Below are 130,822 nucleotides of genomic sequence, written 5' to 3'. Positions count from 1 at the left end.
AATAACTCCGAAGGCAGCTTCTGCCCCCCATGGAGGATGTAGTGCCCTACTCACTAAACTTGACTGCAGATGGGCAGTTTCCTCCTTCCATTCTTGCAAGGATGTTGTAGGATGCTCTTCTGGTCTCCTGAGCCTCTGAAACAGGTACTTTAGATAGTTCTGGCCTATAGGACGAGCTGACTCTTGGAGCTCCTTAATCAGCCACCATCTTGCCCCTTGTTCCTCCATATGCATTTTAATATCAGCATGCCAATTTCTACCAAAGCAAACCTATGGGATTTTTAAAAAAAGATTTATTTATTTACTTATTTGTCTCCCCTTCCCCCACCCTCGTTGTCTGTTCTCTGTGTCTATTTGCTGCATGTTCTTCTTTGTCCGCTTCTGTTGTTGTCAGCAGCATGGGAATCTGTTTCTTTTTGTTGCATCATCTTATTGTGTCAGCTCTCCGTGTGGACGGGCCATTCTTAGGCAGGCTGCACTTTCTTTCATTCTGGGCAGCTCTCCTTATGGGGTGCACTCCTTGCACATGGGGCTCCCCTACCGGGGGACACCCCTGCGTGGCAGGGCACTCCTTGTGCGCATCAGCACTGCACATGGGCCAGCTCCACACTGGTCAAAGAGGCCCAGGGTTTGAACCGCAGACCTCCCATGTGGTAGATGGACGTCCTAACTACTGGGCCAAGTCCACTTCCCCCTATGGGATTTTGATTGGGGTTACATTAAGTCTGTAGATTGATTAGGGGAGAATTGACATTTACAATACTGAGTCTTCCAGTCCTTGAACATAGTCCATGTCTGTGTCTGCCTCTGTCTCTTTCTCAATATGAATAAATAAGTAAATAAATAAATGTATGTACCTATAATTCCTCTTAGCATTGTTTTGTAGTTTTCAATGTAGATTTTTTTTTGTTATGAATATTTTGTGGGGTTTTTGTGTGTGTGTGTTATTTTATGAATACCATTGTAAATGAAATTAATTTTTAAAATTTCATTTTCCAATTGTTTGCTGCTTTAATGTAAAAATGCAGTTGAATTTTAGATTTTGACCTTGTAATTAGAGATTGCTCAGTTTATTTTTTGTGGTGGTTTTTCTAATAGACTTACTTAAATATCCTATATGAACAGTCTTGTCATCTTTAAATAAAGACACTTTTACTTCTTTTGCCCTTAATCTTTGTATCTTTATTTCTTTTTCTTGTCTTATTGCATTATCAAGGACCTCCAGTGTAAAGGTAAATAGAACCGGTGGCGGTGGACTTGGCCCAGTGGTTAGGATGTCCAGCTACCAAATGGGAGGTCTGTGGTTCAAACCCCAGGCCTCCTTGACCCATTTGGAGCTGGCCCACGCGCAGTGCTGATGTGCGCAAGGAGTGCCCTGCCACGCAGGGGTGTCCCCCGGTAGGGGAGCCCCATGTGCAAGGAGTGCGCCCCGTAAGGAGAGCTGCCCATAGCAAAAGAAAGTGCAGCCTGCCTAAGAAAGGCACCACCCACACGGAGAGCTGACACAACAAGATGATGCAACAAAAAGAAACAGATTCCCGTGCCACTGACAACAACAACAGAAGCGGACAAAGAAGACGCAGCAAAGAGACACAGAGAACAGACAACCGTGGTGGAGGGGAAAGGAGAGAGTAATAAATAAATAAATAAATCTTTAAAAAAAAAACGGTATCAGTGTACAACCTTGCCTTACTCCCAGTTTTAAGCAGAAAGTGTTCACTATTTCATCATTAAGCATTATATATTTTTTAGCTGTTTTTTAGGTACCTTTTATTGGATTGGGCAAGTTTCCTTTCATTGCTCTATAGGCTGAGAATTTTTATAATGAATGCGTTTTATATATTGTCAAGTAATTTTAAATATCTATCAAGATGATTATGTGTTTTTTCTTTTATTTTCTTAATGTGATGAATTAAGTTGATTTTTAAATATTAAATCAAACTTGCATTCCTGTGATAAATCCTACTTGATTGTGATTTATTATTACTATTATTATTTTAACATATTGTTATGTTTGATTTGCCAATATTTTGTTAAGAATTCTTACATCCAGGAAAGATATTGTACTGTGACTTTCTTTTCTTGTAATATTCTTGTCCTATTTTGATATTTGCTGGCCTCATAAATGATTGGGAAGGGGTTTTTCCCCTTTTTCTGAAGGGGTTTATGTAATACTGGAGTTATTTCTTTTCTAAATGTTTGATAGAAGTCACCAGTGAAGCTGTCTGGGCTTGGATATTCCTTGTTGGAAGATTTTAAGGAATGATTTCAATTTTTTAAACACATGTAGATTTTTCAGATTTTTAAAACTTCTTCTTGTGTTTATAAGGAATTTGCCCAGTTATTTAAGTTTTCTTTTTTTTGCCACTAAATTATTCATAATATATATTACCCTTTTATTGTCTCCAGAATCTGTAATGGTATTCCTTCTTTCATTCTTAATATTGGTCATTTATGTTTTTCTTTGTTGATCAGTTTTTCTAGGTATTTATCCATTTTAGTAATATTTTCAAGGAACCCAGTTTTATTTTTGTTGATTTTTCTTTTTCTGTTTTCCCTTTGATTTTCAGACTTACCTTTATTATTTCCTTTCTCTTACTTGTGTTGGAAGTACTTACATCATTGATTTTAAACATTTTCCCCCTAATATAAGCTGCAAATTTCTTCTAAACTTTGCTTCTGATACAACCAAAATTTTTGATAATTTTGTATTTTCATTTAATTCTAAATATTTCCTAATTTTCTATGTTTTCTTTTTTGATCCATACATTATTTAGAATTATATTTTTTATTTCCACATATTTGGGGATTTTCTAAATAGTATATTGTTTCCGATTTTTCATTTAATTCTGGGTGGTCAAAGGGCATGCTCTAATTTAAATATTTTGAAATTTATTGAGGCTTCTTTATGGCCCAGTAATTAGATTGTCTTGGTGAACATTAGAGCCCTTTCGAGAATGGTATTCTATAATGAATGCCAATTAGGTTAAGTTGGTTGATAGTATTGTTCAAATCTTTATTTTTTATGGTTTTAAAAATTAAACTTTTAATTTGAGATAATTTGAAATTCATATGCCATTGTAAGAAATAATAATAGTGAGATTCTATATGTTTTCCCAATGTTAACATCTTGTTATCAGTGTTCTATCATTTTCCCTAATGTTTACATCTTGCAAAACTATAGTACAATATTACAACATAATTTCAATATAGTCAAGGTACAGAGCATTGCCATTACCACAAGGTTCCTTCATGTTGCCCTTTTATAACCACACCCATTTGTCTCCTGTCTATGTCCTCCTTAATCCCTGACCATCACAAAACCTCTTCATTTCTATAATTTTGCCATGTCAAGAATGTTATATAAATGGAATTGTACAGTATGTATGATATGGAATCCTACAGTATGTAACCTTTGGAGCTGTCTTTTTTCCAGTTAGCATAATTCTCTGGAGATTTATCCAACTTGTTGTGTATGTCAGTAATTTCTTTTTATTGCTGAGTAGTATTCCATGATGTGAATGTACCCACAATTTGTCCAACTGTTATTCATCTATTGAAAGACATTTGAGTTGTTTGCAGTTTTGGGCTATTATATATGAAGCTTATGTGAACATTCATGTATAGGTTTTGTGTGAACATAAGTAAATGTTGATTTCTCAGGCCTAAGTGCCTGGGATTGCAGTTGCTGGATTGTATGGTAGTTGCTTTGTTTAGTTGTTTTATTTTTTTAACTGCCAAACTGCTCTCCAGAGTGGTTGTACCAGTTTATATTACCAACTTCTATGTGTGGGTGTGATGGTTAGGCTAATGTATCAACTCCGTCAGGTAATTGTGCCCAGTTGTTTGGTCAAGCAAGCACTGGGCTAATTGTAATACAAGGACATTTATGGGCTTTAGCCATCAGTGAATTTATTGCATAGATAGCTGATTACATCTATATCAACCAGGGAGATTGCCCTCAGTAATGAATGACGCTTTATCCAATCAGTTGAATGCCTTAACAGGGGAAGTGATTTCTGCATTCAGAGAGAATTTCCCAGCTTGTCTTTGGACAGCCAGTGTCTCCTGGAAACTCATCAAGGACCTTCACTGGATTTTCATCAGAGTCCCTGGTTTGCAGCCTGCTTGTGGAACCTGGACTTGTGCATCCCCACAGGCACATGACAGAATCTTATAAAATCTCATACTATTTACAGATATCTCCTGTTGATTCTGTTCCCTAAAGAACCATGATGAATGCAGTGAGTGATCTAGTTACTCTACATCCATATCAACTTTTGTTGTTATTACTACTTATTATTTTATCCATTCTGATAGTATGTAGTTATTTCTCATTGTAGTTTTAATTCGCATTTCCCTAGCGGCTAATGATATTGAACATTTTTTATGTGCTTATTTGCCAAACCATCTGTGGTAAATGTTTCTTCATGCCTTTTGGCCATGTGCTAATTGGGTTATTTGCTTTTTCCCATTATTTTAGATACTAATATTTTGTCTAATGTGTAGTTTGCAAATTTTTTCTCCCACCATGTAGTTTGTCTTTTCATTCTCTTAACAGTGTATTTCGTAGAACTAAAGTTTTTAATTTTAATGAAATCCAATTTATCAAGTTTTCCTTTTATGGATTGTGTTTTTGGTATCAAGTCTAAGAATTCATTGCCTAGTCTTAGATTTTGAAGAATTTCTCCAATGTTTTTTTCTAAAACTTTTATCTTTTACATTTAATCTGTATTCTATTTTGTGTTAATTTTTGTATAAGGTATGATACTTAGGTTTAGGTTTACTCTTTTATGTTTGGATTTCTAATTACTCCAGCATGTCATTTATTGGAAATGCTCTCTCAACATTGAATTGCTTTTGTACCTTTCTCAGGAACCAATTGGGAATATTTGTGTAGGTCTATTTCTGGGTTGCCTATTTTGTTCCATTGTTCCATGGATAGCCCTTTGCCAATACAACCCAATCTTTATTATTGTAGCTATATAATAAGTCTTGAAATCAGGTAGTCTGGTTCCTGCAACTTTATTTTTATTTTTTAGAATTGTTTTAGCTATTGTAATTCCTTTATCTTTCCATATAAATTTTTACAAAGTTTTGTCAAGAGCAAAGCCTCTTTCTGGGATTTTTATAGGGATTGTAAACCTGTGCATCAATTTTGGAAGAGCTGACTTCTTTACAATGTTAAATTTCTAATCCATGAACATGGCATGTTTTTCCTTTTATTTAGAAATATTTTATTTCTTTCATCAGCATTGTGTGGTTTACAGCATACAAGTCACATACATGTTTTGTTAGATTGATACCTAAGTATTGCATTTTTGAGCAAATGGGCATGATAATGTTTTTTAAATTTTGCCTTCCATGTGTTGATTGATATTATTTAGAAATACCGTTGACCTTTGTATATTTATCTTGTATCCTATGATCTTGCTAAATTTACTTACTAGTTCTAGATGTTCCTGGGTATTTTCTTTGTAAACAATCATGTTATCTGCAAGTAAGGACAGTATTATTTCTTCCTTTCTGATCCGTATGACTTTTTCCCCCTTATTGAAAAAGAATAAGGAATCATTATTTCTTTTCCAGAACTTCCAATACTGTGTTTAATAAGAGTGGTATAAGCAGAAATCCTTGCCTCATTACTGCAGAGAGAACCCATTCAGTCCTTCATCATTAAGTATAGTGTTAACTCTCGGTTTCTTGTAGATTTGCTATATAAAGTTGAGGAAGTTACTCTCTATTCCTATTTTTTAGAGTGTTTTTAAAAATTATGAAAGGGTATTGGCTTTTATCAACTGCTTTTTCTGCATCGATTGATAAGACCATGTGATTTCCTTCTTTAGCATGTAGATTTCTATGTTCTGGACATTTCATATGAATGGAATCATATAATATGTGGTCTTTTTTGATTGGCTTCTTTTGCTTGGCAAAATATTTTCAGGGTTCATCCATGTTGTGTCATGCCTCAGTACTTCATTTCTTTTTGAGGCTGAATGATATTCTGCTTGTATGAATATACCACATATTGTTTATTCATTCAGCAGATGATGGAAATTGGGTTGTTTCTGCCTTTTGGCTATGTTGAACAGTGATACTATAAACATTCATGTGCAGGTTTTTGTGAGGACATATTTTTCATTTATCTTGCTTATATACCTAGGAGTGGAATTGTTGGGTCATATGGTAACTCTTTATATAATCACTTGAGAAACTACCAAACTGTTTTGCGAAGTTGCCATACCAGTCCCATTAGCAGTGTACGAGGGTTCTTATTTCATGCTTGTCAACATTTATTATCTGACTTTTGATTCTAACCATGTTAGTAGGTGTGAAGTGGTATCTTATTGTGGTTTTGATTTGCATTTCTCTGAAGACTAAATATCTTGAGCATCTTTTCATGTACTTGTTGGTGATTTGTGTATCTTCCTTGGAGAAAGGTCTACTCAGATCCTTTGTCCATTTTTTAATTGGGTAGTTTTCTTTTTATTTTGAGTTACAAGAATTCTTTATATATTCTGGATATAATTCTCTTGTCATATGTATGATTTACAAACATTTTCTCCCATTCTGTGGGCTGTCTTTTCACTTTCTTGATGGTGCTCTCTGAAGCACAAAAGCTTTTTTATTTTGATGAAGCTTGTTTCCTTGTGGTTTTAGAGTCATATATAAGAATCCTTTGCCAAATTCAAGAGCATGAAGATTTACTCCCATATTTTCTTCTGATTTTCATAGTTTTAGCTTTTCCATTTAGGTCTTTGAGTTAATTTTTGCATATTGGGTGAGGTAAGGATCCAGTTTAATCCTTTTGCATGTGGATATCTAAATTTGTTGAAAAGACTTTTTCCCCCCTTTTGGATGGTCTGGGAACCCTTGTCAAAAATCATTTGGCCTTATATGTATGGGTTTATTTCTTAATTTTATTTCATTGATCTAGATTTCAGTCCTTCTGCCAGTATCACACAGTCTTGGTTACTATTGTTTTGTGGTATGTTTTGAAATTGGAGTGTATGAGTCCTTTTATTTGTTTTTCTTTTGCTATGATTGTTTTGGCTATTCTGGGTCTATTGCTATTCCAAAAGAATTTTAGAATCAATTTGTCAATTTATACAAAGAAGTCAGCTGAGGTTCTGACAGAGATCACATAGAATCTATAGATCAGTTTGTGAAGTATTGCCATCTTTACATTGTTAGGTATTCTGATCCATGAACATGGAATACTTTTCCAATTATTTATATCTTTAATTTCTTTCAACAATGCTTTGCAATTTTTAAAGTTTTTAAATTTTTTTTGTTAAATTTATTGCTAAGCATGTTATTTCTGATATTATAAATGGAATTTTCTTAATTTCATTTTTAGATTTTTCATTGCAAGTGTTTAGAATTAAAATTGGTTTTTATATATTGATATTCTGTACTACAAACTAGCTAAGCTTGTTTTTAGTTCTTATGGTTTTTAGTGGATTCCTAAGGATTTTCTATATAAAAGGTCATAATAATCTGTGACTAGAAATAATTTGATTTCCTTTTTTCCGATCTGAATGCCTTTTATTTCTTTTTTTTTTCCTTCCTGATTAATTGCCCTGGCTAGAATCTCCAGTACAATGTTGAATAGAAAGCAAGAGGAGTCATCCTTGTCATGTTCCTGATCTTAGGGAGAATGCTTTTAGTGTTTTTATTATTAAGAATGATTCTAGCTGTGGGTTTTTTGTAGATAACTTTTATTAGATTGAGGAAGTTCCCTTTTATTCCTAGATTGCTGAGTGTTTTATCATGAAAGGATATTGGAGTTTGTCAAATGCTTTTTCCCCTACATTAATTGAGATGATCATGTAATTTGTTTCATATTCTATTGGTATGATATATTACATTAATTGATGTTTGGGCATTAAATCACTCTTGCTTTTGTGGAAAAAAGCCCCACTTAATCATTGTGTTTATTTGTCAATTGGCTATGCTGTAGTATCCAGTTATATTCATAAGAGATATTGGCAGAAGAACAAAGTTCCTGCCTCTTGACTGCACTCTCCCAGGACTTAGCCTTAGCAACAAGTAGCTAGGAACAGGATGAGAAACATGGAAATCCTTCTCCTCTTGGAAAGAAAGTTCTCCAACAAGTAGTGGGAAAGGGGGTAGAGATCCTCATGTACTTGGTAGCAGTTTTGAGTGCAGATCTCTCCCCTCACTGAGCTGGGAGTGGGGAGAGGGAGTCAACTTGGTTTGAATACGAAGACTCTCAAATACAAAATTCTCACCTTTCTTACCAAATTTTCATGTATTTTCTTGAAGAGATGTTTCTTCATTTGCTCTTTTTTCATAGGGCTATTTCCAGAGGCTTTTAATATTTTTTAAAACAAAACTCCCTTTAGTGATTTTCACCAGTTTCACTGGGGAGTAGGTCAGTGGAATTCCTTGCACTTTCATGTCAGAAATTGAGCCATAATGTTGGATGTATCTTTTTGAATTTCTTTTTCCATGGTTGTGCTAGGTATTAATTTTTATATACATAATTTATCAGTCTACTGATGTCATCATTTTACCAGTTTGATGAAATATAGAAACCTTTCCTCCCTTTAAGTCTCTTTATTATCCCCATTTATAATATAATTATCTTAAATGTTTCCACTGCATACATTTAGAACCACACCAGTGTTAGAATTTTTGCTTAAATCGTCAAACATAATTCAGAAAACTCAAGAAAGAAAGCCCATTGAATCTACTCTTACTTATGCTTATCACATTTTTTCTTCCTTTTTGATGTTCCAAGGTTCCTTCTTTTATTTTTTCCTTTCTGTTGAAAGAACTTCCTCTAGCCATTCTTTTAGAGTAGATCTGTTAGTGATAAATTTTCTTAGTTTTCTTTCATCTGAGAATGCCTTGATTGCCCTTTCATTCCTGAAGTATATTTTTGTTTTTCTCCTTTGGTAAGATGTCATTTTTCTTTGACTGCTTTCAAGATTTTTTTTCTTTACCTTTAGTTTTCAAGAATTTAATTATGGTATGTCTTAGTGTGGATATTTTGAATTCATTTTATTTGGATGAACTCCTCAAATCTGCAGATTTATGTCTCTTGCCAAATTTAGGAAGTTATCAGCTATTATTTCTTTGAGTACTTTTTCAACGCCCCACCTTACTCTGCTTCTTCTTGGACTCTGATAACACGTACAGTGTCAGATCTTTAGTTATAGAGCCACAGAGCTTTGAAGTTCTGTTTCTTTTTCTTATTTTTTCAGTCTCCTCTTTCTTTATTGTTCAGATTGGGAAATTTTTATTGTTATGGCTTCCAGTTCACTGATTCTTTCCTCTTTCCCTGTAACTTTGCCATTGAGCATATGTACGAGCTTTTCATTGTGATTATTATGTTTTTCAATTTAGAAATTCCATATGAGCCTTCTTGGTATCTTCTGATGTTTTTTTGCTGACACTTTCTATTTTCTCACTTGTTGCAAGCTTGCTCAAAACTGCTCTTTGAAATTTTTTAATCATGGCTGATTAAAAATATTTGTCAGATGATTCTAACATCTCTATAATATTGGTTTTGGCTTTTTAAATTTTTTAAAATTTTCCATTCAGTTTGAGATCTTTTTGGTATGATGAATGATTTTCAATTGAAACCAACTTTTTGTAGTATGTTATGAGACTCTGGATCTCATTTAAACCTTTCAGCTGGCTTTCTCTGGCACTGTCTGGCAGGGAAAGGAGAGGGTACTACCTTATCTCTGACAGGTGGGAGTAGAAGTCCATATTCTTCACTTGGTATCTGTTGACACCTGAGCAGGGATGTGAGGAGGGTTCCTATTACTCCTGGACAGGGGTGGGAGTTCTAGCTTTCCACATAGGTTTCATTGACACAGTGGTGAAAGGCGCCTCCTTATCACTGGGCAATGGTGAAAGCCCTCATGCTCCACTAGTACTTCCATCCAAATAGGAAAGGTGCCATCCCAATAGGAAAGGTGAGAGGTGCCCTGTTATTGCCAGGTAGAGTGAAAGGCAAGGATCCCCATGTCAGCTCCACTGACAGTCCATGTGGGGGCCCATTACCAACCGGGAAAGATTAAAGTCCTGTCTTCCTAAATGACTTTCCCTGATATCACCCTAGTATGGGGTGTTGGGACACCTCATTACAGACTCATGAAGGTGAAAATATAGGCTTCCCTCTTGGCCTCTGTTGGGAGGTAAATCTACACATTTCCATGTGGTATTTGTCTGGAGTAGAGCAGTTATTGTCTAAAAGTTTTCTGTTTTGCTAGGTTGCCCATTTCTTGATTGGTTAAAGACAAAAGTATGTATATGTGTGCATCCACTTGTGTTTCTGTATTGCCTGCTTCTTCAGCTCCAAGTCCGGGAAGTATAGGGCCAAAAGAAAACCCACAGAACTTACCACTGTGACACTCCTTGGGTCCTGAGTTCCCTAGCAGGTCTGTCTTATTCTTTTCTCCATTTAGAGTCTTCATATGTTTGTTTCATGTATAATTGCCAAGTATTTTAATTGTGTTTAGTGATAGGAATAGGGAAAAGTATGTTTACTCCATCTTCCCAGAAGTGGAAGTCTCTTCACTGATTTTTTTGTAGTTCTACCAGTTACTGAGAAAGGGCTTTAAAATATTCTCTTCTCTAGAGTTTAGTTTTCTTTAATACTTTTAAAATACATAGCACTTTGCATGGCACAGATTAAGCTCTCATTAAACTTATACATTCATTCAATAAATATCTTAAGCACCTACTACATGCCAGGCAATGTTCAACTTATCAGGGATTCCACAAAATATAGTCCCTGACCTTCTGAAACTTATATTTGTGTGTGTGTGTTTTGTGTGTTTTTTTGTTTGTTTTTTGTTTTTTGTCTTTATTGAAACATGTATTAGCAGAGCGAGACATAGTTTAAACAAATAAAAGTCAGATGGTGATAAGAGCCATAGACAGATATAAAACAAGCCAAGGGAATAAGAAGTATAATTGGCAAGGCAGGAGAAAGGGTTGCCTAGTGATACTGGGTGTCTAAAGAAAGACTCTCTGATAAAGTGTAATTTGACCTGTGGATGTGAAGGAGCAAGCCATAAGGATATCTTTTTTTTTTTAGGTACTGGGGCTGGAGATTGAACCTGGAACCTTGTACTCAACCACTGAGCCATATTGGCTCCCTTGAGTTGGTTTTTTCATTTGTTTGCTTGTTGTTTGTTTTTGTTTTTAGGAAGCCCTGGGAATCAAACCTGGGACATCCCATGTGAGAAGCTGGTCCTCAACCACTTGAGCCACATCCACTCCCCAATAAGTGTATCTTGGAGAAGAGCAGAGATCTGCTCTGGTGAAATTGCAGTTTCCTAACCTTATTTCTAAAGGAAGAATGTTATTACAGTTTTTCACTGGTCAGTTTATGTTGGAAATCCAGGAAGGTGCATTACTTCTAGGATGAAGAAAAGATCTTGGTCTAGGACTAGCTGTCATTCATAAATTATACAGCTTTTGACACACCGTTTATCCTCTTTGTACCTCAGGTTCCAAAAGGATTTTGTCTATCCTACATGGCTGGTAAGCATCAAATGACTGATAAATTGCATGTGAAAGCACTTTAGAAATAAAGGATCCTGTGAAATTAGAAGATATTATAATTGTATCATTATTGCTGACAGAGTTGTCCAACTTGGCACCAAAGACATATTTAGTTTGGATTTCAGATACATAGCTCAAACTCCTCATTTTATGTATGAAGAAACTGAAGTCCAGAGAGGTTGAGGCTGAATTTAAAGGTGTAAATGTGGGGCTATAGAATATGTGTGTAATTTCTTTGTGAAAGACTTGGTGCTAACATGGAGCTGTGACTTTCAGAGAGTGGTTCCTGGACTAGACACGTCAGCAACACGTGGGTACTTGTTAGAAATGCAAATTCTTGGGTCCTTACCTAGACCTGTTGAATCAGAAACTGGAGGTAGACCTAACAGAGTTTTAACAGTCAGTCCCTCTGGATGAGTCACAAATTTTGAGCATTGATGTGGAAGTTCACATAATTTCTTGACTCAAGAATGATGCTAGAAGTCTTAATACCCAGAGTCACTTCTCAGCAAATTGTAAGTAAATGACCTTTGTAGGGGCAATTTCTTATCTTCCCCCTTTTACTGCCTCAGGGCTGCCTTCCTTTTAGGTATATCTCAAGGTACTTCTTTCTTTAGTTGCTTTATTAGTTGGCTAACAAATAATTCTAGCAAGGGTGTTAGTAGAAATTATTATATTTTCAATTTAATAAGAGATTTAAAAAAGGACCATCCTCCTGTATCCTAAGTACAATGTTCCATCTCATAATAATAAGAGATTTAGATTGAAAATAGAAGTGAAGGTAATGTTTTTGAGTGGAGGAATTATGAGATTTGTTTTTGATATCTGTTTATTTGAATACTGAATAGAGCTAAGAGACAAAATCTTAAGGATATTTCCAAGTAGCAGTATATCAAAGGTCCTCAAATTCACACTTTTCAGTAGCCATGATCTTTATGTAGAGAAGAAAAGACGATGACCTTATTACACATTCTTTTTTTTTTTTAATTTTTTTATTTTTTATTGACTTTGTAATAATATTACATTAAAAATATATATGTGAGGTCCCATTCAACCCCACCCCCCCACCCCCCCTCTCCCCCCCCCCAACAACACTCGTTCCCATCATCATGACACATCCATTGGATTTGGTAAGTACATCTTTGGGCACCTCTGCACCTCATATACATTGGTTCACATCATGGCCCATACTCTCCTCTATTCCATCATGTAGGCCCTGTGAGGATTTACAATGTCCGGTGATTACCTCTGAAGCACCATCCAGGGCAGCTCCATGTCCCGAAGACGCCTCTACCTCTCATCTCTTCCTGCCTTTCCCCATACCCTTTGTCCATTATGTCCACTTTTCCCAATCCAATGCCACCTCTTCTATGTGGACACTGGATTGGTTGTGTCCATTGCACCTTTATGTCAAGAGGAGGCTCAGATTCCACCTGGATGCTGGATGCAATCCTCCCATTTTCAGTTGTAATCACTCTAGGCTCCATGGTGTGGTGGTTGTCCTTCTTCACCTCCATCTTAGCTGAGTGTGGTAAGTCCAATAAATCAGATTGTAGGTGCTGGAGTCTGTTGAGGCTCAGGATCTGGCTATCACATTGTCAGTCCAGAGATTCAAATCCCCTAAATATATCTTAAACCCCAACATTAACTGCACCTCCAGCACATTAGCATGAAAGTCTTATGAAGGGAGATCCCATCTGAGTCCAGATTCATCACACATAAACACCATTTCCAAAGAGGGGCCATCTGCCCTGGTAGTTAACCCCATCGGCCATGACCATAACTCCCATGGGTCTCTTTAGCCCTCAAAGGAACCAATATCTGGGGGTTGTATCTGCTTTATCTGTCTCTCTGACTCTGCTCAGTTGTGCATGAGGGCAAACCTTCTGCCAGCCTCCAGACTCTTTTTTAGAAACTCGTAGCCATATAAACTCATTTCTCCTTTCCATTTCCCCCTTACTTTAGGTCAAACAGCATTTTAAAGTCATGGTATTTTATGTAGACATGGATATTCTGCTGATCCGCATTGAACCTTCCGTATAAGGTCATTTTCCAGTTGCATCATCAGTTGGTAGTTGATAGTGGTCCCTCGTTGCCAGGGAGGCTCATCCCCGGGTGTCAGGTCCCACGCTGGGGGGAAGGCATTGCATTTACATGCTGAGTTTGGCTTCGAGACTGGCCACATTTGAGTAACATGAAGGCTGACAGAAGGAAATTCCCAGGCACAAAGTTGCTCTAGGCCTTGTTATTATTTTGGGTTTATCAGCTCACAAGCATAGTCATTAGTATCAGGGGCTCACTGTTGAACCCTCACTCCCTCCCGGTCCCCACCACTGTACCTGGGAGACTGTCGCTGCTCCCCTAGGGACCACGACAGAGCACCACTGGCCAGGAACCCAGTACCCCCCCTACTGTGGTTTTTAATTGTTGCCACTATGAGTATATCCAAACATTACCATGCACCCTGGACATATGTTCTGTACAGCTCCCTGTCAGTCATATATCACCTGTCATTGGTATCCCATACCAGTATCCCTCCATTGCCATTGTTTATTACACATTCTTAGGAGATTTTATTAGTGTCATGATGCTTGGCTGGATACTCAGAACGCTAGGGCATGGTCCTTTGTGCCTAGTTCCCTATGTGTTCATTATAAATAGGTTTCTCCATAATAGAGGAAAAGGCCCTGACCCTTTGTAACATTTCATAATTTTCTTCCAGTCTCAATTTCTTTCAATCATGGTAAGTCTTAATGCTATGATCAAGGAGGAGTGAGACTTAAACTACTTCCATTGCTCCCAATTCAGAGTTGTTTTGGAAGACTACCTCTTGCCTTCTCTTTGCTTGCATCCTGTTCGGCTTCTTGTAATAAGCTTCAATAAGGTAGAAACAGTTCCTAAATCTCAATGATCTTCATTAAAATAAAGGTGAAGAATATTGTAAGTAGGTCTAGATTGTTACGTGTGACTTTCTGGGAATAGATAAGAAAATAAGTTCTATAAATCACCTAATTTGTGAGGAAGATGAGGAATAAATATTAACCAGATTAGCTTTAACTCTAAATCCTTGCTGCTTTAATCAGGGAACCTAGAATAACTGACCCATGTATAATGAAATCAACTCTAAACACTCTACTTAACCAGTTATTTAAATAGGCAGAATAAGAAAGCAATTGCCCACAGCTTTTGAGGTCAATAGTTAATGCTACAGAGTTTAATTAAAATTTGATAATAAATGCCTACTCTAGGCAGGAATATTTCATTAGTTTTCATCATGGCCTAGGTGAAATATTTCTCATTATTATTTTCTACTTTTTAAATAAAAATTATGTTCTCATGAAGCAATATTCTCTTTACTAATTAGGATTCTCACATGGAGAAGAGATTCCCTGAAGCATCCTCCTCCTTAGAAAGGGATATCTGCCGCTGTAAAAGAATAAATTGTATTCCCCTGTCATTTTTTTTTTTTAAAGTCCATACAGGAAGCCAAATTGTAAGCTTTAAGAAAGTATCGAATTAAAAATTCCTTTGGCAGTCACCCTGATGGAATTTCAATCATACTCTTTTTGATATTAAGAAACCAATTCTCATGCTTTATTAAAAGGTATCAATAAAATTGATTAGTTAAAAAAACACAAAAAAAACAACAACAAAAGAAACCAATCTTGTTCCTCCTTAAAATATGTTAAGTATTGAGAAAAATCAGCTTCATTGGTAAACAATTGTATGTCGAAATTGGAAAGTCACAGGAAGATTTGTCTAAAAACTTCCGACCTTTTTCTTGGAGAGGGAGAAGTTTCCAAAGAAAAGATTTTTCCCCAAAAGGAAATAAAATCTATAATCACAGAGCAACTGGGAGGTATGAATGCTGTGAAACTCTAACACCTTCAGTGATATCCCAGACCTTTCTTTATACCAGTATTAGTACTCTGTTTTCAGTCTGCCATCTTGTTCATTTCCGTCACCATCATCTCTAATTTGGACCATTTCAATAGCCTTTTAAACATTTACCAGATTCTGGTCTTTCTCATTCTAGTCCATCTTTCATACTGCTGCCAGAATTGTGTCATCTCTCCTCCTCACCAAATTTACCCAGTTTCATGCATGTCTCAACTCCTCAGCATTATGTGTGAGGCCATACCCTTCACAGTTGGGTCTTAACTTCCTTCTCAGGATAAACCTTAAACTACTCTGAAATCTCATGTTTGTTTTTGCTCTTAAAATGCCCATCCCCTTTTTTCTTTCTCTTGATAACTGTCTACCTACCTTTTAGGAGCTAGCTCAGTCTCCTTGGAGAACCCCTCTGGATTCTCCAAGTAGCTGCTCACTATACGTTATTGCCGTAGTTTGTTTTCATTCTTCTATCAAAGTACATGTGTTATACCACCATCTGTTAGAATTGCTGTCTCCCTTACTGGATTGAGCTCCTCAAAGGCAGGGATGATTGTCCCATCTTTGCTGCTGTTTCTGTACCAGTCACATCCTTGGTTCTCAGTAAAATTGGTGGACTGGATTGAGGGTTCATTAATCACCTTTGCATCCCCTCAATGCACCTTAGTTCATTTGCTTTCTATTTATTAGTCATCTCTCATTGCACTCAGTAGAGCTCAATAAATGTAGAATAAATGAATTAGGCCTACTATCACCATAGAGCTTATAATCAAGAGACAAATATACCTTTAGATTGCAAAATTCTTTGCGTATTTTATTTCCTTGATATTAACAGAACAGTGACCTAGAACTTCACATTTTGTGCATTTCTTTAGTCACCTTGCAGCATTTGAATGAATTACTCTTCACTTATGACTTTTGTGTGAACCTCTCGGCTCTTCACCCGTAGTTTGTTGACCTGGGACTCAGCGATGTCAGCCCGTTCCTCAGCTTCCTCCAGCTCATGCTGGATCTTGCGAAACTTGGCAAGGTTGACATTGGATTGTTCCTCCTGAGAACACAAACGCATTTCAAGAATATTTGACATTTTCTGATTCTCATCTTCTTTGTTACTAAAAGCAGCTAAGGGATTTGCTTCCAGAAAGAGAAGGGAAAAGGTTCTATTATTTGGTGACATAGTTATTTGGGAGCAGGGTATCCCACAAAATCACCTCTATGAATGAGTGGGCTTACACTTATCTACAGTGACAACAGGGAGATCCAAGTAGCAAAGATTTAATCTTATTTCTAAAAAACAAACTTAAGAGGTAAGTGCAGTAGTGGTGGTAAGTACAGAGAATGATAAGGAAGGTTTCAGAAACCCTTCAACTTGAGCCAAGTGAAGGGAAAATGGAGTCTTTCCTGGATTTTTCATGAAGTTAAATGAGCCTGAGACTTCAGTGCCTTCCTTTGTACAGGCCCTTATAAATGCTGACAATTGCTGGGAGCTGTGGAGCTTTCTAGACGGGGAGAGAAGCATGTTGCACCCAAGAAGCATCTCTATATTAACATGTCTGGTAACTTTAGAACAGGTTTCTGAAGAAAGGAATCAAATCTCTAAGGCTCTAGTAATTTGTGGTAATTTTTTTCTCATTTAAAATACATATTCTTTTTCATACCTTATCTTGTATTCAGAATATTATGGTCTTGGCCTTAAAGAAAGCCCCTTACATTCTATAAACTTTGGGTCCCACAAAACCTGCATCTCTTCTTGAACCTTTCTCTTTTCACTGTGAAGATACTCACGGCCTCCTCAGCTTGTCTCTTGTAAGCTTTAACTTTGGTTTGTAGTTTGTCCACTAAGTCTTGCAGCCTGAGAACATTCTTGCGGTCCTCCTCAGTCTGAAAAAGGTAGCAAATAGTATCATTATTTGAAAATGACTCATTATTTTCATTTTCTTGAAAACATTTGGCCTGCAAAATATGAAAAGGGTGGTCACCTGGTAAGTGAGTTCTTTCACTCTTCTCTCATGTTTGCGAAGACCCTTGACCGCCTCAACATTGCGCTTCTGTTCACTTTCAACCTCATTTTCAAGCTCTCGTACCTGGAAAAGTACAAAGGTGTTTAACAATTTGACTGCAACTAGCCATGTGAGCAGGCTGGAAATTGAATGAAGGGGTGGACACCCACCCTGGCCTCCAGTTTCTGGATCTGCTTCTTCCCGCCCTTCAGGGCCAGCTGCTCAGCCTCATCCAGACGGTGCTGCAGGTCCTTCACTGTCTGCTCCAGGTTCTTCTTCATCCTCTCTAGGTGGGCGCTAGTGTCCTGCTCCTTCTTCAGCTCCTCAGCCATCATGGCCGCCTAGTCAGAAATAAACCAAAGAAATCACGGAAGGCATAAATGTCAGGAAATGTCTTTGGTAAATCAGTGGAGAAATGTGCCTGCTGCTTACATCTGTGATGGCCTTCTTGGCCTTGTCTTCTGCATTGCGGGCTTCCTGGACAATGTCTTCCATTTCTCCCTGCATTTGGGAAATGTCTGTCTCCAGCTTCTTCTTGGTGTTGATCAGGCTGGTGTTCTGTTTCAAATTAATGAAAAAGAATAAAAGTATGTTTAATTTTTGCCATATACATTGCTATTTTAGTACATCTACATAGGCATAAATTGTCAATCATAATAAATGCTGCTCAGAATAAAAACCAAGTCAGGAGTTAATTCTAAATTTATGCCTTTTCTCCTTTTACCCACATCTCTGTTAAAAAAAATTGTCCTAAATGCTTCCAGGTAATTTAATTTTTGGTGCTAAGCATATTTGACTATTACCACTGGCACAACCCAAAATATTTGAAGTACTATACCATGTAGTACCACAATAGCTCAAGAAAAATAGATTTTTAATTTTAAGTTGGTCATTCACATTGGTTGGCTCCATATTTTAAGTGCATAAATAGCTTCATTATTGTTAAAAAAGTGAACCAAGAATCCTTTTGTTTTTTGGAAAGTTGACAGTGTTTGAAATAATCAATTTAGGGATACTAATAATAAATGCATAAGAAAAATGTTACATTTTAATTTGATTTTAAAATTATTTGTATGTGATTTTAATATTTCTGTGATGGCTATTTCCATATATTGCCTCTTAAAAATTATACAATAATGTATGTTTATTGTGAAAATAGTAGAAAATAGAGATTAGAAAAAATAGAAAAATAAAAATTTTTTATCGTTTATCCTTCTAGATGTTTCCTGTTTATTTTTAAATCATGCTTTATTTTTATTTTTAATTTGCTCTTTTCACTTACTGAATTGTGAACATCTTTCCATGGAATGAAATACATATCTATGATGGCTGCATATTAACCACCATGATGCTATACCACCATTTATTTAAAACAAATCCACTTCAATCAACAAATGCTATGTAGCAAGTAATGTTGGCCTCCATGAATTTGGACTTCAGAGTTTCTTTATATATCCCATGAAGATAGCTTTATATGCCTAGATGATACTTAAGTATTATTTGGTATACTGTTCTCTCTCCTCTATTTTATTTGCTTATATATTTGCAGCTTAGAATTGTAAAAGAGAAGATGGCTACCAGTGTTGTGTATATGGCTATTAGTAGGTGGTCTTTTTATAAAAGTTTCTGGGACTCCAGATTATTTCTAATCAACATGATTATACCAGTCCATAAATACATTCATGAGCCAGCTAGACTCAGTACTTACTTACCTTACTCTACATTTTCCAGAACTCCAGGAAGGGACTAGTGCCAAGATTACTCTTTACTTTATAAACAAGTTTATTCTCTCAAATTTTCTTTAGCTTCAGGGAGTATATTTGCTAAACCATTGTCTTGAGTCTCACCTGGGTGTGCAAGAGTTGCACACGCTCACTGGCATCCAGAAGTTCTTGCTCGGCCACCTTCCTGCTCCTCTCAGTCTGTTCCAGGGATGATCTTAGCTCCTCAATCTCAGCCTGCAACAGGTTAGCTCTGCGCTCAACCATTGCCAGCTGTTCTTTAAGGTCATCTTGGCTTCTGATGGCATCATCCAAATGTAGTTGAGTATCCTATACGGAAAGAGAAAAGACTTTTACTCTTGATCCATTTAAAGTGAGTACAAACTTAGGGTCATGTATACACTGAGATCTTTATAAATTAGAGTATGATTAGATAGGAGCAATTTGCAAGTTCCTTTTAATGACAAATTCTTTGTAGCCTAGGGCAATGGCTCTACTCATAAGAACACGATGTGATATTATTTTAGTTCACAAACCATAGAAAAATACCATGGCTAAATTGACAGAATTTTGGATCAGGAATGTATCCTTAGAGTTTAGCTACTCCAATCCTGTTGTTTTATATATTAAAGTCCAGCTAAATAAAGTAATTTGAGCAATGTCAGATAAATAAACTGTCTCATCACTTTCTCTGTCTTCTCACCCCTCACTACTTTGTCTTATGATGACTCTCTTATCTTGGGATTTCCAGAATTAAACTCTTTTTCAGATGTGTATGTACACATTTCAACTTATTATGATATCACTTAGATGATTTATAGCATATACTCCTCCTAAAATTCTAAATCTTGAGTTATAGGATGGCTTTTGAACTGTACGCAGCCATGTGTGTTTACCCCAACATACCTTCAGTATTCCTTGCGTGTTTCTGAGATTCTTTATTGCCTCTGCAGCCTGGCGATTGGCGTGGTTCAGCTGGATTTCCATTTCATTGAGGTCTCCCTCCATCTTCTTCTTGATCCTAATGGCATCATTCCTGCTCCTGATCTCAGCATCCAGCGTGCTCTGCATCGACTCCACAACTCTGAGATGATTCCTCTTGAGCTGATCAATTTCCTCATCTTTTTCAGCAATTTTCCTGTCAATCTCAGATTTCACCTGATTCAACTCAAGTTGGATGCGAAGAATTTTGCCTTCTTCATGCTCAAGAGATGCCTTAATGAAAGCAAATATGTTGGTTACCTCAAGAACATTTCTTGTCACATTGTGATCATTTCTTTGAGAAGGTTGAAAACAAAAATCCCAAAATTCTCTCCATCATAATTTAGCCTGTTAGTTCAACATCCCCAAGAACCATTCAGTATTTCTCATTGAATTACATGTGTTATCCCTTAAAGGTTTGCAACACAATAGATCTCAGTTGCTATTATTTTTTCAATTTGTTTATAATACATAAGTGAATAAATGAAGCACATACCTCTGCTTCCTCTAAGGCAGCCTGTAGTTCACTCTTCTCTTGTTCAATTTGTTTCTTTATTTTCTCTAATTCATGGATATGCTTTCCTCCCTGTGCAATTTGTTCAGTCAGGTCAGAAATCTCCTCTGTAGTTTAATAAGCAAATACCAGAATTCAGTTGAGGAGAACGAAAAATTAAAAAGATACCTCTTTACTGTTTTTGAAATAGAATGATTACAGACACTCACGCTGTAAATTCTTATTCTCGCGCTTCAGGGTTTCAAGATGGTCCAGGGATTCCTCGTAGGCATTCTTCACCTTGAACAGCTCAGTGCTGAGAGAACGGGATTCCTTCTGGGAGGCTTCAAGTTCAGCCTGAGTTTCCTCATATTTCTGTTTCCATTCTGCCAGTACCTGAAAGTACATCAATATTAAGTCTTGCAGTCAAGAATCATGCTGATTTCCCCCTAGGGAGACGTCATTGTGGGTTACCTTGTCAAAGTTCCTTTGCTTCTTATCAAGAGCTGCGCAGGCAGCATTAGATCTTTCCACATCAATCATGAGGTCCTCCACCTCATTCTGGAGCCGCTGCTTTGTCTTTTCAAGAGAAGCACATTTGGAATTCACAGCTTCTACATGTTCCTCAGCATCCTGCAGACGCTGGGCCAGCTTCTTCCTGAAGAGTTGGTCGTTGAGAGTGAGCAAGAAGAAGAGTCGAAGTTACCAAAATGAATGAGCTTTATAAGGCTGCTTACTAGGAAAGCATAATTTTCCCCAAGATTTTTTTTCTCCTGTGTCCCCAAGTTGTTAAGGTTTTCTAAATTAGATTTTTGATAACTGTATTTATCTTTTTTAGAATTCTGTTTCCCCTAAAAAGTTCTTTATTTCAAGGTTGTCAAAAATATTCACGAGACCAGTGTGTGTGTGTGGTATAGTATGTGTTAGAGACAGAATGAATAAGCACTTGAGCTGAGGAGTGAGCACTGTGCGGGTGAGGGAGAAATGGCAACCATGAAGAGAGGCAAATCATTAACGAACATTAGCTTTGAATAGGATCTTTAAACCTTGTCTGGTATGGTCCTCTTTACTTCATAAATGAGGCAGCTTCACCCAGAGTGGCATGTTCAAGGTCATCCAGTTAATTAGTAACTTTTTGGGTTTTTTTTTTACTACAAACAATATTATTCTATTATTATGTTTCTCAAATATCCTCTGAAGATTTACTCACTGCAGCCCTCACCAATCCACTAATCTAGCACCTCCTCCAGCCCACATGCTCCCTCTGGAAATGCTATCTGAACACTCTTGTATTTTATTCTAACAACTTCTGAGTTAAATTTAGGAAGCCTTCACTGGGAATATTATGGTTATTTTCCTTTCATCTGTAACTCCCATGAGCTTCATCCCACAAAACAGTGTATGTAATTAGACTTTGAATAAGTCTACTGATACTGGTTGTTAATTAAATGATGACAGGTATGATGGTCCTGTTCGCAACTTTCAGTATGCCAGTAGGGAAAAATGGTTATTATGATATTCATAGTAATGTACCAAAAGATCTCAGTGTCTCCATTTTTCCTTATATTAAAGGAAATTAATTCTACTTAATTAACAATGGGTATGCTGATAATTATTAATTCATCTGGGTGGGAAGAGATTTAAGATGCTGTGTAATAGTCCAGAATTGGGTTTGGGCTCTGATCTGATCCCAATCTCCACTGACATACACTTTAAGGAAAAGGATATGCCCAGATTATTCTCTTTTCTCTCTTATTTTCCCTTTGCCATTTTAAAACTTTATCTCTGGCCTGTCACTGAAAGCCCATACTTGGCCTCCTCCAGCTCCTCTGTGCGCTGGATGGCGTCCGTCTCGTATTTGGTCCTCCACTGGGCCACCTCGCTGTTGGCCTTGGACATTGCCCTCTGCAGCTCGGCCTTGCCTTCCTGCTCCTCCTCGTACTGTTCCCGCAGCAGGTCGCAGTCGTGGCGGGCAGATTGCAGGGCATGGGCCAGAGCACTCTTGGCCTAGAGGAACCAAGAAGTGTATAATATAAATTTTTATTCTGATCATTGGTATTGCCCATGTGAAATTAAGTGGTATGTTATGTTATATAGTTCAATGGTTTGGAAGGGTCAACTGGAGAATTCTCACCTTAGTTTCCTCTTCTAGCTGCCTCTTTAGTTCCTCAATTTGCTGTGTGAATGCTTGTTTGCCTCGGGATAGCTGAGACACCAGAGCGTCTTTCTCATCTAGCTGTCGTGAAAATTCACCTGTTTTGTGAAGACAAAGCATGAGCAATTCAATTCTGTTGTCCCGGTAAAGAATACTTTTTTTTAAAATGAAAGAATATTAGAATCCTTTTCCTTTGAAAGGTGAAAAGAATTATTCAAGAGCTTTGGTGGTGTTGAGAAGGTCATTTCTTTTTCAAAAATTTATGACCTTTATATTTGACATTTTAGAATTGGTTTTTTTTTTTTCTCTAAGTAACACTGAGGTAACAAAAATATCCCTGGGCCTGGGAGCATAATTTTTTTCCAATTATAGTTTATAATCTTAACTTTTTACCATCACACTAAAAAGAGGAAGGAATAACCAAGATGACAAAGGGTAGTACATGATCTGAGAAATGATTTATATTTGATATATCTACACAGATAGAGGCTCTTCTTTTATTCCTTATCACTCCAGAGTCTGATCATATTCATTTACTGACCTGATTCTGTATGTAAACGTGCTTTCTGTGCTGACAAGTCATTTATTAAGCGTTGATGCTCCTCCTCCTTTGTTTTCACTTCACTAAGCTGGTCCTCGAGGGTACGGCACATTTTTTCAAAGTTTCCCTGTTGTGGGAGGTAGAAAAAGGAAAAGATGATTTGCAGATCTGTGACTGTTTGTGGAGAGGGTCTGGGCTTTATTTATTTTTCTATCTAATTCAAAGCTCTGCGTAGTTCCTTGGAAGTAGTAGGGGCACCTGAGTTTTGGGTAAATGCATGAACAAATGATTGCCAAAATTATATTATTTTTCTTAGGAAAACACGAACATCATTTAAATGCTGCGTCATGTAGAGTATGACTTTTAGATAAGGCTATTTTTTTTTAAATAGCATTATTTCATGATGATAGTGACAAAGTTTACAATGATTTCTACAAGTAAGAGAAAGTCTGAAATGACTGAGTTCAGTACGGGGTTCCTTATTAGGAATAATTTTAAAATTTGAGATAGCACTTAAAGTTTGCACTTAGAGTAGATATAGTCATATATTAACTCAATTATTTTGAAACATTGCAAATAAAGACAAAAAGGAGACAAGTTAATAAAGACCTTGGCTTTGGACACTGTCTCCATGTTACTAGCAAGGTCATCGATCTCCATCTTCAGTTCACTCTTCTCCTTCTCCAGTTTCTGTTTCACCCTTTGCAGGTTGTCGATCTGCTCTCCCAGCTCAGCCACGCTGTCTGCATGCTTCTTCCGAAGAGCTGCCGCCGTGGCTTCATGCTGCAGGGTGGCCTCCTCCAGGTCCCTGCGCATTTTCTGGAACTCGGCCTCCCGCTTCTTGTTCATCTCAATCTGGGCTGAAGTCACCCCACCAGCTTCTTCCAGCCGCTCACTGATCTCCTCCAGTTCCCGGGAGAGGTCAGAGCGCTGCTTCTCTGCTTTGGCCCGGGATGCCCGTTCTGCCTCGATTTCCTCCTCCAGTTCCTCAGTGCGGGCCTGGGGGGTAATATATCAACTTTAATATGAATTCATGGCCATTTTGATTTCTGTAATTCCCAGAAAAGTTAGGGGTTATGACTTAACCTGTAACTCTTTGATTTTCTTCTGCAGCTGCATAGCAATAGCCTGCTCATCTTCAATCTTGCTTTGCAGGTTGCTCATTTCAAACTCTTTCCTGTTAGAAGAGCAATGCGTTAGCTCCCAGTAAATTCTCTTACCAATATTCTTTTCGGTGTTCAATCAAACTTCTTTTTATTAGGCTTTGAGGAAATCAAGAGTAAGTGCTTCTCGAGTCGATAATGCGCCATTATCATTAAATACAAAAGTCAAGGATATCATTATGCATTTTTCTATATATTCTGAAATAGTATTTTAGAGAGATCTTTTAATGTATTTTTTTCTGCATTGACAACAATAAACAAGTTATAACTGAGTTACGTCATACTTACTTTTTGAGTTTCTCATCAAGTTGCTGTTTGTCATTTTCTATATCCATTGTGGATTCTTGGGCCAATTTTAGGTCACCCTCCAGTTTTCTCTTGGTTCTTTCTAAGTCCATGCGAAGTTTCTTTTCTTGTTCCAGAGATCCTTCAAGCTAAATTTGTAATGGATTTTTATGTATTTGATTTCTTAAGCACCGAACCCTAGGTCACTTGCCTTCAAAAATACACAATTTTAAAGGATACAACAAATAGCATGAGAACTTTATTATATAAAACCAGCAGTTAAGGGCTCATGAGCATCAGTGATAGTTTCATGTTACAATTCTTTACTTAATCTTAAGGCAAAAACCTTCTTTTTCACACTTACATCATCCACTTGCTGTTCCAGCTTGGTCTTAGCTTTGGTCAAGGTGTTCACTTTGTCCTCTTCTGCCTGCAGGTCATCCAGGGTCTGCTGGTGGGCTTCTTGGAGGGCTTTCTTCTCCTTGGTCAGCTTTGCAATGGTTTCATCCAGGCCTGCCATCTCTTCTGTGAGGTTTTTCACCTTTTAGATTTGAACAGATTATAGGAATGTTAATGACATTCTGTGGTCTTGTTGAAAAATATAGTAATATCTTAGGGCGATATCATCCTGAAATGGAAAATGGAAACCAGAAGCTTAACCCAGGACTATGTGACTGAAAAAAATAGGAGATAAAGATCAGTGTAAATATATAGAAGTGTTAGAGATTAAAAAGATGACATAATTATGACACTTTTCTTTCACGTTCAATAATTTTGTGATTAAAGTTTTAATTAAAATAGTTTAGCCACGTGTTAGCCCTCATAAGTACTCTAAAATGGATCATGATTTGTACCTTGTTCTCCGTGGCATGTTTCTCCTTTTCAACCTTGGCCAGTGTCAGCTCAAGGTCATCTATGTCTTTCTTGAGTTCTGAACATTCATCCTCCAGCTTCCTCTTCTTGGCTGTCAGCTCAGCATTGATCTCTTCCTCATCCTCAGCTCTCTCAGTCACCTCCTTGATTTTGGCCTCAAGCTGGATTTTTGTTTTGATCAACTGGTCACATCTTTCCTCTGCATCAGTTAAGGCATCAGCTTCCTAAAGGGGGAAATTTTAATAATTTCAATCTATTGATTAAGTACAATGATAGATTTCCTCCAAATACCCATATGTGGAAGGTTAAATCAGAAAAAGCAGTGTTTTTGAAAAAATCTGCAATTTTTAAAATTTTGCTACCTTGGAAAAATCACTCATTCTTTGATTCAGTTTACTAACATATAAGGGGGGATTACTTTAGCCTTTTTTTCCTGCCCTGATAAAACCAATATAACTTCTATTTTATGTACCTCAGTATTTACTAAGAAAAGTATGACATTGCCCTAGAAAAATTTTAGGGATATTTTTATGTCTTTGCTCATGGATCGCCAAATTACATATTAGTAAATGTGTGACTATATACAGCATAATCTCTATTGACTCTGTTTTTCCTTTAAGTCTGAGGCTTAGTATTTTTAAAAGGCAAACTGAATTATAAAAAATGTTTCAATGGAAATAATTTATTTATAAAACTTAAATTTAAAAAATTCTCAAATCCAGTCAGCCAGTGATTGGATAATAAGATGTGGCCAAACTGTACAATGAATAAAATGAATAATGCTCACAGATTGAACGTGGAGTTGTAAGTCATTTTTCTCTTGCATCAGTGCTACCATTTTTTCTTCTAGTTCCTTCCTCTTTGCCTCTGACTTGGCCAGGTCTTCTTTGGTCTTCTCAAATTCTTCCTTCATGTTGGCCATCTCCTTTTCTGTTTCTGCACTCTTGAGAAGGGGCTTTATCTTGAAATAGAGCTTCATCCAGGGCCAGTGCTTCACATTCATGAAGGCACGGACATTGTACTGGATGCAGAAGATGGACTCTCTATAAGAAAAGAAAAACAAATGAAAAAGGTGGAAAGTGATCATGCATTCAATGCAAGTAATGACTGCGTTGGATTCAATTAGAAACTTTGGAGGAGTGCTTGGGTATGGTCCCTCACCTCCTCTCCATCATCTTCTTGAACTCCACTCTCATCAGGTACCCTCTGCACACGGCTTGAGTGCGTGTGATGAGTTGAGCCAGCTTGTCATCTCGCATTTCCTCTAGAATTCCCAACAGGCCAGCCTTAAAGAAAACCTTGTGAAAAAAACAAGTTAAATGTGTTATTTCTATTCAAGAATAAGTCCAAAGATGTTGAAATTATGATATAAATTTGGATTGGTAGTACCTTGGTGTGACCGAATTTGTACTGGGTATGATCAACATCAATAGACCCTAGAAGTTTCTCAGAAGCCTTCTTGCTGTCAATGAATTGACCTTCTGGGATAGCACTTGCATTTAGAACTTTGTATCTGCCAGAATAAAAATAATATAAAACTGTTGGGGAAAAAAAAGGTAGAATTCTTGGTAGTTAACACTGAAATGGCCATAGATTGAGTTTTGGAGAAGAAGATGCCATTAAAAAAGTCAAACAGTGTTTTATGTAAAACTAGGGAAGACATATGAAAAACTTGTGATAATATAAGTAAATCATCTTTTTTTAATGATTGCATTACATTTCTCAGGGAAATTTTTTTAAAAGTTTGAACTATATGGCAATTTTGATATGGACTCTGGCATTGAAAGGGAAAAGTAAAAAATAAATGAGTCTCAAACCTCTGTTTGAAGTCCGCATACAGGATTCTGCTGGGGAACCCTTTCCTGCAGATGCGGATGCCTTCAAGTACACCGTTACATCTCAGCTGGTGCAGGACAAGTTCGTGCTCCATGGCACCTAAAAAAAAGGCATGTTGGCATGTATTCTATATAATAGCCTAATGAGAAGTCAGACTAAGTAGGGTCTATTTGATGTCAGAAGTGTCTTACCAGGAGTTTTAGTTTCATTGGGAATGATACAGCGTACAAAGTGAGGGTGAGTGCTCCTCAGGTTGGTCATCAGCTTATTTAAATTCTCCTATAAAACCATATGAAAGTTTAAAAATAATTTCTAGTTGCATCTACTTGCATCTACTGTCAATAATCTGTAGTTACTTGGGTCACCATTTCACACTTTAATGTGCTGGCTTAACAAAGGACAAGTCAGTAAGGCCAGGAGGAATCACGTATAGAGGGTATAGATAGGAAATTATGGATTACACAAAGCCAGTCAATCTCAGCTTCTTAGCTCAAGCACTGTCAGTCAGAGAAAATTTGTGTTGAGACTTTGGACATATGGAATAGATTTAACAGAATACAGTGGTCACTTGTAAAAGATTGTTTGATCTCATGTGAAATTTGCTTGATACCAGATCTCTCAGATTTGGAGCTTACAAGGGAAATGGTTCATTTATCTTAAGGTTTGATGTAAAGAAACACATTTTGGGTCTTATTCTTGTTAAAAATTTCCCAAGGCAGTTTTCAGGATTTTCAGTACATCGCTACTTTCTTCAGTTTCATCATAGATTTCTGTTCTAATTTTTTGTTATTATTTATTTATTTTTACAAAAGCTTTCCTTTGTAATTAAAAAATATACTATACCCTGAAAAGAGCTGACACTGTCTGGAAAGAAGAACCCTTCTTCTTGCCACCTTTCTTCGGACCAGTTTCTGAAAAATAAAATAGAAAAATTAAAATTGTTTGAGAAAGCCATTTAAGTACTAGCCACATATATCAGGACTTCCAAAATTCCCTTTGGAATTTAAATTTTAGTTGTTCACTTATACCATTTCTCTAAGAAAATAAGGAAAAGGGTAGATGTGGGAAGGGAAAGAATGGGACTGCACTACTCCAAATGAGCCAGCTCTGTTCCCCGAAGAAAGTCCTCAGGAGACAGTGTGGTAATGTGTCCTTAGTGCACTCATTGTCCCCAAGAAGAGGCAGAGTCACATGGTTGGGACACAGGTAGGTAAACCTCTGCTCACCACAGGGAAGTACTGTTTCCTTTGGGCCCATTTCCATGTTTTATTTGCACTTATGGCCTTAGGGAAGATAAGAGAACAGAACTTCCAATTTTTCAAACACTAGTACCCTGACATAGGACTTCCTTATCTCCAATTTAGCTGGATCCTTGAAGGAACAAATACCATGAAAGTATTAAAGGTGAATTGTATAATCCTGAGTGAGTCATTTAATCTCTCTAAGGCTCTGCTCCCTCATTGGTGAAATGAGGTCATGGGACTAAATGATCCATAGTATCAATTTTAGCTCTGAAAGTTTAAGATTTTAAGACTCCATCACACTTGTTAAATACACTTCCTTTCCTTAGATCCATATTGGCTAGAATTTTCCTGTTAGGTTTTGCTGTAACTATGTTTTGTCCCTGTTAAATAGTGCATTTCTGTTTTGTGACTCATGGAATATATTGATGATACTTAAAAACTACCACCTTCAGCACCTCCTGCCCCAGAGAAGAGGAAAGCCAGGGTCTTCATGGCAGACTTCTGGTACAGCCCGACGACAGTCTCATTCAGGGGGTCCTTGTTCTTGTCCAGCCAGCCCACAATGTTGTAGTCCACAGTGCCGGCGTAGTGTACCAGAGAGAAGTGGGCCTCAGGCTTGCCTTTGGCAGGCTTGGGCTTCTGGAAGTTGTTGGACTTTCCAAGATGCTGTTCATACAGCTTGTTCTTGAAAGAGGTGTCTGTTGCCTTGGGGAACATGCACTCCTCTTCCAGGATGGAGAAGATGCCCATGGGCTAAAAGTAGGAAAAAAGGGATGATAATTACAAGTTCTTCAGAAAATTATGCTCCACTAGTTTATATACTTGATGGAAACCTGAAAATTCAGTATTTCAAAAGACTTGGAAAGATAAGAAATAAAACAGGCATAACCTACTTTATTTCCTTCCCTGCTAAAATGTGGAAAAGCAATCATTATGTACCAAGGACGTATGGGAAAAATATTTGCTAGAAAGACTCATTTTTTAAAAAATGAAGTCCATCAGTGCCATTTGACAAACTTTATGTTCACAGTATAAAACTAAATTCTGAGACTACTGTTTCAGAGCTGAATTCTTTATTTCATAAATGGATATATCTGAATACTTTCTTCCCTACTGACATTGTAATTTCCTTCCCCTCACGTATAAACACGAAAAAAGTATGAAGAGAAGAGAGATTATGTGTAATGACTAAAAATGATCCATTCCTAGGAGAAAAGAGCATCTTATGTTATATCATTAAAACCTTTTTTTGGTAATTTAAGCTATGCTCCCTACCACTGTGAAGCTAAACGATGATAATTTGGTTTGCCACTTTGCTTTCTAAGCAAATTGACTCTTTTCAGTAGTGAATTTGATATGAAAAAAAAACTGAAAGAAATAGCTATATTGATTATTTTGTTCAGTTACAAATTGCCTTTGAAAACCTAGTTTGAAGATCTAGAAACTGAAATACTAGGGAAGAAAAGAAATCCCTTTTCCTGATGACTATATAATTTTCATGAAAAGCAGAGGTATATCACTAAATTAAAATATTTGGTTCCCAAATTGGACAGACGTAGTCTGCTTTTACACTTGTATCTTCCATATTTTTATGAATTTTGAACTGAGGATTTGAAATTTTCCTAGATGGAAATTACATATACTTCTGTAATGAGTGGGGTTCACATATAACCATATACTTTACTAGTACCTGTAGGTACATAATGAGCGATCTGATATAATCACTCTTCCATCCCCTTGATAATGGGAAATTCAGGAATCATTTTCCAGATAAGGTTATAGCGAGGTTTGATACTGATCAATAGTCATCAGGAATAGAGAAAGATCTACTGACTATAACAGTGGAGGCCTGACCTTCCAACCTTGAAGACGTCTCCACATGTTCTGTCTGATACACATGTAGGATGGTCCATGCATGATGCACAGTACACCATCATGGGTACACTACGGTTAATTAAATTATTTAAAGGACTAGCTGTAGCTTCGTCCCTTTCTCCCCTGTACATGAAATCATGTAGGAATAAAAATGAGAGAGAATGAACTGTCAATCACTCTCTTTCCAACCACCCCATATATGTAATCCTTTCTCTATAAAATCCTGTACTTTATTCATTAGTACATTAATTGTGACATATAATTGATTGGTGTATGAAAAACCATTGCTCTGAGGCTTGTTTTGGAGTATTGGGATTGCAGTTAGGCATAGAGAGGTAGACATTTTGTTTTTCATGTGAAGACCTTGAAAGTCATACAGACCTTCTCAATGAGCTCAATGCAGGCAGCCAGGTCCATCCCAAAGTCAATGAACTCCCACTCGATGCCTTCCTTCTTGTACTCCTCCTGCTCCAGCACGAACATGTGGTGGTTGAAAAACTGTTGCAGCTTCTCGTTGGTGAAGTTGATGCAGAGCTGCTCCAGGCTGTTGAACTGTAGGAAAATATAGGAAGTTACTCAGATGTAATTATTTTTATCTACAGGGCAGCTATTTTCTTCTGTATTTAGGACATTTTGTCTTATTAAATTACAAACCTGTGTTCTTCATAAAAGATATAATTCTAAGCAAAGGAGAATTGACTCCTCAAATTCTTTGCTTTCCCAGTAACTTCATGAAATCATGCATAATAGCAAAATGCTGTTAATTGAGGACATATTTTTAAATCTTAGAGTAATTTAAGGAAGTGTTTCTATATTCATCTGCTTGAGGCTAGGATAGATTTGGGGTATTTTAACCTTATGAACTTTTTTTGAACTATCTAGACTGGAAAGAATAAAATTCTCTTTTCCTTTTTAACTATTTTCTTGTTTGGTATCTCTTCAAAGACCCTTCTTCACCATGAATTTCAGCTTGTACTTTTTGTAAAGATAATTTGGAATATTCTAACAAGATTGACCAAATGACTGGTGACTTGCATTTAATAATGTTCTGTTAATTCACTACTCACATCGAAGATCTCGAAGCCAGCAATGTCCAAGACCCCGATGAAGTACTGCCGGGGCTGCTTGGTGTCCAGCTGCTGGTTGATGCGGGTGACCATCCACAGGAACATCTTCTCGTAGACGGCTTTGGCCAGAGCGCCCACTGCATTGTACACCTTCAAGAAGCACGGTGGATTAGTTTTATGAGTTTGGATACAGTGATGGACCCTTGAGTCTCCTGTAATTCAGATGAGGTGGAGGGTATAAATTGTGCTACCTGCTGCACAGTCTGGCCTTTAGTGACAAACTCATTGCCGACCTTCACCCTGGGGTAACAGAGGGCTTTGAGGAGGTCAGCGGAGTTCAGACTTGTCAGGTAGGCCGCTTTGTCAGCAACTGCAAGGTAAGAATGATGAAAACAGAGCTTACCCAATGTCAAGTGTGAATGATGATGAATACAAAGGAGAAAAGTTTTTTCAAAGAGTATTCTATGTAAATGTGACAAATCCTATTCATTTGTTCATATTGCTTCAGAATCACTGCCACTGTTCACACCAATTTCAGTCTTTTCTCATGATGATAAATTCAGAGCATAGGGACTAGATACTCTGTATGACTAAAAGCTAGTTACAGAAATTCATGGTCTCTGCTGCTTTTAATGCATGTGTGCATACAATTAACCATCCGCTTTTTCTTTTTGTAGAATATAGTAAAAATGTTTTAATCAGTGAGGAAATAGTAGCAAACAAAAGTGAAGAATGGAAATAATGGGCAGAAATCCCATTTCCATAAATCTACTCAGTCATGTAAAACATCAGACACTCTGTGATTTTTTTCCCTCTAATTATTTTCCCCCTTATGAGATAGGTCAAAGTAAAACCATGGTCCCTAACCCGGAGGAGTTGATGGTGTCTGTAATGTCAATTGGAAGATGACAGCAGGGAGTGGTACCTTCAGTGCCATCTGGCTCAGCCTGCTCTTCCCTTTGCTTTTGCTTGAATTTCATGTTTCCGTAATGCATCACAGCACCAGTGAGCTTGTAAATGGCCACCTTTTCATCAGCAGTGAACCCCAGGATGTCCACAGCACTCTGTCAAAGGAATTGAAATTGACTCCCCTCACAATTATCATCATAGCGGTCTCCCTTGGGACACTGGAGCCTGCCTCCCCATCTTGTCCTCATCATGCCTTATCTTATATTCGACCAGCACTTTGCTGGTTTTCTTTTACCCACATATCAACACTGAGAATTACGTGTCAGTCTACAGATCTGTCATGTTGCCAAGTTAAGATGTTACATGACTTATCCACATTTACTCATCCAGGACTAAGCACCACAACTTTTGATGCCAAGACCAGTGCTTTTCCCACTCTGCACCTCCCAGGCTCATGCTTCTTATCATCACTTGGCTTTCGTTTCTTTTCTGACGTCTCACAAATCTCTCTTCTAGCTCCTTCTTTTCTCATTTGCCCTAGCCTAATACATCACCCACAGTCTGCCTTCCCATCCTAATGGGCATGAAGGATACAGTTGGAAAGAGGATATGAGGAGAACAGCAGTAGCCCCAAATATTTCTTCAGATGCCTCTCTGATATCAGGCCAGAGCTCAGCTGACTGTGAGATGCCCAGGAGTGAACTTTACCTGGCCATTATTTACACCAAAAAGAGTCATTTGTAACAAGCAGATTTTTTCCCTCTTAGTCAATACTTTTGTGTTTTTTCTCTATTAGATTTTGATCAGCTTCTCAGGTGCCCACATACAGCTTTGAAAAGGTTTACATGAAAGGGTGTGAGGGGAGACCTCAAGGGCAGTAGAGGAAAGATTTTTATTGACCACTCTTATCCTCTCTTTCCCTTTTATTGTTTTCCAGTTCCATCCAGCTTGCTAACTCTACCTATTTATAGAACCTACACATTATTAGAGAAGTCCTAGAATAAGATTGTTATATTTTTGTTTAACCTTCCAGAATAGGGTGTATTTCACAACTCCATATCACTTTTATTTCTCATATCACTTTTGGACATATAGACATAATAATAAGTTATAAAGAATAGAAGCCGATATTTACAATTTAAAGGCACACAATTTATCTACTTCTCAGAAATAGTGTTTAAAGGAAAAAGTATTTTTGAAAGTACCTTCAACCTTATCTTGAGGGTGTTGAGATATTCCCAATGATACGAAAGTTAGAACTGATAAAAGATTGACTATACAGAATTTTATAAATAGAAAACATGAAATAACTATAAAGTAGATGTATAAAGAAAATAAGACAAAAAGTAATAATCCTTATTTTTTTTTTAAAAGCAAGGTGTAGGGGGTGGGATCTGTAGTTTGAAAAACAAATAGAAAGGCTCATGGAGTCTAAAAGAGAACATTTTTGACATAGAAAACCCATTTATCCTAACATTGCATATGGAGGAGAATGCTTTACCAGTCCCTTCAGAGGTTCATTTGAAAGAAAGTTCATGTTAACATCTGAATATAGAGGAATTGTGGCAATTTCTGTCCTGTTATCAAAAACATAACAATATTATAGCTCTTCCCAGATTCTTGGGTCTGGGATTTGGCGTAAAATAGAGAAATACCAATATTGGAATATAAAAATTAACCAAAAATAACTCATAAGAAAGAATAAGAAACCAATTAGCCAAAGAATGCCAAAGACCTAAAATTTATTACAGGCATTTTAAGCTCTCTAACACATGTACGAGGACATTGAAATGTCCTGTGATTTTATTCCATGGGTGAAAATGTACAAAAGGTAGTAGTCCCTAAAGTCTTTCTGCTAATGCTGTCCATTCTGATAGCAACGAGTATTGTACGCTGGAAAGTGAATTTGCTTTTTTCCTGGTTTTCACATATTACTTACATCTGTGGCCATCAGCTCCTCCTGGTCATCAATGCTGGGCACTGTAATTTCACCCTGACTGACAAAGGCGAAGTCATATGGGTTGGTGGTGATCAGAAGCATTTCTGAACAAATGGAAAAGAACATGTATAGACAGAATAATTTGATCATCAGAAACATTTTGGAGTGTTTTACTGAGAACTTTCATTCTTCCTTAATAGAAATAAAGATGCTTTTTACCAATAAGCTCTGGTTTCTTGTTGGACATGATCTGATAAAATATGTGGTAGCTTCTTTCAGCCTTTAGCTGGAAAGTAACTCGGGATTTCTCTAGCAGATCTGGAAAGGCATAGTAAACACATTCAAAAGAATAGGCAACAGTGAAAAACTAACTTTTTGAAAAGTTCATACAACATAGATGAGAACAAGATTTTACAAAAAAAAAAAGATTCTTAATCACTAATATTTATTATTAACTTACAAGTTTCAATATCTGCAGATGCCAGTTTGCCGGTGGCACCAAAATGGATTCTGATGAATTTACCCTGAAAAAGGGAAAGGATGACTTATTGTACATATGAAAAGGCAGAAAAAAATATTTCTTTAGCTGTGGACCAAATGGATGGAAAAGACGTTGGTATCACATGTACAGAAGTGCCTGTGCTGATTGGCACATGAGAAGGAAGACCAAGAGACTTACAAAGCGCGAGGAGTTGTCATTCCTCACGGTCTTGGCGTTGCCAAAGGCCTCCAGTAGGGGGTTGGCGCTGATGATTTGATCCTCCAGGGTCCCCTTAAGAGAAATAAATGAGATAGATCAAGAAGTCCAGAAAAGATGAGTTAGTCTGCTAAAATTACTTCAACTCCTTCCCTTCCCCTTTTCTCTTTTGCAATATTCTGTAACTTTCAGGAAAGGCCTTTTCTTTTAAAGTGAGCCAGAAGAGGTCAAATTGGAGAGAAGGGCACTCGTGCACGTTTTGTTCCTTATAAATAGTTGCGTCTTAAACCTGCCAATACACTGCCTTATTCCTGTCATCTTCACAAGCCCTTCTAAAAGTTATTTTCCGAATTCTAGCATCACATGCAATTGTTGCTATGGTTCTAACATACTGTGGTCAAAGAATTTTAAATGTCTATTATTCCTTCTGCCTCAGATTAATATCACACTCACCTGCATTTTGCCAGAAGTAGCTTCCTCCTTCTTCTTGTCCCCAGTCACTGCAATTGTTGCAAAGTACTGGATGACACGCTTGGTGTTCACAGTCTTTCCTGCTCCGGATTCTCCACTATGAAGAAGAAAAAGTTAGAATCTAAAGCAGCAGTGACCACTACAGTGATCAAAACTCAACAGAAAGCAAGACATGAAATCTACATACGTAATCAGGATCGACTGGTTCTCACGATCTGTGAAAGGGAAACCAAAGATAATGTCTAAGAAAACATACTTAACACACAGATTAAAACAATGCTATAAACTCAAAATTGTCTTTTTCAAAGTCCCCACACACATGCACAAACTGTATCAATTTCTTTTTTCACAAGATTTAAAAGAAAATAGCAAGAGATGTGCTAATTAATCAGTGTGTTATACTCCCTCTGCCTTTAAGGTGATAGACTACGTAATGCATTATTTCACCATATTTTTCATGAGAATAATCTGTCACTATCAGATGAAAAGCAATTTCATGTTCCATTCAGTCACCTGGTGGAAAGTTCAGAAATCTGTCATGCTATTAACATCCAATCCCAAATTTCATACAGTACTTGTGTTGACTTGTCTCTATAAAATTTCAAAGTTTGCTTTTTGGAAGAGATGGTATATTAATTAATTAAAGAACAGAATTGGTGCCTACATTTGCTTAATTTTGAGTTGGAATTACCATTAATTTGGATTTTAGCTTAGAAATTTAAGCAATTTTCCCTGTCGCTTTAGAACTCGTACATTTTATTCTAAATAGGTTTCTCCAATTTTATTATTGCTATTATGTTTGTGCCTATAATTTATTCTTAAGGTACTGGTCCTATGTTTTCTGTGTAAATTAGTATACAAACAGTTTATAAATAACTATAAAATTCTAAGTAATAACAGTCTCACTTACCTGTCAGCATGAACTGATAGGCGTTGTCAGAGATGGAGAAGATGTGGGGTGGGGCCTCCTGGCGCTTTTTGCCTCTGTAGGCTGTCACCACCTCGGGGTTGTACACTGGCAGCCACTTGTAGGGGTTGACAGTGACGCAGAAGAGACCTGAGTAAGTCTGGGGAAATGAGAAAATTCATCATTTGGATCTTGTTTATATTAGGAGAGAGAAATGGAATAAAAAGATGTTTAAGGGTCTCACGTAGATCATCCAGGCTGCGTAGCGCTCTTTGAGGTTGTACAGCACTCCAGGTTCATGCAGGTGAGTCATCATGGCCATGTCCTCGATCTTATCATATTTGGGAGGATTCATGGAGAAGACTTGATCTTCTTTAACTGTGACTGTCTGTTAAGCAAAGAAGGAACCAATGGGTGTTAGTTAAGTAGTAGAAAAAGATCAATTTTGCCTCCCTGCTCCCCCCCCACACACACTTTTTTCTTATTACTTACAGCACCAGCCTCAGTCTTCGCTGTCACTTTCCCTCCTTCCTTGCTCTGAACTGTTGCTTTCACATAGGACTCCTTAGGGTCCACCACGAAGACTGATGTCTTAGCATCAAAAGGCTTGTTCTGAGCTTCAATTCGCTCCTTTTCAGACTTTCGGAGGAAAGGAGCAGCCTCCCCAAAAATAGCCATCTCAGCATCGGAACTCATGGCTGCGGGTTATTGATGGTAACACAGCACCACTTGTACCTGGAGAGAAGAGACAGAGTCATAATGACTCAGGGTTGGGGGTGGCCAATTGTCCTGATCACTGCCCTCGAATGGGCTTCATTTGCCATGCTTATTTTTTCCCTGCTGCCTTTAGGGATCTGCTAGAGGTTCTGAGAGACCACATCCTTGGTTTGAAAGCCCTGTTTGTGGCTAAATTCTTGTGACAAGGAAGCATCCATCCCATACTCTGTATCATCAGCCTTAGTTGCAGAATGTGGAGGAATTGATATTTCAATCAACAACATTTATGGTGCCCTAAGTGTGTTTAGTATCTTTTATTTTTCTGTTTGTTTTTTTCCTTTCCTTTTTATCCCCCTCTTTTTTTCTCTTCCTGACATTGCCATGATACAAAGAAATGGAAAATAACTATTTCCAATGATGCTACAGTAGAAATGAACTACTTTAAAAACTCAAAATGTTTAGGCAAATTTTCCTCCAGCTCCAAATTGTGTTTTCCTGATAATACTGGATGCATAAAAAGGTATAGCTATTCTTTCCTGGCTGAAAAACCTAATAAGCACAATTAAACTCCTAGTTAACTGACAATATTAAGTAAGTAAGGGGGAAAATACATACAATGAAGGCTGAAAATCTAAGAAATGCCTTTGTCCTAAGGCAAAATTAAGTTTCTGTTACCAGTTCTGAGACTGTGTGACAGCAATATTACCTAAATGAAACATAATTTCAAAAGCTTCTTGGATAAAAACATCATCTGAATTTTTCATAAAATTTCATAGCACATTTTTAATGAAATTTCATAGTACACAGATTAAATACATACATGTATTTAATCTGTATACTTCTCTCCATGTTTAGCTGCCTTTCAGCATGCCACTTGTTTTTATCTGATTCTGTTTTGGGTTTCTCCCTCCCTTCCTTTTTCCCCCCTCCCTCCCTCCCTCCTCTGTTTAAAAATACCAATCTCCTAATATATCTCTTCCGAAGTGGATAGCCAGGATAAAGTTTCAAGCCAAAATGAGCTTTAAAAATTTTCCCACAGAAAGTTTTATTGTGAGAAAATAAATCCTGTTACTGTGGTGGCAAGGACAGTGTGAGTGAGCCGTGTAGAGGAGGTGGCTTCAGTGGTGTGAAGGAGGGGAGAGTTGGTGGAAAGCAGCATCTTAGTTGCTGACAACAAAAGCCTCAACCTTTTGCAGGCTTTTGAGAAAGAGTCTTGGTCTTTTGTCATCAGTATGAAACATCTTCTCAACTTAGAATGTTAGCTGTGGAATTGTCACATGGTATATCCCTAAAATCAATCTAATTTACAACCATAGTTCTCTTACTAGCAGGGGACAGATATTAGAACATTTAATGTGAGGACTTTTTCTTTTTTTCCATTCCATTATTTTCGTTTGTTTCTGTGGGTGCTTTGATGCTTAGTCATTTTGAGTGAACTATAACACAATCTATCCATGAGACACAGAAAGGATGTTACTCTTCCAGTTGCATGTCTTAGATCAATAGTATCTCAACTTTTGGATCACAACCCCCAGGGAGACTTAGAATTGTTTCAGGGGGTACTTGAATCCGCGTGTACAGGGATAATAGCCTCAGGTTTGAACCAGCAACTGTTTTCTGTTCTTTTCCAAGTGAATATAGATGCTGTATTAATTAATAAGATGTAAACTCATTTAAAATTATTTAAATTTATGTACATTTTCATCATTATGTATATTCTTAACATAATACTAAAAGTACAGGTCCCAACATGTGCAATTGGAGGGAGGTCTATTACAAATTTTGATACCATAAAGGGATTCTTGGAAACCACTGACTTGGTTCATAGATACACAGACTGGAAGGACTGTAGTAGTCAACTACTAATGAGAGTCTAGCCTTCTCATTTTATTAATAAGGAGACTAAGGCCTAGAGAGGGAAAGCATTATTCAGTGTGACAGAATTGGGAATGCTTGGACATGAGCTCTGTTCTAAGTCCTGCTTCAGTGCTAATTCCACTGCTACTCACTGGATTTCAAGATACAAAGACGCCAAGTGGGTTGCCCAGGCAACTATAGGTAGTGAAAAGCATGGGTTGGCACCTAGAAATTTTGACTGTCACATCAACAATATTGATTTTATCATGTGGTCTCTACAATATAACCTTTTGGTTAAGTTGGAACTATTAAGTCCCTATTTGCTATTACATGTGATGGCTGCATTCTTTTTGAAGTTCTGAAAGTTTATGAAAGAAAAGTTTCATTGAATTCTGTTCCATTAAATGGCCTCAACAGTCAAAATTTTTGAGTAGCCATTTTGAGAGCAGCTGCTCGTTGTATTCTATTCCCAGTACTAAACTAGAAAATAAAATGGTAATCAATTAAGACATAGCAATAGAAAGACCCTTTGTTCTGTAGAATGTAGTAATAAATTGCTCTTACCTTTTGTGTTACCAGATGAAGAAGGTGTCAGGCTCAAAGCAGGCAACTACTATTGAAAGAAAAAAACAAGTGAGAATGTGAAGTTCTTTTTTGCTTCTTCCATTTAATCACAAAATGCTACTAACTATATTGTATACAATGTCATCTTTAGGAATGTTGGAAAGAAAAATAATAATTTAGAAAACAGTAGTCATCTCCCTTAGATGAAAGATCATTACCAGGAGTGTAGAACTAGTCAGTATTCCTCTACTTATACATACCTTTAAGAATTTTGAGGAAGGACAGGACACAGCATCTCAGCTTCACTTTTATAGAGGCCATTCTGCAAACACAGCAGCCACCTCAGCTGTCCTAGCTGGGAACCTACTTGGCAAAACCTTTTTTTGGCAATCTCTTTGCACAATATTCACTGACTGGCTGTGAATGGATATAATTAGAAATATTTTTTGTCACCTTTGAAAGAGGATGATCTGGGATTCTTTATAGGCATTTGATATGGGATGGAGATTCAGGGCTTCTAAGGCTGTTTCTCCAGCTTTGCCATTGCGTCATTCATCACAGAATTCAAAGCCAGTTTCTCACTTACTCTCACGCCTATAAAACTGGTCTGACAGAATGATTCTGATATGAAGTGTGTGGGACTAATTGATTTGTTTGCACTTAGAGTCACTAAGGAGTCTGGGATGCATTTCGCATCTGAAACACTAAGATTGGAAGCAGCGAATGATGGATATTAAGGGAGAAAATTTCTAGCCAGGATCTGGAAGGAGAAAGTGAATTCTCAGATTGGGAGGTAGTGATGGAGCAGTGGGGGGCATCATAAGGGATTTAGAGTAGATGCAGACACTTGTGTTCCACTTCTGGAGGACTTCCCATGGATATCTTCAGCTTGCATGGTTTCACTAAGGGAACAACAGGATGCCGTGTAATGCTCCATGTCTCCACTGCATAATGGAAGGAGACACAGGCATGCATTCCTAGCTCATGGGGCAAATCCTCATGACTAGCTGTAGCTTTAATGAGGTGGGTACTACATATTTTTATTTAAGGTGGGAGGAAAGTCATGGTACCACAAGACACTCTTTGTGGGTTGGGAAAGGTCGACTGTCACACATTTGTAAATTGGGTCTCCGTGGTTTTGCCACATAAACTACTGTTGCTGAACATGACAGAAAATATACTTGCTCTTAAGTGTGTCTACTATCTGGTGAAATATTTTCAGTTATCGTAAATTAGCTTGAATTACAGATTAATGAGGTCACTTAGAATTTCTCTTTAAGCCATTAACAGAGTGAGTCTTTTATACTTTTTTTTAAATCCTCCCCCCTTGCAGCTTTTTGCTTGCTGTTTTCTGTGTCCATTCGCTGTGCTTTCTTCTGTGTCTGTATTTCCTTTTATTTATCCCCCCCCCCCCCCCCCCCGCTTTGTGGCTTGCTTGCTGTCTGCTCTCTGTGTCCATTTGCTGCATGTTTTTTTGCATTTTTAAAAATTTTCTCCCTTTTTGTTGCGTCTCTTTGCTGAGTCGGCTCTCCAAGGCTCTTGTGGGCTGGCAGCACTCCTGTGGTGTCCTGGCTGGTGGCTCTCCGCAGCGTGCCGGCTAGCCTGCCTTCACAAGGAGGCCCTGGGATGTGAACCCAGGGCCTTCCATGTGGTAGATGGGAGCCCAACTGATAGAGCCACAGCCGCTTCCCTATACATATTTCTTTTGATACAACACAGTGAATAAGAGATCAGACTATTTTTCTTTCTCTTTTCTTTTCTTTATTAACCATGGAAATATCTCACAGAAGTCTGGTGACTTACTCAAAATGTTAGGCTCTAAGTCAAAAGAAGAAACTTCTTGTTTTTCTCTAATTCCAAGATTTTCACAAATCATGTATTTTTACTTCTTTTGGAACTTAATATCTAAATTATAGACACAATAAATATTTATTAAACACATATATTACCTTAGGAACTGAAAGATGAAAGAAAGAAACTATAGATGAGACCAAGACAAATAGGCCGTTATAGAACTACATCGCTCAGGAGGACTCTCTACCTAAAAGTTGGAACTTGGACCAATTGCAGATAGAATGATCATTCAGATCTTGTAAGCTCTAAAACAAGACCATAATGTTCTAGCTGGCTTGGACCACTAGGATTGGATCAGAGAATTTAACAGTGCTTGGACAAATAAAGAAGTCATGCTGAGTGAAAGAAGAGCTTAGACTTGCTTGTCTAAGGATTGTCAAATTAGAAAACACGGAAAATTAATCCCAAGCCTTCTTGTATTTGTGTAGTTCTTTATGATTAGATCTGAATGGGCATGGTGACTTGAATCTAAATTAGAATTATTTTAGATGCTAGGTTTAAGCAGTCTGGAAAAAAGCTTCTCTCATTAGCATGTTTTCCCCATTCTCTCAGATTAGGAAATATTATAGGTTTTCATGATCTTGTACTTCTTTATCCATTAAAAAGATAAATTCATATCTTATAGGATTGTATGAATAAAATGAGATTAATTATGTATATAATTAGTATGTATTCTTATAATAAATACTTATAATATTATGTGTGACTATATATGCTTTATATATAATCTCATTTACTCGTGTATATATATATATACATGTGACTTATTTATACTTATATACATATACTAAACATAATGCTTAGAACAGTGTTGAGCACAAAGTAAGTACCTATTGTCTTTATTCTTACTGTCTGTAATTTCAGTAATTAACTGATCTGTTGACCAAGGATATGCTGTAAGACCCAAGCAGTACTCCTGGTACCACAATGTGTAATAAAGCCTGAATCCTTTGCAGGGTCTGAGTAGGATATCACAGGGGGCAGCTGAGGCAAAAATTTCTCAAAGGTGAAGGTCGCAATGACACACTGACACTTCTCCCAAATATACCCTGGTAATCCAAGTGGTAGTAAAGGGCCAAAGATAGGTGGTGATTAGGAAATGTCCAATGAGCAAGATTATTTTTGTTATTTTATTTTTTGGTATAAATTTTTATAAAAAAATACAGTTGGGAACTTAGCTTGAGATGTTCATGTCCTAGCTTCCATGGTGTCAAGCATGGCAACATGGCATCAATAAAACCCCTTGGTATTTAGCAAATCAAATTAGCATTTGTCCTCTTTTTAAATTTCTCTGGGACTCCAAAAGGTTATCACTACTCAAAAGAAGTTATAGATTCATTTTTAACTCAGCTGTTTATTACATTCTACATAATTCATTCCAACGTTTGGGTACAGTCATTGACTCACTGAATTATTTAGTACATATTTATTGAATGTCTACTCTGTGGACATACAAAACAAAGCAATATATGTATTAATTTGTATGTATTTGTAATACATGTATTAATAGTATGTCAGATTGTGTTAAATGTGCCAAGATAGATGATCTTGGAAGGCTTCTATAATAAAGTGACATTTGAGTAGAAATCTGAGAAATTTGGATATCTGGAGGAAGAGTATTTTAGACAGTAGGAACAGAAAATACAAAAGCATGAGGCAGAAATTCACCTAAAATATTAAAGGAATAGCAAAGAGGTCTGTGTCAGAGCCGAATGGGCAAGGGGGAGATGTAGGAGATGAGATCAGAGAGGCAGTAAAAGTCAGATCATGTAGGACCTTGTAGGGCAATACATGGACTTTAGCTTTTAATTGGAGTGTGATGGGGACCATCATTAAAGGTGGCCCAAATTTAAGGACAAGGGACACAGACCCCATCTCTCAATGGAAGGAGTGTCAAAACATTTATGAACGTGTTTTAAAATCACCACAGCCTGCGTTGGTAAGGATGGAAGCATTACATCACTAGTATTGCTTCCCATCTTACTCAGACTGAAAGGTAGTAAGTTGTCAGATTCAGGGTGTATTTTAAAAGCAGAGCTAATGTATTGGATGTGGGGTATGAAAATTGGAGATTTGATTTAAGACCCTAAGGTTTTGGATCTGAACAGTTGGAAGGATGAATTGCCATTTACTATGGTGGGTAGGCTTGGGGAAATGTCAGTCTTGAATATGTTATATAGAAAATGTCTCCATATTTTAAATAAATAAATAAGGCCCCTATAGAAATTAAACTTGTGTTTTTCTTCTTTTCGCTAAATAGAATTAGAGAGTTACTTTGGTTGACTTTAGTAGGGTAGATCATCTTTGAGTCACCAAAGGGGTAGAGTTCCTTAGAGGGGGACGTTTTACTCTAGTTAAGGAAGACAGCAGCTACATTGCTTCAGGAAGGGGGTATAATCAGGCCTTTTTTCTTGAGATATGAAAGAGGTGGCCAGATATCTGGGAGGAAACTGGGAGAAGAGAATCTGGGTTGGGACTCTGGATTTGTAAAACAATGGGAAGCCAACAGGTAGTATAGCAAAATGGTTGACTGCATGAGCCCGGGAGCCAGACAGCTTTGATTCACAATCCTGGTTCCTCCACTTCTGACTGTGTGATCTTGAGAAAATCACTTGACTTATCTGAGCTTTAGTTCCCTTATCTGTAAAGTGGAGATGATAATAACTATCTTATAGGGTCCTATGAGGATTAAATGGTTTCTTTAATAGATATAGGCCTGTTTAGATGATCTGTTTCACCTTGTGAGAGTTTTGGTAGTTTGTAAAGCACTTAGGGGGAAAAAAAGTACTTAGAACAATGCTTAGAATGTTATAGTTACCCCTAAATATTAGGAAAACATTGGCCTTAGCCCTGAGAGTCCTCTTATACTTCTCCTTCCACTCATCAGATAAAGAATTCCCAGAGTCAAAGTTCTTTGTAATTAATCTTGTGTTTTCCTAGTTGGAGAAAGTAAGGGTTCATTCATTCATTCACTCATTTATTCATTTAACTAATTGTTACAGAGCAGCAATCATGAGACAGGCACTATTTAGGAGTTAGAAATACAGCACTAAAAATAGACAAGAACCTTGGTGTCATGATGTTGGATGAAAAGACAAGCAAATAAGCAAATAAACAAGAAATATAGATGGTAATACATCATTACTGTGGGAAATAAAAATAGTACCACTGTGCAAGAAAGTGATTTATTGGGTGGTTAGGGAAAGTCTCTCTGAAGAGGTGACATTTAAACTGAAATCTGACTGAGAAGAGTTATCTATGTGAAAATTTAGAAAAGAGGACTTTAGGGAGAGAGAACATCTATTGCAAAGACCCTAAGATAGGACCTACCTTGGCCTGTTAAGGAGTAGAAAGCAGGCTAAAGTCACTGGAATGCTGTGGGATGGAGGCATAGCAACAAAGACAAATAAGCTACATGCAACGACATGGATGGATTTCACAAACAAAATAGGAGCAAAACAAACCAAAAGATACCAATGGACACCTATTGTATTATTCTATTTATATAAAGCTAAAAAAAAACCAAACAGGCAAAATTAAACAATAGTGTTTAATGGTGCATGCTTAAGTGTCAAAAATAAAAGCTAGTGGCTAACAAAGTAAGATAATGGTTACTTTTGGGAGGGGGGCCAAGGGAAGCTTTTGGGGTGCTAGCAGTGGTTTTTCCCCCCTTATTCTGGTGGCTACAAGGGTATTTACTTTGTGATAAATCACTGAGCTGCACATCTTTGTTTTGTGCATTTTTCTGTGTGTGTGTTACATTTCATAATTAAGTTTAGGGTAAAAAAGTCTTGTTGAGAGATAGAGCTCATAAATAAGGTAGTGACTGGAGGTAGACATGGGGTCAAGGGGAGGTTTGTTTAAAGACAGGAGACACTCAGCATATTTAGGTTGATGAGAAGGATGCTGTAGAGTTAGACAAATTGATGATGCAAGAGAGGGAGGGACTAATTGTGGGAGAGAAGGCAAGACGGACTGGAATCCATAGACCAGTGGAAAGGTTGGACTCTGATGGAAGTGGAAGCACTTCATGTATTAGGAAAAAAAAGACAAAGAGTGAGGGCAGGATTCAGGTTAGTTAGTGGGAAGATGATGGAGATCCTGTTTGCTTGCTTCTGTATTTTCGACATAGGATGAGGCAAGCTCATTGACTGCGAATGAGGACAGTGGAGGAAATGTAGTGTGTATACAAGGAGATGAGAGACAGGAAGTGTTCATTTTGGAGAGGGAAAGGTGTCATAGGCTTGACCAGAAATATTGAGCTGTGATCATGAAGTTAAAATGAGACCAGTCCAGCAGAGTTGTGTGTTTTTCTCCACAATTTGTAGTTGCTTGGTTGTGGTCACGAAAAAGGTGAATAGTTGGATTTAACCAAAATGGGACTTTGTCAGACAAGTACAAGATAGGGGGAGAAGGGCAAGGAAGTTAAGGGGTGAAATGAGAATATGAGGGGGCATATCAGGACAGTCAACAAGTTCTGGGGCCAAAGGATAGGCGGTCTCAATGATGTCCTAGAATTGCAGGCAAGGAAAATCTGGAAAGGTGGCCTGGAAAAAGAAGAGGGATTGGATAGAGACTGACTAGAATGAATCCCACATGATTATGGAGTTTAATTCTTTTTATACATTGTCTTTTTGCTAATATTTTATTGAGAATTTTTGTACCTATGTTCTTGAGAGATATTGGTCTATAGTTTTCCTTTTTTGGGATGTCTTTAATTTTGGTATAGGGTAATTCCAGCCTCATAGAATGAGTTAGGATGTGTTCCTTCTATTTTCTGGAAGAGATTCTGGAGAATTGGTATCATTTCTTCCTTAAATGTTTGGTAGAATTCAGCAGTGAAACCAGCTGGGCCTAGTTTCACTTTTGGATGGTTATTAGTTACTGATTCAATTTATTTGATAGATATATGTTTGGTAGTTTGTTCAGAGACTGGTTGGGATACTTCAAATTGAGATTTTTGAGATTGTATAAATATTGATATTAACAAGAGTCAAGTATGACTACGTGCTGATCCCAAATACTCCTCAGAGGTAATTTTCTATGTATACAAACACATTTCTATGCATACATATATAGTACATCAAAACTCATCATAATGGGTCTGCTTCACTTCACCCTCCAGCCGTGGCAGCTGCAGTCCTATCGGTTTTGGGTTGGTGAAACTGGATGTGAAAACAAAGTCATGCAGTGGCATGGAATTCTCAACATCTAGTTCATCTAATATAAACACTGGTAATGTCACTGGGACCTTGGAAACTAAATACAAATGATGTGAGTATGGTCTCACTTTCACAGAAAAATGGAACATGGATAACACTCTGGAAACAGAAATCAAAGTCAAAGACCAGATCTGTCAAGGTTTGAAGCTGGCATTTTGATACTACCCTCTCACCAAACACAGGAAAGAAAAGTGGTAAAATCAAGTTTTCTTATGAGAGAGAGTGTATAAACATGGTTGTGGTGTTCACTTTGATTTTGCTGGACCTGAGATCCATGATTCAGCCGTCTTTGGTTACTAGGGCTGGCTTGCTGGTTATCAGATGACGTTTGACAGTGCCAAATCAAAGCTGACAGGGAATAACTTTGCAGTGGGCTACAGGACTGGAGGCTTTCAGCTGCACACTAATGTCAGTGATGGGACAGAATTTGGAGAATCTTTACACTTCAGTAACCTTTGCTTGTACCTCAAGTACCAACAGCACTCATTTCAGCATTTGCAGGTAAATATCAGCTGAATCCTGCTGCTTCCATTTCTGCAAGTCAGCAGCTCTAGTTTAATTGGCGTGGACTACACTCAGACTCTGAGGCCTGGTGTGTGGCTTCTACTGTCTACTTTAGTAAATGGGAAGAGAATTAATGCTAGAGGCCACAAATTTGGGCTTGCCCTGGAATTGGAGGCTTAATCCAGTTTAAGAAACCTCTGGGAATGGGTATCAGAAGATTTGGCCTTAATATATTTCCATTGTGACCAGCAAGCTTTTTTTCCCCCCCAAGAAGGTGATCAAAACAAAGTATAATCTAAACAAGCATTTGTGTCCACAGGTTTGAAGACTAGAAATCCAAAATCAAGATGTCAGCAAGGCCATGCTTTCTCCCAGGGTTAGTAGTTTTCTGATGGCAGTCCTCTGTTACATGACAATGTCTTTGGTGCTCTGACTTGTGGATTCTCCTGGTCTCTACTGACTGTGTCCACATTTCCTTTCTTTATAAGGCATCAAGTAATAGGGATTGATATTCACCCTTATTCAATTTGACCACACTTTAACTCCTAATAACATCTTCAAAAAGTCCTCTTTACAAATGGGTTCACACCCACAGAAATGCGGATTAAGATTAAGAACATGTACTTTGTTGGGGGTAAGATTTCAGGCTACCACAGCATCTCCTACAGAATTGGAAGTAGAGGGAAGAAAAGAATACACTATATTTGAGGTGGGATATAAGTGAGCGATAACTGCAGAGGTCAGTAAGAGGCAGTTGTTTAGTAGAAAATGGAGTACATGTTTTGGTTTTCTAGTTGTTGGTGGGTATTTTGAATTTCTATGAAATTTACCATGTAAACAGTTGTTTGTTGGTTTTTGAAGGGGTTGAAACTAAAAGAAAATATTGAATTTATTTTCTTAAATATATATTGTAGCTGGGGAAAATTCTAAAGTAAAATATGAATAAATACAACCATTTATCTTTAAACTATCAAAAATAAACAATCCAAAATCTGACTTTGTCTTGAAGAACAGAAGAGATAAGGCAAGTTGCCATAACTGAATGGGAGAGATAAGATAGAATGGAATAAATGAATAAATGGAATAAATGAATAAATGATAAGGAAGGATGCAATAACTGAGTGGGAGAGAGGAAACAGGATGTATCAGGACAGGAGAAAGTGGGATTAGGTGATTGCTGTAGAAAGATTCTCCTTCTGACTAGGGAAGGCTTAATGGGAGAGGTGCCTAATGGGATAGGTAGGATGGACATGCAGAGTTATGGAAGGAGCAATGCAGTCAGGGGCAAAAGGATCAGGGAGAATATAGCAGTGGTATTAAAATTTGAGGAAAGGACACTTAAGTCTACTTGAGGTGTCGTAGAATGTATAAGAATGGGTGCCTTAAATCTTAGAGGAGGCATGAAAGAGGATAATGTTTGAGCTGAGACTTGCCAAATGGAAAAGAGATAAAGGGCACACAGACAGCCAATCCAGAGTTATGGAGCATTCATTCACTCATACTTTTGAAAAATAATTCTCGAGCATGTACTCTGTTCAAGGCACAATGCCAAGTGGAAGGACACAGGGATAAACACATAAGAACCAACCCAACACACATGAAGCTTACATTTTAATGAGGGAAAAAAAGACATTAGTTATTTACTTAACAGTTATAGTAAGTGATTAATGAAGAGAACATAGAACAGGAAAAACTGACTTCATCTGGAAGGTCAGGGAAGGTTTTCTTCAAAAAGTGCAATTTAACTGAGACTTGGAGGACGAGTAGTCAGAGTGTGGAGATGAGACATGAAAAAGGGCCCATGAAGCTGAGGGAAAATATGTGCCTAGTCTCTGATCTGAGAAAGCTCTCAGCAGATTCATGGAATGAAAGGAGGTCAATACAGCTGAGACATAAGGAGGGGAGAGTATCACAAGGTGAGACTTGTGAGGAGGGCAAGGGCCATCCTCAGGATTTTGGCCTTTATGCTAAAATCAAAGGGGAACTTTTAAGCTAGAGAGTGATGTGATCAGATTATTGTTTTTAAAAACATCTTTTGGCTGCAGTTTAGATTCATCCAGAACGGTTTAAAGTTGGGAAGCAAGAATAGATGTGGGAGAGGCCAGGCAGTAAATGATGGTAACTCAATGAGGAAGTTGGCAGCAAAGAAAGAGAAGTTGATGCTCTTGAGAGCTATTTAGGAGTATTAAGAAAAAACTTGAGAATTGATTGGATATGGGGGAATGAAGGGCAGGGATATTTCAAGGTTGATTCCCAGATTTTTAGCCTAAGCAACTGGGTGGATGGTGTTGCCATCCTCTATGATGAGGAACAGTACAGGAATATAAAAGGAGCTTAAGGCTAGGGGCAGATGGTCATGAATTCATTGTGGCTATGTTAAGTTTGAAGTACCTATTAGTAGAGATACAAAGTGTGGCACTCAGAAGAGAGATCTAGACTTGGGATATAAATTTGTAATTATTAGGGATATGGATGGTAATAGATGCCAAGAGAGTAGGTGCAGTCAACTATGTAGAAAATGTAAAGTGAGAAGAGAAGGGGCTAGGATGGAACCTTGGGGCACACCAGTATTTGAAAGATGGGCTGAGGAACATGAGCTGACAAAGGAGACAAGAGGCTGAAGACCATTTCCATGAAGGAAACTAGGGTAAGGCGGCATCTTGGAAGCCAAGGGAAGAGAACATTTCCAAAAGGAAGGAATGCTGAACCAAATAATATGTATTTGGAAAGTGAAGTAAACTAAAGATTGGAAAGTGTCCATTTGATTTAATGCAACACAGAAATCACTGAAGATGATAGTAAAACCCATTTAGTTGGAATTCAGGGGGAGAAAAGCCAGATTGGAGCAAGTTGAAGAGCAGGAGGGAGTGAGGAAATGGAGACAGTGTGTGTGTGTGCACACACAATTCTTTTGAGAAGTGTCTTTAAAGAAAGTAGAGAAATGGGACAATAGCTGGAAAAAGAAATGCAATCAAGGGAGAGAGTTTCAGAAAGGATCCAGTAGAATGGGAGATACTGGAAATAAAGATGAAAGAAGAGAATAGTCCATTGTGTAAACTTTCCAAAAAGGAGGGAAGGGATGAGGTACTGTGCCAGCAGAGGGAGTGGCCCTAAATTGGAGGAGGGCTCCTCCTCATTGGAAGGAAGAAGATGTTTTGGCAGTAGAAATTTGACGCCATTTCTCTGTTGGCATCTATCTTTCCTTTTAAACAGGATGTGATATATCTTCTGGGGCTCAAGGGGGAAATGGAGGTTTGAGGAGAGGGGAGATTTGAAATAGCAGAAAAGGTAGTAATTGAGCAAGCAGACTACATTAATGCAGCACTGAGGGCCCAGTGAGGTTGGTGATTGAGAACTTACAGCCATGACATTCTCTCTTAAGTGTGGAGATGTGAATTGTTGGATTTCCTTCAGGCTTATTTCTTTCCACCTAAGAGTGACTTGAAGTTGGTGGGGGTAGGAGGTGGGTAGGGATGGCAAAGGCATTTATGGAATTGTCAAGAGAGTGATCATAAAGATAGGCAATAAATTTTTGCTGAATTGGGATAGAAATAACCATAAGACAATGGATAGGGAGGAAGGAGAAGGAGAGATTCCTGCCAGTGCTAAAGGGCTGAATTACTTTTGTGGTAGAAATACTATGACAAGCAAGCTAGAAAGGTCTAAAAGAAGTTGCTTGATTTAGTGAGGCTGGCAGCTTGACCAAGAGAAGGAAAATGGTTTTTGTCAGCAGCCAGGGGATCAAGGTGGATATCACTTCTAGCTCAGAACTAAGATGCTCTGGAAGTACCAGAGAATAAATAGCCACTTCTGAAAGAGGACTTCAGGGAAAGCCTTATCAGTGAGGGCGGGATTTCAATTTTAGCCACCAGGTAAGGGGAATGTTCCAGGCCATCAAAGATCTTGTGTTTTCCAGAAAGGTCAATATTAAGGGAGGGTACAGCTAAGAATTGGTTACCATAATCAGGCTCAAGCCTCCTTTCCAGCCTCTTTGCTTAACATTTGTCCATTTATCTATTCATTTTTCCCATTAAGGCAATAACCAAATAAAGTGGCAATGTGGAATTGAAGTATTAGATTGTAACTTTTGGCAGAAAAGTGGGTGATATATTAAGGACTGTTAAAAACTGCTTTTTAAGGAATCAATGTTCTGACATATATTATAACATGGATTACCATTGAATAGCTCAGGTTGAGTGGAATAAGCCAGACACAAAAGGAGAGATTTTATATGATCTCACTAATATGAAATATATGTATATGTAAAGATATACAGATTTGCCAGAGTACAGGTTACCATGGTGGGGTTGGGAAATGGGGAGTTAATGTTTAATTGGTATGGAGTTTTTATTTGGGGTGATGGAAAAGTTTTGGTAATGGATGGGGGAAATGGTGGCACAATACTGTGAATGTAACTAACACTACTGAATTGTATATCTGAAAGTAGAAAAAAATGGAAAATTTTAGAGTACATATGTTATCAGAAAAAAAAAAAACCAAACTAAAAATCAATTATACTATTTAATAGTATAATTAGAAAAATGTTTTATCATTGGTAACAAAGGTACCACAGTAATACAAAATGTTAATAATAGGGAAAACTGAGTATGAGGGGGTATGTATATAGGAACTCTGTACTTTCTGCATGATTTTTCTATAACCTACAACACCTCTAATAATAGTTTAAAAAACTTTGATAAATTACTTTAAAGTCCAACTCAGGATGTAGAGTTAGAATAATCCAGTCATCTCCACTGATCAATAGAAAGTAAATGGAGGTGCAGAAAAGGCCAGAGGGACAATTTCTAGGAGCAGGGATTCAGCCGTTTGAGTCCAGATAATTTAATTCACTGGACGATAAGATAAAAACATCTACTTATATATTGTTCCTTTTAAATAGGTTAGGTACTGTTCTCACTAGACCTTTGTTATATTCCTAATAAAATAGATTCTTGCTTTTTTACTGGCTCCCTGCCTATTAAGAAATAAGATAAATAGGAGGCCCCTGCTAACCTCAGCACATGTAAACTTGCAAAAATAATGATAAAATAGCCATGACACTAGAAAGGCACAGTGTAGAAAGCTAAGTATAAAAGTCAGTAGAGAACTGACTTTTTAAGAAAAACTAATTGACCTTCTATTGCCATTACTGGGAAGAAAGCCTTGTAAAAATACAGCAGTTTCCAAAGAATTAGAAGAACAAACACTGAAAATATATTCATTCTTAATTGCCCTTTACCCTTCCAATGTGATAACGAGGGAGGAGCTCAGTTAAAATAACTAAACACTTATGGGTAACATAGAGCTAAAAATGTCTTATATTTGTAAAGGATCAAAAAATCTATAGAGAACAATTCCCTCTCAAGGGAACCTAATCCCAATTTAATAGTTCATGCAGGTATAGTGAAGCATTTGCTCTTTATACATTGTTGGTAGTGGTTAATCCAAAGTTTTTACTTTTTCTCTGATGTTATGTAGGTGTTTCATTTTTATTTAGTCTTAGAGGCAGTAATTAACTATCATTTTATGAAGAAAATTGGTAACTTCATTAACAGAAGTCTACTTTTCTGATAACCATCTGATGTTTTGCTAAGTAGGTTTACCAGATACCCTGTTCTCTCTGCCTAAGGTGGACATTTAGGTTTCAGCTGCTTCCTATGAGGGTGTGTGTCAATTATAGCACTTACTAACTGGAATTGGCCTGACTGCTCCATCGTTTTAACCTTGGTGACTACAAGCATTTTTCCACATAATGTAAGCAAAATGTGTTGTTTGTTTTCTTGGTGCAAAAATAAATGGACACAGTGAGGGGAAAAAAAAAGAGACTCTCAAATTCTTTGCAGATAAATTTTTTATCTGCAAAAATCATAAGTACGAACAGAGTGACAAAGATTTTCACATTTTGTGCATTTCTTTGGTCATCTTGCAGCATTTGAATGAATTACTCTTCACTTATGACTTTTGTGTGAACCTCCCGGCTCTTGACCCGCAGTTTGTTGACCTGGGACTCAGCTATGTCAGCCCGCTCCTCGGCCTCCTCCAGCTCGTGCTGGATCTTGCGGAATTTGGAGAGGTTGACATTGGATTGTTCCTCCTGAGAATAGAAATGCATTTATGAGGAGAAAAAGTTCAGAATTTCTAGATTCTTAGGACAAATTTACCTTGAACTTTTTTTTTATACTTAAAAATAATTAACTCTAATAAATCTTTTAAGAAACTTAGCAAATTTCCCTTGTTTTTTGTTTGTATTAACGCTTCTCATGTTTTCTGAATTCATGGATAACAAGGAAAGACAGGTGACATTTGTTTCTAAGACATTCTGAGAAGAAAAGTACAACATAAGAGAGATTCCTAACTCCTGCCAGGTTACCAGCCTTGTTTTTCTTAGAATCCAGAGAATGGACACAGACTTTTTCAAATTGTTATACCTAATTCTGTAAGCCTTGAATATGCCACATGAGTATAAATTACTGCCACTTAATACAGTTTAGAAGGTAGCAAAATTTATTGTTTTCTAAACTAGTCTGAGAGCTGTCTGATAAACTTGAACATATAGCAGTGAATTTAAGAAGGCCAGTCCTATTTTAGTCTCTAGTAGTCATTCTTTTTAAAAAGGCTCATTAAGAACCCTCCAAAATATAGCATACAAATTTAGAACATTTGTAAAACTTAGAAACACTAAATAATATAGTGTGAAAAAAAATCTTAGCTCTTCCACTTACAAATGAGGAAAGACAGACCTAGAGAAAGGTTAAGTGACTTGTTCAAGATATGTATGTGTGTGTGTGCATGCGTGCGTGTGTGTGTGTGTGTGTGTGCGTCTTTGTCATCTCTCTCCTCAGGCCATGGAGGGCGGTGGGAAAAAGAAAAAAAAAGTAAATGAACATAGGAACTATTTGTAATATGTAGGTATATATATCCACACTTAGGAAATTGATAATGATGCACATGAATTACAGGATGGAGAAATGAAAGAAAGTGGGACTGCCAAGGATCTAGTGGGTCAGGTAAAACCATGACCTGCTGAGGTCCACTGGACTCATATTCAACTACCTATTTGTAGTCCTTACTTGTATATATAATAATTCAAATTTGATGTTTCCAAATAGGACTTCCTGTTTCCATCTTGGGCCCTGAAAATCTCTTCCTTCCTGAATCCCCCATTTTAGTAAGTGTTACTCCATCCACCTGGCCACTCAAACCATAAACTTGATGGTTCATCCTTGATTTCCTTTCTCCCATCTCCAAGGGCAGCCTGTTAGCATATCATTTAATTTCATCTCCAAAATATATCTTGACTCTCTACGTTTCTCTATCTGCTCCACTACTACCCTAATCCAAGCCACAGGACCACTTGAAAAGCTTCCTAATGTGTCTCCCCACATCCACCTGTGTTATCCAACAATCCATTCTCCACACAGTAGCCAGAATACTCTTTTGTTTTTTTAATGAAAATCAGATCATGACTGACCCAGCTTAATGTCCTCCAGTGGCTTCCCAGTGTCCATTTCACTTAGAATAAAATCCAGGCTCCTTTTCATGGCCTGACTCTGCCTAGCTCTCCAGCCCCATCTATACCATTTGTTGCCTTGCTTCTTCTATACTTCTAATCCAAATGGTCTCCTTGAATCAAGCTCTGTCTACTCAAAACCTTTGCTCCTGCTGCCCTCCCTCCTAGAACATTTCCCCCTGACTTTTTGAGTGGTTGATTTCTTCTCATTTTTTACCTTTCTCTTTTATCCTTCCTCATTTTACCCATCTGTTTTTTTACCCCTTTGTCTAAATTGGCCTGGATGTGTCTGAGAACTAGAGGCTACCCAATAACCCCAAATGGTCCTGAACTCACCGCTTCTTCAGCTTGTCTCTTGTAAGCTTTCACTTTTGATTGCAGTTTGTCCACAAGGTCCTGGAGCCTGAGAATGTTCTTGCGGTCTTCCTCAGTCTGAAATAATATTTTAAAGGTTGAGTTTCTAGAAAATACAAATACCATCACATTTTTTTGTGCAATTGGTTTTAGATCCCTTGCAGCTTGGGATGAAAACCTGGAAAGCTCATTTTCCTTACTTGGTAAGTGAGTTCCTTCACTCTTCTCTCATGTTTGCGCAGACCCTTGACGGCTTCAACATTGCGTTTCTGTTCACTTTCAACTTCTCCTTCAAGTTCACGTACCTGAAAAAAGATGGGCATTTCAAAGCCATTTATTTTGATCTAGTCACTCAACTGGATTTCTACTTTTTTAGGTTTAATCACCCTATTGTAAGTTCTTGGGCATAAGGGACTATCTCTTATTCATCTCTCTAAACCCCACGCCATCTAGCAGTGTTAGGTATTCAAAACTGTTTGTTAGATTGGAATGGGATGAGAAATAACATGCTGATCAGGAGACCCACCCTGGCCTCCAGTTTCTGGATCTGCTTCTTCCCGCCCTTCAGGGCCAGCTGCTCAGCCTCATCCAGACGGTGCTGCAGGTCCTTCACTGTCTGCTCCAGATTCTTCTTCATCCGCTCCAGGTGGGCGCTAGTGTCCTGCTCCTTCTTCAGCTCCTCAGCCATCATGGCTGCCTAATTAGAAATAAACCAAGGAAATCAAGGGATACTATAGATGTCAGGAATGTCTCTGGTGAACCAGTGTAGAAATGTGCCTGCTGCTCACATCAGTGATGGCCTTCTTGGCCTTCTCTTCTGCATTGCGGGCTTCCTGGACAATGTCCTCCATCTCTCCTTGCATTTGGGAAATGTCTGTCTCCAGCTTCTTCTTGGTATTGATCAGGCTGGTGTTCTGGTTAATATCAAATTTTGAAATATTAAGTACATGAGAGCAAAATTAGGGTCCCCAATATTCCAATGAACTCAGAAATGAATTAATTTAATAAATTCATTAAGATAATTCCTTATTCCAGAAATGATCTGAATTGACCATATATTTTTAAAAGACAGTCAACTTGGATGCCACAGTTTAGATAAACAAAAATATTGTTAATCCCCCAAAATTAAATGTCTTAAACTTCATCCTCCATTATAAATGAATTTCTAAATAATAATATTTGAGCAAGAATTTCAGTTTAATTCTTCTATATTTTTTACTATTCTATTATTACACTCACCTGGGTGTGGAGGAGCTGGACACGCTCACTGGCATCCAGGAGCTCCTGTTCTGCAATCTTCCTGCTCCTCTCTGTCTGTTCCAGCGTGGACCGCAGCTCCTCGATCTCGGCCTGTAGCAGGTTGGCTCTGCGCTCAACCATGGCCAGCTGCTCTTTCAGGTCTTCCTGGCCCCGGAGAGCATCATCCAGGTGGATCTGGGTGTCCTGTGGAATGAACAGTCATTGAGACACCACATTCTCAGGCTGCGTCACCCCTGTTATTCCGGACCCATCTCTTGAACCCATCTACCTTGAGGATGGCCTGGGTGTTCCTGTAGTTCCTCAGGGCCTCAGCCGCCATGCGGTTGGCGTGGTTCAGCTGGATTTCCATTTCATTGAGGTCTCCCTCCATCTTCTTCTTGAGCCTAATGGCGTCGTTCCTGCTCCTGATCTCAGCATCCAGCGTGCTCTGCATCGACTCCACGATCCTAATGTGGTTTCTCTTCAGCTGGTCAATTTCCTCATCTTTTTCAGCAATTTTCCTATCAATCTCAGACTTGACTTGGTTGAGCTCAAGCTGGATACGCAGGATCTTTCCCTCTTCATGTTCCAGAGATGCCTTAATGTGAGCAAGTGGCAACGTTAACAGGAATGGACTGTGTGCTTTTCTAGAAGCAGGAATTAATTCCTACATTTTTTCTGCCATAACACATTTTATTCCATTGTTATAGAAAGTGTTACATTGTGTTGTGGTTGGTTTTGTATACTTCAATTTCCCCAGCTGGACTGTGCCCTTGAGGTCAGACCCTTAACTTATTCATCTTTGTTTTCCCAATGTTTAATGCAATTCCTGACACAGTTATGTTAGTTGTATGCAAGGTCAGTTCTCCATCCTTTTGCAAAATAAAAGTTATTTTTTTCTCTTGATTTGCCAGTCCTTGTATGCAGTAGAGCCCCATTCCTCTTCTAATTGTTTTAGAGTATATGGTACAATGCCTACCTCTGCCTCCTCTAAAGCAGCCTGAAGTTCAGACTTTTCTTGCTCGATTTGCTTCTTTATTTTTTCCAGTTCATGGATACGTTTTCCTCCTTCTGCAATCTGCTCAGTGAGGTCAGAAATTTCCTCTGTTGGTGAATAAAAATGTAGAAATTTTTCAGAGAGAGAAAACATTCTTTCAAGTTTTTGTTATAGAAAAGGCAAAGCGTACTTACGTTGCAAATTTTTATTTTCCCGCTTCAAGGTTTCAAGATGGTCTAAGGATTCCTCATAAGCATTCTTAACCTTGAACAGTTCTGTGCTCAGGGTGCGGGATTCTTTTTGGGAAGCTTCAAGTTCAGCATGAGTTTCTTCATACTTCTGTTTCCATTCTGCTAGGACCTGAGTGGTAAGGAATAGTTAAGAAATGTAGCTGAGAAAGTTTGATGGGATGAAAGCCATCTATGCAGGCAACTTTCAAACGGAGTTGAGATGATCCATGATAGGAAATAATTACTAATGAAAAGAGTGGAAAATGATAGGAGTCCCCCACCTACCCATGGAGGATGAGCTGCAGAGAACAGCTCTCAGATGGTGTGGATAAGGCATATACGGAAAGTAGCAGGCTCTAGTTAATGTATGTTGGATAAGGGAGCAGAAACAGAATACCTTATCAAAGTTCCTTTGCTTTTTGTCCAGGGCTGCACAGGCAGCATTTGTTCTCTCAACATCAATCATGAGGTCCTCAACCTCATTCTGGAGCCTCTGTTTCGTCTTTTCAAGGGAAGCACATTTGGCGTTCACAGCTTCTACGTGTTCCTCAGCTTCCTGTAGACGCTGAGCCAGCTTCTTCCTAAAAAGTGAAATATGGAGAAGAGAAGTAGATGGCTGTTGGCAGAGTTGGGTATATCAAAATAGGTACAAGAGAGTGGTTTCCACAGTTGGACTTCTTTGATACTTTGCTTTCAATCTTAAGTTTTATGTCCAATTCTGTACTAACTCACTCCCAGTCACTGAAAACAACCCAATTTTCACTATCTCTTATCTTCATAGTCTGGCTTTAAGGCCATCCATGACCAATCCAAGACAACATTTTACCCTTCAAGGTAACTGGTTTGTTTCTCTGTTATAGACTATTAACATCTACCTTGAGTTGCTGTTATTTATATCTGTGTCTCCACTAAATTTCGAACCCCAGAGAGTAAAGTCTGTATCTTACAGACCTTTGTATCATCAAGAACTCAACTGCCTGATGAATTTAATTAAAATGAAATATACTTGATTTTGTCAGTGTAATTGTGTCCCTTATTTTTTCAAGCTTTTCATGAATGCATTAATTAAAAGAAGCTTTGCCAAGTCAATATAAATTTTCTTTGAGGCCTCCTCTAAGAATTTCTCTAAGACATGTCACCAAAATATTCACAGAATAAACAACTCATCTCTCCCTAAACTTTCTATTGAATAAGTAATCTGGACTCTCCCTCTTACTATAATTCAGTCTTGAACTTTTGAATTACATTGTTTATTTAGTCCTTTATAAAACCCATTTCTTTTTTCCTCATTACAGACTTTTCTGCCTCCTTTGATCTTTAACTGTATATTACTTCTCTCCCCCCCCACAACAAATAGCCATATTTTTACATCTCAAAGGAAGAGATGTGCTTTTAAGTCTGATAATTTCTCTGTTACATGTCTATCACCCTGAGCCATTTATTGGATTAGTGGTTAAGAGACATGGGAGAATTGGAGTTTACTCTTATTTTTATTCTATGTGCACCTTTATAGATGAAATGAAGCCAGAAGTTCTCTTTTCTTTTCATAATCATTCAGTCTTTCAGTTTATATCCCTTCTCTTTCTATCTTCTACCTCAGTTTCTTGCCCTAAACAAGTAGAGTATTTGTTGTTTCTTGCTTAGGTTCATGCATGTTTTTTCCCTAGGTTTTTATTTGTTTAAGGAGCAAGGACCCTATTTGTTTATGTAGTACTAATAGCAGGTGCACTGTGGTTGTTAGAGATATTTCCATTTCTACCAAGTCTAGAACGTACTTGGCCTCCTCTAGCTCCTCTGTGCGCTGGATGGCGTCCGTCTCGTATTTGGTCCTCCACTGGGCCACCTCGCTGTTGGCCTTGGACATTGCCCTTTGCAGCTCGGCCTTGCCTTCCTGCTCCTCCTCGTACTGTTCCCGTAGCAGGTCACAGTCATGGCGGGCAGATTGCAGGGCGTGGGCCAGAGCACTCTTGGCCTGGAAACATAGAGATTGGCGGCTTCATTTTATATCTTTAAAATGATGTTTAGTCTCAAAGTCCTTATTAGGCCACAAGAAACTGTAGAAGTAAGCAAAACCAAATAACCACAAAAACAACAATGACAGTAACAACAAAACCAATATGGGCTTACCTTTATTTCTTCTTCAAGCTGCCTTTTCAGTTCCTCAATCTGTTGTGTGAATGCTTGCTTGCCCCTTGAGAGCTGAGAAACTAATGCATCCTTTTCATCTAGCTGGCGTGAAAATTCACCTATAATGACCGAGATGCAGAACACACAACATTACTTTGGGAATTAAAACTCTGGAAGGGGAAAGGGAGCAGAATTTGAAACATGACAGAAAGTGTGGATTACTAACAAACCGCCAACACCCAGTTCAACCCAATTGGGCAAATTGATATAAATATGAAAAGTAGGAAGAACTTGAGGCTGATTATATGCTTATGAATAACAGTATTTTGGGAGATACTTAAGATTATTTGACTACAGTAGAAATTAATGAAGAAACATTTCTCGGCAAATGGCACCAACAAAATATTCCAATGCTTTTTATCTGGGACAATAATGTACTAATTTTCCTTCCATTGAAAGTTGGTTGAAACAAAGAATTTATCCTGCAAGAAAATAGGAGACATCAAGAAACTGCCTCTATGAGTATACGCAATATTCAAAAAAAATACCGGAAGAGTTTTTATATTAATAATCAGGTACCCTTCCACCGCCAAAAGGGGTTAGTTTATGAATAACTAATCATTTCCCAAGCTAAATGGTATTTAAATTTGTTTCCAATTCTATTAGCACCATAATTCAGAAAGCACTCTAGATTATATTAGGATGGGGGAGGGGGAGCCCTTCAACCCAATTTTTGAACTAGTTGCTTGAAAGCTCTCTCTCTTTGATATTTAATAAGAATCACAACTTTCTTTTATATGCAATATATTTATATTTATATAGATCATAATATAATATATAATATATATATATCGCTGAGTTGCTAGGAGTAAACATATGTTGAGAAAGAGAAACCACAAGGATCAAGGAGCATTCTGACTCCTTGAGAATACAGTTTCTCTTTTTCATGAAGTGTAAAGACTCACCCCATAACAATAATAGAAACTTTACTTTGAGCCTTGTTCTAGTAAAAATGATTTTTGAGTATGAAAGAATAGAGTGGCCCTCTGACACTTTGACCTGCCTATTACTTTAGTAGTCCAAATGACTCCGAAGTACAATTTCCATTTTGTTACCTCTTACTTGGGGAGGTGGAACTTTAGTGAAAAGTTGGATAAGTTACTTGGGAGAGGAGCAAAACCAGAGACTCTCATATGGGTAATCAAAAACATCTACAAATCTCACTTGAATGCTCATGGACATTTCCCTACTTAACTTGGCAAGACTTCAGGAAAAAGACTGGAGTGAACATTCTTGCATATCTCGTCACTGCCATAATCTATTATCTTTAAGATGGGGATAACATTACACAGACAATTGGGATAATAAAGTAATAAGTTGTTTGAAAAGTGAAAAGAGATACTGTGAAGATTCACTTTGAAGTTAGTAACTTTTAGATTAAAGGCAAATCGGCTTTGAAATGTTCAAAACCAGACAAATCTGGCCCTCTTAAAGTAAAAAAAGCAGCCTATGACAGCAGTCAATAATGGGTTCATATTAGGGGGAGGTAATGTAGAATCTCAAGTAAGTCAATGCAAAGTTTTTTGGCAAATCGGGCATCCAAGGCATTCAAGGTAAATTTGTTATTCCAGGTGAACAATGAATGGCCCACCTGATTCAGTCTGCAGGCGTCCTCTCTGAGTCGTTAGGTCATTGATCAGGCGCTGCTGCTCTTCTTCCTTTGTCTTAAGTTCACTCAGTTGGTCCTCTAGAGTGCGGCACATCTTTTCAAGGTTGCCCTGCAGGCAAAAAGTGATAGAAGGCATCTCAAGCAAATATTTGGACCATAGCAAGTTTTCAAAATAATGCAAGCATTCCATAGGAGCTGCTGTATTCATTTATATTGAGAATAAGCTATCTTTACAAACACAATAGCAGAGGCCTTAGAACATGATGGAAAGAGTAATAGATGAGTAGTCTAAACACAACTGTCACTAAATTGCCATGTGAATTTAAATTAACATTTTTGCTAAATTGACTTGTCTATTATATGAGAATGATAATGTCTGCGTTAGCTCCTGAGATTTTTTTATTTTTTGAGAAGCCAGTTATATGCTTGTGTTTAAGGGAGAAACAAAAGACCTAATCAAGGTGAAGTGTTCTAAAAAAAATCTCAGGATATATAGTTGAATTGTGTTTTATTTGAAAGAGCTCAAGTTTTTGCTATCTATATTATTTACTCTCGAATAAAAAGTGAGAACCCTGCCCTGACACACCTGAGTTGACTCCGCTTTCCCCTGCCCCCTCCTTTGCATTGCCATGGTCTCCTCCTGCCAATTATTAATGATTTTTGAAGGGCTGATTCACACCTATCGAACAGAGATCTCTTTAAGACTTAAATCATAACTGTACCTTGGCTTTGGAGACAGTTTCCATGTTACTAGCAAGGTCATCGATCTCCATCTTCATTTCACTCTTCTCCTTCTCCAGTTTCTGTTTCACCCTCTGCAGGTTGTCGATCTGCTCCCCCAGCTCAGCCACGCTGTCCGCGTGCTTCTTCCTCAGGGTGGCCGCCGTGGCTTCATGCTGCAGGGTGGCCTCCTCCAGGTCCCTGCGCATTTTCTGGAACTCGGCCTCCCGCTTCTTGTTCATCTCAATCTGGGCTGAAGTCGCCCCACCCGCTTCTTCCAGCCGCTCGCTGATCTCCTCCAGTTCCCGGGAGAGGTCGGAGCGCTGCTTCTCTGCTTTGGCCCTGGAGGCCCGTTCTGCCTCGATTTCCTCCTCTAGTTCCTCAATGCGGGCCTGGGATTAGTGAAAAATACAAATTTAGCTTCTTTGTGTCATAATTTCATCATGTTGAGATAGATGATGGAAATCATGTACTTACTTGTAACTCCTTGATTTTCTTCTGCAGCTGCATACCAAGTGCTTGTTCATCTTCAATCTTGCTTTGTAGATTGTTCATTTCAAACTCTTTTCTATTAGGAAAGTGCTTTATGTCATTCACAGATATATTAATAGGTAACTTCCCCATGAAGCTCTTGCCCTTACTGCTTACTTTTTCAGCTTTTCATCAAGTTGCTGTTTGTCATTTTCTATATCCATTATGGATTCTTGGGCCAGCTTCAGGTCCCCCTCCAGTTTCCTCTTAGCCCTTTCCAGGTCCATGCGAAGTTTCTTTTCTTGCTCCAAGGACCCTTCAAGCTAAACATCAGTAATGTTGAGTCAGAGGAATACTTAGCTTCCTTTAGAAGAAAAGAATTCCTTGACTATGCCAGACTTACATCATCCACTTGCTGTTCCAGCTTGATTTTAGCTTTGGTCAAGGTGTTCACTTTGTCCTCTTCTGCCTGCAGGTCATCCAGGGTCTGCTGGTGGGCCTCTTGGAGGGCTTTCTTCTCCTTGGTCAGTTTTGCGATGGTTTCATCCAGGCCTGCCATCTCTTCTGTGAGGTTTTTCACCTAGGAAGGTTAAGAAAGAGGTGATCACTGCTCTAAAACAGCTGAGTTGGGTGGGGGAATTTCTATACAGTACAGCAGAATAGGATCCCTACCTTATTTTCTGTGGCATGTTTCTCCTTTTCAACCTTGGCCAGTGTCAGCTCAAGGTCATCTATGTCTTTCTTGAGTTCTGAACATTCATCCTCCAGCTTCCTCTTCTTGGCTGTCAGTTCAGCGTTGATCTCTTCCTCATCCTCAGCTCTCTCAGTCACCTCCTTGATTTTGGCCTCAAGCTGGATTTTTGTTTTGATCAGCTGGTCACATCTTTCCTCTGCATCAGCCAAGGCATCACCTTCCTGAGAAGGAACAATAGACACTTTTAGATTTTAGTTCCCTGGACATATTCAGATTTTATTAACACTTTGAAGCCAAAGAAGCAGCTTATGTTTTAAAGCTTAATTTTAATTTTAAAATTAGATTTCTAACATTCAGTGAATATTTTTGGACTTTTATCATGGCACTGGAGACAAAAAAGGAATTTAAGTGTGGTTCCTGGTAAAATTGTCATGTAATTATATAGGCTATAGTGAATATGTTGACAAAAAGTTCAGGTCAATCATTTTCCTTTACTTAATATTAATTTTTAGAATAGTTTTGTAAATGAAAAACAAAATACACAGTGCTAGGTTACCTTATAGGTTTTGAGGAGGGAAGAGTAATATTAAAAAAAGTGACTTAAAGAGAGGACATGTCCTCTAGAGACAGAGTAGCTCAGAATTAAAGAAGGATCCTGGAAAAACTAAAGGTAATGGAACAAGTGAAAAGGTGGTACTTAGAGAAGCTAGCATGTTTCTCATGAGAAAATTAGGAGTTGGAATATAAACTCTGCAAGAGCAAGGGCCAGTCTCTTGTTCAAAATTATATCCTTTGTGCTTGGTAGTTCATTGAATATTTATCAAATGGATCATTGATGGACAAATATTGAAATCCTGCACTCAAAAGAGAGGTATGCTTCCATTGAGATTAAATCCCCCCTGCAACCATCCCTTGATTCTGGAAGGTGTGGTGAACCTCACCTCAATTTGTAAAAGCTCTGAACTATGCAATGTATAAGGAAAGTCACAATGTCAAACAATTCAGGTTTCTTTAAATTTTCTAACAATGTGTGTAAAACTGATAGGCCCAATAGGACCAATCTAGATTCTCATTCTTGTTGAATTCAGAGAACCAGCGGGTAATGTTTAATGTTTCTGTTGTTGATCTTGGTGGCAGCAAATGAGCTCACTTGGCATTTGGGTCACAATAAAAAATGGGTTAGATGGTGGCTCTTATCCAAATATTTCTCACCAAGCCTCTGGATACTTAATGGAACATCTGAATGAAAAGGAAAATTGTCATACTTGACCACATCAACCCTAACTCTCAGGCTTTGCATAAAAGTTAACATTAATTGGAAAGCATTGCCATTTTCCCTTGCAATGATCCTTTTCTGTCAGGAACTAGAGCGTTTCTAAAAATAGAGTTGAGTGGGAACTGTACATAAGAAAATTCAGAATTTTGGTTTCTATGCATTTTCATCATAAAGCCTCTTCGCTATGAATATTGTCCTTTTTCCCTTAGTCTTATTTGCATTTTTCAGTAGGGAAAAGCTTAAGGAACAAATATCACCTTATTTCCTGTTCATATTTTGCTAGGAAAAATATTGGGATAGGGAGATGTTGGGAGGAAAAATATTTTTATATTTTCCTTCTCTAGAGCAGTGAATCCTATCCCAGTGCTTTTTAGTGATGTTGTATATGAAGTTTTATAGAATATTCTAAGGAGTTGTGAATTGTAACAACCATTCCCTTATTAAGGTGAAATTTAGACCTTTCCTTAGTGATTGCCAAACTGAAATTTTAGCATCAGATTGCAAGAAATACCTTTTGATACTCACAGATTGAACTTGGAGTTGCAGATCATTTTTCTCTTGCATCATAGCTACCATTTTTTCTTCCAGCTCCTTTCTTTTGGCCTCAGACTTTGCAAGGCTTTCTTTAGTTTTTTCAAATTCTTCCTTCATGTTGGCCATCTCCTTTTCTGTTTCTGCACTCTTGAGAAGGGGCTTGATCTTGAAATAGAGCTTCATCCAGGGCCAGTGCTTCACGTTCATGAAGGCACGGACATTGTACTGGATGCAGAAGATGGACTCTCTGTGATATGAACAAAAATGTTCGAGGTCATATTATAATAGGAAGCAGAATTAAAAGGCTTAGGTCAATGGGGTTAAGTAAAATATCCCTATTATTACCTTCTCTCCACCATCTTCTGGTACTCCACTCTGGCCAAGAACCCTCTGCACCTGGCTTGGGTTCGGGTCATCAGCTGGGCCAGCTTGTCATCTCGCATCTCCTCTAGGAGCCCCAGAAGACCAGCTTTGAAAAAGACCTGTATATTGGCAAAATTGCAAATTGTTAACTTTACATAAAATTCAAAGGGACAGGATTTGCATCAGGTGCTATTTAGAGAATTATTACCTTGGTGTGACCAAATTTATACTGGGTGTGGTCAACATCAATGGATCCAAGGAGCTTCTCAGAAGCCTTCTTGCTATCAATGAATTGTCCTTCAGGGATAGCACTTGCATTTAAAACCTTGTATCTGTTTAAGCCAAACAAATAAATACCTGTTGGCACCAGCAAGGAATCGTCCTTCCTTACTATAGAAACAGCATAGCTCTTGGATAGTCCAACAAAAATAAGAAATCATATTACCCCTTTATGTATTCTTTATATATACCAAGGACTTATCACTTCTAGACTGTCATTACAGAATCTATTAATTCTGTTTATTTTCTCTTCAATTTTAATAGAAAGTGTAAAGGATTCAGCCACTGAAAAATTAAAGTAAGCAAAAACAACTTCTTAAAATAATTGAAGTGAGAACTTCTAACCTCTGTTTGAAGTCTGCATACAGGATTCTGCTGGGGAACCCTTTCCTGCAGATGCGGATGCCTTCAAGCACACCGTTACACCTTAGCTGGTGCAGGACAAGTTCGTGTTCCATGGCCCCTAAACAGTTAAACAGACATGCCTTTTTTAACATTCAAAAGCAACAATCTGGGAATTGGATTTGGCTCAATGGCTAGAGCGTCTGCCTACCACATGGGAGGTCCAGGGTTCAAACCCAGGGCCTCCTGACCTGTGTGGTGAGCTGGCCCACGTGCAGTGCTGATGCATGCAAGGAGTGCCGTGCCATGCAGGGGTGTCTTCCGTGTAGGGGAGCCCCATGCTCAAGGACTGTGCCTGGTAAGGAGAGCCGCCCCGCATAAAAAAAGCGCAGCCTGCCCAGGAGTGGCGCCACACGCACGGAGAACTGACGCAGCAAGATGACACAACAAAAAGAGACACAGATTACAGGTGCTGTTGACAAGAATACAAGCAGACATGGAAGAACACACAGCGAATGGACACAGAGAACAGACCACTATGGGGCTGGGGGAAGGGGAGAGAAATAAAAAAATTAATCTAAAAAAAAAAAAGCAACTATCTAACTGGAATTTGTCTGGATCTCAGAAGTGTCTTACCAGGAGTTTTGGTTTCATTGGGGATGATGCAGCGTACAAAGTGAGGGTGAGTGCTCCTCAGGTTGGTCATCAGCTTGTTCAGATTCTCCTGTGGAACCATATGAAGATTTGGTTGAGAGAAAAATGCACTATTATCATGCATTCATATTTACAGATGTAATTATTGTGATATATGACATCAGTTCAATTCCAAAGAATATCCAGGTTTGAATTTGCAAAGTTATTTCTGGAATTTCCACATTCCCAGCATGCTCTCTGCCCCCCCGCCCCCTTTCTGCATGACAGACTTGTTTTTCTACTACCTGTTGAAATGGTTGTGAAAGCTATTTGGTTCTTGCTGTTAAAACATGCTAGCATATGTTTTAAATTTAGTGTGACAATCTGAACATATGGCAATGTTCTACTCCATATTCTTTTGCCTGTATATGTAGTCTATTTACTATGAATTCAGTATCTCCCTCCATATATCTCATTTCATTCTTTACCTGACTTTAAATTCTGCTACTCTAGCTCATGGTTATTCTTTGTTGCAGTTACAGAGCCACATCCTCGTACTGGTTCAACAGAAAGTGGCCTTTGTGAATTGGCAGAAAATTGACAGCCATGTTAGCAAGTGTGAAAAGTTTTCCAACCTATGAAATCCTTGTTTTTCAACATAACTGGAACTTTAGTTCAGAGCAATAGAGATAGAATTGCCAAAAGAAAAGTAAATTTTCCTTAAAGAGCCATTACATCTGGTGTCTTCCTTCTTTTAACTTGACCTCCAATTCCCACCATCGTTACTATATCCTCTACTTTCAGTTCTATATCAATATAAACCTATGTACTTAAATCACTTGTGGCTCCCAAAAGCTCAATCATGTCTCATTCTTTACTTAATCCTATGTCAGTGGAGCCTTTTAAGGGTCAAATGATGTCATTTTCCCTGCCCCCAGATTAAATTTTGCTATCTGATACTGACTTCTCTGGTTAACTCTCATTCCTTCTGACTCCTGCCTCTCCCCTTTTCAGAGGTACCACCTCCAAACTACCCCAAATCTCCCTAAGATTCAGTTGTACCACAATCAACTGACCTGTCTCCTTAGGTCAATTCTAGAATCCTTGCAAATCCTCCTCCCAATAAAAAGGAAAATTATTTTCCTGAGTCTAATTAATTATATAAAGAAAATGAAGTTTGTACCCTGAAGAGAGCAGACACAGTCTGGAAAGAAGAGCCCTTCTTCTTGCCACCTTTCTTTCCACCTCCAGACTCTGAGGGGCAAAGAAAACACAAGCAGTCATAGTAAAGTCCTTTCTCTGTTCATGTTTTCTCTGTTAAAGGTGAATTCTGTAGAAAATTACCACCTTCAGCAGCTGCTGCCCCAGAGAAGAGGTAAGCCAGAGTCTTCAGAGCAGACTTCTGGTACAGCCCGACCACGGTCTCGTTCAGGGGGTCCTTGTTCTTGTCCAGCCAGCCCACAATGTTGTAGTCCACGGTGCCGGCGTAGTGCACCAGCGAGAAGTGGGCCTCAGGCTTGCCTTTGACAGGCTTGGGCTTCTGGAAGTTGGCAGACTTTCCAATATGCTGTTCATATAGCTTGTTCTTGAAGGAGGTGTCTGTTGCCTTGGGGAACATGCACTCCTCTTCCAGGATGGAGAAGATGCCCATGGGCTGCAAGAATGACCAGAAACAAATATCGTTTGAATCCTCTCTGCTTGTGCACGTAATAAGCAGCATCAATGGATTTGAGCAAAATCCTCTTTTAATTCCATATAGTTCATGAAAAGCCATTCCTTTGGGCAGAAGTCATTAATTTGACCAATACTGATCTAGTGCCTGTCATGAGCCAGGTGCTGGGCCAGGCCCTGGAGCATGGCAGAGAATAAGATAGATGAGAACCTTGCATCTGTACCCAAAAGGCCTTAGAACAATTTCCTCCAAGGGTGACTTACAGACTAACTGCATCCAAATGACATCAGCTACGTGTTAAAAATGCAGATTCCAAGTCTGTAACCCAAACTTACCAAAAAGTTTTCTGAGGCTGGGATTAGGGAAATCTGCAATTTTATTAATTATGTGTGGTGATACTTTGGCACAGCTGAAGTTTGGGAACCATTGCCAAAGTACTAGAATTTTATATTTCCAATGCCAGTAATAATGAACCTAATGATGATGAAAACAGAGCAAGTAAAAAATATTCTGATCGATGATGTTTTATTTATTTATTTATTTTTTATTTAAAGAAAGAATGCTTTAAATATGAGGCTTTGTTGAGAAGTGGATTTGGCCCAATAGATACGGTGTCCGCCTACCACCTGGGAGGTCCAATGTTCAAATCCAGGGCCTCCTGACCCGTGTGATGAGCTGGCCCACAGGCAGTGCTGATGCGCACAAGGAGTGCCGTGCCACGCAGGGGTGTCCCCCACATTAGGGGAGCCCCCCCCGCTCAAGGAGTGCACCCTGTAAGGAGAGCTGCCCAGCGTGAAAAAAGTGCAGCCTACCCAGGAATGGCGCCGCACATGTAGAGAGCTGACACAGCAAGATGACACAACAAAACGAGACACAGATTCCCGGTGCCACTGACAAGAATACAAGGGGCACAGAAGAACACAAAGCAAATGGACACAGAGAGCAGACAACTGGGGGAGGCGGGGGCTGGGGAAGGGGAGAGATTTTTTTAAAAGATAAAATAAATAAATAAATATAAGGCTTTGCATTGTAGATAGTGGGGCGGTGTGGAATTCTAGACTGTAAAAAAATATTGTCTTTTACAAGTACCCTACCACAAAGTTGGCAAAAGAAGGGATCATCCTGTTTTTGTTCACAAGTAGAAATCTTTTATCATAGTATATACCAGGGTCTTATGATTTTCTTTTAAATACTTTTTAGCTCTATAATCCGTGATCTGAAAAAAGTAAACAAACCTTCTCAATGAGCTCAATGCAGGCAGCCAGGTCCATCCCGAAGTCAATGAACTCCCACTCGATGCCTTCCTTCTTGTACTCCTCCTGCTCCAGCACGAACATGTGGTGGTTGAAAAACTGTTGCAGCTTCTCGTTGGTGAAGTTGATGCAGAGCTGCTCCAGGCTGTTGAACTAAATAAGCAGAAAATACAAATTAATACACAATTTATAGTTGCAGCTTCACTTTTGAAAGGGGATTGTCTCAATGGGTTAGCCTAACAGCCCTCTTTGGATGCCATGGCTTTGTCCAGCCTGTAGCAAACTCCTTACTCCCTCCTGTTCCATTTTTGCTGCTACAGGCTGGGAAGGGTCACCATACTTTTTAGAATTATTTCTTAATTAGGAGTCACCAGGCTCCAACTGCTTCTTCCCTATGCAAACAAAAAATTTGTGTGGGTTTTTATAATATCTATTTTTGTTGATCAGAAATTTCTTAGTGATTTATCTCCTTCTGATTACAACTAGCTAAATTTGCTAGACATGAGACATTCTAGTCCCCATATTTTCAACAATAAGAAAAATTAAACAGCAGTTATTGCATTTAATCCTCACAGCCACTTTTATAAGTGGCAGATTGCCCATTTCATTGGGCAAGGAACCTCGAGGCTTTGACACCAGAGCCACTGTGCCTAACCATTTCCAGAACCTGAGTAGATCTGTGCTGCATTTACTATTCAGGGCATCTAGATGTAAACACAAGTGGGGATTCTCTTTTCTGAGAGCATGAACAGTATACAGAAAAGGCAAAGAGGTTCTACAACATGGGTGAACCCGGGGAATACTGTGCTCAGGGAAAGAAGAACAAATACTGTACAACTCCATTCATATGAAATGTTCAGAGTAGGCAAACCCATAGAGATAAGAAAACAGGTTAATAGTTGCTCAGGGCTGGGGAAGTGGTGAGGAGAAATGACAAGTAACTACTATGGGGTATTGAGTACATTTTTGAGGTGATGAAAATGTTCTAAAATCAGTTGCCATGCTTGTTCAACTCTGTGCATATACTAAAACTCAGGGAATTGCACAATTTGAATAGGTGAGTTGTATAGTATGTGAATTATAGCTCAAAATAGAATTGTTTTTAAAAAGTCAAAGATACTGCAAGTTTATACTGTTGTTACTTTTTTTATTTAAAAAATTAGTGCAATTGCTTTCCTGTTTCTGCTTGGTGGCAAATTATTCACTCTCATCTGCTTGGGAATTTTTGGAAATGCTCTCATCCCTAAAACTCAGACACTTTCATACAGTTCCCCTCAGTCTATTCATAGGAAAAGGTGTAGAAATGGAACCTTTAGATCACGTACATCTACAACACTGTTACCTGGTAGGGGACTTCCACAGCCTTATTTACTAAACCGTGAAAAGCTATTCTTTCTTAAATAGCAGAGGTTATCCTAATATTTTAACCCATATCCCTTTTAGGCACACAGGAATCTTGAAGTCTCCCACTGGATTTGTTATTGTCTTTCCCACCACCACCTTTGTGTTATTGTTGCCTTCATGATCTTTATCATTTGCTGACTGTGTACTTGGGAACTGTGCCAAAGGCATTAAATTCAGAAATCACCTAACTGGTAGAAAGATCTCAGAAGTGAGTGCGTAATCTGGAGTGCTAGGTGCTTTACATATAGGTCCTAGTTTAATTTGTACAAAGATCTACCAGATACTCTTCCTATTATCTAAGTTCACACAGCAGGTAATTGGTGGAGCTGGAGTTTGAGTCCAAATTGGCCTCATTCCCAGCTTTATAGGCATTTGGCCCCAGCAGGCTATTTCTCATAGACCAGTAGCCACACTGACTGCAACAGCAAGATTTATAGGCTTTTCTGTGACAAAATTTCTGCTGACTCACATCGAAGATCTCGAAGCCAGCAATGTCCAAGACCCCGATGAAGTACTGCCGGGGCTGCTTGGTGTCCAGCTGCTGGTTGATGCGGGTGACCATCCACAGGAACATCTTCTCGTAGACGGCTTTGGCCAGAGCACCCACCGCATTGTACACCTTCACAGACAGAGCAGTGTTTATTGACATTATTAAAGAGATGTTGTGAAGGCCCAGGTTGTGTACGGTTCATTGAGGTCGTGTGCTTACCTGCTGCACAGTCTGGCCTTTGGTGACGAACTCATTGCCGACCTTCACCCTGGGGTAGCAGAGGGCTTTGAGGAGGTCAGCAGAGTTCAGACTCTGGAGGTAGGCTGCCTTGTCAGCAACTGCAGAGACATAATTCACAGGAGCAGAGTAATGAGTGAATCACTTTACAGAAAGTCTCTCTGGAGCTCTATTTGCATATGGCCATCAGAAGCTCAGCTGCATAGGGGACATGAGTCTGGAATGGATGTTTTGTCTGTACTTTCTCATGAAACCCATATGGAGAGTCATTTGGTACCTTCAGTGCCATCTGGCTCAGCTTGCTCCTCACGTTGCTTTTGTTTGAATTTCATGTTCCCATAATGCATCACTGCTCCTGTGAGCTTATAAATGGACACTCTTTCATCAGAAGTGAAGCCCAGGATGTCAATGGCACTCTGCCAGGGTAGATGATGGACAAAAGTTAGAGCAGAAGAGAGCTATGTAGTAAAATTTTTACTGACCCTCAGGTAACCACACCTAGAGTGGGTTGCTATTGTCATTCATGCACATAATGGATTTTTTAAAAAATCTGTGCGTAACTTACATCAGTGGCCATCAACTCTTCTTGGTCATCGATGCTGGCAACAGTGATCTCACCTTGGCTGACAAAGGCGTAGTCGTATGGGTTGGTGGTGATCAGGAGCATTTCTGGGTACAGAGAATTCAGAGTATATGTTTAACATTAGAACTTGTTAATAAAACTACTAACTTCTAACCTGCGAATTGAAGTTTTTTCTTACCAATTAGATCTGGCTTCTTGTTAGACATGATCTGATAAAAAATATGGTAGCTTCTTTCTGCCTTTAGCTGGAAAGTGACTCTAGACTTCTCCAGAAGATCTGCATTGGAAAGTAGACATTGGTTTAGGAGGAAAATTAATTAAGTGTCCCTGGAGTGACTTTTGGAACATGGAGTCATTAGTTAAATCTTATTGGGCTCTTGATATTCTAGCTGAATGTTCCCATGGGGTACCACATGTTTATTACCTCTCTTCAAACACCATTGCAGTTGCTGTCACCATCTCTGGAAAGAAACCAAAGCCTGCCTGGCCCAAGACATATTCACTTCACATACAGAAGACACTTGAAATATAACTGACTCTTGATTAAACCTCCCTCCCCAGGGTCTCCTTTCATTCTGAAGTAGAGCTGCTGCTAAGAGTGTCATTTATCAAAGCTCAGACCTGGAAGAAATTGCATATCCTTAACCTACAGGCAACTCATTCATAACTAGTATTGTTTTTTTCTGAGAAAAGTTTGAATTCATCCTGAGTCTGGAATACTTCAGACAAGCCCCACAGTTGCTGACAGTTCCTACAGAATCATTAGCTCATGCCTGAAATGAGTACAGCATACAGTGGGCCATGGATGACAGTGGTGTCAACCACAAGCGTATTTGGCAGCCGATGTGGGTTTTACAAACTCAGGTCTCAGTAGGAGCCGCAAAGGGTCTCTCAAAACCATCAGTTGTCATTCTTGGATTCTGTTTATGAGATCCTGTTACTCACATGTTTCAATATCAGCAGAAGCCAGTTTCCCTGTGGTACCAAAATGGATCCTGATGAATTTACCCTTGCAAGTAAAAAAAAAAAGACTATGTTATACACAAAACTTGAAGCCTATAAGAGAGATGCAATCAAAACGCTAATTCAGACAAAGCTTCTGTGCCATTTAAGGGCAGAGAAGACCAAGAGACTTACAAAGCGCGAGGAGTTGTCGTTCCTCACGGTCTTGGCATTGCCAAAGGCCTCCAGTAGGGGGTTGGCGCTGATGATTTGATCCTCCAGGGTCCCCTGCAAAAGCAACAGCGGTTCTCACACCTGGGGCTTGGGACTTCTTGAGAGTCCTGACAGTCTTGATTCTGCCTCTGGCTACCAGACCTACCTGCATTTTGCCACTTTCCTCCTTCTTCTTCTCCCCAGTCACTGCAATTGTTGCAAAGTACTGGATGACACGCTTGGTGTTCACAGTCTTTCCTGCTCCGGATTCTCCACTGTCAAAGACCAAGGAAATTAAGTGCTGTGACAAGTGAAACTATTTCTGCCATCAACATTTATAGCTCATACATCTGTCTTTATATGTCTCTGTCAGAGAGTTTTGGAGATTTTTCTCTTTGGCCCACCTATAGCTTATATTCTTTTCATTGCTTCACAATGACAATAAAAGTAGAGGAATTCATTCATTATTCATGTACTACATCTACTGAGTATTTAAAATGTGCCAGGCTCTTTTCTAGGTGCTGTGGCCTGAGGCTTGAGGCATCCAAAAAGAAAAAAGAAAAAAAAATGTTACTCAAGCAATATGTAGTAAATGAAGCAATTAGTATGAAACTGCAAAATGAAGCACTTACTCTTGAGCTTCCTGAGACTAGAGATATGGACCAAGTTAGGTCTTTGAAGGAATAAACGTTCCCCAAGAATGCCTTAAAATAAACCACTGGTAATGAACTGCTCTACTTTCAGAGGGCTGTATGTATATTGACGCCCTGGGTTCTGGCCATGCTCAGAGAAGGCATTTTATACCTACTACTCCAAGGAACTTTCTGTGGAACTTTCTAGACTAGACTAATGGCATAATTTGGGGTATTGCTAGTTTCTATTCTGGTGCAATCTAAATGCTTCAATAAAAGGAAAACAACATCCAATTCCAAGATGATCATGTCATGGGTTTAGTGTGAGGGCATTAATTGATTTCTTCTTTTGATGTGTCAATTTCCAAGTTAAAAAATACTAAGAAGTCTCAGAATAAGAATACATACGTGATTAAGATAGACTGATTCTCCCGATCTAAAGGGAAAAAAAGTGGGACAGTCAGCATATTACATAAATAAAGTTTTCTATAGGAATACAATTACAGCATTGAATATGTGTCATGTTTTCAGTGGAGTTTTTCAACTTTCAATATTGTCCTTTCTTAAATTCCTTAAGTCCCCACAGGAAGTGGGTCCTTTTGGTTTAACATATAGAGCAGTAAACTACATAACCAGACAGATTCATGAGTTGTCATCTATAGATTTCAGTGGCATCCTGCCCTTTGATTAATGCACAAAACTGAGAATGGAAAATAGGCTAAGAAGGATCTGGACTGTAGTTTTATAGATTAAAAGAACATTAATGAGATGTATTTTAGATTTAATTATGGGTCAGTTGGTCTCACAAAGCCAAAAAGAAATCCTTGTCTAATGGTAATAGCTTACAGCTCTAACTCCTGTTGCCCTTCTCAAAAGTGAGTCACTGGGTCAAAGAAAGATCAGATCAGCAAGGGTGGCTCAATCAGAAGAAAGGGATGAGGGGAAGGCAACAACTGCTTATATGTGTGTAGTTCCAGAATGCTGTCTTCATTTAGTTATTACTTAATCTTACCCTTGTTGCTTAATTATAGTAAATAAGTCATGAATTTCCAAGCAAGAAGACTAGAAACAAATTAAATAGTAACGTGGAGGTAGCAAGGTCTGATACAACCATGGATGTGGAATCAGAACTGTGTTTTTATCCCAGATTTTACAGTATATGGCTGAGTGACTTCAGTAAGTCATTCTACCTCTCTGTGCTTCAGTCACCTCTTCTGTACAACCAGGGGTTGGGGCAGGGTTTGGACTGAAATATTTCTAAGGGCCTTGTTAGTGCTAATATTTTGTGATTATGTGTGGTAAAATAATACAGAAAAACAGGTCACTCACCAGTTAGCATGAACTGATAGGCGTTGTCAGAGATGGAGAAGATGTGGGGCGGGGCCTCCTGGCGCTTTTTGCCTCTGTAGGCCGTCACCACCTCTGCATTGTACACCGGCAGCCACTTGTAGGGGTTGACGGTGACACAGAACAGGCCCGAATAGGTCTGTACCAAGAAAAGGAATATAGTTATTTCATGGGGACCTTAAGCATCTACTATTTTTCAAAAGCAATGAACTACCCACATGAGGAGAGGGGTATGAGAGAGAACTCACGTAGATCATCCAGGCTGCGTAGCGCTCTTTGAGGTTGTACAGCACAGCCGGCTCATGCAGGTGGGTCATCATGGCCATGTCCTCGATCTTGTCGAATTTGGGAGGGTTCATGGGGAAGACTTGGTCATCTTTAACCGTTACAGTCTGTCAAGTCAAAGAGACCAGGTCAAAAACTATGTAATAACAACCCTGACCCCAAACGGAGTGTGGTCTAATCATCTCCAGATGTTTTACTCACAGCTCCAGCTTCGGTCTTGGCCGTCACCTTTCCCCCTTCCCTGCTCTGCACTACTCCTTTCACAAAGGACTCCTTTGGGTCCACCACGAAGACTGATGTCTTGGCATCAAAAGGCTTATTCTGGGCCTCAATGCGCTCCTTTTCAGACTTTCGGAGGAAAGGAGCAGCCTCCCCAAAGACAGCCATCTCGGCATCGGAACTCATGGCTGCGGGTTATTGCTGGCAGCCCTGACGAAGGACCCTGCATGGCCGAGGAAGAGAAGAAATTGTGTCAATTTAGAGAAATTGGACTGTTAGATTCAGAGCGTAAAAAACCATTCTGTATTCACTGACGCATTGAGTGCTTAGCATTGCACTGGACTTAGCCACCTCCCTGGCTTGGTTGTAGGTGAAATGTCAGACTCCCACGTTATGTGCCAGTGCTGACAGATACTTAATCTTGCATTTGGAAAGAGACCATTGTTTCTGGCTCACCTACTGTGATATTTCAGTTCCTTTCTCTGTTTCATTTGTTATGTATATTAGCCTTGATAAGCTTCCTATCATAGGTTTATACAGAACACAAGTCAAAATGAAGACAGGGTGTTTTCCACCTCTTTCACTCATAAGTTCCTATCTTCCCAATTGAATTATAAGCTCCGTGTGGGTGGGGAGCGCTTCTCCTTTTGTGGCATCCTTCATACTTCTTAAAACACATGCTGGGGACAGAGAAAGAGCTCAAAGTTGCCTTTATGAATTAAAAGAACAAAAGAAATATGTGGCTAACATTATAATTATTTTGTACATGGCAAAATCATTGAATTACAGTATTTGGGATTTATAAAAACTAATATAAAGGAAAGGGAAATGTGAAGAGCTTTGTGTTGTATTGTTTCGTTAAAAAATATTCCACTACACATCAATTTCTCTTGTCCCTGTTATCATAATTTGGACAAACTCAGCTTCTCTACCTGTCTTTAGTATTTATTTCTCAAAGATTTATTGTAAAATGTTATTACCTGTGTTCCTATGTTTCCTTGTTCTATTACTAACATTCTCATAAACAATTCACAAACCTTTTTCTTTTAAAGATCTATTTCTTGCCACTTAAACATTTAATCCTCTCAATTAATCATGATATACCATCTACTTTATAACAATAAAGATACTTTTTCCAGAAAGCTCAGAGCACTGGAGAAACTTTTTCATGTTTTTCCATTCAAATTATAGGTACTCAGATAGTTAAAATGGCTTTGTTTTGCTGAAAATGCTCACAATCAATTTTCATGTGATACATTTAAAAAATTTTTCATCTTACAGATTGTGAAATGAGATGCAAATTTAAGCAAATTTTCCAAGACAAGAATTCAATCCATTCTATTTATCTATTTAGATAATATCTCAAGATTTTTATATTATGTAATGCTAAGTAGAAATTGTAGTATAGGAAATTTACATTTTCTCTATAAATGCATAGTAAAATTCTGAAACGCTGTAGTGCATGTTGAAATTAAATCATTTAAAAGACAAACTACATTGCTGTAAATAGGGGGGAAAATTGTGCATAAGACTCCCAAAGACTCTGAAAAAGCATTTTCATGTATGGTAAAGAATATGAGTTAATGAGAACTGGTTCTAAAGTCCCCAGAGTTTTTCAAAAGAAGCATGATCAGCCATTAAATTGAAATGCTTTTATTTTTCTTAACTTCAAAGCTCTCTCCAAACCACTGCAGAAGATTTCTTTCAGTGTGCTAGGAATGAGGAAAAAAAAATCATCAGGTTCTTACCTTAGAGATGCAACCTTGAAGTGGGTCAGAACTTTAAGGAAAAGAACAAATTTCTGTGATTAAATTCTAACAATTACCAATAATAACAAAATTCTTGAAAATGAACGTAGGACTAACTGGGAACATTAAAGCATCTGATTCAAATTGGTGCTTCACGGGAAGGACTGCCAGGGGCGGCAGGAGCCAGGATGTGTGGCATGCACTTGCGCAGCCAGACGTGACACCCGCTCCCCATCCTCACTGTCCTGAGACAGAGCCCTGTCCTCACACACACTTACCTTGAAGCTTTATGAGGAAAGACAAGTCATACTCATTCCGAGGGTACTTTTATAGGGTCAAATATGGAAAACACGTAGCCTTCTCCTCTTTCTTAAAACATATTTGGCAAAACATGTTTTTGGCAATGAAGGTTTCCAAGTGTAATTCCCCTCATATTAGTGATGTTTGGATATAATTAGAAATATTTCCTCTCACATTGGGTTAAGTATATGAATCCATCTCCTATAAATAATTTGAGTTGTTGGCAATCTAAAAGTGATCTGCCTTTGGAATGAAATAAGGGGGTGTTTGGAGACAGCTATGTGCTGGAATCCCTGGATTTTGCTGCCTGCCATTCTTCTGTTTCACTGGGTTGCCTGTGTGAAGTCTTTTTAACTGCCTGCACAATTGCAGAGATTGTTAAACCAGGAAGGAAAGTTTCTGCTCTTTACCAGATTGTTACAACAAAGATTTTTAGTTCCTTCTCCTCAGGAGTGACTTTTTTTTTTTTTTGTAATTTATTGGGCTTTTTCAAGGATGCTTGGAATTTAATTTAAAAAACTGCCTCACGAAGAATAGCCAGAGATAGACAGCTTCTTTCGTTTCCTCTAGTCATCTCTGATCCATTGTCAGATCATCCACTCCCACTTAAAACTTGCTCCAAAATTGCATGGCCTTGCCGAGCTGAGAAGTCCTGCTCTTACTTTCTTTATGCACGTTGTTTGTGAAATCCTCTATGGAACTCGATATCAGAAAATTTTAGAAAACAGGGTGTTCTCTGTCTAAATATGCAGCATCTATGACTCTTCCATCATCAGCTACCCATTATATATTTCACATTTTGCTTGCAAACAATATCAGAAAATTATTTCTTATTCTAATTTTCCATTTAGAAAAAAATATGTTGTTTTATTGTTTCTGTGCATCCCCCCCCCGATCCAGCATTGTCTGCATGGAATTGGCACCAAATTTGCTTAGTATGTCCTATTTTGTACCCATCTCTGTGTTCTTGTATTTACATTTCAGTTGATTTAATGGCATAAGTTGCCTCACAAAAGAAGGTATCTGGGGATACTGGTTGAAAGGTCACATGGTTTTATTACTGAATGGGACTGTCTAATCAAAATTTCTCATTTTGCTAATAAAGTAACTGAGATCCAAGGAAGAAAGGGCATTCTCCATAAGTCACACTGTGGTCTGGAGCCCGGTGGCCTGCCTTGCAGTCTAGCATGCTTGCTGGGTAGCACTTCCACTGGGAGTAGACTGAGGCTGCCAGGAAGATCTTAAATGAATTTGTATCTGAGCGAGGCTTTCCTAGTCAACTATTAACCCTCTTTGTTGCAAAGGTACATCATTTTACTTTCTTACACTGTAGGTTTTTATTAGGCACCTGTAAAATGTAAGTAATGGTTCTTAAGAAGAGAGAACATTTTAATAATGCTCTAAATAGGATTTAGTGGGAATTTTAAAACAGCCTTTTGACTTGCTCTGGATAGATTTTCAATAAGTAGAAATTAAGACTTTATTTTGATTGTTACTGCCAAGCTATGAGGGACTGGAGCATTAACAGGTGATTTGGGAACAAGGCAGATGAGGCGCCAATATTGTAAGAAGAGCAATTCCATACCTTTTTTAAAACCAACTTTATGGTGTGAATCCAGTTTACCTGTTAAAGCACTACCATATATCTAATTTAAATCATTTTCACATGGTTCCATTTAAACAAAGATACTCTTGCTTTCTATTCAAATGGGAAATTACTGAATGTTAAGGAATGTTGTATTTTTGGTTATGCATCTCAACTGAATTGAATTTAAATATCTTTATCCTCCTGGAAAACATCCCTGAGTAATCCAGCTTGTTACCATATCTACCTTTTGTACCACTCTTATACTCTTTATGTGTGTTGAGTATATATTTGAATAATCTATTTAAGATTTGCATTTATTGACCAAATTTAGTAATTTATTTTGACTCTTGACATGATTATACAGGTGGTGATAAAAAGTCTGGAAACATAGCTTATTAATACTACATTAGAATAGAATAAGTTTCTATTCTCCAGACTTTATGGCCACAGTGTAACTTTAGAAGGGACAGGGTTCTTATCTCACTCATTCATGTCAAACCCATACCCTGTGGGCATAAGTACATTGGTATCAAAGATGAAAATCTTCATGCTAATAGGAATACTTTCGATTTGCATTCTTGATAGCATTTGTTAAGAAAGGAGAATAAATTATATATCTCAGACTGAAACACCTTTGTGAACATATAGTTAGTGCCATCCTTTGCATAGACCTGGAAAATTAGATTCATGTTAGGGAAAAGAAGAACTTTCTAAGATTTTACTATACCTAGATAATGGGAAAAGGTTAGAAAGAAGGAAATATGACTTCCATATTTCAACTCATCAGAACAGGCTTCCCTTATAAATGATGCCTTTATAGTCTTAAAGTATTACCGTAGAACTAAAATAAAAGTGAACACATAAATCCTTCTTAGTGACAGGTTGAATGTGATTGGTTGATAGCCTTATGATTACTCAAACTTTAACCTCACTTCAGGAAGACAGAAAAGGCCAGGCTAAGGATACCATTTGCAAACTACCCTATAATCTTTATTTCCTTTGCAATAGGATAGAGTGACAATAATTACAGAAAGAAATGACCAAAAATTTCACATTTTGTGCCTATCTTCAGTCACTCCATGGCGTCAGGACTTTATCATTCTTCACTTATGACTTTTGTGTGAACCTCCCGGCTCTTCACCCGCAGTTTGTTGACCTGGGATTCAGCAATATCAGCCCGCTCCTCAGCCTCCTCCAGCTCATGCTGGAGCTTGCGGAATTTAGACAGATTTGTGTTGGATTGTTCCTCCTGAGAATAAAAATGGAATTGTAAGGCACCTGTACTGTACATCTTCCTGGACTATAGGCCTAGGGGAAGAAAGGACTTGGCATTGACCAAGGGCTTAAAATACTCAACAGAAAACATTATCTTACACCTCCTAAATTTTATTTATCATTAAAATTATCTTTATGATTTGTTTGGGATTTAGTGTCACATCTATAATTGCATCTCTATTTTCACAACCAAATCATATTAAAGCCTAAATATACCATAAGTAGAGCAAGAAAAAACATAATATCAGAGAAAAAGGCAAGAATATTAAAATCATAGTTATTACTGCTGGCTATAAGATGATAACTGCTCGAGTTAGATTAGTCTTTATCATATTAAGGATGAAGTTATTAATATTCTCTTTAAATTGAAATAAATGCTGAATTTTATTATATACATTTTGGCACATTTATAAATAATTTATATCATATATTTCTTTCTCCTATTTTGGGTGTAATGATTCTGCTGACAGAATCCCTAATAATATTTAATTCTTTCATTGTAGGAATGAAGCTTATTTAATCATGGATGGATAATTCCTTTATTAAAGCAATGGTTTCAGATACTTAACAGCTTGTCTTTGCTATAACTACATTCATGAATAAAATTGCCTTTAGTTTTTGTTTTTGTTTTATTTTCCCATTCTCTCTTGGACAGGTTTTGGTATGAGGGCTATGCTAGCTTCTTAAAATGAACTGTAAAGCTCTCTATCTTTTCCTATGTCGTAGAACAGCTTACATGGCTTGGGGATAATTTATCCCTTGAGATTTTGAAAGGCCTGACTGGATCTGGGTCTATTTTCAGAAGTAATCCAGAAATCATTTATTTAGCCAGCTTGGTAATTTATGTTCTCCTAGAAAATATCCATTTCTTCAAGATTTCAACTTTATTGATAGATGTATCTTTTATATTAAAAATAATCCTCTATGTGTATGGTTTATCCCTTTCTCATTCCTAATGTTGTAGATTTGTACTTTCTCTTTCTTTTTCCTAATCATAAGTATATTTAGTTTATTACTTCTCCCTCCCACAGAGCTTAACCTTGTGTTTATCTATTGTCAAATTAGAATTTAGATTATATTAAGTTAAAAATGATCAGATAACATTGAAATTAGCAAATTAGAAAATAGTATATTCTGATTCATTACTTTTTGCCTTTATCTTTATAGTATTTCTTTCTTCCACTGTTTTATTATTACTTATAACATCTTGATTGTACTGTCAGTTTATTCATTTATTTTATTTTTGATTCAAAATGCAAGTAATGAATTGGCCTCCAAGGTCAGCTTTGGCTACATTCCATAGATTTGTGTAAGTAGTACCTGCTTGTAGTTTTACTTATAATTAATAGTTACTCAGTAAACTTTTCAGTTCCAATTTAACCCAAGAATTATTTAGGAAAGTAATTTAAAAAGAAAACATTTTAGTACCTAGGAGTTTTTATTTATATTTTCTCATCATTTTCCAATTTTATGACAATGTGACCAGAGAATGTGGCCTGTATTATTTCTACTTTTAAATTTGTAGATTGAAAGTTTACTTTAAAAATCAAACTATTAATATTATAAATGATAAGTGATAAGTATAAAAATGTACACATGAAAAATGTACAAATGTTTTTAAGAAGTACGGTCTTCCATAAAGCAAACTGCTTATTTATTATAAGGGGAAGTAAATTATTTATTAGCTTTTCTCAACCCAAGGACTTCTCTCCTCTTCTACTTTAAGGATACTTACAGCCTCCTCAGCTTGTCTCTTGTAAGATTTCACTTTGGCCTGAAGTTTATCTACCAGGTCCTGAAGCCTGAGAATATTTTTTCTATCTTCTTCCGTCTGAAAGATTATAAAAATGAATGGTAGGATATGGCTCAACTGATAGAGTTTTCCACCTACCATATGGAGGATCCAGGATTCTATACCCAGGGCCTCCTACCTGTGTGGTAAGCTGGCCCACATGCAGTGCTGTCACACACAATGAATTCCATGCAATGCAGAGGCGCCCCCATGTAGGGGACTCCCACATGCAAGGAGAGTGCCCCACAAGGAGAGCCGCCCCATGTGGAAAAAGCACAGCCCACCCAGGAGTGGTGCCACATACACAGAGAGCTGACGCAGCAAGGTGACACAGTAAAAAAGAGACACAGTTTCCCAGTGCCAACTGATAATGCAAGAGGATGCAGAAGAACACACAGCAAATGGAGACAGAGAGCAGACAACAGTAGGGAAGGGGAGATAAATAAATAAAAATAAATCTTAAAAAAAAAAAAGAATGGTAGGGCCTTATTTTAAAAGCAAAAAACTACTGCATCATTGCATATGAGTATTTCACATATATTAATAATATATGGAAGAGTGCTTAGCTGATAAATGCTATCACCATACCTGGTAAGTGAGTTCCTTCACTCTTCTCTCATGTTTGCGCAGACCTTTGACAGCCTCAGCACTCCGCTTTTGCTCACTTTCCACCTCTCCTTCAAGCTCACGCACCTACAAGTAAGTAGGCTCTTAAGAACTTTCATCCAATACTGCATCGGGAGCAGATGGAAATAGACAGATACAGGGAAACTCACCCTGGCCTCCAGTTTCTGGATTTGCTTCTTCCCGCCCTTCAAGGCCAGCTGCTCAGCCTCATCCAGACGGTGCTGCAGGTCCTTCACCGTCTGCTCCATGTTCTTCTTCATCCGCTCCAGGTGGGCGCTGGTGTCCTGCTCCTTCTTCAGCTCCTCAGCCATCATGGCTGCCTATTTGGCAAACGGATCAAGAAAATAATGAAACTCTGTGATGACAGGTAGAACATGTGTATCAGTAAGACAAATTCTTATCTTGCTCACATCAGTGATGGCCTTCTTGGCCTTCTCTTCTGCGTTGCGGGCTTCCTGGACAATGTCCTCCATCTCTCCCTGCATTTGGGAAATGTCTGCCTCCAGCTTCTTCTTGGTGTTAATTAGGCTGGTGTTCTGTTTAGAAATAAGTTGTATATTTTTAAAAAATATATTGCTATTAAAAACTTATAGCCATTTCTTTGAAATAATTTTATATTAAAATCTGCAAGTCAAAAAGCCCTGCAATATTTAAACAATTTTATTCTGTAATACAATTAATAAATAAAAATGTTATAAAATATTAAGTGTGCTCAAATGCGTAATTCTTAAGTAGACCAAATAGTAATACATGCTGTATAATTGTAAAACCATCATTTACAATGAGACCATTGACAGGAATAAAATTATACCAGATATTTATAACATTCAATTTCTTCACAATAAAAATGTCAATATTGATAAAGAGAGTCAATAAAGATATTAACAAAACACTATACCAGGCAGCATTTAGAGTGTTGTAGGGAGTGAAGAAATAATTGATTCAAAACAGAGGACTGAAAGAAAGATTAATTAATACTCCAGTGAAAATCTGGTATAAGTATGAAACCTGGCTGCCATATAAAAATTTCAAGCTTAAATTTTCTAGGACACATAAGTATTTACTGTGTACTGAATCCCACCTGGGTGTGGAGGAGCTGGACACGCTCACTGGCATCCAGGAGCTCCTGTTCTGCAATCTTCCTGCTCCTCTCTGTCTGTTCCAGCGTGGACCGCAGCTCCTCGATCTCGGCCTGTAGCAGGTTGGCTCTGCGCTCAACCATGGCCAGCTGCTCTTTCAGGTCTTCCTGGCCCCGGAGAGCATCATCCAGGTGGATCTGGGTGTCCTGTGGAATGAACAGTCATTGAGACACCACATTCTCAGGCTGCGTCACCCCTGTTATTCCGGACCCATCTCTTGAACCCATCTACCTTGAGGATGGCCTGGGTGTTCCTGTAGTTCCTCAGGGCCTCGGCCGCCATGCGGTTGGCGTGGTTCAGCTGGATTTCCATTTCATTGAGGTCTCCCTCCATCTTCTTCTTGAGCCTAATGGCGTCGTTCCTGCTCCTGATCTCAGCATCCAGCGTGCTCTGCATCGACTCCACGATCCTAATGTGGTTTCTCTTCAGCTGGTCAATTTCCTCATCTTTTTCAGCAATTTTCCTATCAATTTCAGACTTGACTTGGTTGAGCTCAAGCTGGATACGCAGGATCTTTCCCTCTTCATGTTCCAGAGATGCCTTAATGTGAGCAAGTGACAACATTTTAAGGGGAATGGATATATTCTGAAGATTTCCTCACACCTCTCCTCCCAATAACTTTGTGCTATGCATCTATATTCAGACTCCACAGATGGCCTAACTCCTTTCTGAATTTGTTTATAATGGGCGGTTTGACCTGTACCTCTGCTTCCTCTAAGGCAGCTTGAAGTTCAGACTTTTCTTGTTCCACTTGTTTCTTTATTTTCTCCAGTTCATGGATACGTTTCCCTCCCTCAGCAATCTGCTCCGTGAGGTCAGAAATCTCCTCTGTTGTTTGGGTAAAAGACAGATCAGAGGTTTGGTCACAGAGGTGACACAAGAGAATAGTTCCACCGAGTTCAAGTATGTTATTGAAAGGGAAAGGGACTCACGCTGCAAGTTCTTGTTCTCTCGCTTCAGGGTTTCTAACTGATCCAAGGTTTCTTCGTAGGCATTCTTCATCTTGAATAGCTCCGTGCCAAGGGAGCGGGCCTCCTTCTGGGAGGCCTCGAGTTCAGCGTGTGTTTCCTCATACTTCTGTTTCCACTCTGCCAGGACCTGAACAACCAAGAACGGTTGGTTAGCTGCTGTAAAAGACAGCGAGAAACAGTGTGAGCAGAGCTGCTGCAGGAGTTACCTTATCAAAGTTCCTTTGCTTTTTGTCCAGGGCTGCACAGGCAGCATTTGTTCTTTCCACATCAAGCATGAGGTCCTCGACTTCATTCTGGAGCCGCTGCTTTGTCTTTTCAAGGGAAGCACATTTGGCATTTACGGCTTCTACATGTTCCTCAGCTGCCTGCAGCCGCTGGGCCAGCTTCTTCCTTGAAGATTATATGTTTTTTAGAGAGATGTGAACCCACATAAGAAATGTGAACTATTACCATACTGGAAAGTATTAGGAAATTCATACTATCCAATCGTTCATTCAATAAATATTGATGAGCTTATTTTATGTGCCAGACACTGGGTACGCAGCAGTGAACAAGACAAAAAAAGATCCCTGCCTCATGAAACTTACAAACAGGTGAGAGAGATAAACAATACACAAATTAGCAAATGCATGCATGACATATTGCAGTTTATAAGTGCAATGAAGAAAAATAAAATAGGGGAGGGGATGGGGAAACATCTCTAGCTATTCAGGGAATGTCTTCCTGAGGGGGTACCATATGACTCAAGATCTAAAAGAAGTCAGGGAGTGAGCTTAAGGAAGATCTGGGGGGTTGAGTGTTCCAGGCAGAGGGAATGGCAAGTGCAAAACTCTGAAGCAGCAATGACCTTAATGTGCTTTAGCAAATGGCAATAAGGTTTCTAGCTATCTGTGTAATTATTTGTTATTCTTTGTTACCTTAACTAAAATTTAGGCTAATAACGCAGGGTCCATGTTTGTTTTATTCATTTCTTATTCTCAGTGCCTGATAGTACCTGGCAAATAGAAGTTAATTAATGAGCATTCGTGTACTTATTCACTGAATCTTCCAAGGTTGTATATTTCTGCCAAGTTTTCTGCACATTCTCTCATATCTGTGAACATACTTGGCCTCCTCCAGCTCCTCTGTGCGCTGGATGGCGTCCGTCTCGTATTTGGTCCTCCACTGGGCCACCTCGCTGTTGGCCTTGGACATTGCCCTCTGCAGCTCGGCCTTGGATTCCTGCTCCTCCTCGTACTGTTCCCGCAGCAGGTCGCAGTCGTGGCGGGAGGACTGCAGGGCGTGGGCCAGGGCGTTCTTGGCCTGTGGAGATAGTTATACTTTCATTTTACTGGATATTTAAATATTTAATTCTTAAGTTTCAAAATCCTTTGAAGTTTTCATGTAACACATTCCATTTAAGGGTCGCTGCATGTGGTTAAAATGAGTCTTTGAATAGCTACCTTTATCTCCTCTTCAAGTTGCCTCTTTAACTCCTCAATCTGTTGTGTAAATGCTAGCTTGCCTCTTGATAACTGAGACACCAGTGCTTCTTTTTCATCAAGTTGTCGTGAAAATTCCCCTACAGCCAAAAGAAATGGCATCATTTCTTAAAGTGAAGAAAAAATGTTGCAAGCCCATTAGAAATAATTTTATTCCTGTCCTCCAAATGTAGTGCACAGGTAATTGAATTCTTTCTTGGCATCTTCATGCGCAGTGTCAAATTTCCAGTTTGGATGGTGAAACTCATATATTAATTAATATATGAATAAATGTAGCTTAATTTGAATGAATAAATCCAGCTTAAGTTCTCCCTGTAACAAATTCTTTCAGTGTTATATGCTATTGTACAAAACTTCAGCCTAACTCTCAAAGAAAGGAGCTAAAATGCCTCTCTCTACATATTCCCAGGTCCGTAGAACTTTTGAGTGACCAGATTATTCATTGTCCCATTCAGGAATTTAGTTTACTCTGATGCAGATAAAAAGAAGTATGGTCCAGTACAGAAGCCCTGGACCCATGCTGAAGTCGACTCTTAAGCCAAACCCCGACCACAGAGCTTGATCCAGTCCTATTGTTTTATCTCCAGCATTGTCCTCAAGTGACCTGGCACAGTGGTTGAGAGACGAGCCATTCTGTGAATCACACACATCACACACATGCTCTTAAGTTGCTTTTATTAGGTTTTAACATCACCAAACCTCTTCTTCTTAACCACATCATCTCCACTGTTAGGCACCAAGGAATAGGGGAGACTTACCAGACTCGGTCTGCAAGCGTCCTCGCTGGGTTGTCAGGTCATTGATCAGGCGCTGCTGCTCTTCTTCCTTTGATTTAAGCTCACTCAGTTGGTCCTCAAGAGTGCGGCACATTTTCTCTAGGTTTCCCTAGAGAAGAAAGGAAAAGAAGTAAATGAAGACCTTTTAAGCTCAAATCTTTGATGTAGCTATAGTTCTTCCAGAACTGAAGAATAAAGGATTTATTGTGATATATAAAATAAATCCAGTTCTCTTCTAGGTAATGTGATCTATAAGAAATGTCTTTTTTTATATTTTATGAATGCTGTCCTAAGTTGAAAATAAACATTGGAATATTAAAAAGCATGTTGTGAAGCTCTGTTCCATATTAGTAAAAAAAAGGCAAAGATGATGCTCTAAAGTCAAGATTTTATAAGAATTTTGTTATATTTTCTAAAAACATATTCATAATTACCTCACTGCGAGTAAAATGAACCTTTGCTTATTGGATAATTTAAAAGATTGGAAACTTGTGTTCTCTGATTAAAGACTTGAAGAACCCAAAAGGCCTATGTTTCAGAGCTGGTGCTGTCATTTATTAAAGGTGTGATTGGCTGATACATTTAGCCTCATTGAATTTCAGTTTCATCATATGTTAAAAGGAGATAATAAAAATACTCATATCCCTCCTGCTTACTTCCCTGGATTATTGTGAATAACATATGACATGATGCGTGTCCTATGCAAACTATGATGTGTACATAAAGGATTATTTTTGTTAACAATTTCCCATAATCAATAGTACCTTGGCTTTGGAGACAGTTTCTACGTTACTAGCAAGGTCATCGATCTCCATCTTCATTTCACTCTTCTCCTTCTCCAGTTTCTGTTTCACCCTCTGCAGGTTGTCGATCTGCTCCCCCAGCTCAGCCACGCTGTCCGCGTGCTTCTTCCTCAGGGTGGCCGCCGTGGCTTCATGCTGCAGGGTGGCCTCCTCCAGGTCCCTGCGCATTTTCTGGAACTCGGCCTCCCGCTTCTTGTTCATCTCAATCTGGGCTGAAGTCGCCCCACCCGCTTCTTCCAGCCGCTCGCTGATCTCCTCCAGTTCCCGGGAGAGGTCGGAGCGCTGCTTCTCTGCTTTGGCCCTGGAGGCCCGTTCTGCCTCGATTTCCTCCTCTAGTTCCTCAATGCGGGCCTGGGATTAGTGAAAAATACAAATTTAGCTTCTTTGTGTCAATAATTTCGTCATGTTGAGATAGACGGTGGAAATCATGTACTTACTTGTAACTCCTTGATTTTCTTCTGCAGTTGAATACCAAGTGCTTGTTCATCTTCAATCTTGCTTTGCAGATTGCTCATTTCAAACTCTTTCCTTTTTGAAAAGTAGCAAAGGAAAATAATGTAGTCCATAACAAATATTTGGAAGCAAGTTCATGAGCAATTCTTTCATACTTACTTTTTAAGTTTTTCATCGAGTTGTTGTTTCTCATTTTCAATATCCATTATGGACTCTTGGGCCAGCTTCAGGTCCCCCTCCAGTTTCCTCTTAGCCCTTTCCAGGTCCATGCGAAGTTTCTTTTCTTGCTCCAAGGACCCTTCAAGCTAAACATCAGTAATGTTGAGTCAGAGGAATACTTAGCTTCCTTTAGAAGAAAAGAATTCCTTGACTATGCCAGACTTACATCATCCACTTGCTGTTCCAGCTTGATTTTAGCTTTGGTCAAGGTGTTCACTTTGTCCTCTTCGGCCTGCAGGTCATCCAGGGTCTGCTGGTGGGCCTCTTGGAGGGCTTTCTTCTCCTTGGTCAGTTTTGCGATGGTTTCATCCAGGCCTGCCATCTCTTCTGTGAGATTTTTCACCTAGGAAGGTTAAGAAAGAGATGATCGCTGCTCTAACACAGCTGAGTTGGGTGGGGGAACTTCTATACAGTACAGCAGAATAGGATCCCTACCTTATTTTCTGTGGCATGTTTCTCCTTTTCAACCTTGGCCAGTGTCAGCTCAAGGTCATCTATGTCTTTCTTGAGTTCTGAACATTCATCCTCCAGCTTCCTCTTCTTGGCTGTCAGTTCAGCGTTGATCTCTTCCTCATCCTCAGCTCTCTCAGTCACCTCCTTGATTTTGGCCTCAAGCTGGATTTTTGTTTTGATCAGCTGGTCACATCTTTCCTCTGCATCAGCCAAACCTTCAGCTTCCTTGAGTTGAAAACAAAATCAAAACCAGGAACTAAGAATGAAATATTTTATAATGATAACATGAATTTCTGCTGGTGTGCCTTTATATTTCCCTACATTCTTTGTTTCTTCATAAACTTTTGTTTAATGAACCACTTATTGTGTCCATTGTAGATACTCCACATTTTGTAGAACAATAAAAATCTATCCACTGAAAGCTATCAATATAGAAGGCTATTATTGACATAAAAGATCAAAGAAGTTGGATCAGAGATGGTGTCACGAAAGAGGTGACATTTGAATTGGGCCTTGACAGATGGGTAGGATTTGGTTTTGTAGAAATCAGCTTTTGGGGGTTAGAAGCAGGATGGTAGAAGAAATCCCAGCAGGAGAAATTCAAGATGCGCTGCTACTAAAATGTTTTTCTTTGTGATATTGGAGGGTGATCCTGGTTATGAAGCTCTAAATTCACGTTGAGGCTAAGCAAGAAATTCCTAGCTTTTTCTTCTCTGTAACTTAGAAGAGGTAGTTATTTCACTGACAGAAGAGACTCATCTTAATCAAAACAGTAAAAATATGTGACTTTGGAATGAGTGAATTATACCAGACCAATTCAGTTTGCTCCAAATGAAAAGCAGTCTTATAAATTACTTTTCAGAATTGATGGAAGCTATTCAAGAATGACTAGTCCAAGAAGCAGTGACAGCTGGGTGGAAGAAGAAAGGGTGGGGGTAGCCAGACAACTTATTGATGTGACATGATCGGTACTGACTGTGGAGATGATTGCAAAGAGTGAACTAGAATTTTTGAAACCAGTAACAAACAATAATTCCATAAAATTTGATGTAGATTACTGCTACTTGTCAGCTGTCCATATTGTGATTTAAGATCCATGAATACCCAAAAGACTTTCCAGGAAATACTGGAGGGTGAAAAAAAATCACTTTTTCCATGATATCCTCCCCTCAGTATTTTATCTAGGATTATTTATGGCTCAAATCACTTTTAAGGCCTATCTTCAAATGGAAAAGAAATATAAAATGTGTAGTCTGATGAATTGTGTATAGTGGAAGATGGGTAGTTCTCCCTCATTGCCTTTATGCTGGTTTAAGGGGTTTCTTTGGGTTTCTTTGGGGGAGTTTTGGGGTTTGCTGTTGACTACCCCACTCCTTCCTGGTACTTGCCTAGAGTCTCAGCACTGGTATTTGGATTAGCAAAACCCTGGATGACACCTCTACTTACAGCCTGAACTTGGAGCTGCAAGTCATTTTTTTCTTTCAACAACGACACCATCTTTTCTTCCAGTTCCTTCCTTTTGGCCTCTGACTTAGCAAGTTCGTCTTTAGTTTTCTGAAACTCTTCCTTCATGGTGGCCATCTCCTTCTCGGTTTCTGCACTCTTCAGCAGAGGCTTGATCTTGAAGAACAGTTTCATCCAGGGCCAGTGCTTGACGTTCATGAAAGCTCGGACATTGTATTGGATGCAGAAGATGGACTCCCTGAAATTTAATTGATGCATATCGGATATTGTGATGAAATCTCAGCAGGAGAGACAGAGATTCTCCCTCCACCCTGTTCCTCACCAGCTTTCAAAAGCCCATATGATGTAAGAAATTGTGTTTTAAGGGTGATGGTCAAGCACTCCTCATCACTTATTTCTCTACACCAGTACTTCTCAAACTTTGATGTGCATCCGAATCACCTGGAGGACTTATTAAAACATGGAGTCCTGGGTCCCATCCCCCTAGGGTGGAAGCTGAAGACTTGCATTTTTAACAAGTTTGCAGGAGATGCTAATGATACAGGTCCATGGACCACCCTTTGAAAAGCACTGCTGAACATCAGTGCTTCTCAAACTTTCCTACAGAAGGTAGCAAAGAGGGAACTCAATCCCTCTATCATGGGATGAAAGGGCTCATTAAAAACTCAGAATTTCTTTGAAAAACTGGTTTTATATTTTAATATTATGTGAATTTTGCATTCTACTCTATATCATCACATTTTTCTTAATCTAAATTATTTTTAAAAATTAATTACTCTGATATTTAGGCAATTCATTACCCAAACACACACACATACATACATATATATATATAGTTTATTGGGTGTCTCAATGTTTCCTAATGCAATGTTGGTTTTCAAATTAGAGGTCACCCATTTATTAGTAACTCATGAAATCAGTTTAGTGAGTCATAACCAAAATTTATTATTTTTAGTGAAACAGAATGCAATTCAAAATAATCTCCATTGGCTACATATGGTAAGAGTAATGTTTGTTTTGTGTAGATTGTTTTATTTATACACACACATATGCATACATGTATAGATGGTAATATAAAATGCATTTCTCACTGGAGGGCCTAGTCGTAAGCATCCTACCCAGTCTGAGACCTCTGGTTATAGCTTCTTTGCCCAAAGTAGCTCACCAGAAAGCTACATACCTAGGTGACCTTGTATTAACTTAGTGCAAAAGATCTTTCACAGATAAATGCCCTCAATATTTTAAATCTTGATAGATTGACAGTAGAATTGATAAGACAGGAAATTTGCTTCTGCATATTTTTCTAAAACCACTGTTGAAAATATTGTCTGCTATGCTGTTCAATGTCCTTTATGTAATTATCTACCCAGTATCTTATTATTAGAACCAAGTGCTTAGGAAAAGTTTATCTCCACTTACGCACTGGTGCTTTTTCTCTTGTTATATGAAACCTATGTACAATTAATGCTTCTCTCTCTTTTTTTCTAACCCCAATGTTCATAATATGTTTGATCCCTATTTAAGTTTTCTGGTGCACAGATATCTCTGCTTCATTATAGGACTCTTATCCAATTTTTCCTACTTTGATGACTTTATCATATGAGTCTGAAACAGTAAGCCACCTCAAATGTGTTTCTAAAGAAGGACAATATGAATAAATATGTTTTCATACCTTCTCTCCACCATCTTCTGGTACTCCACTCTGGCCAAGAACCCTCTGCACCTGGCTTGGGTTCGGGTGATCAGCTGGGCCAGCTTGTCATCTCGCATCTCCTCTAGGAGCCCCAGAAGACCAGCTTTGAAAAAGACCTGCACATGGGCAAAATTGCAGATCATTAACTTTACATAAAATTCTGCAAAATTGCAGATCATTAACTTTACATAAAAGTCAGAGGGACAGGATTTGCATCAGGTGCTATTTAGAGAATTATTACCTTGGTGTGACCAAATTTATATTGGGTGTGGTCAATGTCAATGGATCCAAGGAGCTTCTCAGAAGCCTTCTTGCTATCAATGTATTGTCCTTCAGGGATAGCACTTGCATTTAAAACCTTGTATCTATTAAAGTAAATATAGAGATTTTAAAAATTGGTTACCGATGACACTAATCAAGCTAAATATCAAATATCCATTTTAAAAAATCAAAGCTATTTCTACTCTGCTCACAGGAGGAGTTTGTTTACATGTGTGGTCAATCTAGTATGAGCTATCTTTTTTTGTTCCATGTTTTCTTCCCTTATTGCAACTTTCCTTTCTGTCTCATTGGATCCTATATTCAGGAAAGGATGCTATCATCTGGTCCACATTAAGGTGAAGATACCAATACAATGTAACATGTTATTCTTGCTAGAGGTATTTGTTTTTTAAGATTCAGGAAGCAACCTTTGATTGTGGAATCTAGTAGAAACGTGCTTTAGGTATACAGAACTATCCTAATCACCCTAAAACCAAACTTCAGAGAAGGCAGTTGGTTCTTGAGTACTGGAGCTCTCTGTCAACTCCTCCAGACCCAGGCTTAAGAGAGACCAGCTCACTGCAGCTGCCACCCAGCCCCTTAACCCCTTTGCCTCTTTAACTCTTACTATGGACTTATCAGGGAGGAAAAAGAGTATCTGAAGAAATATTTTGGTAGCATGTTCCACTGTTAAGAAACATTGGGAAAGTGTGTGAGAGTGAAAGGGGAGATGAATGATTTAGAAAGAAACCACAAAAAATGACTTCTTTGTAGCTGTGCATGCATGAGAGAACTCCAAATTCAGTCACTTATTAGCTATGTGACTTTGGGCAAGTAGCTTAATCTCTCTGAAACTCAGTTTATTCATCCATAAACTGAGGCATTGACAGTATTTATCTCTTGGGTTATTGTGCATTTACAAGAGATAATCTATATGTATTAAACACTCAAACATGGTCGTTCTCTTAATTACTGAAGTTAATGTACCCAACTGTGAACTAAACTAGAGACATGGTGAATCCAGTGACAATTCTGCACAGGGCTTAAAATGTGGTATTTTAAGTGATTTGCAGCTTATAATTTTTTAGTCCTTTTTGTAGCAGGTTAACAATATCATTTAGGGGTATGTTTTTTAGTAAATCATTTTGCTTGCACTAAATTTGTTTGCACCGAACTTCAATATATGCCATAATGAGGAGAGTCTGACCTCTGTTTGAAGTCTGCATACAGGATTCTGCTGGGGAACCCTTTCCTGCAGATGCGGATGCCTTCAAGCACACCGTTACATCTCAGCTGGTGCAGGACAAGTTCGTGCTCCATGGCCCCTAAAAAACGCACATTTATCTCACTGCAGAGTTTAAAACAAGGACCTGTGGCAGGCATGCTTTCAGCTCTCACTCTAGAACTTCTTACCAGGAGTTTTGGTTTCATTGGGGATGATGCAGCGTACGAAGTGAGGATGAGTACTCCTCAGGTTGGTCATCAGCTTGTTCAAATTCTCCTATAAAGTCAGGGAAATCCCTGTTATCTCTGACCTTAGACATGGTTATGAGCAGTTGGGATGTAAGATCATGTAGCTGAGTTGAATGGCCAATATTTTCATTGGAGGGAACACCTTGATAGGTGTTTCCTGAAATGTAGTTTCCTCCTTAGTACATCTTCCTCGGATTGAGTTGGCGGGAGTAATACATTTAAAGCAGCCTGACACGCGATTCCTTTCAGCCTTTACCAGCACTGCCCTTCTTACCCTGGTCCCTGGGCACAAACATCCATTTACAAGGCCATGATTTTCCCACACTACACGGTCACTCTTTCTTCTATTAAACTCCATAGTTCCCCAATAAGGAAATGCAAGCCAGCACTACATTTTGAGTTTTTCTCAAAAGTGTAAATCCCCTTTTCCAGCTCTGTTGGTTTTTAGAACATAAAGTTATCTATATGGGGAAAAATTCCACCTGTTATAATTGAGAATCGCTTGGATTAAGATCATCGTTATTAGGTTTGTTGTGGGATGGCCATTAGATTGTCATTAACCTTACTGATATATTTTAGTTTCAGAGGACATGTTACTGCTTATTTTCATGACTCAACTTGATTATGAATGGCAGGGTATTAAATTTTATAAAATTTCCTGTAAAATATTCTTCATTATTTGACATGGCATGAAAGATGAACTAAAACTTTCTGAGTAATTTAAGGCCCTTCTCTCCAAAGCTAGATTGACAGGAAATGTTATTTAATGTCAGTCCTTTCCTAAATGATATGTGCAAAGAAGATCCTGTACTTTTACAAACTAATTCCCACAGTAACAGGAGTTTCAGAAACAGATTCTTACTCTGAAAAGGGCAGACACAGTCTGGAAAGAGGAGCCCTTCTTCTTACCACCTTTCTTGGGAGTCCCACCACTTGCCTCTGGAAAAAATAATGAAGAAAAGATGTAATTTAAATACAGTTTTGAATTGGCCTGGCAACTTCTTCCCTATTTACTGACTTCTGTACTCATCAAGTGGAACATTTTTCAATCCTACTGGCCTCTCTATTTGATCCTGAATGAATCTTATCTGTCAATGAAGTTTGCATCCATTTTTCTGTGATTATTTCTACATTGGGAAATGAAATGAAGGGCATTCACCTTACTGTATGGAGATGGATTTCTTAATATGAGGACTCTGGAGACGCTGATTTAAAAAATCATCAATAGATGTAGTATTGGAAGCAAAGTTTGTCACTATATTCCCTTAAATATTCCTGGATACTCAATACCTAATAGATATGGAGGAGAAGCAGGAGGAAACCATAGAAGTTGAGGTTTTTTATTGGTTGAGAACCTGAAAACTCTTCTTTGACTCTTTACAGCAGAGCTCCTTTCAGGGCTGGGGTGATTCACAAACATATAATTACAGTACAGCCTACCAATTCAAAACTAGGAGAGACAGTGGTTTGTCCCTGCAACTTAGACCTGCCAGGACTAGAAATGGGATCACCAGCCTCAGTCTAACATCTCATTATATATAATACCTAGAGAAAGTTTTAGACTTTTGAGTATTACCTGCGTCAGCAGATTGAGCCCCGGAGAAGAGATATGCTAAAGTCTTCAGGGAAGACTTCTGGTACAGCCCCACCACGGTGTCGTTCAGGGGGTCCTTGTTCTTGTCCAGCCAGCCCACAATATTGTAGTCCACGGTGCCAGCGTAGTGAATCAGGGAGAAGTGGGCCTCAGCCTTGCCTTTGACGACTTTGGGTTTCTGGAAGTTGGCAGACTTTCCAAGATGCTGTTCATACAGTTTGTTCTTGAAGGAGGTGTCTGTTGCCTTGGGGAACATGCACTCCTCTTCCAGGATGGAGAAGATGCCCATGGGCTGAAAAATAGACCATAAAAGCCAAAATTGTAATTCTATTCAAACTTTGTTTCTATCTATGGCATTAAAATAAGATGCAATGAATAAAGTAGTTGTCATAAAGTGTGGTTTCTGAAATGCAAAACAAACCTTCTCGATGAGCTCGATGCAGGCAGCCAGGTCCATCCCGAAGTCGATGAACGTCCACTCGATGCCTTCCTTCTTGTACTCCTCCTGCTCCAGCACGAACATGTGGTGGTTGAAAAACTGTTGCAGCTTCTCGTTGGTGAAGTTGATGCACAACTGCTCAAAGCTGTTGAACTGAAAAAACAGATGTGTTTAACCTCTTTCTAAAGCAAACTGAGCATTTTTCATACAGGATTTTTTAACTTGAAAAATAAGTTTCACATAGCCTTTAGATTATAGATATCAAAATCACTGAGCTGAAGAGACTCCTTTGAAGAAAAAGGTGAAAAGTACTAGAAGGTCTGGGGTCTTGTGGAGTCTGTTTTCTCTGCTGCGGTTTCATAGAAAATCCTAAGTCATGATTAGTACTCTCTTCTGGCACTTGCTTAAGTTTATTTGGTAATTTTTCTAAGTTTCTACATAATAACCTCATAATTAATTCCCTTTCTTTTCTGCATTTTCCAGACGGCTGGCAGTTTTCTGTTGACAATCAACCTGCAACCCACTGGAAGCTGGCTGGCAGGAGTTCTTGTTACATGCAACTCACCAGGGATAGCATTTCAAAATGAACAACACTTGCCACCCCCATTCTTCTTTAATGTGACATGAAAAAAAATCAAGATACCAAATATTATGTGTAGTGTAACATACATTTGAAATTTTAAAAAATACCTAAGTGTTATCAGTAAGTAGATATAAATAGTGGATTATGTGGAATGTTTTTCCTTGATTTTTCATATTGTCTGCAATGCCTAAGTTTTACTTTTATAACCAAAAAAGAATAAGATAAACTTCTTAAAAACTGTAAGTAGGAAAGGTGGATTACTTAATCAAGTTTTATCCCACAATATCATATATGTTTTTAAATGTTTAAACTGTATTTCAACTTCAAAATATAAAATAACAAAAGGCAGCTTAACAAATCATGGAATCCTGTCAAGGTACATTTATCTTAAATCAATCCTAATAACCTATATAAAGATGATTTCATACCAGTCTTGCTCAAACTTTTCCAAAAAGTTGAATAGGAGGAATGTTACCAAATTCATTCTATGAAGCTAACATTGCCCTAATACCAAAGTCAAATATAGATATTATGATAAAGAAAACTTGATATCCATCTCTAAAAGAAAAAAGAGGACCCCTATCTCACACCTTATACTAAATTTAAGTCAAAATGGATCAAGGACTTAAATATAAAAGCTAGAACCTTAAAACTTCTAGAAGAAAATGTAGGGAGACATCTTCAAGATCTTATGGTAGGTGGTGGTTTCTTAAACCTTACATCCAAAGCACAAGCAATGAAAGAAAAAATAAAAGGAACCTCCTCAAAATTAAATATTTTTGTGCTTCAAACGACTTTGTTAAGGAGGTAAAAAAAAAAAACAACCTACTCAATTGGAGAAAATCGTTGGAAACAACACAACTCCATGACAAAATGACAAGCAACCCAAATTAAAAATGGGCAAAAGATTGAAGAGACATTTTGCAAAAGAGAAAACAAAATGGCCAAAGATGAAATGATTCCCAACATCTAGCTATTAGGGAAATGCAGATCAAAACTACAATGAGATATCATTTCGTGCCCTACAGAATGGCCATTATTAGCAAAGGAGAAAACTACCAGTGCTGGAGAAGATGCAGAGAAATAGGCACACTCCTATACTATTGATGGAGTGTAGAATGGTGCAGCCTCTGTGGAGGACAATTTGGCAGTTCCTCAGGAAGCTAAATACAGAACTGCCATATGATCTGGCAATCTTACTACTAGGAATATATTCAGAAGAACTGAAAACACGGACGCAAACAGATATTTGGACACCAATGTTTATAGCAGCATTATTCACACTTGCTAAAAGATGGAAACAACCTAAGTGTCTATTGACTGATGAATGAATAAACAAAATGTGGTATATATAGATGATGGAATACTGTTCAGCTATAAGAAGAAATGAGCTTGGGTAGCATATCTCAACATGAATGAACTTTGAGGATATTATGTTGAGTGAAATGAGCCAGACACAAAAGGACAAATATTATATGGTCTCACTGATATGAACTCAATAAGATAGGTGAATTTATGGAGTTAAACCACATATCATTAAAGAAGAGAATGAAGAGATGATTGCATTTATTAATGCTGGCTCTAAATTACTTTTTCTCAGCTCTTATTATATGCCTAAATATTTCAAAATGATTTCCCCACCATATATTCAGAGGAGGCTACATGTTGCACAAGTTTAATTTCTTTATGTCAACTCCATTTTTCTTTGTGGGATATTTAGAGGTCCCTACCACACCAAGCTAATTTCCTAACACTCTTTGCAACTTGTAGAAGTTGAGGAGTCCTCATTAAGTGTATTATTTCTCATAGAAGAGAAATTGCCACCACATGAAACTGGTAGCTGCCCAGTCACTCTCTTTTAAGTCTTAACATAATTTTCTGACAGTAAGAAAGGTTGGAAAATTCCTCCTTTTTGATATTTCCATTGCCTTACTATAAAATCCCCACACCAATGAACTACTAACTCACATCGAAGATCTCGAAGCCAGCAATGTCCAAGACCCCGATGAAGTACTGCCGGGGCTGCTTGGTGTCCAGCTGCTGGTTGATGCGGGTGACCATCCACAGGAACATCTTCTCGTAGATGGCTTTGGCCAGAGCGCCCACTGCATTGTACACCTTCAAAGGCAAAGATGTAACTTTTGAAGTTATTAGGACTGTAAAAATGCTTGTGTTTCTGGCAGTGAATTTGAATTATGTACCTACCTGCTCTACAGTCTGGCCTTTGGTGACGTACTCATTGCCAACCTTCACCCTGGGGTAGCAGAGGGCCTTGAGCAGGTCAGCAGAGTTCAGACTCTGGAGGTAGGCTGCCTTGTCAGCAACTAAAACAAAGAAAGGATAGAACAATGTTATTATGGCCCAAAGAAACCCACTTCCTTAAAATTTTTTTAAACTACAAGTTTTTAGTCTAGTATTATCCATATATCCTTTTGAGTACTCTTTCCCATTTTTACACTAAATTCAAGGTTTTGATTATGAGTATTTTCTCTAAAGAGCTTCAGAAGTCCTGGCAAACATCCATCTAATGTCTGTATTCCATATAACGTGTTATTTAGTTATATTTTAAAATTCAATTCTTAAAAGTGTATTTATCTTTCTAGGAAAACTCAAGCATAACAAGATAAGAATGTGATTTTCAACTAAATGTGAAACCAGGATGAATGACTCAGCAGATACCTTCAGTGCCATCTGGCTCAGCTTGCTCTTCACGCTGTTTTTGCTTGAATTTCATGTTCCCATAGTGCATCACAGCCCCCGTGAGCTTATAAATGGAGACCTTTTCTTCATTAGTAAAGCCCAAAATATCAATAGCACTCTGTCAATATAAGCAATAGGATAGCTGTTAGGTTATGATCCACGCACTTACTGTGGATACTTCATATTCACACTCCTGAGTTGATGACCAAGCTGAGAGAAATACCAACACCCACAGGGCCAAGGAACTCCTTAGATTGGGTGGATAGAGACCTGGTCAACCAAAGAGCAGCATATAGTATTAAAATTCCAGGTGCATACTTTCTGAAAATTCAAGAAGTAAACTTAGGGTAGAGGAACAGTGATCATAAACTTAAGGAACTTATTATTTTGAGAGGCAGAATGGGTCTAATCAAGTAGATTACAAAAAAGGTTTAGGTAAGTTGGGAAGTAATCAATCTTTAGACTACTGTTAAGGGAAAATGAAATGTTTTAGGGGCACATCTATACTCATCCTTGAGTCCTACACCTTACTGTTTTTACTAGAGACTGAATATTTATCTGGATGAACCATTGCTCAAATGCAACATAATTCCAGTTTTCTTGTATTCTACTTACATCTGTCGCCATCAGTTCTTCCTGGTCATCAATGCTGGCCACACTGATCTCCCCTTGACTGACAAATGGGTAATCATATGGGTTTGTGGTAATCAGAAGCATTTCTGAATACATGGAGCAGAGTAAATAGAGGCAGAATTACCCTCTTCATTAAAACGAGAGATTTTTGACAAGATCTAAGGCACTCTATGATACTAGATGAATGATGGGATTTGAAGAGAAATTTAAAGGCTATTTATCACCACCTAAAACACCTTGGTGTTGACATCATGCTATCTTCTATCATTCTCCCTCTCTTAAAACAACTGTAATCTAAAGAAGATAATTACACAATGGGGAAAGCTGTATCTGTTAGGATAACCTTTACAATGTTAGCTGTTTAAGAGCCAGAATTGGAAACAACCTAATATCCTTAAAAGGATATGGTTACATAAATTACAGTTTTTTAGAATGGAACACTATATAACCATTAAAATTCATGATTTAGAGATAAATATATTTAGAGCTATATATACTGGAAAAAGCGATGATATATTATTGCTCAGTAAAATAAAACAAAACAAAAAGCAGATTACCAAAGAGCATCCAACTATGATTCCACTGAAATAAAATTTAATGTAAAAATCTACATATAAAGATACACATATAAAACAATGACTGGAATGATATTCATCCAAGCGTTCATAGTAATTACTTCATAGTAGTAGGATTTGGGGGTGGTGTTTTCAGTTTTTCTTCTGCTTTCCTCTTGAATTTTTGTAATTAGCACTATAAATTTTACCAAACTTTTAAAGCTACTTTCAAAATCAAAATGAAATATAAACTTGACAAAATTCAGACATAAAATACTAGGTTGGATCATGCATTGATTGGTATTGGTGCAATAATTCTGAAAGGAAAGTTAGATAAATTCTTACCAATTAGTTCAGGTTTCTTGTTTGATGTGATCTGGTAAAAAATATGATAGCTCCTTTCAGCCTTAAGCTGGAAAGTAACTCTAGACTTCTCTAACAGATCTGGAAGGAAACAAATAGGAAACAGGAAAAGTATAAAAATTTTATGTGAGATGTAAATTTCATTTTTTTGTAAATTTAATAGGTGACAAGAAACAAATGAATTAAAGGGGTATTTGAACACCAGTAGAAAAGCTGGCATTAGGCACTTACATGTTTCAATATCAGCAGAAGCCAGTTTTCCTGTCGTGCCAAAATGGATTCTGATGAATTTACCCTTGAAAGGAAACTATTATTACTACTTTATTTTAAATAATACCAAATCTTTGAGAAACTCAGAAAACTTGAAATGCTAATGCTTTAATAGTAAATCAACTCAGAGACTATTTGTAACAGGTAGAAAAAGGGTGTATCTTCTATTTTTTAGGTGAAAGTTTTATCTTTGATGTGAAAAATTGTGACTAATTGTAGATAATGATGGATAAAGCACTCGGGAAAATCACAAACATCCTTTCAGATGGGGCTTTTATCCATGTTATTACATGCTCAGAGTAGAAATATATAACATAACACAACATAACAACATAACGAGGGGAAAAATTTGGCCAACGAACAGTGTTCCTAATAGCTTGCAGGACACTTACAAAGCGCGAGGAGTTGTCATTCCTCACGGTCTTGGCGTTGCCAAAGGCCTCCAGTAGGGGGTTGGCGCTGATGATTTGATCCTCCAGGGTCCCCTGCAAAAGCAACAGCGGTTCTCACACCTGGGGCTCAGGAATTTCTCACCCAAGAGCCCACATAGAGCCTTCTCACCAGCGCTACCAGACCTACCTGCATTTTGCCACTTTCCTCCTTCCTCTTCTCCCCAGTCACTGCAATTGTTGCAAAGTACTGGATGACACGCTTGGTGTTCACAGTCTTTCCTGCTCCGGATTCTCCGCTGTCAAACAGAAACCAAATCACATGAGGTCCCCAAAGCTGACCAGCTAACACAGCCATTAAAAGAAAGCATAAACCAGACCATAAAATCTACTTACGTGATCAGGATGGACTGATTCTCCCGGTCTACAAAAGAGAAATTGTAGATTTTTATTACTGTTTGCTTGTATAGTTGTACATGGTAAGTAAAGTAAAGTGGAGTGATCTTAGACATTTTCAAACTGAGTTTAGCATTCCCTGGGGTTGGAGGGCCCTATGCCCATCACCTTCCTCAGTACCTCTCTCCACGCTGCTTCTGGGTCCTAGCATACACACATGCATTTAAACAGAACATCTTCACTTTATTTTTTGTGTGGTTATTTTCCAAGAAATATTTTATCTGTGGTGAAAAGAACAACGTCAGAAAGCCAGAGTGTAATATTCACATGGCTGTGAAGTCACGAGACTTCTTTCTTTTTAATACGCTATTGCTAAATAGGTACCAAAGATGGACTTGGGTCTCCAATGGGATTGAGATAACAGCTTAAGGTAGTGACATTAATTGTGGACCCAAGAAGTAAAGACTAATGGGCATTGGAGATATTTTTAGTGTGTGAGAAGGGGTAAGTACAGTAAAACAAAGTGGTAGCTGTTGTTTTAGCCAATTTTTAGGGAAATACCTTAAAAAGTTCATTTTGGTGTTTAACGCTCTCTGAAGAGGAATTCTGATTTCTCTCAGCCTTTTTCCCAAGATGCCAAAGGAACATCAGATTGGCTCACATGAGACAATATTCCAGGAAGCAAATTCATAGTATAGATGTCTTTATACTAGATATACCTTCAAGACTGGAGCCCATTTAGGCTGGCTCAGGGCAAAAGGCAATTATATTTATGATATTCCTAATATAGATAGAATATTCATGGGTCACAATTTACGATATTAAGGATAAAGCCACAGGGAAGCAGACTTGGCTCAACGGATAGAGCATCTGCCTACCACATGGGAGATCCACAGTTCAAACCCAGGACCTTCTTGACCCGTGTGGAGCTGGCCCATGCGCAGTGCTGATGCGTACAAGGAGTGCCGTGCCACGCAGGGGTGTCCCCCGCATAGGGAAGCCACACGCGCAAGGAGTGCCCCCTGTAAGGAGAGCTGCCCAGTGCGAAAGAAAGTCCAGCCTGCCCAGGAGTGGTGTTGCACACACGGAGAGCTAATGCAGCAAGGTGACGCAACAAAAAAAGACACAGATTCCCAGGCCACTGACAAGAATAGAAGCAGACACAGAAGAACACACAGCAAATGAACAGAGAGAGCAGACAACTTGGGGCAGGGAGAAGGGGAGAGAAATAAATTAAATAAATAAATAAATCTTTAAAAATAAAAAAGGATAAAGCCACAGAGGCAAATTTTACTTTTCTGGATTTTTTTTTTTTTTGGCTTTTGGTAATGGAGATGCAGAGAGTGTGTATGGGAATATGCATGTGTTTTATGCATTTCTGCTCAAATTTGAGTTTCTGAGCCATTCAAAATTATGTGCAAACTTTGTTGACTTTCAAATGTTTAAGAGATTATTAGCAATTATATAATGTTAGAAATTATACCAGTCATCTTTTACACTCACTCTGTCCTGGACCTTCTACTCCCTCACAAATACACCAGCCTCAATAAAAAGTGACCATCTCAGAGATTGTGTTGAGATCAGTTAGCATCTCTTTATTTTATGGTTCTGCTCTTAAAACATCTGCACAGATAAAGCAGTCAACTCACTCACCAGTCAGCATGAACTGATAGGCGTTGTCGGAGATGGAGAAGATGTGGGGCGGGGCCTCCTGGCGCTTTTTGCCTCGGTAGGCGGTCACCACCTCGGGGTTGTACACCGGCAGCCACTTGTAGGGGTTGACGGTGACGCAGAAGAGGCCCGAGTAGGTCTGTCCAGGTGAAAGAGAAAGAATAACTACTCAAACACTTTCCTGTTATTTGTATATTTCACTAATTGATCGAACTTTAATGAAAAAAGAGACACTTTACATGAGTATGCTATATTTCTTCAAGGCCGTGGCATGAAAACAGGTTGAAAATTTTAAGAACTAGATGGCAAAATCCTTGAGGGAAGGGACCACAATTAAGATTCTTATTCCACACAGAACTTGTCACTGTGATTTTCACATAGCAAAGGAGCTCCAAAAGTGTCGTTATTGTTTTTTTAATGTATACTAGGAGGCATTTTTACTATGTTTTAGAAAATGGGCATATATTTCCTTTGCAGCATTAAATTTATGTTTTCATAAATTTGGACACAACTTGCATGCCCGACAATAAAAGAATGGTTAGGTGACCTGTGATAAATCTGAAGATGGTATGATGCAGACATTTTTAAAAGGTAAGCATGAATGTATGCAGCAATACAGGGAAAATAATTGTAAAATATTCAGTTATAAAGAAACAGAATGCAAAATTGTGAAAATACAATATAATTACAACAAGGGGATTTTCAAAATCTTTGGCAGCTGACCCAGGGCAGGCATTACCCAATAAGAATGGATGCTGATCATATACCCAGGTAAACTGTTAGGTGCTGCCCAGCTGAATATCAACACTGGCTAACCTATGCAAAAATATGAATACAACATCATAAATTCAATTAAATTATTTACTGAGTGTCCTATTATGTGTGCCAGGCACTCTGCAAGGCACTCGGAATAAAACATAAATAAGATGTCACATAAGGACCTCCCAGGCTATGTAGAAGATAGACATTTAAATTAATGATCACAGAAAAATATGGTCAGAGTTATTGCAGGGATAGAAACACCCACCCAGCTAACACTGGGGAAGTTGGAAATGTTTCACCAAGGAGGTGACATTCGGGACTAGCAGGGACCAGAACACACAGACGCAGATTATTGTTAATTTGGAAGAGAAAGAATACGAGTGACGTTTGGTCTTTCAAAAATTGTTTTTAAGCGTTGAAGGATAAGCTTATCTTTTCCCTCTGTATGATACTGTGACGAAGGTTGAGATATAAGGCAGTAGCCACTTTAATGTCTGTTCAAGTGATCCGTGGCAAACCTAGTCAACATGGGCAATGCCCCCCATCTTTGGATGGGAAGACAAGAGGGTGGAGCGCTTGCTGTTGGCCTGAGCCTTACAGTAACAGTGATGACCCTTGAAACTAGTTACACTGCTAGGGAAAGCATCGTGTAGTCCCACGCAGCACCAAGGGAAGCAACGGGCTGGCAGGGTGCATGGTAACGATGACAAGGACCCCTGGGAGGTGTGGGGTGGGGGGCACTCACGTAGATCATCCAGGCTGCGTAGCGCTCTTTGAGGTTGTACAGCACTCCAGGCTCGTGCAGGTGGGTCATCATGGCCATGTCCTCGATCTTGTCGAATTTGGGAGGGTTCATGGGGTAGACTTGATCATCTTTAACTGTCACAGTCTGGTAGATAGGAAAGATAACCATTTATAGCACCTGAGGGACCAAACTAAATCAATAAACTGTGGCAGGCTCCTGGGACTCTACTCACCGCTCCACCTTCAGTCTTCACCGTCACTTTCCCTGCTTCTTTGCTCTGGATTGAACCCTTTACAAAGGACTCCTTTGGGTCCACCACAAAGACAGATGTCTTGGCATCAAAGGGCCTATTCTGGGCCTCGATGCGCTCCTTTTCTGACTTTCGGAGGTAAGGGGCAGCCTCCCCAAAAACAGCCATTTCCGAGTCTGCACTCATGGCTGCAGGTTAGAGACCAGAGGTCCTGAAGGAGATAAAATAGTTTCACACTTGAGCTTCTGGACTGTCAGTATACCACTAAATCTTTATGTTGATTACATTTCATTGACCCAGTTAGATATTCCCCTCTGCAGGTCCACTGTACACCATGCTATAGTTTTTGAAACCTATATAATCACAAGAACTAAAAATCACAAATGCCCACTAAAAATGGTCACTGTGTACCCAAAACTGTACTCAAGGCTTCACATCCATGATCTTTAATCCTCTAGGCCTAGCATTCTAATTCAGGTGGCTTGGTTCCAGTCTCAGCACTGCAGCTGGTGACTTTGAGTAAGTCACTGTCTCTTTGAGCCTCATGGTCTCCATCTTTAGAATAGCAATTATAATATCTGCCTTTCTTAATTCACAACTCATGGGATATTGTGAAGATACTTTGAAAAAAGAAAAATTTAAAATAACTGAGAAAGCAATCTGAAATTGTTCAGGCTACCATTTACATATGAAATGTTACATATTGTAATGGAACAAAATTCCATTTCTTGCAGTGTATTGTAAGAGAATGCCATTTCCTCCTTTAGCTGTTCAGCCAGCAGTGCTCGAGTTCAGTGGCTTTTGGGATTATAATTTTGTTGGCCTTTTTTTTTTTTAAGGTGAGTGCTTCAGAGAGTTTGTCTAATGTAATTTCTTTGCATATTAAATCCAGTTTATCTGTTTAACCCAGTTAAACTAATTGAGGATAAAAGCCATAACAAACATTATCTTTGTTCTCCTCTATTGAAGGGCTCCCTTTGCTCTTTTTCCTTTGCAGGCCCAGTTGCCTGTTGTATGTTATCTACTCCTTGCCAGGGGTTTCAGTAGAATGAAATACTTGGACCTGGAAATAATTGTTTGCAGCCCTGTTGGCAAAGAATGCTCCTGTAGTCATTACATGATCAAATTACTTAAAACTAATTCTAATCAGCTACCGACCAGTTTCTCTCATTAGAAAGAAACTGCTATGTGCAGTCATAAGGCCAGTTAATACCTTTATTATATATCTAATAAAAATTACACGGTGATTTGGTTTCGTACAACAGTCAGCATTCGATAAGGGGACTTTTTACAAAGGAAGTTTATATATACTTCCTTTCTTATTTATTGGATATCATGTTTATTACTAAATGAATTCTAATTGCAGGCCACATTTTTATCAAATTTGAGACTTTCAACGAGGGAATCTTAGTAGAGATTTTTTTACTGAAAAATAATACTCTTCCAAAAACTATTCTCTTGCTAAAATGTCACCCCATCAAAGCCTTTGTCATCAGTGAGGCTATGTGCATTGTTCTAAGAGGGAAGCCTTCGCCCTTTCCTCCTCCAGCAACTTCCCTGAAGTAAGGTTGTTGGAGGCTGTTGATCGAGATGAGCACTTTCTCAAAGGTTGCTATGTGACATAAATCCATCCCAGAGACTCTTTCATTCTCCTCCAGGGACTAGTCAGTCCAGGTCTTACCTTATTAGCAAGTGAGGAGATGCAGCCTGGAAACTAGACAGTTCTGGAAAAGAAAAAGAGAAAAACATTTGATTGGTTAAAACAAAAAAATCCCTTTTGCGGCATGACTTGCTATTGTGAGCAGAAGTCAGAGCAATTCAGAGGGATCCAGTAAAACCTGCAGTACCGGAACTAGCAGCTGCAGCCGGCACTGGGCGGTGTGATCAGTGTCCCTCCTGAAAACCCGGGTCCCGCTCCCCCTTACCTTGGAGCTTTTTAAAGCAGGACGAGTCAGCCTCATTCCAAGGGCTCTTTTATATGGATAGTTATGGAAACAATGCAGCTGCCTCTTCTTTCTTAAGGCAAAAGGAATTGTTTGGCAAAAAAACGTTTTGGCAATCTTGGTGTCCCTGCATAATTCTCATTCATTTTAAGAATGGTTGGATATAATTAGAAATATTTTTCTTATTGAGTATGAGGATAAATCTCCTATGGATAATTTGAGAAGATGATGTGAAAGGAAGGGACAGGCTGGTGGATAAAGGCAGTGGTTGGACAGCCAGAATACCTGGCTTCTCTCAGACATTCTTTTTGGCCTCGCTGGGCTTGCCATTCCGGCTCGCATCTACTTTTGCATATTTAACATAGTAAATGATATAAATAAAATACCAGCATTTATTTTACTTTTGTGAGGGTGCATTTTTACCTGTTCCTTGTTTTGCAGTTCTGCAATGTTAAGCTATATGCCTTTAACAACTTAAAAGGAAAGTCCACTCATTGTTTTTCCAATATTCTTGTAATTTCTGGAATTTCCTTATCCTTTCACCTTTTTGCTTTTGCATTCTGTTTCCTGTCCTTCTACGCAATTGACTTGCGTGAAATAAGAAAGGTTGGGGACTGTCTAGTGGTAAAAGGCTTTAGGTGGTACATCTCAACACTTTTTGTGGCATAGCACACCAAGAAGAAATGACATTCTTAGTATAGTACGCGAAAGTAATGTGGAAGGGAATTGGCTATATTTATAAAGGGCTTGGTGAGAACATTTCTTCATATTTCTTTACATTTCTCTATTTAATATAATGATAATTAAAATATACACAGCATTAAGGAAAATATTAGTACTTCCAAATCACTTCTTTTTGAAATTTTTAAGGAGAAATTTGACCTAGGTTTCATGAACAAAACTTGTTTATATCTAATTTTAGACTTGAAGTGATGACATGCATTTTCTGATCAAAAATTTTTAAATGATGGTATGTAGTATTTACATTCTTGATAATTACCATCATGAGGAAACTTTGCACAAGAAGGTGATAAAAAATGGAAACTGAGACTGTGCTTTTTTACAACTGTTGAAATTGTATTTAAAAAAATTTTTATTTAAAAATTACGTCTTTAAGAATCAACTCCTGATGAAATCATGTTGAGTGAAATAAGCCAAACACAAAAGGATCAATATTATGTGACCTCACTTACATGAAATAATTGAATATACAAATTCATAGTCAGAAATTCAGATATTGGTTACCAGGGGCTGAGTGGGGGAAAGGAAGGTGGGTTAATGCTTAATGAGTACAGAATTTCTGTTGGGATGATGGAAAAATTTTGGTAATGGAGGTGTTGATGGTAACACAACATTGCAAATGTTGTTTATACCATGAATTGTATGCTTGGAATTGACTAAAATGGGGAGTTTTTTGTTGTATATATGTTACCACAATAAAATTTTTAAAAAGGATTATCCACTCTTCTTTTTCTGTCATTGACAAATGCAGCATGAAATTTCTAGGATAATGAGAACATATTTTTAATCAGTTTGAACTTTTTCATATCAAATATCTCAAAAGATGGTAAAGCTCCAATATTCAGAACATCCATGTGTTGTTAAAGGGGTCACCCTGTCGCTGGGTTGCTCACCTCTAAAAGCGCATATCAGACACAAATGCACGGAAGTGCCTGATATAATCAAAGTCCAAGATTTGGAGCCACTTCTGAGAGCCACCTCCCCCAGGATGTCCCACTCGGCCTTCCTGCACCCTGATGCTGGCCGGCTGCACGCTGGGCGGCGTGCCCTGCCTGCAGGGGTCCTGGAATACCAGTCCTCTCAGCAACTCCACAAGCTTCTTGACAGCAGCTGGCATCTGAAGTAACTGCTCTCCTCAGCTCCACTCAGCACATGCCACTCGCCACCATTGTGCTTGCCCGCTTTGGGCATTGTGAGGTGTACCATCAAACTCCCCTCTGAGGAGGCGGTGGCCAGGCTTCTCACAGCTGGAGGCCACTTCCCAAGAACTCTGGCCTCCCCTGACCATGCAGCCACCCCAAGGCTGAAGGGATCAACATTTCATGGCACATCTGCAACATTTCATGGCATAACCGCAAACTTCCGATGCCAAGACACACTGGTTGGGCAGCTCTGCTTTAAAGCGAGCAGCGGTGCTCACAGCATAAGCAGCCATCTTTAGTGTCTAGAAAAGCACTTTGATATTCTCTCTTGCTCCACCATTTTCGCTGCACATACACATTTGTTTACTTGTTTTATTAACTGTTTCTTGTTTGTATGTTGTTTTATAATGTTCTTCATTCTTAATCTCTTTTTCTAATGGCTGGTTACATATTCTGTTTCCTCAGTTTGTAAACTACTTCATTAAACATCATATTCTACACGTAAAAGATGCCTGACATTATTTTCAAACAGAGAAAATTCAAAGCCTCCTTCCTAATGACTGAGAGAGGCTCCTCAATCGTCCCCTCTGCCACTTGGCTTATGACTCACAGCTGGTAAATGTTCTCTAAGAGCTAGGGCTTGGGGGATATGTCAGATGGATAATCTATTTTTCCACTCTGCAAACAAATCAAGGAATGTTTACTCCCAGTCTTTTTCCTGATTTCACCAAAATCTTGATCACTGCTCTAATGAAGAAGGGACTTCCTTCTTTCCTTGGTTTTGGGTCTGGTGGCAACTGAGGAGTAGAGGGAATTCAAAAGTGACTACTGGTCTATGCAGCGCCAGGGCATTCAAAGGGAAGAGCAGCCTCTGAACGCATCTTCAGGAAGGCTCTACTCTAACTGAGAAGCCAAAAGCACACTAATGAATTTGCTTGGCTCATCTTCAAAACAACGTAAGTTTTGTTTTGTTTGTTTTAAATATAGTATTCATTAATTATAAAAAGCCAGAGAGACTCAACCAGGTGAGAATGATCACAGAGCTAATGATTTTCTGATCTTTTGAAACACTTTATATTACTGCTTTCCTGATTAAGAATTTATAGAGGCCAACTTTCAAGTTCTGTGAAAGGAAGGAACCATATTTTACACATCTTTTAATCCTAATCAACACCTAGAATGGTGCTAGTATACAGAAAGCACCCCCACATTTCTAGGTTAAAAGTTCCAGGCTGCTCCAGGCTTCTTTATCTTAATCATCCTTGTCCCCTCAGTTGGAATTGGGCCCTGGATTTCAAATCTTGACTTAGCCTTTCCAAGACTCTGTTTCCTACTCTAGATAATGAAATATTATCTCATAGAAGTTTTGTGAAAATAAGATAAAATAGAAGCTCAGAACAGCGCCCAGCACCCAATTCAATTGACATTAACAGTTGTAATTACAATGGTCCCCATCTTTTGCTAGTTCTTATTCTGAGCCCTCTCTTGCAGTGAAGCTAATTTCCTTTCTGATTCCTAAACAAGACATGCTTGCTTCCTGGACTATTTTAATTATCCACTAAACATTTGCAGAGAATTGGCTGTAGCCAGCTCTTAGATAAGTGCCCCATTGAAACCAGAGGATGCCCTCTCCTCTTTTATATCACTTATATCTCCTACCTATGTCAAAATCCAGCTCAGATCTCATGCATACACTTTTCTTCGTTATCCTACCTGATAGAGGAAGGCAAGTTTGCCGGAGAAGGACAAAATGGCATAAGCTGTTACATTTATTTTTTATTTATTTATTTTTTTAAAAGATTTATTTATTTATTTAATATCCCCCCCTCCCCTGGTTGTCTGTTCTTGGTGTCTACCCGCTGCGTCTTGTTTCCTTGTCCGCCTCTGTTGACGCCAGCAGCACGGAAAGTGTGGGCGGCGCCATTCCTGGGCAGGCTGCCCCCTCCTTTCACGCTGGGCGGCTTTCCTCACGGGCGCACTCCTCGCGCGTGGGGCTCCCCCACGCGGGGGACACCCCTGCGTGGCAGGGCACTCCTTGCGCGCATCAGCACTGCACATGGGCCAGCTCCACACGGGTCAAGGAGGCCCGGGGCTTGAACCGCGGACCTCCCATATGGTAGACGGACGCCCTAACCACTGGGCCAAAGTCCGTTTTCCAAGCTGTTACATTTAGATACTTGTGAAGAAATAAAAGCCTGGTCCACAGAGTTGGTAGCAGAAATGGAAAACAAGTTGGTTCATTGGTGATCTCTGGGAAGGGGAACTGAATGTTTAGAAACTGACGTTTCATACTGTACTTTTATATTCTGTTTGAATTTTGTGCTGGGTACATGTCTTACTGCTTTAAAAATAGGAAGTGCTCATTTGTTAAAAGAGAATCTTCCCCTCTTAAAAAAAAAAAAGGTTCAAAAGATAGATGGATAGATGGATGGATGGATAGATAGATAGATAGATAATGATACGGCAAAGAAGTGGGGAGTGGATATGGCTCAGGCGGTTGAGTGCTTGCTTCCCACATGGAAGGTCCTGGGTTCTGCCCTCGGTGCCTCCTGAAAACAAAAAAGCAAACAACAAGCAAACAAGGAAGAGAGCCAACTTAGAGCCAGTGTGGCTTGGGGTTGAGCACCAGCTTCCCACATATGAGGCTCAGAGTTCAATCCCTGGGCATGGTACCTCAAAAAAAAAAAGGTGACTTGTAAGAGGCCTCTGGGAGTGTGCACAATTTAAAATTACTGAGTGAGATGATAAGGATCATTCAGAGGGCATTTATAATTTGGCATTGTCATCTATTACATGATTTTTTTTCATGATTCATCATGATAGTTCCAGAATTAGCTTTCAAATAATACATCACTTAGTCCAAATTTAAAATAGGTATCAAAGAGGAAAAGTTTGTTTCCTCTTAGTAGAATTGTGTAGAAAGTTACGAGAAGCGTACGATATTAAAACCGAACAAGAATCCAAAAGCTTGTTGTGTGTAAAGCATCCTGGTAAGCATTTATTAGAGAGGAAGACAGACTGTACTTGGAGCCTAAATACCCAGCAGTTCCAACCAGCACAAAGCACATCATCTGTCGGTAAGGGCATTTGGTGAGCCTCCGTGGGGAAATTTGGGAGAAGGTAACCTAACTCTTTTGAGACCAAACCGATGTTTGTTTGCTTTCCAAGTTACAAAAGTAATGTAGGTGTACAGAAAAATGTAGAAATTTGGTAAAAGAACAACAGCAAAGCGATTAAAAAAAAACAAGGGAAATTATTTCTTAATGGTGGATGTAGAAGGAATACATTCACTTCTGCACATCTTTTAGCAGCATTAACATCACCAACCTAACATTCTCTTACCAACTTGATTTGATTATGCAATAAGGAGGTATAATCAGGGTACATGCAGTCTTCTTCGTGCTCATGCCTGTCAAATAGCATCAATATGTGTTAGTTGAATGGTTAGTGAATAAATGAACGTTGTATTGCTAATGCCTCTATTTACACAGCCTTTTACAGCCTATAAACATCTTATGGACATTATCCCACTTTTTTCTTTCAACAGCTCCGGAGTTTGTATAGGGCAAATAAACCCACCTCATTTTGTGGTTGAAGAAACCACAATTCAAAAGGATGTTAACGATTAAAGATGTCCTGTGCCACTCTCCATCACTTCTTTTTTTTTTTTTTTTTTTTAAGATTTATTTATTTATTTAATTTCCCCCCCTCCCCTGGTTGTCTGTTCTTGGTGTCTATTTGCTGCGTCTTGTTTCTTTGTCCGCTTCTGTTGTCGTCAGCGGCACGGGAAGTGTGGGCGGCGCCATTCCTGGGCAGGCTGCTCTTTCTTTTCACGCTGGGCGGCTCTCCTTACGGGGCGCACTCCTTGCGCGTGGGGCTCCCCCACGCGGGGGACACCCTTGCGTGGCACGACACTCCTTGCGTGCATCAGCATTGCGCATGGGCCAGCTCCACACGGGTCAAGGAGGCCCGGGGTTTGAACCGCGGACCTCCCATATGGTAGACGGACGCCCTAACCACTGGGCCAAAGTCCGTTTCCCTCCATCACTTCTAATGCCTAATATATATAACTCCAGGTATTATTCATTCCAGAACTTCTCTAATTCCTTTAGGTTGACTATTAGGATATACATTTATAAACTGCTACTCTTACCCAGGCATCTTACAATATTTTGGGGAAGGTAAGATAAATATACCAGTAATTATTCTAGAATGCAGAAAACTTTAAGTGTAGAGTCCCAGAAAAAATGAGATGGAATAGCACCCCCACTCTTTGCTACTCTGCTCTCTCACTCACCTCAAAATTCTCACAATCACTCTGACCATATATGCAAATCTCTTAGTAAAGTATCTGAGTTGAGGGATCGGGGAAGTCTTTGTGGAAGTGGCATTTGAGATGATCCGTGGTACGATTTAGCAAGTGGAGATCCAAGAAGAAAAAAGTTAGGGCCCAGTCATGGAAACAGAAAGTTCAAGGATTGGGAAAGGGAAAGTTTGAAAATTGAGGAAGAGGGAGTGGTCTTGTCTGATAGGAGTCTAACATGTGCATAAGGGAGAAGACTAGGGAGATAGGCTGTGACCAGTTTGCATTAGAAGATGTTTCTGTGACAAACTCATTAAGAGTGAATGTCCTGCCCAAGAACTCCAGTGGAGGCTGGCAGGGCACTGGCTGCAGGAGCTTTCTGCCTCTGTCTCCTTAGTTTTCACTCAGTTCTGCACCCCCAGATGGGCTTTCCATCCTCCACCTCCTTTCTCAGCCTCCCCCGTTGGATTCCTTTTCTGCCCTTGATCTCTTCCCCCATTGGTCAAGCATAACCACGCTGGCAGAGCACCCAACTCCTCGCCCTCCTCCTCGACGGAGGTCCTGCCTCCCACTGATGCTTCTCCCAGCAGGAAACAACTGCCACTTCCACCTACTCCTACTTGGCCCTCCAAGCCCATTCACAGGATGTGACAGCAAAGGGTCTCGAATACGAGGCACAAGAGTTTGATTGGAATAAAATAACTATGTAGACCCAAATACGAGGCTACGAGCCAAAACAGCGCTGCCATGAATCTAGGATGCTATACCGATGCGCCCTAAAGCCTTCTCGCAGCAGAGATTAAGATGAAATCGATCCCAAGTTTCTGTACGAAAGAAACTTATTTTATATGGCTATGATGAGAGTCTTAAAGTCAATTTTTAGCAATGAAGAAAGTATTCACTTTACCCAATTCCATTTTCTTTATCTCAGTTACAAGAATAAAAACTAAATTTAAAAAAATTATATTTTGTCCTGCCAGGACTTGCCAACTCCCTAAAATATAAAATCCCAAAATGAAAAATAAAAAGCAGTGTGAGTTGGGGGTGGAGATGGAATTCTCATGATTGAAAGAGCAAAGATTTTACTGTTTCTGTGAGCTGGGCATTTCAAAGATGCCCAGCTTCTTTGCGGATCAGCTTCCTCAAAGCTGCTTCTTTTCTTCAGGGTTTTGGCTTGTTCCAGGTCTAGCAACTGGTCCAGTGGATAAGAGTTGTTGAAAACAAGGCTGCACTCCAAGACTGAGGAGTATTTTTAGATCTTAAGGAAGAAGTTGTTTGTTTTTTTTTTCATTTGAAGGAAAGGATCTAAATGTCATCCAAAGTCCTAGTCCTATACAGAAGCTAGTCCTGGGTGCTTGGCACGACTTGAGAAGCACACGTCAGAAGGAATGCAGCCCAAGGCCAAGCTTTGAGAAGCCAAATGTCAGGGAGACCCAGGCGCTCTTCTAGTCCACACGAAAAACTTGGCCATGGAAGTTTGAGTGGATTTTCTCTCTCTTTCTCTCTTTTTCTTTCTTTCTTTTTTTTTTTTTTTTGTCCCTTCCAAAACCTGCCAGTGAATGTGGGCATTTGTTTTGTTTGGGAAGGCATGTCCTATATTCTTTCCCCTTTGAGCAATAAGAATCAAAATAGCCCCAAAGGCATGTCTTATCCTTGTAGGAGAATGTTAGCTGGCTAATTTTGAACAGTTGTCAAAGTAACTATTATGTGAAGAAATGATGGATAGACGATTGGATGTCTGTGTGTATATGTGTGTAGTGTGTGTGTACCCAGAACACATGCATGTGCTTAACAAAAAGTGCCCTGTGCAGTTAGGAGAAAGGAAAGAAGGGCAGAGCTACTCATCATTCCAGGCTGTGCCAGCCTCGTTTTTGGGATAATTAGGGGTTAAATGTGCATTTCTCTGTAGGGTAGTAATCAATGATTCCACGTTAGCAAGCAGGAGAATCAATGATTTAAGTAAAATGGGGAAATTCAACTTCTGGAAACTGGCTTCACTTGAATATTTCCATGTTGGTAGAGCTACTCTTCTCTAAAATGGTTGGCCTCAGGCCCCATGGGCAAAGGCTTACAAATAAAAATCCTTATCTGTAGCATACTTTTTATTTTTATTTTTTGTAGCATACTTTTAACCTGTCTCTGGTATTCATCTCCTGGGGACAGTTCTTCCAAAGGAAACACAGATCAGCTTTACTCAAACTGTGTCCTTTAGACAATTAGTCCAGCGAGATTGATGACAAAGGGATTTTGTGGTCAGATAAGCTCAGGACACACTGCATACTATATGCCCCTCCTGAAGGTAACTGAGTCAGTTGAAATGATAAAGGTTCCCAGCATGCCTTGCTTTCTTGTGCTGTTTTTTTGCAAACTTATTTAACCATAGGATGTTTTTTTCCCCATTTAGTTCTTTGTACTTATACTGTCAAATCCTGTCAGCATCACCTGGCTACTTATTAGAAATGCAGATTTGGGGGCCCCACCCTAGACCTACTACTGAAGGTGAGACCCAAGAATCTGTGTTTAATAAGCTCTCCGGGGGATTCTTATTCAGACTAAAGTTTGGGAAGCACTGAAGGAGATGTTCAGTAAGAAATGGACAGGTGCCTTTCTTAGATGCTAGCTAATCATTGATCTCTTTATGGATCCTGTCCTTGGTTTTGAAATCCCCACCCAAGCTGTCCAACCTTACTTTACTATTTTTTTTTTAAGATTTATTTTTTATATATTTCTCTCCCCTTCACCCCCCACCACAGTTGTCTGCTCTCTGTGTTATTCGCTGTGTGTTCTTCTGTGACCGCTTCTATCCTTATCAGTGGCACCGTGAATCTGTGTTTCTTTTTGTTGCGTCATCTTGTTGTGTCAGCTCTCCATGTGTGCGGCACCATTCTTGGGCAGGCTGCACTTTCTTTTGTGCTGGACAGCTCTCCTTACGGGGCGCGCTCCTTGCGCGTGGGGCTCCCCTACGCGGGGGACACCCCTGTGTGGAACGGCACTCCTTGCGCACATCAACACTGCGCATGGGCCAGCTCCACACGGGTCAAGGAGGCCCGGGGTTTGAACCACGGACCTCCCATGTGGTAGGCGGATGCCCTATCCATTGGGCCTAGTCTGCTTCCCCTTACTTTACGTTTATACTCTACTCACACCCTGCTCACTGTCTCCCATGCAAACTAGATTTCATATGGCCTCTGGACCTTGCTAATGCTGTTTCCACCCCTGTTTTTGTGCCATGGGCCCCTTCTCAGAATAATGCATAAAATGAAACCTCTAGAATTACAAAAGAAACCAAATTATACTGAAATACACTTATCAAAATATTTTAAAAGTTGTGTTTATAAAGAAGCAAATATAACCCCATCTTACCTTAAGATACAGAGGCAGATCTGTAACTATTATAATTTTAAACTATAAACAATATTTTGAAATACCTACAACTACTAAAATTTCATTTGAAAATACCTGCAATTTCTCTGGATAACCAAATCATGGGTACAGCTATGAATACTATAACTTGATGCCCTCACCATATATAAAGGGCATGCAGTCCTGGTTAACTTTTCCTGATTGACTTCCCATTTTCCCACCACCTATCCAAATACTGCTTTATTTCAAGACCCAGCCAGTTTCTCCACCCATTCCAACCCCTACCGAGATCCCACCTTTCTGAAGCCATTGTGTCTGTGTAATAACACCGAGCAAGACACTTCATTTGTTCATAAAATGTCAACCTTGTGTTTCATCTCCCCCATCTCAGTTCTCAGAAATCGGGACTGGTCTGTGATTCTTTTGAAATTGCATGCTCCAGTGGGTCTCGATGCTGGACACACGTCAGAGTCACCTTCAAATGCTTGGGTTCTACCCCCGAAGCCTGGTTCCTGGACCAGCATCATCACATCATCTGGGAACTTGTTAGAAATGTAAATGGTCGAATCCCACTCCAGACCTATTGAATCAGGAACTCTGGGGGTGGGGCTCAGCAATCTCTAGTTGTGATGAGCATGGAAGTTTAAGAACCACTGCCCTAGGGATTTTGATTCAGAAGATATGGGGTGGAATTCAGAAAAGTGTATGGAAAAAGTGCTACTATTCAAGAAAGTCAACAAGGTCAAGGGTAGGGTTTTGGATAACATTGTTAACTGCATGCTCATTGCTTGACACGTGGTTAGGACTCAGAAATAAAAGAAATGTGATTTTTTGAGATCCACTTATTGAGTGATGAGCAACTGTATTTCCTGGTATCTGGTGACGTCTATGGGAATTAGGTGCAACATGCCCTTCAGAAGATGGATATCCCCTTCAAAGATGCCATTTATGGCAGGACATCAATTATGTAACAAATGATGCACCTGTGGCTCATCTAAGAGCTCCAGAGAGTGAATCAGGTTGTGGGAGAATTTTGAAAAACAAGCCAAAAGGTCAGAGTTTACAATCTAAACGTCCTCACTGAGTTAAATAAATTTTTTTTCTTTCTTTCAGGCAAACTTGCCTCGTTGAGGTCTCTGGGGTTTGCTGTTCTTTCTAGCTGCAGTCAGTGTGATCGGAGCTCTTGCAATGTCTCCCCCCCCCCCCCCCCCCGCCCCAGAAAAAGAAGAAAGATGCTTCTGCCTTCCTCCTTCAAATATAAGTAGAATAAACTAACGTATCCAAGTATTCTATTTCCAAAAGACTGATTTGCTTTCAAATTACTAGTTGCTGGGGAGCAAACTTTGTTCCGTAAATAATATGTCACTATGCATTTACTCTTCTATGTGCAAATCATTATTTAAGGTAAAACAGGGAACACTGAAAGGCATTTCTGCTCTTAAAGAGTTTACAAGCTGAAGAAGAAGGTGGTTGGGAAGACAATTAGAATCCATCACGTTAAGTCGCTACTAAGCCCTTCTCCAATGTTTGTCTTGTTTATTGCTCTATTTGCTGGTTTGTGAATTTATTGTTGTCCCCCTCATTTGGATGAAAGCCCCATGAGCAGGGACACCTATCTCCTTCACCACCCTACCAAAGGTATTTCCTGGCACATGGTGGGGTGCAATCAATATTTCTCGAATGAAAGGCTGATGAGGAAAATGCAGAGTTAGACTATGCAAGTTGCTACTTTTCAAGCATTAGAACTTTAGGTCTTTATTTTCCATGCCTCTGTGTCTACATGAATCTGTGGTTTCAAGCCCTGGTTCTGAAGTTTGCTGCTGGGCCACCTGGGGCACGATCCTTACCTTCTGACAGCTTCCCTTTCCTCCTTCACTGGAATTTTGTGAGGATTAAAGGGCACAGGGCAGAGAAAGCACTCAGCACAGTGTGTGGTAAATGTTAGAGGCTGTGGAAACAAAACCTTTCCAGGCCAATCTTCTTTAATTCACCCCTAGCTAGAAATTATAACTGAAGACAAACTACAGGCCTCCGTTGGCAGTTTTAAAAGAAATCTTGAAAGGATGGGAGGGCTGTTGACTCAGGGGCTTGTGAAGCCAGCCACCACATCTTGTGGAAAGAGAGAAAAGGTTAGCACATACTTACATGACTTTTAAGAGAAATCAATAATTACTCTATATCTTCTCACATGAAGTTCAATTTCTCTCTAAGCCTCTTTGTTAAGATGAGCAAAGAGAGTTCCTGTTATCTGGAAAAGTGTGTTTTACTAATTCCAAGGACAGTTGACTTACAACCTTGGAGCTACAAATATTTTTACTAAAAACTATATATGTAACACTAAAAATGTTTTTTATCTTGTTGTTATTCCTTGTAGAATGCTGTGGTAGTTCACTTGAAGTGGTACACGTGTCATAAGAGGACAATTTGACCCAACAAACTTTGATAATTAATGGCTTCCTAATATAGCTCTAATTTACTCAAGCAATGAGAAAGGTCTGTGAGTATTCTTTTAAAGTTAGGAGCACAGCTCAAGGAATTCCCTCCTTGTAGCTACATGTTTTCTAGTAAAATTAACTTGTAATTAAGTGACTACAATTCCCTTTAGAAGACAAAACAGCAAAGAATGCACACCCTGATCGAGATGGTGGAGAGAAAAGCTTCAGGGCTCTGTCCTCCTCGCACAGAAGCTCTGAACAACCAGCAAGCACCGGCAGAAACATCTTCTTCAAAACTCTAGAGAACAGTTAAAGGATTGCAGTAAGAGGGTGAGCACCGAATCAAGGAAAAGGCCACTTAAAAGAAACAGCATCTCGGGGTGCCCTGGCTGCCTTCTCCCCTAGCTACGCAGCCCAGAGCTGCCCAAGGTCCCAGTGTGGGTCATGGTTCCGCTTCTAGAGGGCGTAGAGTAACCCTCATGCGCATAAAGGAGCGGGTCTGTCTGGCCCACCCTGCCTGGTGGTGGCCTGGAGGGCCACTGTCCCACAAGTTACCCTGCGAGGAGCTGGGGGCTCGTCAAGCTCTCTCCACAGAATGCGGTGGGAGTCACGTGGCTTGTTGGGGCAAGGGATTGCTGGCTGGAGAATATACGGTGCCACGCTAGGACTGTGCAGAAACTGTGCAAACAAGCTGTGTGCACAGAAAGGACCTCTACTATGACCTGGAACTATTCTCCAAACACATTGTATTCATTAAGTCTGAAGGAGAGCCCTCTTCCCTTCCTTCCTCCCTCCCTCCCTTCCTTTTCTTCTCTCTCTCAAATATATGCATCCAAGATGCTCAAAACAAACTCCAAACAGGATAAAATGGGATGGGAAAATTTATAAGATACACATATCTATATTTTTTTTCCCACAAATGGTGGATAGTATCTAAGAATGGAAGAGAAAAGACTCAGAAAGATGTTACTGAGACATGAGGAAAAAAATGGGATATAGAATGTAGGCTTTTTATTTTCCCTAAAGTGATTTTTTTTCAGTAAAGATTTATTTATTTATTTATTTATTTATTTATTTATTTATTTATTTATTTATTTATTCCCCCCCACCCTGCTGTTTTTGCTGTCTGTGTCCATTCACTGTGTGATCGTCTGTATCTATTTCTCTTTTTGTCTTCTCCTCATCTTTCTCCTCTAGGCTTCACTGGGATTTGATTCTGGGGACCTCTGATGTGGAGAGAGGTTCCCTGTCAGCTGCGCCACCTCAGTTCCTGCTGTGCTTCACCTTGACTCTCCCCTTCGTCTCTCTTTTGTTGTGACATCATCTTGCCGCATGACTCACTTGCATGGGCACTGGATCACTGTGCGGGCTCTAGGTTTGCAGCATGGGCTCTCGGCTCGCCATGTGGGCACTGGCTCAACAAGCAGGCACTCGGCTCACCATGTGGGCACTTGGCTCACCGTGAGGGCGCTCGGCTTGCCACATGGGCGCTGGCTTGTCACTCAGGCATGCTTTCTCTTCTTTTTTTTTTCACCAGGAGGCCCCAGGGATCGAACCCGGGTCCTTCCATATGGTAGGCGGAGGCCTTATCACTTGAGCCACATCTGCTTCATCTGCTTCCCTGTAAGCTTTGTGTCAACATTAAATCTCTTGAATTTGATAACTGCACTTAAGGTGATTGTGTAAGTGAATAGCCTTCTTCATAGGAAATATCCATGGAAGTAATATGTGTTCAAGGAAAACGATGTGTGCAGCCTGTTCTCACATGTTTGGGAAAAAGAAGGATAGGAAGGAAGGAAGGGAGGGAGGGAGTTTGAAATTATTTCAAAGTAAACTGTTAAAAAGAAAATAAAATCCAAGGCAGGACTTGACTTACCTTGATGGTATTATTGTTTATTCTATTGTAGTAATTTTTTATTTTATTTTTATTGTTTGAGGCATCAAAAGCAAAATTTTATGTGTGTATAAAAATGCTATATTTATATAATCACTAATGAAATATTTTCTAGAACCATGTTTTGAAAACAGTTTCTTTCCATTGCTGACCTGACATGGTCCTTTCAATGTGTCTTTCTAACAAAGCTGCAAAGTTCCCTCTTGAGTGTTCTGAGTGGTGCACCCGAGCCCTGGAGAGGGGATTGTCAAATCCTGAAAAGCCTCCATGCTTCTATTTGCTTGTCTGTGAAATCAGGACAATGACACCTGTGTGGCTTTGAGGCTCTAATAAAAAGTTGAATATGGAGGGTTTTGTCAACTGCAAACTGCTATTATCGTTGATGTTCTTTAAAGGCCTGGCTTTCATAAATCCCACAGGAAATTGTTAGCAAAGAATTGCAGTGGATCTAGTCATTCATGTTCACTCAGTAACCCCAGTGCCACTGAATATATCTAAGAGCATAAGCTAGAATATTCCTTTCTCAGTTTAACACTGCCTTGCTTTTCTCTCTTTCTTGCTTTTCTTTCCCTTGGAGAAAACATTGACAAATGCAAATTGGTAAAACGTTTACTAACCCTGAGTCTTAGTTTAAAGAGCCCTCTTATTCCTCGACAACTACTTCTTGCTGGGGAACTGGAGCCTGGGATGGCAAAGGGACAGGTCTAGCCTGAACAAAAAGTCCTGCTGGCCCAGAAGGATCTGGCAGTCTCCCAAGCACAAATGCCCCTTCTCTTGTGGCAGCTTTGATTGAGTCTTTCTCCAGACACCCCTGCCTCTTTATTCAGACCTCTTTCCTCTTGTTGGTTTCATGGTGGCATAATTACTTTTTTAAAAAATAAATGATACATTGCGATATACAGCGACAATTTTGAAAAATTGAATCTGTGCGTATATAGCGTAAAAGTGAAAATTCTCCTCCTCCTGCCCCTCTGTTCACTGTTAGCAAAGTGACTCACAGCCTTCCAGATCATTTTCTATGCAATTTGAATATGCACATCCACTTTTTAAAATAAAGGACTCATTCTAAATAATATGTTCTACTTAAGGAAAGGTTCTGTTCTAGCTCAGGCTGCAGGTGGGACCTGAGGGAGAAGAAAACCTTAACCGAAGTTTGATTAACTAATATTTTGTTCCAATTGTTCAGCAAGGGCAAGCAGTTCAGCTAATCATTTATGAGACAAAGTATGGGAATTCGGACGTTTTGCATTTGGCCTGGTCATAGATAAACAAGGGAAACATCAGTGAGTCTTACCTAAGTCATATGGGGAAGGGGGCTTGGCTTCATTGCTGGAAGCCCTTTTCCAGAACACAAAGGATGGGGCCTTTCTTAACCTTCACTGTTTTCCAGAAACGCAGCTCTCAGGTAGAGTTCATCATTGTCAGCATGTATAATCACATACATATTCCATAGTATAAGGTGTCATTTTTAACTTACGATGGACATTTCTGTCTTTCTCCTTTGTCTTTCTCTCTGTTATTACAAACAATGTGTCAGCAAATATTCTTGTGTATATTGTATGCACGTATTTCTGAAAAATGCTTTGTATCACCCTGTTTTTATGATTAGGTTTATAATTCCACTACAATTTATTTTTATGTAGAATGGGAGGTATTTAACTTTACTTTTTGTGAATGGATGTTCATTTGCTCCTAACCATTCATTGAATAATCCATCTTTTTCCCATTGGTCTAAAATGTTAACTTTATCATAAACTAAATTCCCATGTATATCTGCTTCTGATTTTTCCACTGATTTGTCTGTTCACAGATCTCTTTGTCCGTACTAATATCATACTTTTCAGTTGTGAAAATCTTACAGGATATTTTCAAGTCTAGTATGGCAGGTGTTCAAACAATGTTCTTTTTCACAATGTTTTCATTTTCCTTGTACATTTTCTCTTCTGGCTGAATGTTAGCATTAACTTGTCAAGCTCCATTAAAAAATTACATTGGGAACTTTAAAAATTTACATAAAGTGAAATGGACTTTTTTGGTGTATACAGTTCTATGAGTGGCTTACATACAGATTTGTGTACACAGAACATCCCATCACCCCCAAACTCGCCTACAGTACCCCTTTGTGGTCACACTCTCCTCCAGGCCTGACATCTGGCAACCACTATCTGTTCTCCATCACTATTGTTTTATTTTGTTAAGACTATCATATAAATAGAATCATATATTATGTAACATTTTGAGACTGACTTCTTCCATTCAGCATGATGCCCTTGAGATTGATCCAAGTTGTTGAGTATATCACGTTTGTTCCTTTTTATTGTGGAGTAGTATTCCATTGCATGGATGTATCACAATTTATCAATTCTCCAGTATGGGGCCATTGTAAGGAGAGCTACCATAAACATTCATATATAGGTCTTTGTGTGAACATAGGTGTACATTTCCCTAAGGTAAATATCCAGGAGTGGGATTGATGGGTTGTATGATAAGAGTATGTTTAACTTTGTAAGAAACTGCCGAACTGCTTTCCAGAGTGGCTGTTCTGTTTTGCAGTCTCACAAGCATTGTGTGCAAGTTCCATTTCCTCCACATCTTTGTCAGCACCACCTCTTGGTATTCCCAGTAGTTTTTTGGGTTTTTTTATTAAAGATTTATTTTATTTATTTCTCTCCCCTCCCTCCCCCCAGTTGTCTGTTCTCTGTGTCCATTTGCTGCATGTTCTTCTTTGTCTGCTTCTGTTGTTGTCAGCAGCACAGGAATCTGTGTTTCTTTTTGTTGTGTCATCTTGCTGTGTCAGCTCTCCGTGTGTGCAGCGCCATTCCTGGGCAGGCTGCACTTTCTTTCGTGCTGGGTGGCTTTCCTTACGGGGCGCACTCTCTTATGCAGGGGACACCCCTGTGTGGCACGGCACTCCTTGCGCACATCAACACTGCATGCGGGCCAGTTCCACATGGGTCAAGGAGGCCCTGGGTTTGAACCGTGGACCTCCCATATGGTAGACAGATGCCCTATCCACTGGACCAAGTCTGCTTCCCCCCAGTAGTTTTTATTTTAGTCATTCTGATCAGTGTATAGTGATATCTCATCAAGATTTTAATTTGCATTTCCCTAATGACTTATGATGTTGAACATCTTTTCATGTGCTTATTTGCCATCTTTGTATCCTCTTTGTTGATGTTTCTGTTTATGGGTTGTGTGTTTCCTTACTGTTGAGTTTTGAGAGTTCTTTACTTTATATCATCTGGATACAAGTCCTTTGTTGGCATGGCCTGCTACATGGAGTGTAACCTATATAGTCACATAGGGCCCTTTGTTCAAAAGGGTCCCAGCCTTGGTTTAATGCTCTGCTATTGAGGTCTTGAAATTCTTAATAATTTTTGAACATGCAGTCCCACATTTTCATTTTTACTGGACCTAAGACATTACGTAGCTATGGATGTTCATTGGGTATTGACATACTGGGTAGAGTTTCACACAACAACTGAGGGAGTGCTGAGTTCCCATTCTGGGCAACTGTCTCACACTCCCCAGTGGAGCAGCAACAATCCCTCAAGTACAAGGGCAAAGACCAGTGAAGAAGGATGGTCCAATGATGGGCCCTTGATACTGATGACCATGCTTATGAGCCTGTGTGCTTGAAATTTCAACTAGAGCAGCAGGGTGCCTAAGAGTTACTTCCTGAGAGCCTCCATGTTGCTCAAATATGGCCACTCTCTAAGCCAATCTCAGCATGTAAATATATTACCTTACCCCAGTGTGGGATATGACTCCTGGGGATGAGCCTCCCTGGCACGGAGGGATTACTACCAAGTAATAGCTGGTGATGCAACTAGAAAAAGATTTTGAATAAAAGGGGGACAGACAAATGAGTTTATATGACTAAGAGACTTTAAAATGAGTTGGGAGGCCATCAGAGGGGTTGCACTTACACACGTCTCAGAAAGATCTAAGAGACAGCCAAAGTAGATACAACCCCACATAGTGGTGCTCCTGAGGGCTATGGAGACACCCAGGTTCTACAGTCATGGCAGACCTATGTATCTTTAAAAAAAAGACAGTGAAAGATTAAAAAAATATGTAGCTGGTCCTCTATTTGTTGAATATGTGATTTGCAAATATTATTCCTCAGAGATCAGTGCCTTGCCAGTGGGCCCTACTTTGGAATTTGTGTTCCTGAGTGTGATGGAGTTGGACGCAGATGTGACCTCTCTACACATGCCTCTTCTGTCACTTTTGCTGAACCTGTGGTTGGCACTGGAGTTGGTGTATGCTCAGGAGACTTGAATCTCTGGACTGTCCATGTGCCAGCTGGGCCCTGAGCCTCAGCAGAGTTGTAACACCTGCTCTCCGGTTCGTTGGACTTACCCAGGTTAACTAACAAAGAGGTGAGGATGGTCAACCACCACACCAGGGAACCGAGAGAGTCTACAACTGCAAGCAGGAGAATCCCACCTATCAGCCATGTGGGATCTAAGCCCACTCTCAATTTAGAGGTGGGGTGGACATCACTATCCCAGGGTCCACAGAATGGAGGAATAAAATATGGATTAGAGTGGACTTACTGGTATTCTACTATAGAACTATTGTGACTCTAGCAATGGAAGAAACTGTATCATTAATGTGGAGACAGTAGTCATGGGAGTTGCTGAGGGCAGGGAGAGGGAAGAAGAGGTGTGATATGGGGGCATTTTCAGGACTTGGAGTTGGCCTGAATGCTATTGCAGGGACAGATGCAGGACATTATATATCTTACTATAACCCATTGAATGGACTGGGAGAGAGTGTAAACTACAATGTAAACTATAATCCATGCTGTGTAGCAGTGCTCCAAAATGTACTCATCAAATACAATGAATGTGCCACTGATGAAAGAGGTTGTTGATGTGGGAGGAGTGTGGGTGATGGGGAGTGGGGTATATGGAAACCTCGTATATTTTTTAATATGACATTTTGTGTGATCTATGTATCTTTAAAAAAAAGATAATGAAAGTATTAAAAAAAAAAAGAAAATAAGTAGTTGGTCCTCTATTTGTTGAATATGTGATTTGCAAATATTATTCCCCAGTCTGTAGCTTGTCCTTTCGTTCTCTTAACATTATCTTTCCCATAGCAAAGATTCTGAATTTTGATGAAATCCAACTTAATAATTTTATCTTCTACGGATTGTCCTTTGGTATCATGTCCAAGAACTCTAACTCTGGATCACGATCTTCTCTTCTGTTATCTTCTAAAATGTTTTATAATTTTATGTTTTATAGTTTATAGTTTTATGTTTACATTTAGGTCTATGATCCATTTTGTACTAGTTTTTATATGGAATGTGAAACTTAGATTTTACATTTGAAATTTGATTGGAAATATTTGTAATTTGTAGATAAATTTAGAAAGAACTGACATCTATAAAGATGTGGCATGTTTACATCCAGGACCATGATATTTTTAATTTCTTCAAGTCCTCCTTTCATGTCCTGCAAAGTATTATAGTTTGGTTCATATAGACCTGTACATCCTTATTAGTTTATTCCTAGTTTTTTTTGTAGTTTTTGTTATTTGCATGAGATTTGTTTTCTCTTATTTTCCCAATTAATCATAGTTGATGGAAGAAAATGTTGTTGTTTGTGCCTGTTGATTTTGTATCACAGCTGGTTACTAAAAGGTCTTAGTAATTATTGCCTCCAGGAATGTCTCTTTTTCTCCTTTTCTTGGCGCTGCTCTTTTTTTTCCCTCCAGTGTTGACTTTGTACTTAGTCAGGTTCCCCTTCTGTGGTAGCAAATGTAGCCAGTGGCAGCTCTAGGTTTTCAAAAAGCCCTTTTCCAGGATTTCCAGTACCAGGATTTCTAGGATTTCTGGAAGGACTCTGAATGGCTCAGCTCATGTCACATTGTCTTCTCTAAGTAGGGCTCACAAATAAAATACAGGAGGCTCAGTAAAACGTGAATTTCAGATAAGCAAGGAATAATAGTTTCGTTCTAAAAATTCACTCTTTACCTATCTGAAATTCAAATTTAATTTAACCGAGCACCCTGTATATTTTTATTTCCTCAATGTGGTAACCCTATCCCTGTGCCAATCCTTCGTGACCAGGAAGGGGGGAGGGGTAATTTCTTAAAGAGATTCTGGGCAGACAAAAAATACTTGGGTCCCCATACCTCCACTTCCTGCCTGCATTGCCAGTTATGTGCAGACTATACCAGAATATCATCTCGTGTAAAACACTGATACCATCAGGTTTACATTCAAATATGTATTTTTGTTTGTCAAATTGCTGATTACTAACAACAAATCCTGTTGTTACCCTTATCCCTAGTTACTGAGTTTAAATTTTGGTGTGCTTTCATTTCTCTCTTCACTTTTGGTTCCTAAATCCACAGCTTGAGAGCACAACAATTTATCCTTGTGTTTCACCGCATAAAGTCCTACATTCCAGAAGCTGAGAAATCCAATTCAGTTAGTCTAGTGCTGGCTCAAATGTGACTCAGAGGAGTTCTCTTAGCAGACAGTAGGAGCTACAGAATTTACATGTAGTACATTGGCTGATTCAAAGGGATCATTTAATAATTTTATAAATTGCATTACCTTAGTAAATAATGTGGGATGTGGAGGGGATGATGGTTCTGTAAGTTTTCCTATATGTCGAATCTACTACTTAGAGTACTTCTATATCACACAGCCAGATCCTCACCTGTGTGCCTCAACTTTATCTGGAAACTTGCCAAAGACATTATTTTATGTCTATTTTTGTCAGTTTAAACCACCAGTGACTCTTCCTTCAATAGTTAAAATTCTTGGTAAGTTGGCTCTATCTCATTTGGAAAAGTTTGTGTGATGGTTGCTGAAGGACAAGACTATTTTATGGAAAAGTTCTTTCCTCTGGGGCCTATTGGATTTGAATAATCCTCATGATATTTTTTGTAGGGAATCACTCATGAAATGAGTTGACCTTTAAAGGAAATTTCACAGCAAATTTGCTCTGGGTTATCTTCAGCAATGAAAACAAAATTAAGGGTTAGGGAAGCCTTGACTCATCCTGTGAAATCTTAGGCTTATTACAATATACGGATCCTAAATTTCATGTTAGTCTGTAGCAGTGTACTTTAATTTTAAAAATTCAGGTATATGGGAAAGACAGCTCTAATTAAGTAAGTACAATGATCTTGTTAGAAATGTTAGATCAGAATAAAAAGGGTCGAAAAGGGTAGCACAATTAAGAGGTGCTAAAGACAGATGAATGCATGAGAATTTGAGTGACTGAGCTAAAGGCAAAAAGACACATTTCAAATCAGTCACTGGTAAATGGTGGGGAGGTTATGGAAAGAGAAGTGGTCAGGTCTCCTTTTAAAAGTATTTGCTTAGGTATTTTCTTTTAATAGAGAGTCCTCGCGAAGGAAGAATGATCTAGAAGCTTGCACGGGTAAAGGGGAACCTGTTGAATTCAGTTAAGACCTTGAGTGCTGGGGGATCTTTTGAACCTGGTAAGCAATGACAGCCACTGAAGAGCTTAAAGGATAAAGTAAAGTGAGGGAGGCAATATGTTGGAGAAGTGAATCTGGAAGTATAGACTGGACTGGAAGAGTAGAACTTGAAGAATAGAGGAAAAAGAAATTCCCGGTTCGGTGTGTAGACAGGGTTGAGGAGCTAGGAGGACTCTGAAACAGTTTGAAACGGGAGGGTGGGGGTCACAAAGAGGAATCTTAGAGAGGTTTGAAGGTATCTTTAAGGACAGCTAGTCCATCCTGCTACCCAGTACAATCTATCTCAATTTAGCAAGCACTCAGTTCACTGAGTTCTCTAGCTACCCTGTTAGAAGACAGCATTCTCTAAACTATGGGATTTATTTTGTTGCCTCTCTTGGTATATGTCTTCTACCCTTTAAAAGGTCAGCAGCCCCTCCCTAGTGGAGCTCCAGAGGAGCTGGAATGGAAACAGCTCCCCTCCTCTCAAACCTTCGCCACCCAGTTCTCCCCATGTGGTCATACCTTGTGAATAAAGCTGAAAGACATATTCAGATTGCCTTATTGAAGACTTAGAAAAGAGAATTGCATTGTTAGAGGTAAAAGCTAATAATAGCTAACCTTTATTAAATGCTTACTACATGCCAGTCACGGTTCTGAGCACTTTACATGAAAGATTTTGTATAATCTTTGCAGCAACCCTGTGGGGTAGGTATTAGTACAATCTTGATTTTACAGAAAAGACTGAGACCCAGAGAGATTTAGTAACTTCCCCAAAGTCACAGGAGCACTGAGTGGTAGAACTGGTATTTAAATCCGGGGAATGTGGTCTCAGCTCCTGCACTCCGAACAACTGTGCTTCTGTCAACTCCTTCAAGAAAAGCAACAGAGACTCAGACCTGCCCAAGGAGGTCTTCCCTTCTCTACCAATTCCCATGCCAGCTTCCCTGGGGCTTGGGATTTTTCTTCCTGAACTCCAACTTCAGATCTCTCTGTCCAAAACTTCCATTCCCTTCCCTTGGGCAGTTCCACCCTGTCCCACCAAAAGACCCCCACTCCATGTGTCTTTGTTCCCCACACACCGTGCCCAGTGTGAATCCCAGGGACCCAAGTAGCCCGCGGAGCTCCAGGTGAAAAGAAAGTGATGCTCACTAATGCTCAGTCTAGAAGAAACTCCAACTTTATGGATAATAATGCACACAGAGTTCCAAACCTTCCCCTCCCCCCCCAAAAAAGAAGTTCTCTTTCACATTCCTTCTAGTGTGAAGTATGGTCCTGCCTGCTCTTTTACTAAATGATTTAATAAAAGTAGGCATATCTCATTATATATCTTGTGCTGGAGAGAGTATAAACTACAATGTAAACTATAATCTACGCTTAGTAGCAAGGCTCCAAAATGTGTTTATCAATTGCAATGAATGTACCGCACTCATGAAAGAAGTTGTTAATGGTGTGGGCAGTGTGGGGAGCAGGACATATGGGAATCCCCTATATTTTTTTATGTAACATTTATGTAATCTAAATATCTTTTAAAAAATTGTTTTAAGTAGGCATGTCTCCCAAAGTCATAGATCAATTACTTTTTTCCAAGACACTATAGATTCCTACCATATTGGTGGAGGGATTTTCCTTGGGCAGCAAGGCACCTGTTGT

General features: G+C 39.0%; 3 protein-coding genes and 1 pseudogene across 5 annotated transcripts; 1 reads left to right on the top strand and 3 right to left on the bottom strand.

Moving 5' to 3' along the window:
- Nucleotides 1–16,228: 16,228 nt before the first annotated feature.
- LOC101412990 (myosin-4) lies at nt 16,229–40,269 on the bottom strand. The gene is made up of 40 exons (XM_004483140.5): nt 39,997–40,269; nt 39,737–39,785; nt 37,091–37,333; nt 36,843–36,986; nt 36,602–36,758; nt 35,879–35,906; nt 35,674–35,788; nt 35,203–35,295; nt 34,984–35,047; nt 34,743–34,841; nt 34,524–34,627; nt 32,601–32,739; nt 31,927–32,045; nt 31,676–31,825; nt 30,990–31,160; nt 29,180–29,486; nt 28,333–28,400; nt 27,681–27,768; nt 27,471–27,588; nt 27,043–27,166; nt 26,815–26,951; nt 26,441–26,696; nt 25,635–25,877; nt 25,145–25,321; nt 24,784–24,929; nt 24,419–24,509; nt 23,942–24,331; nt 23,333–23,459; nt 22,771–22,889; nt 22,447–22,643; nt 21,111–21,294; nt 20,867–21,032; nt 20,640–20,764; nt 20,069–20,377; nt 19,289–19,492; nt 17,874–17,999; nt 17,612–17,782; nt 17,421–17,525; nt 17,227–17,322; nt 16,229–16,492 (listed from the first exon to the last, which is right to left on the bottom strand). The coding sequence occupies exons 3-40, from the start codon at nt 37,292–37,294 to the stop codon at nt 16,340–16,342; spliced, it is 5,814 nt and encodes a 1,937-aa protein (XP_004483197.1). The 5' UTR covers nt 37,295–37,333; nt 39,737–39,785; nt 39,997–40,269; the 3' UTR covers nt 16,229–16,339.
- Nucleotides 40,270–46,785: 6,516 nt separating this feature from the next.
- On the top strand, nt 46,786–47,496 carry LOC131275123 (voltage-dependent anion-selective channel protein 2 pseudogene; annotated as a pseudogene).
- Nucleotides 47,497–53,149: 5,653 nt separating this feature from the next.
- On the bottom strand, nt 53,150–77,897 carry LOC101412556 (myosin-4). The gene is made up of 39 exons (XM_004483139.3): nt 77,780–77,897; nt 76,014–76,254; nt 75,776–75,919; nt 75,510–75,666; nt 74,589–74,616; nt 73,715–73,823; nt 73,531–73,623; nt 73,339–73,402; nt 72,572–72,670; nt 72,376–72,479; nt 72,088–72,226; nt 71,793–71,911; nt 71,553–71,702; nt 69,662–69,832; nt 68,102–68,408; nt 67,938–68,008; nt 66,758–66,845; nt 66,125–66,242; nt 65,709–65,832; nt 65,483–65,619; nt 65,129–65,384; nt 63,306–63,548; nt 63,037–63,213; nt 62,811–62,956; nt 62,640–62,730; nt 62,165–62,554; nt 61,425–61,551; nt 59,774–59,892; nt 59,422–59,618; nt 58,044–58,227; nt 57,611–57,776; nt 57,399–57,523; nt 56,709–57,017; nt 56,420–56,623; nt 55,969–56,094; nt 55,707–55,877; nt 55,381–55,485; nt 55,163–55,258; nt 53,150–53,410 (listed from the first exon to the last, which is right to left on the bottom strand). The coding sequence occupies exons 2-39, from the start codon at nt 76,215–76,217 to the stop codon at nt 53,258–53,260; spliced, it is 5,811 nt and encodes a 1,936-aa protein (XP_004483196.2). The 5' UTR covers nt 76,218–76,254; nt 77,780–77,897; the 3' UTR covers nt 53,150–53,257.
- A 2,733-nt stretch (nt 77,898–80,630) lies between these two features.
- Nucleotides 80,631–107,867, bottom strand: MYH2 (myosin heavy chain 2). 3 transcript variants are annotated; one of them, XM_058283477.1, is made up of 40 exons: nt 107,822–107,867; nt 107,578–107,620; nt 105,879–106,107; nt 105,647–105,790; nt 104,122–104,278; nt 102,469–102,496; nt 102,263–102,371; nt 102,076–102,168; nt 101,645–101,708; nt 101,396–101,494; nt 100,479–100,582; nt 99,843–99,981; nt 99,369–99,487; nt 99,132–99,281; nt 96,563–96,733; nt 96,124–96,433; nt 95,410–95,486; nt 94,488–94,575; nt 94,282–94,399; nt 93,055–93,178; nt 92,793–92,929; nt 91,103–91,358; nt 89,639–89,881; nt 89,370–89,546; nt 89,144–89,289; nt 88,969–89,059; nt 88,493–88,882; nt 87,711–87,837; nt 86,914–87,032; nt 86,577–86,773; nt 85,678–85,861; nt 85,433–85,598; nt 85,204–85,328; nt 84,732–85,040; nt 84,443–84,646; nt 83,772–83,897; nt 83,511–83,681; nt 83,323–83,427; nt 82,678–82,773; nt 80,631–80,916 (listed from the first exon to the last, which is right to left on the bottom strand). In XM_058283477.1, the coding sequence occupies exons 3-40, from the start codon at nt 106,080–106,082 to the stop codon at nt 80,764–80,766; spliced, it is 5,820 nt and encodes a 1,939-aa protein (XP_058139460.1). In that variant the 5' UTR covers nt 106,083–106,107; nt 107,578–107,620; nt 107,822–107,867; the 3' UTR covers nt 80,631–80,763. The 3 variants fall into 3 exon arrangements, with proteins under 3 accessions (XP_058139460.1, XP_058139459.1, XP_058139461.1); XM_058283476.1 differs by lacking the exon at nt 107,822–107,867 and adding an exon at nt 107,735–107,808; XM_058283478.2 differs by lacking the exon at nt 107,822–107,867 and adding an exon at nt 107,744–107,765.
- Between the last annotated feature and the right edge of the window lie 22,955 nt (nt 107,868–130,822).

This window comes from Dasypus novemcinctus, chromosome 21 (genome assembly GCF_030445035.2).
Source record: "Dasypus novemcinctus isolate mDasNov1 chromosome 21, mDasNov1.1.hap2, whole genome shotgun sequence".
NCBI classification, from domain to species: Eukaryota; Metazoa; Chordata; class Mammalia; order Cingulata; family Dasypodidae; genus Dasypus; species Dasypus novemcinctus.
The sequence above is the reverse complement of the archived record's forward strand: the minus strand, read 5'-3'. Positions and strand labels throughout refer to the sequence as shown.

Coding starts and splice junctions, on each gene's coding strand:
- LOC101412990 (XM_004483140.5), bottom strand. CDS start 37,294: ATGAGTTCCGATGCTGAGATGGCTATTTTTGGGGAGGCTGCTCCTTTC. Junction 35,048..35,202: donor ATGACAACTCCTCGCGCTTT/GTAAGTCTCTTG, acceptor TCCCTTTTTCAG/GGTAAATTCATCAGAATCCA. Junction 31,161..31,675: donor CTGGCTTCGAGATCTTCGAT/GTGAGTAGTGAA, acceptor ATTTTCCTACAG/TTCAACAGCCTGGAGCAGCT.
- LOC101412556 (XM_004483139.3), bottom strand. CDS start 76,217: ATGAGTTCCGATGCCGAGATGGCTGTCTTTGGGGAGGCTGCTCCTTTC. Junction 75,667..75,775: donor ACGCAGCCTGGATGATCTAC/GTGAGTTCTCTC, acceptor TTCTTGGTACAG/ACCTATTCGGGCCTGTTCTG. Junction 71,703..71,792: donor AAGGCCAGACTGTGCAGCAG/GTAAGCACACGA, acceptor CTGTCTGTGAAG/GTGTACAATGCGGTGGGTGC.
- MYH2 (XM_058283477.1), bottom strand. CDS start 106,082: ATGAGTGCAGACTCGGAAATGGCTGTTTTTGGGGAGGCTGCCCCTTAC. Junction 89,547..89,638: donor AACATGCCACAGAAAATAAG/GTAGGGATCCTA, acceptor TAACCTTCCTAG/GTGAAAAATCTCACAGAAGA. Junction 85,041..85,203: donor CTGCCTTAGAGGAAGCAGAG/GTACAGGTCAAA, acceptor GCTCACATTAAG/GCATCTCTGGAACATGAAGA.